Source organism: Trichogramma pretiosum, unplaced genomic scaffold (genome assembly GCF_000599845.2).
Source record: "Trichogramma pretiosum strain Unisexual culture from Peru unplaced genomic scaffold, Tpre_2.0 scaffold16, whole genome shotgun sequence".
NCBI classification, from domain to species: domain Eukaryota; kingdom Metazoa; phylum Arthropoda; class Insecta; order Hymenoptera; family Trichogrammatidae; genus Trichogramma; species Trichogramma pretiosum.
Genome location: NW_019641647.1, coordinates 1,283,778 through 1,393,673, shown reverse-complemented (window position 1 = coordinate 1,393,673; position 109,896 = coordinate 1,283,778). Strand labels below are relative to the sequence as shown.

General features: G+C 36.6%; 6 protein-coding genes across 12 annotated transcripts; 3 read left to right on the top strand and 3 right to left on the bottom strand.

Annotated features, from left to right (window-relative positions):
- Positions 1-868: 868 nt before the first annotated feature.
- LOC106659323 (elongation of very long chain fatty acids protein AAEL008004-like) lies at positions 869-36,874 on the bottom strand. 5 transcript variants are annotated; one of them, XM_014381801.2, is made up of 9 exons: positions 36,141-36,874; positions 14,815-15,023; positions 11,417-11,607; positions 10,876-10,956; positions 8,930-9,013; positions 6,061-6,117; positions 5,875-5,980; positions 4,943-5,245; positions 869-4,852 (listed from the first exon to the last, which is right to left on the bottom strand). In XM_014381801.2, the coding sequence occupies exons 2-9, from the start codon at positions 14,870-14,872 to the stop codon at positions 4,638-4,640; spliced, it is 1,095 nt and encodes a 364-aa protein (XP_014237287.1). In that variant the 5' UTR covers positions 14,873-15,023; positions 36,141-36,874; the 3' UTR covers positions 869-4,637. The 5 variants fall into 5 exon arrangements, with proteins under 5 accessions (XP_014237287.1, XP_023315661.1, XP_014237288.1 ...); XM_023459893.1 differs by lacking the exon at positions 36,141-36,874 and adding an exon at positions 31,614-31,833; XM_014381802.2 differs by lacking the exon at positions 36,141-36,874 and adding an exon at positions 23,385-23,713.
- Positions 36,875-41,070: 4,196 nt separating this feature from the next.
- Positions 41,071-65,922, bottom strand: LOC106659351 (elongation of very long chain fatty acids protein AAEL008004-like). Of its 3 annotated transcripts, none has more exons than XM_014381873.2 (6): positions 65,021-65,922; positions 57,718-57,790; positions 54,977-55,167; positions 46,795-46,932; positions 45,457-45,699; positions 41,071-45,360 (listed from the first exon to the last, which is right to left on the bottom strand). In XM_014381873.2, exons 2-6 carry the CDS (start codon positions 57,776-57,778, stop codon positions 45,001-45,003), a joined length of 993 nt encoding a protein of 330 aa, XP_014237359.1. In that variant the 5' UTR covers positions 57,779-57,790; positions 65,021-65,922; the 3' UTR covers positions 41,071-45,000. The 3 variants fall into 3 exon arrangements, with proteins under 3 accessions (XP_014237359.1, XP_014237358.1, XP_014237357.1); XM_014381872.2 differs by lacking the exon at positions 65,021-65,922 and adding an exon at positions 64,592-64,689 and having other exon boundaries at positions 45,001-45,360; XM_014381871.2 differs by lacking the exon at positions 65,021-65,922 and adding an exon at positions 64,283-64,531 and having other exon boundaries at positions 45,001-45,360.
- Positions 65,923-76,699: 10,777 nt separating this feature from the next.
- LOC106659370 (ADP-ribosylation factor-like protein 8B-A) lies at positions 76,700-80,039 on the top strand. The gene is made up of 3 exons (XM_014381902.2): positions 76,700-77,493; positions 78,448-78,764; positions 78,838-80,039. The coding sequence occupies exons 1-3, from the start codon at positions 77,371-77,373 to the stop codon at positions 78,956-78,958; spliced, it is 561 nt and encodes a 186-aa protein (XP_014237388.1). The 5' UTR covers positions 76,700-77,370; the 3' UTR covers positions 78,959-80,039.
- Positions 80,040-80,154: 115 nt separating this feature from the next.
- Positions 80,155-81,911, top strand: LOC106659369 (probable U2 small nuclear ribonucleoprotein A'). Its single transcript, XM_014381901.2, has 4 exons — positions 80,155-80,469; positions 80,570-80,610; positions 80,691-81,270; positions 81,537-81,911. The coding sequence occupies exons 1-4, from the start codon at positions 80,388-80,390 to the stop codon at positions 81,575-81,577; spliced, it is 744 nt and encodes a 247-aa protein (XP_014237387.1). The 5' UTR covers positions 80,155-80,387; the 3' UTR covers positions 81,578-81,911.
- Positions 81,912-82,018: 107 nt separating this feature from the next.
- LOC106659371 (NADH dehydrogenase [ubiquinone] 1 beta subcomplex subunit 7) lies at positions 82,019-83,398 on the top strand. The gene is made up of 3 exons (XM_014381903.1): positions 82,019-82,246; positions 82,671-82,839; positions 83,177-83,398. Exons 1-3 carry the CDS (start codon positions 82,126-82,128, stop codon positions 83,259-83,261), a joined length of 375 nt encoding a protein of 124 aa, XP_014237389.1. The 5' UTR covers positions 82,019-82,125; the 3' UTR covers positions 83,262-83,398.
- A 3,022-nt stretch (positions 83,399-86,420) lies between these two features.
- LOC106659366 (elongation of very long chain fatty acids protein AAEL008004-like) lies at positions 86,421-109,685 on the bottom strand. Its single transcript, XM_014381896.2, has 5 exons — positions 109,178-109,685; positions 95,962-96,314; positions 91,806-91,943; positions 90,300-90,542; positions 86,421-86,686 (listed from the first exon to the last, which is right to left on the bottom strand). The coding sequence occupies exons 2-5, from the start codon at positions 96,301-96,303 to the stop codon at positions 86,510-86,512; spliced, it is 900 nt and encodes a 299-aa protein (XP_014237382.1). The 5' UTR covers positions 96,304-96,314; positions 109,178-109,685; the 3' UTR covers positions 86,421-86,509.
- Between the last annotated feature and the right edge of the window lie 211 nt (positions 109,686-109,896).

Below are 109,896 nucleotides of genomic sequence, written 5' to 3'. Positions count from 1 at the left end.
ATTAGAGAAAAAAAAATTTTTTTCTAAATATCAAAAACAAAAGCTAGATATTATTTGTTTTTTCTAAAAATAAAAATTAAATTTCATAATAAAGATGTATTTAAATAAATGTTATAAACTTAATAATAATATCGTATATTTCTTTTTCAAGGATACACAGCTCAATAAAATGCTGATTTTTTCAGAATTACTTTTATCGTCAATAACTATTCTCTCATGGGAGATAAAAAATAATACATTACGTATTAATAATCAGCGCAATAATATATATTTTTTGTATTATTTACCTTCTTCAAGATCTAATTCACGCATCTAAACACACATAATATTATCATCATCTCAAACGTGTGAGTATTGTGAAAATCATCTTCACTATCTATAGCAAGAGATATTCACAAAGAAAACTTTTTGAGCCTTTGAACTTTTTTACTTGTGAGTGAAATTTTTGAAGTTTTGATTTTTTTGTATACTTTCACAAACATTGAAAAGGGCTGAGCATTAATGATTTTTACTACATTTGCATTCAATTAAGTTCTACATTTTTTGACAAAGTATATCATGTTAAAAAAATATGCTTTATCAAGTTATCGCAGTATTGAAAGTAGTCGTTGGCGCGTACACACTTAAGTAGACACTACTATACATAAAAAGATTGAATACCTCACAATATAGGTCCCACTTTTTCATATTGCAACAATTGATTTTGTATGGTAAGATTAATTGAGCTTACTCCGATCATTATTGCATTGAGAAGAAGTTACGAATAGTTGAGTTTATCTTTTCCAGATTTGTCCTTTTAGGTGCATTTTCACTGCTTTGAATGAACTTTTACAACGTTTCAAAGATAAACTTTTCTTTTTTTCATTCGTATTTCTCAAAAAGTTTCATTTAATGTAGATCAAATATAAGGATACATTCATTAAAATCTTATGGTATTGCACTTTCTTTGTTTAGTCATTTGAAAAAATTTTTTCTATTCATAGAAGATACATTATTTATAATTTATTTACATTACTGTCATATAAATTATTTTTTATATACATTCATGAAACTCAATTAAAAACTAATTTTCCCCAATGTTTATTGTTACGTCTTTTCAGATTTTTACTTTTTTTAACAGTTACAAAAAATCATTGTTGAAAAAATCGAATAGTCGTAGATTTGACAGCAAAACATATATTACTCGTCTGGAAAATGTATGATTGCGTACTTAAAACAATCGAATAAATGGTCAATAAGAAAATTCTCAAAAAATTGGAGGTGTTTTTTACATTTATTGATTATTATTGATGTTTTACTTTGTCAAGGCTATATAGCCTGAGGTAGTTGAAACTTAGAGTCACTCATGAACTTTTGCGTAGTTTTTTACATTATTATAATGAAATAGTTCAAGAACACATATATGATAGTTTCAAATCCTGAATTATAATAAGGAATCATAAAGATTATTTCAAATCAATGAATGAATGATTGATCATCAATTAGTCCAACGATTTGATATTTAATAAACGAATGCACTCTGTCTTAGTCAGAATTTGACATATTTTTGACGAGCAATACATTTATCTCTTCTAGAGAATCACCAAGAAAGCCTTTGAGACCTTAAAAAACTAAAAATACACAAACTGATATTCATAATCAAGGTTTTTCTTTATTATAAATACTTGTGTAAATAAATTTAAAATATAGATTCATACTTCATATGATGATTTTTCATGTGAAAAAACGAGAAAACTGTAGGCTTATGGTCATTGCTCTTATTATTCGTTGAATAGCTGTTTCCTAAAAACACATATAGTTTATGTTGAGAAGAAAATACAATTTCATAATGAATTTAAAAAACAAAGTATTATTAGTATAATCGCTGTTTTTATATAATATACCATCGTTGCTTTAGGCACAGATTCGAGAGCTATCAGCATTTATGTGAATTATAAAATCATATAAGTAATTACCATAGTACAAAACTATCTATATACAAAATCTCCCAACCCGAGGGCTAAGGGCATGATAACGGAAAGTTTTCAGTACGTTTTATATGCAAGTAAGAGATCTTTTAAGAATAAGACGAAGACGAGTGAAATATTCTGTTTTTTTGGTTAAATATAAATCGGTTCAGGCACCACGAACCATTTTAACTTTCCGCTGTGTTGTCCTTGAACATTTTACAATTAATAAAAAATTTCGCTGAACGGAGCAAGGTGTTTTTGCATGTATTGTGGAACACAAAGAAAGCATCTTTTTTCGTATTTTCAATTCATATTATGCACAACTATATTATAAGCATATCTCACAATCACACGCTTAGTTTTGATTTATGTATAAAATTTATAATTTTTTTTTGCTTTTATTATTATTTTTTTATGTACAAATCCATTCGCGTAAGATAAGCCAACGATGCTGTCTGATTTTTCTCTTTGTCTCATGTCACTTTCCTTAAATGAATTTTGCACTGCTCTTGGTGAAGTTTGTCTTTGTACCTAACGATAACTTTTATGCTCTGCATAATTTATTATGTACGTTCTAAATGTCCGTGCGCTTTTAGCTCATATCACAAAAATGTTTGTGCATTTAATAATATATATTATTCAAGTTTTTAAAGCTTTTCTGTTCTCTCTCGTTCACAAAAGATAAAAAATGACACTGTCATTACTTAAAAATCCCGCCTAATTTGTGCAATAAAACGCAGCAAATAATATTTCACTAATTTACACCATCTCACTTTGAGTGTTTAATTGATAATGTGCATTTGATAAAAGTGGAAAATATGTCGAAATTTAATAATGTATCTGAATAATGATAATCGGTCATAGTCATTCAATCAAAGTAACGACAGTTTACTATTCAACTCTTGCACATAAAAGAAGATTCCTTTCGAATTTTACTTGAGAATATCACGTCATTATTATTTTCTGAATCTATATGATTACGACGAGAAAGTACAAACATTCGCATATAAACTCTCTCACAGTAAAAATGCCAAAAAATCCGGTTTATACACGTATTGAAAGCACAAAAGATTAAAATCCAAGGCACGAGCTTAATCATAGTGCAAAGCTCGCTAATATATTATTCACCCCCGCGTTTAAGTGAAGTTTGAGTTCAATAATTATTGAATGCAGTTGGTTTTTAGTGCCTTGCAATAGTCTTTTGATAATGCATATATTGCTATTGTTGCTAATAACTAGAAAACTTGAGTTGAAACTTGGAAAATTTTTTTATTTTAAGTACTAAAAATTAACTAATGCAGTTTTTGAATACAATATTTTTTGCACCAAGCATAATATCAGTTCGAACAATTTAATATCATGCTAAAGTAGCCAGCTTATAAAAACTTTCAAATACACATAATTTAAAAACATTTTAAAATTGTATGCGTTAAAAAAGTTTCAATTCCTAAAAATAGAGTATAAGCGGTTCTCATAATAATACGATCTAACAGAATAAACCATTTAACAAATTCGAATCTATTTACAATTTGTGAAAAAACGACGAGTAGCGTGAACTTAATTTGAGGGCGAAAAATTACATATAATTGTGAAAAATGAATAAAAAATTATCAAAATAAACATCCGAGTACATGGTGTCAAACTACTCGATGTCGGAGCTAAAATCGTTCTCTGTAAGACGCACAATGTAAAATGAATATTAAAAAAAGAGGTACATAATAAGAAAGTAATTCTTGACTCTCGTATCACATCGCATACTTATAATCCACTTTTCACTAAACTACATTACATTCATATTTTATGCATAATTGTTTTTTAACTACTAAAATATAATTTAAAAAATATAATAGTAGAAGGTACTGCTACAGTTATTAAGAAATTCAATATTTTGTTCCGTTGATAACGCAATAATAATAATATATGCTCACTTGTACGATCTTTTGAATATTGGCACATTTCTTCACTTTAAAATAATTACATGTATAATATATCAAACGTGTCATATATATATTTACAACCATTTTTCTTTATTTTTATTTGTTCTTGTTATTATTGTGTAAATTGATATATAACTTTACAAATGCATTGCACTCTACTCGATCCTTAACGTCTGTTCGCGTCGCTAGCGCGAACGAGCCAAAAGATTCATTTAATGCCGCCTAGGCACGACCGCACGATACAAAACAAACAAACAATAACAACAATAAAGACCTCTTTCACTAGAAAAAAAAATTGGAAGAAAATGAAAAACCGTCAGGACGTCTTTCATGATCAAAAATTACTATCAACTATTTACGCACGAAACACGAAAAATCTTCAACAAGAGACAGATCGACGTTTACGTATACCCGCGCTTGGAAAGATAAATACAAGATTTAAGGCAATTATATATCGACATCGACGACAGCAGTACTGCAGCAGCTTCGACTATTTATACATACTATAAATACATGCTGTATGGGATTATGTGTTTTATACACATACGCCTTTATGTACGTACGAAAAATTACTATACGTGTATTGCACTGGTACAACTGAGATTTTTCTTTTTTCTTTGTATCGTTTACATATATAATGCGTCAGCCACTGTGTGCGCGTGTGTGAATGCCTAAATTACAATAGGCCAGTTTTTTCGCTATGATCCTCGTGGAGAAAAATGAGATTGTCACGACGAGGCGTGCGAGGAGGCTAATCGCTCGCGACAGCGGCAGCTGCGAATGCGGGTTTCCTCAGATTCAGGCCCTCCGCCGAGGCAATGCTCTCGCCCTTGATATAGTAATCGGCCGCGTCGCGTCTCCGAACTCCGTTGCCGTTGGCGTAGCTGCTGCTACCGTTGCTGATTTTTCCATTCGATGCTCCGTTGCTGGAAGCAGTGGCAGCCGCTGCTTTGGCAGCAGCCAGGGCTGAGGATGAAGCAAGATAAATCATTATATCATCAAATACGGTTGTGGAACATCGAGCAGAGTCATGAATTTTCCCGCTAATCAACTCACCGGCGCTTCTCTGTTTCTTCGAGGCGTAGCTCTGCCTGTAGAAGTCACGGAAGAGGAAGAAGAACATTACGGCGTGCATGCCGATCCACCAGACGAAGGCCTTGGGATAGTTGCACTCGATGAAGAGCAATTGGAAGGCGTGAATCATTATGGCGACAAACTGGAGCATTTGGAAGGCGGTGAGGTACTTTTTCCACCAGAGGTAGGGCTGCAGTCTCGGTCCCATGGCGGCAAGCAGGTAGTACGTGTACATGACGATATGCACAAAGGTGTTGAGCAAACCGAAGAAAGTCGAGTGGCCACCTGTGAGAGAGGATCGTTTTGCTCCGTCAATTGCGAAATACAGATTTTTTCGACGTTCAAAGAGGCGATACAATTGTTTCGAACCTATTATAACACTTTTGAAAATGTGTGTATATAGGTGTGTACGTGTGTCAATCGAGTTACGCGAAGGTAGTGCTTAAATTATCATATTATATCACAGATTGTACTGAGGGGAAGATATTAAATTCTATAAATGACATCATTATTGTGCAAGTAGTATCGTACTCAAGCATATTATTTTTTACTTTCTAAAAGCATTTAATTACGAATATATAGGCAAAACGATTTCACCCATAATTTTTTTCAAAAAATACATTTTTTTAAGTTCATTCACGCGCAATAATTTCGAACGTGTAACACGGTTAAGTTCCTGCTAAATCATTGGCATTAACATTGCAACACTCGATTAACTTTATGAATTGATTATCGATAGATTTTCCACACCGTCTCATACATCTTGATTAAATTAGCCAAAAGAGTCGCTGTACTTTCTAATAATACGAGTTTTCAAGTCGATTTGTAAACCAGCATGAATTTATTAGTGTTTCACGCTTGGTTTTTTTACAAGAGTAAGTAAAGATCTTTAAAAGGACAAGAGCGATTCTCACCTGGTGTGAACTTGACACCGAACCAGACGGACATCGGCATGCATCCGTGGTGAATGACGTGCAGGGTGGACACATGATCATTTTTCTTGCGGAGTACGAAGAATATCTAAAATAATTAAAGGCATAATGTGAGTGTATTGAACTCGAGAATTAAACTTGCTTTGTTTTCAGTAAAATAGAGCTCACCGTGTCCATGAATTCTGTGAATTTGGAGAAGTAGTACCACCAGCTAGCGTGAACCATCTATTTTTTCAATCGGAGAAATAATCAATAAGTAAAGGTGAATCGCTCTTAAAGTTAAGATGTGAAAAAAGACAGCACGTAAGACAACAACTTATGATAATTTTATTTGCAATAATGCTAGTTAAAATCCTTGAAAAAGACGATCTTCATATGGATACATGTCAAAATATAATTCACGAAAACTAGACATTCTTCTTCCATGTGATTTTCGTACTCTTTGCTAGTTTTTGGTCAAACATTAAATTTTATTCACACAAAACAGTGCAAAAAAAAACAGGACAAAAAATAGTTTGTGATGCTAAGAGTCGGTGAGTGTGTGGCACTATTGTCGTGTTGTAAACAAAACAAAAAACGAAAATATAGCACAAGTCAGTCACTTCTTCCATTCTTATCGACATGCTTTTTTTTCTCAAATGAAACGTCAACGCGATTGAGTCATCTGCTGTTTTGAATATAAATTCCACAAAGTCGTAAGGCAATGTATGTCTCAAAAAAGACAATACAAGTATAGAGTTTAACTATAATTGGGCTATGCAGTACTTGTTCAAGTGTTGAACATTTCAGAGCATTGAGGAAGGCGCTAATCGACATTTTTCCCAACTTTCTGCGCGAGAAGAGCTTCAAAAGCGCTATTACGAGTGTTACAAAGAGACGTGGCATATTGAAAGAGTAATTGAGTAAGCCCGTCGAACTGACAACGGAACGATTAGCCGCGAAAGTTTTCAATCGATCAATTTGTTCTAGATTTTATTACATTATGTATCATTCATGTTATGTTATGTTAAATCGCAGCCACGAGCATATTATCAGAGTTGATTCAATTTTAGCGTCGATCATTGCGTACCCATGATTTTTGATTTCTCTCGGACGAAATCGCACTCCGAAGTACTAGTGTCGCAAGTTTGTGTATGTATCGAAGTCATTTAAATTGATTCGAATTCGACGAAAGATATATGATACGTACTTGTGGAAAAAAGAGAAAGAGCCAATATTACATGCCACCAGAGCAAGTAATAATCATTGCAACAGAGATTTGAGAGGCAAAGTTGAAGTTTTTTGGTAGATTTATGTATTGGTCGAGCGGCTGTATATTTTATGGAAAAATCGATTTTGTGCTATTAATTAAAAAATATATCGTACGCGCGATATACACGTAATACATGAGGTGCGCAATCGATTGGGGTCGATGCAAGCGCGCTATTATCAATCAGCCACGGTCAACGACATTGTCCCGATTTACTTTCAATTTTCATAATTTTTCGGCTATGAGCGCGCGCACATATATATTGGAGTTGACGAGGCACAAAATTATCTAAATTTCTTAAAACGACGACGTACCGTTAGACCGGAATATCGAAAAAAAAATAACGAGTTTTCGCGCCGGCAAATCAGGTCAAACGCGTGAAATTCTTCACAGAATATGAGTGTATAGGCGCGTGGTGCATACCGATAACACGCAAAGCCAAAATTGGTTCACGAGGCACACGTGGCATTATGTCACACACATCATACATCATGCATACAGTGGCGAAACGTCGCGACTAGGTGTACTTACGCACACAGACTGTATGCATATGCGTTTCTGCGCGCGACACCCCGCGTTAACGATGAGGTTTTTCGACTGGATCCGATATGTAGGTGAACCGTATTTTGACTCATTTCTCCCTCCCTCGTTCTAATGCTCTTGTGCGCAAGAGCAGCAATAGACAGAAATTTTTTTTAATCCAAATAGCGGTCTGGATTTTCTCGTTTTTCCGGGCTTCGTTTAATGCGTGAGCGAATTTTAACGATGATTTCAGCATGCCGCTTAATAGCATTAACAACCTTGTATCTCTTAATTTTGCTTTTATTTAAACATTGTCAATTTCATACACGCGATCGTTACTTTACGAGTAATGAAAATAAAATGCTTTTTTTTGCAAACGGAAGTAAGTTGTACGATTAATTTGTCAATTTTTTAGTCAGTCGTCGTCTTTTCGTGTTGAAATAGGTCGTGTCTATTTATAGGGTGGTGCAAACTAAAATTATTGTATGAAACTAGCATGCATATTGATCAGTACTGTGAATGCAAAGTGTGTGGTATTTGTTGTAAAAAAAGAAAAAAAATTGACAGCCAATGGTTAGTGTTTCTCACCTAAGCCCCGCAACTAGTAATTTCAATTATAAGAAAAATAAGCGAAAAAATTACTCTAAATAAAAAGCATACAAGTGTACAAGCAATGTTAGTATAAAAATGAACCAACTATTTCAAAATAATCTGCAAATGTTTTTTAAATACATATATTACAACAAATTATGCAGTCATGATTCCACTGCTGTGCAGTATTTATGCATAATATATTGAAAACATTGCAAATTATTTCAACCAGATGTTCTGGTTATAGTTTCAAGATCATTGACCAAAGATTCACAGAGACTCGAGCCAAAGTCTTTATAAGAGTTAACCACTCTTGGGTACACATCGAGGTAAAGATGCAAATGTAGACACGGCGTCATGTGTGAACATTTGAAAACTATTATGAAGCAATAATACGTATAGACATGCACGTTTATATTTAAGTGTACAGTACATTTTCATCTTTGCTACTATGTATGTGCGGCAGTTCAAATTAGTCAAACGAGAGACACACAAACCATTAATCTCTGTTAATGTTGAAGTAAAAACGATACTGCAACTCACAATTAGTTTATTAAGACAGAAAAAATGAAAAAACGTGCATACAGCGTCGTACTTAAATTTTTTCCACGTCAAACGTTGAGATCATTAGAAACACATATTCAGACAAAACTACAAGTTATCGGAGTAACCCACCCGTAATACTTGGGGCCGATCGCTGTAGTCAACCGGCTGACATCTCAATGAATAATCACCCGTCAGCCATCCGCTCATTCCTATCTGCAACCACAACCGTAATACCAAAAAATAATAAACATTTGAACCTTTTCCATGAATTGGCGATTGGATATAATGTCGAACAACTAATTGATACTCAGCAGCAGTAGTTTTTTTACGAGCAATCATTGTCTAAATAGATTGATCATTACACAAACTATAAATATTTGTTAATGGTAATATTGGTACCTTCACCTCCACCACAATCTTGTGTATTTCCACAGACGAGAGATAATGCATTCTCAATAATAATTTGAACCTTGAGGAGGGGTTTATACAATGGAACCAATGCAACTCTCACTACTTTAGGTCCTTGAAGGAGATGAGGATGTGTGGATTGTGGCTGTCCAAAAAGAATACGAACAAGACTAAAGTGTAGCGATGCTCTCGCGCGGGACCGTTTAATGAGCTCTCGAGACGTGTTTAATGCGTATTATACTTTTTGTTTGTGTTTTGATTTCCGCGTGGACTGCAGCCTTGCGTTTTTACGAACCATGCGGTTCGATCAAAATGAGAAAAGTAAAAGTAGGCAGCCGCAGCATCGCTTAAACATCTTTTAACGTTGCTCGTATTCTATCCGAACGTTCATCTGTGAACCTGCTGTATTCAGTTTATAAAATTTGTTTCATCAACGTTATTTTTCTCAAAAGACATGAAACCATTAAAAGTAATAAATAATTTACAGTTTATTATGATAGCAATGCGTATAACTTATCCCTGTATGCTGAAAAAATAATGTTAATTATGTATAAGTAAGTATTGGACTTTCGGGCTAAGCATCGTCTAATACAAAATTTAATTGATTCGCCTGGAATATTAACTTGATATACTAGCGAACATAAATTGACAAATTTACAAGATTTTTCACGTCTCGAACTGCGTATAATTGTTGAGTTATTATAAAATAGAGTCATAAATTAGTCTCACCGCGAGGCTAAAGCTGTTCAAAATTGCCCCAGAGATACAGCGTTACTCGTGGCTCAAAAAGAAGCGATCACGGCGTTACATCATTTCAATTGAGTAGGAATATATAACTAAACGAGCAAACTTTTCCACAGATCTGTACGCGAGAAAACAAGTTGTTTATTTATATTTATTTTTTACTTGATTTTCGTCGTGAAATTCCACAAGGATGAATAAAATTTTTCCCTTGATCCAGACATTGACCGGTTTAAGGCTGGCAATGCTTTTTTGTTCGCTTTCCGATATCCGACACGCAACGCACGATTATATGAGAAAAACGTGATTTGGCACGTGATGAATAATTTTTTTTTTTTTTTAGAACGACGCAACAAGCTCATTAATAATGTCAAGATACGTCGAAATTTGGATTGTGTTTACTTCATATCACTTTGAGGCATCAGTCGTGTCAAAGTTTAAGAGACGATGCGTAACCCAATAGTCATTGTTAATTTTAGTACCTGTAACAATATTAGAATTAGTAGGCAGAATAGTTCTTTGATCATAAAAATACACCTTAATACATCAATAGGGATGAAAATTAAAAAAGGTTAGTAAAATAGAATATAATTACAACATAATGCTAATACTTGAATTGAAGGCCAGTGCTGCATTTGCATCAGCTTTTCTACACCAACCCTTCAGAATTATAATCAAAAACCTTCATATTCCTCACAGTACAGATACATGATTAAAAAATGGATGCTTTTTTGTAAAATGAATCATCCAAATTCATTTGGCACACACATAATTTTGACTTGTATGAGAATCGTATACATAAACGTAAATATCTAGCTGTCACCGTCTCTCCGAACTTTTTTGGATTTTATTATGTAAAATATACTCAAAAGTTACGATAATAGTCTGAAAATAAAGAGTCATGTTATTGCCATTGTAGAACTCACCCTTATAGCTGAAGGACTGTCGGAATAATCCACTGGTTGACAACGGAAGCTATATTTTCTCCACCAGCCTCCCATGAGACACTGCGTTGATAAAAGTTGAAATTTGGTTTGCTCGTTAGATTTTTTTATTAATTACTTTTTGAATGTATCATTATTCGGTAATTCTAGAAAAAATCGTCGAGTAACAACGATCTTTATATCAAATAATGCAGGATACTAAACAACTTATCAGAATTAATCGTATTTACTCTTCGATTTTCAGGTTGTTTTAATTTGGTATAGATAGTTAATTAAAAGTTTAATTCAACAGATCATGCAGTTTTTCTATAAAACATAAAAGTGATAACACATATTTCTACGAAAAAATTATGACCTGACAAAATCATTTTGATCCTGTAAAGATAAATACAAATATAAATCAGAATTTGACATTGATATATACGGCAAACATCGATTAGATGAACGCTAAACTTGTACTGCTGCTGGTAAAAAGTAAAAACAATCGAGTGAAACTTCGATCTCGATCAACGGCGTTACTTACCTCGTAAAATAACCATGCTGAAAATATAACTTGAAAAAGATTATAAGCTATGAGGACGTTCTTGAGCTGGAAAGGCTTTCGGTTCTCCATGAGCTTGGGCCCGAGTACTTTGACGAGGTAGACATAACTCAAGCAAATTAGAAGCGTCGGAAATGGTGAGCTCATTAATAACCAATTCGTTGTTCGCTTGTCTGCAACAAAAAACAATAGAAAATTTACCTATATAATTTCATTAAATTGAAGACGATACTGTATGTAATTGCTAGAACAGATCTTTGAAGTATAGAAAGGGTTTCGACTTCCGGCTCTCGAAAGTGTATAATGCGAGAGCGAAACGAAGAGATAAAAAGAGAAATGATATGCGGAAAAACACCGCAATTCCGAGGGCGTGTATAATTTCAGGCAAATGCACCGAGCGCGCGTGTGATCAATGAGTAAAAAAAAATAAAAGGTAAAAGGAAAAAAGAAGTCACCGCCGCGGTTTTGCGATTCCGCATATATATTTACGCACGTACGTCACAAAAGGGTGAACGCACGTGCTCAATGTCCTGCAGCGAGCCATTTCAAGGACGCATGCCTCTGCCGCTAAAGTAACAAGCAATAAAAGGCGAAATCAGGTATGTAATTACATTACAAAGGCACTGGCTGGTAATGATCTGCATTGATGTATACATTTCTCGGTTCAGTGTAGCTAACAACGACTAGCGCACCACATGCACTGCAGTGTTAATTACTGAATGTGATTAAAGTAAACATTTTATTGCTTGTTTATCCTACTAAGTTTATGTCTATGAAATTTCACAGCTTCTTGAAAACTATTTCAAGTCAATTAATGATTTCTTGATGGATTCTTCAAGAAAAACGAATGAATAAAGAAAGAGAATAAAAAATAGAAACCTTTTAACCGAACTTGGCCGATAATGATATTATACTCGCAGAGCATAATAAAATCATTACGAGTTGAAGGTCCCCACGCGCGGTGTACATCTCGGAAGATTGCACTGGAGGACAATTTTCATTCCATTAAAACGGAATTTTTCGTACGTTCAGTCATCGTGTCGATCTTTCAAAGAATGCAAGAATGCATACGCGATGATGACGACGACGAAGGCAGCGAAGATGATGGATGCCTGTGTCTCATCGAATGCAATTATTGACTTTCGCTTGACGTAAGCTATTATGCTGGCCTTTTATAAATGAATGAATGTGCGTTGTGTTGCTTTTTTCGCTGTCGTTGTTGTCGATCATAATTTGAAATCTCACGACACGCGAATGATCTAAATTTTTGCCGGTTGCAATGTGTACGCATTTATACGTAGCTTAGTTTGCGCGTGTAGTTTATTCAAAAGTGAAATGACTCTGCAGATAATATGTATGAATTTATGTACATGTGTAAAATGAAATATGAAAAAATGGTTCATTAGCATTGCAACATCGTAATTAAACTTATTTAGAACGTGAGTTAGATATTCTGTTAAGAATTTTTCTTTTCCACGTCCCATTGCCTAATGTCCTGCCAATGATCCGGTGTTTATATTATATACAAGTGTACACCCATGCATAGAAAAATTCAAATATCAGATAGCCATCGACCTTTCTAATAATCTGTTTTTTTCTCTCTCTTTCTGAGCTACATTATTTGAATCATAAGCGCGAGCGCGAGGGAGAAAAGCCAGCGTTTTTCGTGGAAAACCTAATGGACGTTGCTTATTACGATTTTGCAATTTTGTAAAAAAAAAAATACATATTGTGTACTTAAATGCACACGTTACACAGACTTTGCAATTAATGCGTTTACTGCCCTCATAATTTTTGCAAAAATGCGCCCATCTAAATAGCCTATATTATACTCCAAATGTCGGTGGGTATATCTGCAAAAGATTTGCAGAAAATATTATACGCATGTTTACGCATGCTGCAAAAATTTTGCGTCGGCTCAAGTTTGTCTTCGCGAGGACGCATATACCGTTCATTTTAAAATCAACATTTTTTAATTGAAAAGTACGATGTTAATAAATGCGGGCCAGTAGTACATTTTCTTTGCGGCTTAAATCTCGAACCCCATAAATGCGGCAAAATATTAATCAGCATACGTTTAAGTTATAATGGAGCAAATCTTGATTAAAAATGAAAAAAATATATATTTCAATAACGAATTCCGTTCGATAAGATCTCAGATCATCATTTTTACCGCTCGTTTGAGAGAAATATTGCAATTTTTTGACTACTCGTTTATCAAATTGAGTCGTTTCTGGCATTCATGTGGTTTGTGCGAAATCGTTTATGCGCAATTAAATCAAAATTATAATAAATAATGTATAAATAAAGATGTGTTTCGACGTCTTGTGTCGTTGGTGCTCCGCTATGTGCATTATATATATCGACAGACTGGCACGTGTGCAAAAGCTGCGTATAAATTACGCATAAAGCAGCGATCGCATTGTAATATAGGTATACAAAATCACAAGGTAAATAGTCCACGAGGCGACGTCGTCGGAGCGCTCATATAACTTTCACTACTGTACCGCACAAGTCCCATTGAGCGATTGCAGGCAAATATATCTATATATACGTACGTTTGCAGCACGATGAATTGCTCATGCCCACGAAAGAGAGAGAGAGAGAGAAAAGAGAGACGCGCCTGTGCGTGTAACCCTCCATCGCAGCCGATTTATTCGTACACATCTAAACGTACACATGTACGCAAATAATGTACTCGAGCATATATATGTATGAGTACACGTCCTTGATCGAGAACTTGCGCTGCATATCAAATACGCGATACTCGATACATACACACACATATGCCCGATTTATTCTCTACTTCATTCCCGTACTGCAGTTTCGTCTTTGTTTCGAGACTCGATTTGCAATTTTACTTTTTTTCCATTCGATTTTCATTCAAACCACAACGTGATAGCTATGCTCCGATTTACCCATTTTATGCGTGATTGGGCACGATTCTCTCGACGAGCAGCTTGCTTCATTTCCCTCGCAAACGAGAGAATCGGTATGAAGGAAGAAAAACATTAAAACTATATAAAAGTTGCAAGAGAAAAAACAGGGAGGTGAAAAAAATTGAAAAACAAGACTGAAGACTGAAAGATTAAGAAGCGAAGACGCGCTACATCGAGGCTGACGCAAGTTGGCACTTTGCGCAAGCTATGTGGCGTTTCGAGGCGCGCGACCGAGGCGTGAGTCCTTTGTATATAACACAACGCGTCAAGTATACACAATGCGAAATCGACTCGCGAATATACAGTACTAGATTAACCGAGCTGCTGCAGCTCTCCCTCCTCCTTCCCCCCCTCAAAGACCACAGACGACGTAATTATGTCATTTGAACATGTTTTTATGGCCGACATATTAATTATAGATGAAAATGGATAAAGACTCACCTGCATGTGTATTTAGGATCTCGTGGAACCGGTCTACGTACTGCATGACGATCGACATCTTTGTGCTATTGTGTTTTTGATCGAGGACGTGAGCCGCTCGACACACTCGAGTTCAGTGGGGATCGTTGATAACGAAATGGATCAACCTGACAAAGAGTTCGGCTCAAATTTTTCTTGCTGCTTCTTTTTCCACCCGGAAATGCTTCCTTCTGAAATTAACAGACGTGTCTCGGTTACTTTTACATTCACAGCTATTACACAGAAAATAAGTTATAATGTGTTCATCTTATATATATTCTCCTGGAAATGACAACATCTCTGACTCATGTACAATCGTAGAAAAAGTTGATGCTTCGAAAATTTCAACAAACTTAGTCGAAAAATCCTCGATCAAATAACGTATAATCAATCAGCAAGAAGTCTTTTATTTCTTAATGCATGTAAGTAAACATAACTTTATTGCTTTGATGAACAGTACAATGCAAAGCAATGTATGTCCTGAAGGCGGTGCGTAATCGAGATATAACATTGACTAGTCATAATAGTTTGATTGGGGCTATTGAATGGAATTTTTCTTGCTACCCTAGCCGAAACTAACCTTTTTCATTCCAGCGGTCAAAATGAAATAGTATATTACTGCCCTAGTCCGCGAAAAACAGAAAAGTCCCAGAGTACGTGTAATTAGTGGCCGAGGCCGATAAACACGTGCTCTGGGGCTTTCTTTTTTCTATGCTTCTTTTAAATGATCGAAAGACTTTCCATACGGAGTCTATTTCACGAATCACTTTTTATGCAATATCATTCGTCAACTGTGAAAAATCGATTGGAAAAATAAAACAATAAACCGCTGCATGAAATTGATAAATATTAATCATCTTCGTGATGTTGTTAGTCGCACTATGCATATTTCATAAAAGCGGTATCAAGGAGTACACGCGCATACGAATTCCATTTGGCAACCACTTTGGTGTCGTGATTTTGTTTCTTTTTTTCTTTTTTTTATGCAACTATTATAATGCCGATCAGTCAAGGTCACCACGTACTGTTGCTATTGCTGCTTCAGCTGTCGAGCGTCGCGAGAGCGTACATATGTGCGACATAGGTAGTTTGCACGGTCGTCTCGAGCACTCGTAATCATCGGCGATTGGGTTTTATTTTTTAAATATCATCCATTTATGCAGATCCGATGATCTGGCGATAAATTATCTCGAGTAGAGCTAAGTTTAACGCAATTATAGGATTTTCTCTTATTCACGAAGAGAATCATCCATTGCAACAGTGAAATGGTTCTGAATAAAAGACGATGCACGCAATGCCAATACGTTTATCTCATCATCTTCGTCCAACTTGATACGCAGACCGAAAGAAGATTACACGTAGCTGATACTACACAGAAAATGTACATGCGATATAGGAGCTGCTGCTCGATATCTAATATAATAGATTCGCGAGTGGAATATTGCAGACGTATGCACATACAGGCAACGTACCGTCTGTGCACAATTACGCAATAAATACGATGAGAACGAACGAGTCGCGTGCCGTACGTCAAAATACACGACGACGATGATGACGAGCCGCTGCCATATTACACGCGACATTTTGTCACGAAAAAGACTTCGCAGAAGAGAACGTCGATTTCACTGCGACGACCCACTGCAGACAATTTCGATCGTGCAGCAAGCGCAACTTCACGAGGCACTAAATATTTTTCGACTTGCAATATGTACTTGCGTGTCTAAATTGTTTATTGCTTAGGCGAGCAATTGATCGATAAAATACGAGCTATTCCAAAGATCTAATGGCAATCGATCAAAATAAGTAAAAGAGTCTTTTGCGACCGTTCGACGTTTCGTGGAGTGATTACTAGAATCAGCGATTAATAATTATATATGTTACTTTGAATTTTCTGTGAACTGTAGAATCATGTATTGTCAGAACCCTTCGATCAGCAACATAGTAACACATTGACTCGACCCCACCGAAAATCTGAGCCTAAAATCCGCTAGCGCCCCTTTAGCAGTCCTATAAATGTATAAAAATTTAGACTATTCGATATAATTCAGGGTACGTGCGAAGCTTCTGTATTAGCCTAGCAAACAGATATATTATATACGAGCAGAAAAAAGAAGCAAATTTGAGAGAGATTTTGTGAATTAATTACTTGATCCTACAGTAAAAAAAAAAAAATATCAATCGAACAAAAATCATGCGATGAACATCAATCGATGAAAGTAGGTTGTAGAAAGTGAATTAAAAAAACATATCGTAATATCAACAAAACGCGCTCGATATCCTGAATTCCCCAGAGCAGAGTCCATTTGGCCACTTTTCTTGTACGTATGTGTAGTGTTCAGCCATCGCTTCATAGTAATTTGGCTCAACAACGCGAAGAAAGTCTTTGATGAAATGATCATCCGGACATTTAATCCATTTAATCCTTTTGTTTCGTTAGAGTCTTGAAAGATGAGTTCTGGTAGGAACGTTAGCAAACGTTAAACAGTCGCAACCAAAACAAACAATTCACGCGTTAACATTTTTTAATTTAACCTTCACCGGTATAATATAAATGAAGTGCATTCAAGTTGCAAAATCCTCGCGACAGAGAGAAAGAGAGTGAGAGAATAATGCCCGAGACGCACGTGTGTACGCATAATTGCAAAAATACAAATCAAGGACATCTAATCGGGGTCAGTATTTCGTCGGACTATTATATAACAGCTGCTGCTGTGACTGCTACTGTTATATACACCTAAAAGGAATCCATACTTGTGATACGCACACAGAGCGAGCTGCACTTCCTGCTTGCTTCGGGCGCAAATCCGAGGATAACTCAACTGGAAAATAGCATTTTTAATAGAACAATTGTACAGAACCGGAGGATGAATATGAGCAATTTTCCTCTACTCTTGTGATTCAAGTGAGCCCGAAATTGCAACAGTAAATAAATGAAGAAACGAAGAAATTTCACAGGTGTCAGTTTCGAAAGTTTTTTTCCGTTTTTAGAGCGATTTGCATCGCGAACAGTAAAAAAAAGTTATTTCTTCGTAAGGTGATCGAGCATCTTTCGTCAAGGTCGCGCGTTCTTATGGCAACGATGAGCGATTTTATAAATTGTACAAATTAAATTGCGAAACTTTCAAAACGTGAACTTTAATCAAAATTATAAAAAAGAAAAGAGAAACCGCAGAATTTTGACAATTTCAAGACTCTTAAATGCATTGTACAAACGGGATTTATGGCTTGACCCGCTCATGGAATCACCGAGAAGTTTCCACTTCCACATAAAGGGAGGTTATTTAAGGTAAGCACTTAATAGAAATGCTGTAGTTTATTGATAAAGGTATGACCAGTAAATGTGATTAATTGATGGGTATAAGAATAGTCTACTAAAAATCTTTTTTTTCTATTAAAAAAAAGTTCGAATCCAAAACAATAGCCCAGGATAAACCTTGTTGAATTTGCAAATAAAATATACCGACCTTCATTGTTAGGAAATGCTATGGTTTTTTCTCAAATAAGCGACATAATGCACGTATCATCGTCATTACACATTACAGCATGAGGTGTATATAGAAAAGCGAAAATGCACGTATTTTCTTTATGAAAAAGCAATGATATTTTCAGCTCTTTTGTACCCATATGGCGTGGGTAAACACATTGCGTTGGACGATTATGCAAAAAGCACCAGAGACTATGTATGCGTCTGTGTGAGCGCACGTCGCGGCGACACATTACACACGCTCGTATTATGGAAAAGATCGTAACCTTTTTTCTCTCCCTCTAACAGAACCAGAGACCTTTGCGCGTGAGATGTAAAAAATCAAGGTGATATTGTCTTTTTTTAAACCGACACTGACATAGAGGTGTCAATCAAAAAAATAAATAATTATTCGCGCATTGTAAATAATGACCCTTTTGTCATACGTAATATTATTTATATTACGCTTGAGACCCTGCATGTACATCACAAGGAGAACAAGGCCTAAATTCAGAAGTTTCAAATGATAATGAAATTTGCGAGATTACGGGTACACTCTTCAATACAGGTACGTAGTTAAGAATGCATAATTTACACACACATGGACACACACGCACTGTCATACGATGTAACAGCCACCAAAATGAACCGATGAAAAAACAGAAAAAAATCAGAGACACAAAGAGAGCGAGGATGAAGATGCTCGTTTTTTCGCTCAGGTGCGCGCGCGACTGGCATATTTTTTGTATAAATGTTCAGAGTAACTGAAAAATGCGTTTAACAGATGGAATTTCATCAAGGGTATAAAACAAGCATGTGTACAGAAGCAGCAGCACGAGTGCAACCAACATATTTATTATATTTATGAGAAGAGAAAGACCTCAATGCACGAAAGGAGTCATTACTTGTGCGTGGAGCTAAGCCGCGCTTGAAGGAAACACTGTATGATTATAATTAAAATTGTACAAAAGGCTCAAATAGAATAATTACTTTTTATCAGTAAATCTCCGTGTGTGAATATAGACATGCGCCGGGGCAAAAAAGGAGGCTATTATAATTACTCAAGATTTTTCAAAGTGGCAAATGTCTCGAGTTGTGCTTATTAGTCAAGTGTGCGCGCCAAAATTTACACGCTTGTAAAAAAAGTAAAATAATAATAATAATAATAACTCGCTCGAATTCGTCGTTAGGCGCATATGCGCCGATGAAGTGACTCATGCATGCAGCAGTGAAAGTATAGCACATTTTCATAAGCTGCACATTGTTTATTTTGTCGATGCACATTAACGTCGCGAGTCTCCGTTACAAAGTTGTATTATGTAAGACGTGCCCGAGTGCAAACTATATCCGTAAGTAGTGACACCAAGGCAGGTGTAAACGGTACAGGTACTTGCTCTCTCTCTCTCTCTCTCTCTCTCTCGACTTTATCATTTGAAGTTTTTGAGCTTGGATGATACTTGCGGCCTGTTGTTGGGCGCGCATATTTATGATAATGAGCTGCAATGGCGCTTCAACGCCACAGCAACAACGGCTCTTGCGCTTTAAATAACGTTGATCTCTATGTATTTGTAAACATTACAGAATCCTATCAACGTTTATAAAATTTTGATTGCTCATTAATCTACGGTGTAGAATATTGATTGATTTTTTTATGGCAAAACCACAATAACACGCACTGCACCTTGAAAAATTAACTCATGTAGCTAACCTTTTTTTCGAATCCTCTATATGATTATATCAAGTTGGAATCACAGACAATGTTTATGGAAAAGAAGAAAAGATTGTTTATAGCTAAACGATAAAAGCTGGCTGGATTGAATAATCCTTTCATTAAAAGTATAATCGCACCCTCATTATCGTCACAGGTGCGACTTTTTTAATTTAGTTCTGACTTAATGCAAGAAGAATTTCAAGTTGCAGTAGCCGAGTTGTTGAAGAGATAATAATTTTAATTTTCAACCAAAATATGTGTATTCGTAAACTTTGAGATAGCATTAGTGTACAAATATCGATTAAATTAGTTCGAGCCTCATACTGTCGCCTTTGATAAAAGTCGAATAGCCCATCGAATATTAATTAGCCACGAAGCAATAAAAATAATCGATCGATGCAGAAAAAGAGAGAGAGAAAGAGGCAGATGGAGTTCCGACCTAGACCCCGATATAGACAGTTGCGAGCGAGCGTTGCCCTCGACGACTGCCAACAGAATAAAAAGAATCGAGCTTCGCATGTAATAGTAATGGAGAAATATACGCGCGAGGCGCTCGCATGTGCAATAATGTATTATATCGACACACAAGTTTACGCAACGCTCAAATAATTGGGCCGCTCGAGAGCCCAAGTTCGCGACGATCGTCAGCAATATAATATGAATAACATTTTTCGCGCTCGAATTTTTTCCCTTTACCAAAAATATGAACGGTGCGCTACTGCATAACTTGATTTATTCGCGACCGAAGAGTATGTGAACCTGCATGAGAAGTAGGATCTGAATTATTTTGCGAGAGCTTCGTGACAATAGAAAATCAGTTCCAATAAAATTGTCGCTGCAATACAATGGTATCTCTTTTTCTCTCTCCGCGTCGCGGCTGAATGCCTAAGCTCGTTCGCTCGCTTTTGCGCTTGCAACGTGTGTGCTGCGTGCCCTGTCAGATTTCCGGATTGTACTACAAATGGAAATAATTCACTAACATTAGAGATGGATATTAATATAATTTCGTTGTTTTTTTACACATATCATTTTTTGAATAATCACGCTTCAATTTAATTTTTTAATATGACTTTTTAGCGTTGAGCACATAAAAAATTCACCGACGCAATCTGTGGGAAAAAACTCAATCTGTTACCTAATGATTACAGATGATCACTTATTATTTTGATCGATTAAATTATTTCTAAATCTGAGTAAATGAAGCACATTAACAAAAAAACAACTGCTTATGCAAATTTTTCTAAGAATTTTTACAGCAATCTACAACGCTCATTTCCTGTTCATTAAAATGCTAAAAATTAATCATTTTATGCTATAAATTAGTATAATTAACATTATTCAATATTTTTTCTTCCTATTTTGTATTTATAAATATCTCGCAGAAATAATAGAACAAATATTTGATTGAAGTGGAAAAGTAATGCAACTATGAAAAAAAACCTTCACGAGCACATTAATGAACTGGGTAAACATTTAAAAGATGTAGAAGACGGTGGATTGAGTTTTCATTAGTATGTAGAAACTTCGAGCTACTAAGATCTCGTTTTTAGAAAATAGCTAATAAGATTTCAACTGATCGAATTTTTCATTTTATAATCAAAAGCTGACACCATGGATAAGACAATTTTAATTGTCAATGTGTAACTTGAAATGTTTTGATTATAGTTATGAGCATTAAATTTCTAAAGCGGATCGGTAAAGATATAAAGATATTTTTTGCAAGGGAATTTAAAACCATTAACAAAGTTGTTTTTATTTATAAAAACGAGGGAAAAATGCAAAACAGATGTTTGCTTAAGCTATTGACACTGTGAGAATGGGTAATTCAATGCATGGAACAACGAATTGAGATAATCACGACGAAGGATATCGCTAATTAGTAATTAATTTTTGCGGATCTAGCCCATATGTGCTGTCAAATATCTCACGCACTTGCGCGATCCTCGATATACACACATGCGCTATAATAATGCGAGTAACGAATTAGCAGGTGATGCATAACAGCGAGCTAAAGTAGCAGCCGATATCGCGGCTCATCATTTAAATTCTTCATGTTAATCCATTACAAACAAACGAGGTTATAGCTCGCACACACATACTGGTATATAACATAAAATGTGTGTACGCGTACGGCCAGTCCAGTAGCAGCAGCAGCAGCAAAGGCAGCTCTTAATTACTCATTCTGCGCCTCTACGCCTGGCTCATCTTTGCATTATTTGTATACTCGAAGATGAATTACCGATGTTTCTCATTAAGCTACCACGAGGAGACAATGAGGGATATTGCAAAAGTGAGTGCGCGAACAAGTACTCCTTGGGCTAAATGGCGTCAAGCACTGGTCTCTCTTCCGATGCAGCTGCCACGCGAATTACACTAACAATCGGTAGAAGCTAATATCCGGAAATTCATCGGTATTCATTGGAAATTGACTTCCTATACTATAAAAGCATCGGCCGACAGAAGCCGCAACCTTGAACACGTCGACGGAACACCTCGGAGCTTTGCACGGTGTACTGTATGGTCAAGTAGCGAATTGGTCGAGTGCAGGAGCACGAACTCGTCGTACATAATAGGGCGCGCGCGCCTGTGCACGTCGAAGCGATGAGCTTTAAAGTGAGTGTCAACACGGAGCTGCTAAGCTATCCTTTATAAGCGTTGCGCAACGTTAATTGTGTGTGTCGGTGTCTGCGTCTGCGTCCGTGTGCGCGCACGCCCGCCCAGCAGTGATTAGAAAACGTCGTGCGCTCCAAGCTGTATATATACATACGTATGCGTGAGCGCGGCGAGCCTGTGTGAGTAGACACGTACAATGCAGCACACAAAGCCACGAGAAGACAGAAGCGCGGGCGCGACATGTCACACTTACGCAAAAATGCGTGCCACGAGAGAGCTCACCTCGAATTTTTCATTCGAATATAAAGATTATAATGGCGAGGAGAGAGAAAGAGAAAGAGAGAGAGAGTAATAGAGGAAGAGATCGATGGAACACCAAATTCGCGATGAATCACGCACGACGTCGCTACAAAGCGTTCTCTTAACTTTTTTATTTAAATGCTGCTGGATCGTAGACGAAAATCGCGACATGTGCGCGCCTGGATTACGCTGTTGCGTATACTCACATAAAATATTATAGGAGCGTGATACCTGCGCGAAAATCCACAGGTGCTTAGAAATATCGCGCGTAGCATACATTATTCATGCCTGATTCGTCTATCTAGACATTTTAATCGATATGGTCCAACATTTTCATTTTCACAATTAAATTATTGAAACTTCGTGTGCAGAGCCAAGCGGCACGTAACCGATCTTTAAAGAGCTCCTTTTTTAAATAATAAACGTAGAATCCATTGGTGATGCCATTACGACAACTAAACTTACCTAACTCACGGAGAACAACACTGTATCGTCTTTAGGCGGCATTAAAATGTCACTGAATGAGAAAATATTCACTTGCTCTAACTTAGAGTATCACTGTTGAATGTACATCGAGCCTTCGAGTCCGGAAAAATCGGTTTATGACCTCGTCGAAAAGGCCTTTCAACTTCCGATATCTGCGTTGCGGCACTGAATTTACAAACGACAATTTCTAATGGGCAAGAAACAAGCCGATTGTTGCTTTTTTCTTCGATATCAAACCTCCAGTGTACTTTATGTGTATTGTCTGTGCGTGTATGTACTGCAAACGATGTAAACTGTCCAACGACACGCTCGTCCCACTGACTGATCGTTACGGAGCGTTGCGCATTGCTTTTAACCGGCGCGCCATGTTCGAGCGCGACACTGCCCACCTCCGCGCGCGCCTCGCACTATATACATATATACAGCACCTATATATAATACATATAGCGCACGGCATCGTATACATTATGTGTTCGCGAGCTGCCACGACCGCTCCCTACCTTATCTTTGCTCCTAGTTTTTTATTCTCTACGTACAACTTTTTCTCCGCGAGAACGAGCCAAAGCGTACTTTGGTCAATCGTCGCTTTTCATGAACAACGAGGACCTACTGACACAGTGCATTTTGGCTCTATTAAACAAACATGCGAGTATTTTTATTTTTTTCTCATAAATTCGATAGTTTTTATCGATCAAGTTCTTTTTTCGCCAAGCATTGCCGATAAAGATGCCCTATAATCAGAATGAAACATTGGTACATTTCAAAGTTATAATTTTCTGATGAAAATTTTTAAAAAATTCAGTCCCACAGAGTCTCATAAATGTGTGCGTTATTATACCATAAAGAGAGTCTCGCAAGCTTAATTTTATTATATAGAACACAGAAGAGCTCAAATTTCTTTGCTGCTTATACAAAAAATAGTTGGCAACAGCGCGCAGAGATCCATCGCCTAGAGGTATTATGAAATGAAAGCGTATCGGTGAAAAATCAAAAATGAATTTACAATCACGTGAAGAATGTCTTTTGAAATCTCTAGCCCATGAATAAATTGCCAATTAGCACACGTTTGAAAGTAATAATGGTGCAGAGAATAGACCAGATTTCTTTCATACTGCATGGAACCGACGGAAAAAAGTCAATGTGATAAAAAAATTGACCCTTCGTAAATTGAAATTTTACTCATGTCATTTTAATTTTAACTAAACTTTTTTGAGTGATTAAGCATTTTATCAATGAGCTTGTATACGTCTGTCACACGTATACAGTTTTTGTGAATAATTTTCCTTTTTCAATGAAAATATTTTTATTGAAACAATTGGTGTAATCATATGATCAGAAAGATTTTAATTTAGTACCGATAAATATTATTAAGAGAACAATTGAAATTAGACCAATATTGAAAAATTCCAAACGCATCTACACGAGTATTTCAGAATTTTTTTACAAGTACTCCGAAATAAATTATTCAAAAGTTTCTTTGAATATTTTAACAGGGTTTACATTTTTGCAAGTTTAATTTTCCCGTTATTTGAAAGTTTAATCTACTTGACTTTTGTAATGAGTTTTTGCAAAATGTTACGTCGAAGCAATACATTCGAAAACACCTGCATCTTTAACCTCTTGATGTCGCTTGTACATAATTTCTTTCAAACGGTCCTTTATTTGGTATTGTGTATTTTTTGAGTCATTTAGAGTTTTAATTACATTAATTATTCCAATTTTTTTACTATATTTTTGAATATTTTTTTCTAAACAGTATGATGAATAGATCAAAATAAGTGTAAAGTGTTATTTCCGGCTTGGAAATTATTCCCCTAAACAATATTAATTGATTATTAGCGCGATTAAACGACTATTTTGGTTCTGATTAAAACGCACTGATTTTGCTGGCTCATGGTGAGACCGAGTGACAGGAATCATAGCAAAGAACTCGCGAAATAATTTTAGTAATTCTTTTAGAGGAGAAAACAACGACGACTATTCAGCTAGTCTAAGAGCATGTTCTTAAACATTGGCAGGTGTCAGGTTCGTAAAATGAAAACTTTTAATGAAATCGCATAATACTAATGTTCGATACACATTGCGTTTCAAGAATTAGCTCATCATTGGGAAAAATCGAAACACAAAAATTATAGAGGATGTGCATCGGGAAGTGCGAAAAAAGTGCCAATGACATCACTCGAATTCCAACAATGACGTTTGTTTGGAGTTAGTGTCATGTCATTTCCACGTTAGAGGCCTAGTAGCACATCGGAAAATAAATTATTAAAGAAAGGCCTGTACCAACACAAAGATGAACTATTCTTAACGAGCTCTTCCTGACAGACTTGTTCACGAGAAAAAATCGAAACTTCTTATTTTTTAGAATTGTTGATCAGGACAAATGTTTATTATTAATTTCAGGGATTTGTGTAACACGACTTCTGGCACCTATTCGAGTGGTGTCGTTCAACGCATTTACTTTCTCTGCGAATGTGTATTTAACTTATTTCCCCTGATGACCCTCGATATACTGTTATACAATAATTATTGTATTAAAATTTCACTATGTTAATAATTTTTCATTACAGATATGCTAGCTGATGTAATTAATTCTTATTGCATACTCTAAAATACAACTGTCACACGTTACGTTATAGTGTTGATTTAGTTAATTCAAAATTCAAAATATAAGTGATTCGTATTATTTGTAAAAGTTTATCAATGAATCCTTGATAATATTCTTACTTAAGAATAATAAAATTATATTTATATAATTCAATAATGGTATAACGTTTGACCCCTTCTGGTCTCAGTCCTTGAATAAAAAATGTCGTGGACAATCCCTATTTAATCTACAAGACACTTTTATTACGTTTATTAGCCAAAACTTTCACTATCCAATAGTTTAATTTCTCTTGGAGACTTGAACGAGGCTATTAACTATAAAACAAAGAAAAAGACTTACATTCGAGATATTCCATAATATTTAATCATACTCTTATAATCGTTTACCGCACAGCCGCTCAAAAGTGTCGAAATATATTCCGCGAAATTAAATGCGTCTTAATTCGAATTGCATCTTTACTATATAATAACAACTTTTTAAGCCTCTCCGTTCGTTTCCACCGTCCACTTTGTTGACTTGTTCTTTGTCGCAATTCCACGACTGATATTGTAATCAAGATTATATAGTCTACATAATTTGACTCATCTATTAGTGAAATAGAAAAACTACACGTCGAGATTTCTACGTTTGAAGTAGTTGTAATTAAAAAAAAGTAATCAACTATCGGCAGGAAGCTAAAAATTACCAGCTAAATTATTTATTATTCAGAAGCTTAAAACATTTGCAAGCTTGCAGTCGTGATTCGTGTTACAATGTAAAATACGTTTATGCGAGTTTTGAAATTTTCAAAATATCGGTGGCTCTTTTTTTACGTAATTTTTAATACAGAAAATCGTGGTCAATGTTGATCGTAATAGATGCTTGAATGAATTCCATATTGGCAATCAATGCTTTTTTAGTCAAAATCGTCTACTAAAATACAAGTGATTAAGCGTTAAGTTTTGCGAAGAATAACAAATTATGATTCGCAATTGCAGTCGGATTTTACATAAAATTATCTGAGAATCGCGTCGATGGTATGCAATTCGCATCTAGTCTTTCTTCAAATCCTGCGGAAAACAATAAATCTCATCGTTGAAGGATAACGCCATTTGAGAAACAGAGAGAAAGAGAAAAAACAAAATCTTTTGTTCGAGTGCGGGGTCATACTCGGCGCTTCCCTGGCGAGATGCCAAAAACTTGAGGCTTTGACTTTATTGTGTGTTGTTACTTGTTGCTTCGAGAATTTGATTTCCACCGATGTCGAATCAATCGCGAATAAAATTTACTTAGTTACGTATCAAGTGTTTGCTCGTATATATGCAGTGATGAGAGTCTGGCCCGAATCTGCTAGGCGATCACTCAAACTGGTTGAATTTAAATTTTAAATTCAAGACTCAAAAAACTTCTAATATACGTCGTAGTCTCCACGTGCTTCGGACGCGTGTAGCCTCTGGTCCTAAAGTTCAACATTCTCGACTGAATCTCATGTCAATGCAGCCATGTAATAAATTAAAATATTGAGCAATCTAAAAACATAAATAATAATTTGCCAATGAAACTTTAATGCTCAGCAAAAAATCACAAATTTTTCCATTTTTATAAGTTTTTTCGTCAGTGCGTCACCACTGCTGACGTCAAAGAGTATATACCTTGAAATTCAATCACCTGAAGAATTATTTTCAAGTGATTTCGGAAGGAAATTTTTTATTTTCCTCAACAGCGTACAAAATGGCAAAACAAGTGCGATCTATAGAAAATAATAATCGCTTCGGGTCATTGAATCCCGCAAAGCTAAAAATTATTTGACTGTTGATGAAAGTGCCTTTTAATTTCTGGAAATCAAAATCACGAGTAACATCGTAATACTTAATATGACATCAGTCGGAACAGATTGTGACATAAGCAATCTAATTAATACCGATCAACATAAGTTCGTGTACCTGTATTGATGACAAGAGCTTGGCAAAGACTCGCAACGGTCAATTTTGATTTTCATTGATCTCTTCTTAGTAGGGAGATCAATGGATTCATTGACCTTAGAGAGAACAAAAATCGTTAGTATTACAAAATCTCGTAATTTCCCATCGATGAATGTTGTAAACAGATTTTCTTTTGTACCGACTGTTTCCTAGCGAAAAAAACTAGTTAAGCATTCGGTAGTAAAAAAAGACTACAAACAAAACTAGTTCTAACGTTGAGTGATTGTGTGATCAAGCCGGTACTATAATTGGTGCGAGCGAATAGTAATCAAACTTCAAGGCCTTGGCATACCGGTAAACCTGTCTTTGCGTGCATAATACCAATTGTTAATCCGCGAATTCGATTATTAAATATAAACAATATTTTCAGATTCAATTAGTGACTAAGAATAATCGTAAGAAGTTTAAAATCTTCTTACAGAAACGAAGTACTTTCTTTTCATGCCAAACTATCGTTAGAATCAAGTCTAGCAAGTAAAAGACATATTCATATTTTCCACTTTCTTCGCGTCTATAAAGTGGAATGAAATTCGCCAGAATAGGTCAAGAAATGATTTTATATCTCGAGTCGGAGCATTGTAAAATTGTTGCGGAATAATTATGTGCGTATATTTATACGCTTACAATTGTGAAATATTACTTCGCTCGTAATAAGACGGTGAATTTTCAAGAACGCAAAAATTATACTTTCTCATGAGTTTGAATTGTACAATCGCTTAGGATTAAAAATATATTCGATTGATTTTACTTATTTGACCATATACTCTCGTATCAAATAATTTCACAGGATCAAGCCTATGCATTTTTGCAAGAGACGTTGATTTTTTTCAATTTATTTCTGATAAATTTGAAGCTCATAACATTAAAGAGGCTCATCAATAAGAGCACGCGAGCGCGAAGAACGTGTTCGGAGTACGGAATCCGGGCAAAGCCGTCGCTGCAGCTCAATCTTCTAGCCGGAAAGTCCTACTGTTTGGTGCGCTTTCTGACGTCACTATATATACATAGTAAACCATGCTACGCTTTGAGCAGTTATTGTAAATGATGTACTTCTCGAATTTTCTTGCACGGATCAGCGGAAACCCTACGTTACATTGTTCCGCAACGGAGAAGATTCCTCTATAATTCAGTTGCTTTCATTTTAGAACAAATTTTTGTCGTACAAAAAGATATCCCAGCTGTGATAAAATAAAATAATTTAGTTTAAAGTAGAGGGATGAAAAATGATTTTAATGTATATGGTTAAAATCAATCGATAAACTCACTTTTCCTCACATTCTCAGTGATACTGTGTTTCAAAGCATCAAATAATAAAGTTTCAAAGGATATGCAGTTATGAAAAAAACCGCAGACGCCAGTTGCATAAAACTAAGAAGCATTGAAGTGTAATTTTACTTTGTCTGCTTGGCGTATGAAGACTTTATTAGAAGTCGACTCTGGAAAATGAGTCACTTTTCATCGGAATACACGACGTATACATGTAGTATACGCGATATGAAAAATTTTCAATGGTATCTTTTGATTACAAAGCTGGAGAAAATTTTGTAGTCCATCGAAAGAGTACGGAAGGTTGGATTTTAGCGCTGAATGTTCTTAGAAGGAAAAAATATGCAGTAATAAGTAATTATTTGTTTACCAAGCACCACATAAATATATTACGATGATAATTGTTGCGTGGAATTCTTAGATGAATGTGGGTATGTATATTATACAAATGTTGTTTCAAGATAAATATAGTCTTTTGATTTGCAGCATTTAACTATGCCACAATGTAAAATTTTTTCTTTAACATCTGAATACTGTATGAATAACTAACTTTTTATTAACTTTACAATGAATTATATGAACTAGTTAACAAGAACTATAAGTTTTTAATTTAATTTTCTCTTTAACTTTTCACGTTCAAAAAGTTGTAACTTTTTGTTCATTGACGAATGTCGAAGTTTTTTTTAATAATGGACTTTTACATACTTATGAAATAAAATATTAAAATTTTGATGAAAACTTTCGCGTCGGCCAAGTCGATAAAAAAAAGAAAACGCAAAGTTTTCTACAATGAGAAATCCTATTAAAATTTGGCTGAGTTGAATTAAAAAACAGTTGTTTTTTTTTGTATTGAGCTTTAATTTTGAATCTACGTAAATTAAGCCATTCATTTGATAATGAGTATTAATTTTTGTAACTGAAACTTATCATCAAAGTCCTTTTTTTATGAATGAAATATTCGTCATTAAAACTCGTGACGACCCGGTCAAAAGTAATCCGATCTATAATCATTCATCCAAGAGAAATTGCGTTAAATGCCTCTGCGCCTGGGCTAGTGATTTGGCATTATGGCACGCGTGCCTCTGTGTATCTATATAGTATATATACACATTCGAGTTTCTTGGCATAGACTCATCAGCAGCGGTAGGCACAGACGACTCGTAACACAACTACACCAGATGAATTCGCGCAGGCGCTATTTTAGCTCGCGACTCGCTGCGCTGCGATGATGCACGTGCAAAAGCTTACCCACACGTTGGCACAGTACATCGTATGTGTAGACGCGCGTACGTTTGTACAGCAGTCGATTCGGACACAATACACGCATACACTCTAGCAGTGTGTCTGGCTGTTAGCAACACTCTTTTGCTATTTTTTTTCATGTACCGTAATGCGCACATCAGAGTCGAGAGGTACAACTACGTAGACGTCCTCTTCCATTGTATACTCGAGGATTATTATCTGACTCTGATCTTGCTCGCTTGTACGCACACGCAGAGACATTTAATGCTTAAAGTTTTGAAAATATGCGAAAAAGAAGTATTGTTAAAAGAGGCAAGTTTTTGCGAAGCGAATGACAGTCACGAGGATAGGCTGTATTTTTTTCTGCACGCAGATGAAGCGTCGTTCATTTGGAGTTTTATCAGAGTTACAATTGATAAAAGTACGCACATTCAAACTTTACTCATTTTATTAAATACAAATGAAGGAGACAAAGCAGTTAATGCTATTCATATTGCAAGCAGGATTTTTTATCGACATATAACTTGTTAATACCATGTACTTCCTAAGACCTAAAAAAAAGAATTGAGTTGAGCAGAAAAAAAATTTCAATACAATCGCGATAACAACGAATACACAGAGGCTCGAGTGCAAAATGTGTGTCACGGTTTCGATCGTCGCTTCGATCGTCAAAGTCGCGTTAGTTGTTCTGAAAAAGAAAAAGAGTAAAGAGACAGAAGAAAAAAAGGGAATGAAAAATGGTGTTTCCTATTTTCTCTTAAAAGTCGACACGGCCACGTAATAATTATGAAAAAAACGAGCTTTTCAACCAGAGTAAAAACTGCACAATACAGTGAAAAGCTGAGACCAGAATAAGAGAGAGAGAGAGAGAGAGAGCAGAAGAACGCGATCAGCTGACTGGGTTGTGCAGCAGTATAGCAGCGCAAGCGACCCATCCCATCGTTTAATATACTCACGAATAGCAGCAGCACCGGTATACACGAATACACTGCTGCAATCTTATCTGGACTCGCCGCACAGATATAGTAACATCGTTCTGTCTGCCTCTTGGCACAATTCGCGACGAGGTTGTTTTTTTCTCGTTTTTGAGCGATTTTTTCTCTAATGAAATAAAAAAGCACAATATGTTACCTGTGCTGACCTGTTGATTCCGCGAGCTGATATTGGCGCGTCTGCAAGCAGGGCTTTTTTCAACACTTCAGCTCATGTATATAATAATATATACGACGACGTAGGTGTGTAATAAATAATACGTGCGTAGAAGAGCGACGATGTATTTGACACCGGGAGTCCTGCTTCTTATGGCACAAGACTCGTCTGCGCGCACGGCACGGCCTTCATCGCGCACACATCTCGTACGTAACTTGAACGCCGCCACCGTAGCCGTCACCTCCGCCGCTGCTTCTGCTGCTGCTGCTGCTGCTGCTGTTGCTGCTGCTGCTACTACCGCTGCTGCCGACGCACATTATGTCACTTTCGTTCAAGAGATAGAGATACTACGTACTAACGTGTAGTGTATGGACGTACGTAGAGGTGTGCTGGCACGATAAGACTCGTATAGCGACTCAGAGACACAAGGCAGCTCAAGGCACGCACGCAAGCCACAAAGATCCTACGGCACTCGCTCGACTCGACTGTACACGATGGAAGTAGGCCGTAAGCTCGCGCAAAGTCTCTTCCAAGCTCTTTAGCTGGCTCACTTCAAGTCGGTGCCTTTGATCGTCGCGTGCACGTTATATATTACGAGATGCGTGGCCATCGGGTAGGTCCGTGCTGCAGCCTGCAGTCAGCTCTCGCGGAGTCACAGTCCAGAGGCAGACAGCCAGCCAGGCACAGCCGAACGAGCAGCGGGTCAACGCACGGCTGTGTATTTGTGCGCCAAGATGTGCGTAACGCGTATACGTGTGCAAGCCGCGCGCCCACATGCATGTGCACACAGAGTCGCAGCACCGACATCGACTACGACAATGTTTCAGGGCGGCGCGCGCATGCACTGCCACAACTATCCTCCTGCAGCCAGATAGACCTCGAGGCCGTGGCGTCGTGCGCGCGCGATAATCGCGCAACTGCACGTACACAGCCAGCCACAGCAGACGGGACTGCGCACGGTTCTATCGCCTATACCAGCCACACGGATGGGCAAATAAAGAGAGCAAATGGCGAGAAATGCGGGGGCAGCACTGTTGGCGATTCTCACGGGAGTCTGCACGTACCCTATCAACTGATCCGAGCTTGCGTGCGCGCGCCTGTCCGCCCGCCTTGCAAGCTCCACTGCCTGCCACGACTTTCAATGGACTTTTGCGTTTATAACCCTTCTGGACGGCAATTTCAAAATAGGACTGCAACGAATTTAGCTTCTGTCCCATTCGAGTGAACTATACAACTGTACCCAATAATAGTTTGGTATAGTAAGGAGTAGGGCTGTGCGAGTACTCGAAAAAACTCGACGAGTCGAGTTCGAATCGAGTACTCGAGTTTTTTCGGGTACTCGAGTTTTTTCGATTAATCGAGTTTTTTCGAGTACTCGCAATGTATTCAAGTTTTGAGTAAATAAATGATGAATTAACAGTCTCTAGACCCCCTCCCTTTGTGTATACATGCTTATAAGTGTGATATTCGAACTCGAAGAATTCGAGTCGAGTAAAACTCGAAATATCGGGTACTCGCACAGCCCTAGTAAGGAGAATAAAAAACATGCTTGGTAGCTGTATCAAGAAGCTTGGATTATATTGAATTTTTCCCATTTTTCCACTTGACACTCGGGATTTGTGTCTTTGGTGCGTAATTTCACAGATATGCTCGAGTAAAAATAATCTAGTGGTTGTCGGTGCACACTTCTCGTAGCTGAGAGAGAGAGAAAATGAGGTGAAAACGTTGAGAAGCTTTACCCTGTTGGACAGAAATACTCGCACGCGACCACGTGCATATGTTATCCCCCCTTACTGCTGCTGTACTGCTCCCATAGCTTAATAAGAGAAAGATAGAGCTAAACCAGCGCCACTTTTGTCTCTTGTAATATTATTACTAATCTATATATAAATATACCAGCGTACGCAGCAAGTAGGTATATGGGAACTTGATGAACTTAAATAGACTCTCTTATGCTCGAATTGCTACCGTTGCTGCTGCTGCTGCTGCTGCTGCTGTTGATACTTTAAAGACAACTTTTTACTTGCTGCGTGTAATTGATTCTTTCAAAGTAACCTCCGTTATAACTCTGCTATCAGTGTCTTAAAAGAGTTTCAAATTGGATCTCATTGAGCAATCGATTATTAAATTCTTATTTTTTCATTCTTGAAATGAACAATTGGTTAACGTCTGACCCGTCATACAGCATAACCGAAGAAAGATCAAAATCGTGGCTATACCTGAATATATCGATCATAGTAAATAATTTAAAAGATAACCATGCATTAAAGAGATAGATACCGCAGCCAGACTAAAATAATTATTTTTGAAAACATTTTTTTTTAAATTTCCAATAAATATTTTTTCTAAAAAGCTTTGAAAATGTCTTTGTTTTGTTTGTTAGGTATTAATTTAACTGTTTAAGAAAATATTGCGCAAACATGGTAATAAACGCGTTGAAAAATTTTCATTTTGGCCTGGCTTCGATATCACCTTAAAATTGGAAGCTCTTGCCGCTTACGTACAAAAAAGATTCACGTGCGATAATCTATATATAAGGTTTGTACATGTGCGCGATATTAAGCGCAAAGCAGCAGTTGGCAGATAAAGATCATAACTGTATACACACGTTGAAAAAAAGAAGTCGTCACTTCACGTCATTTTATTATCACTCGATATCTATAGTTCCAAGAAGTGGCGTAAAGCGCAAAGCGCTCGCCTACACCTACTGCTTTTTATTTACTACGGCTGCGGCACGAACAATTTTACGCGAGTGCAAAAAAAATAAGAGGAAAAAATTCACCTTTTTCCCTTGGTAATTGTGACAGTAAAAATGTATGAAACATTTGTATAGCAGGTACATTTTTACAGTGGCGTGCATAAAAGTCGTAGGTGATGTAAAAAATCTGTCATTATCGACGATTGTTTTGTTTCACGCGTGGCAGAACTAGGGTTTAGTTTATTACACTAGCCACGTTATTGCAGAGCAATGCGTATTCTGCCACTCGCTCGCCTCGTTAACGCCTGCGAAATTTTACGATATTTTTTTACACGCAATTTGATATCAATAACGCGCGCGTTCAGACGAAAAAAAGGATATTTCATACTTTTATTTTACATTAAATGCGTAAGTCGATGGACGTACATATGTGCGCGCGGCCCGGGGTCAAGTTGTTGTTGTTGCTGCTGAAGCTTACGCGACGAATATGTGCAATGTATATGTGTATGAAAAATTCCAAGATCGTGCGCGCGCGTGAGAGTGCAATATCCCCCGGCTACGCACGTGACGCGCATGACTCTTTCTCTCTTTTTAAGGGATACATCAGTACGTATATTATTGCACTCGTATATCTATATCGCATGCGTATGCGTAGACATAATGTGTGCAGCATGTGGCGCACGACATCCGCTTCCGACTTTGCGTTCATTAGTTTCTTCGTGCGCTTATTTTAGACGTATGAATGTGTGTGCGTATGTTGTGTGTGTGTGTGTGTGTGTGTGTGTGTGTGTGTGTATGTGTGTGTGTTGAGCTCGAAATGACATTGAACGAAATAATTCGTATTCTTATGCGCTGTACAGGACTCGGCGAAACTCGAATTTTCTCACAGACTGTAGATCCAACCAATGATCGCACTGAGAGAAATGATTATGTGTGCGTGCTTCGAGCAGCTGCTGCAAGCTACGTTGATCTTATTGTAAATTGCGTTTGAATTTATTGAAAATTTCCACTAAAAGTATCGCAAGAAAAATACGAAAAAAGCAGCAATTGTAATCGCATCATGGAATAGCGAACGAAATACAAGCTACTGATAATAGTGAAATCGCTGGTAAACGCAACAGCCGTAAATAAAGATAGTGTTTGTAAGTATCAACGTATCTGTTTCAGGTGGCAATCGTTTTTTTTTCTTGAATAGGCATTATCACAGAAACAGGTGGGTTTGAAAAAAAATCCCAGAGTATATAGCCTACAATATACAATTTTAACTTTAGAGCTACTTAAAATGTTCGATAACTTCCACGAATTATATCAACGATTATATTCAATTTAAGGAGTTTTGTGCGTGTACACTGTGAGTTAAGTTGAAACTGCGTTAAAGTGTATGCTAAGTATGAACAACGGGATAACCATGTATTTTTTTTACAAAAAAAGGATATCATTTTCTCCCTTGTAGCGATGGATACTTTGATGAATACCATTAGGAGATGCGCGATTTTTTACAAGTAGATAACAATGCAATTTCTTGACACATTCATTTGAACTTGAAAATTAATTATTTCTTTTTAGTATACAGCTCCCTTATTTAAACTCTGAAGTCAACTTTTTCGATCATTCAATTCAGTACATTTAAATTTATTAAAAGGGAAATTCGGGCAAGAACCCAGAATAGATATGGATTTTAGTACAAGTGTCAATCGGCGAAAATGTCCGAATCGCCTGAAATAATTTAGCACTACCTCGAGAGATATCAGCGCTCGTAATCAATGGCTCGTCACGCGTATCGTACATACAATATCAACAGTAAAACTTACTCAGAAAGAAGGGCTATTTGGAATTCTCAAAGAATCGACGATGATCCCGACGACGAGGTCAATTATGTACCACATGGATGCACAAATAAACGTATACACACTCAGCACAGTGACACAGGCACTCGCAGCACGTTACATGTATTTTATTATTATGTATCTCGTTGTAGCAACTGAGAAATTAAAGCTGCCGCGGGGTCGTTGGCATCTACGACTCACGGACACTAAGACTGATGTTACCGCTCGGCTGTACTAATACGGTAGGACTGATAGACGATCGTAGCGAGCCTAGTCGCGTACGTGTGTGCGTAGATTTTTTCTCATCGGCAAAACATTGTCCAGCCAAATATTTACTATTTGGCCATCAACATGTGTGTACAGTAGCGACTTGGACTCACGGAGACCGTAAATAACACGTGACCGATCAAGACAGTTGGGTGAGAGGATTGCCTGATCAGCTTTTACGCACTATGCGTTCGCGTCGATACAATCGGACGATCGTTGATGGGCACCGTAGTCAAAAAATTGCTCTCAGCTTGGAGCAACTATGCAGAGATATATATCAATATCAATGATTCTTAGATATGTCAATGCACATTTCAGCCAATCGATGTACAACTTGGCAGTTTTAGCTCGTAGCTCAATCGTGCAGACGTATGGACGATACGTCGCAACGATGGTTAATTTTAAATGGAGTAAAAACTCAATTCTCGTCTTGTTCGCTGGCGATTGCACCAACACGCGCACAACCTGTCGCATATAAATAGAGCTTTGAAGCTCATTTATGTGCTATTTAGTTGTAATAAAAGCAGCGACGATTTCTTCGTTATGGCTGCCCGTGGTTTTCGCCAGCTCACGCGTACAACATACAGCCGTAGAGAATATTATAGGCATGAAGCAGCCGTGCGACTTGAGCCGCTTGTACTGACGATTATAGTGGGGTTCGCGTCAGTGCCGACCGAGGCCTGTACATATACGATTTTACACGCACAAGCTCAAGCACGTATTTGATATACATATACGGAAAGCAGCAGCACGCGCGACAGCTCCCGAGAGCTTCTCTTGGCATTTACGTTGCATGTGTGCATTATATGTATAGTTAGATTCCGATAAATATACATGTATAGGAGGAATTTCTGGCTCCTCAACTTTTTCTCATCTTCTTTGCTCTTTTTAGTTTTTAATTTCTAATTTGGCATAAAATACTGATTTTCAAATTCACTCCAAGTTGCGAAGAATACAAGAAGGTGTAATCGCGTCGCGTTCATGTTTCAAATCGAATAGCCGAGAAGGCAGTAATGTTTTCTATTTTTTCAAATCTCCATAACCAGTATTGTACGAACAAGCGCACTAGAACATTCCTCTCGACATTTTTTTATTAAATATGTTCGATTCGATATTTTCTCGCGAATATATAAACTGGTCACTGCGCTTGTGTTCTCGTCCACAACACTTTATTATACTAGTTTACAAAAGAATGCTCATGCCAAGCGGAGATGTCTAACGATTTATATCTCCTGATTTTTTATCCTTTGTCCCCGGTGCAATTTGCGACCGATAATAAAAACGTCTTTTACATCGAAAATTGCAATTCGGTCTGGACATTTTTATTTTCGATAAAATTTTGAACTTGAAAACTATCTAAATACTAGCCTTGAACTCTGACTATAGATGAACTAGTCTGCAAATCATATAATAAATTCACGAGGTTGCGAGTCATTGAACGCTTCGGTATCGAAAAATTGAATGCCAAGCATCGGTGGTCTTGTTGGGAATTTATGAAGCTTTTAATATGGTGATCAAAATAAATTCATCATCATCCAAAATAAATTGAAATACAATTTTAGACATTCTTGGAAAAAGGATCTAACAAATTTATGAAATTTTATTATTACGATAGCTTAAATGTCTTTTTAAGCTTGATTAGTTGAAAAACTTAGGAAGTTTAATTTATTGATTTGTTACTATTGATTTATTGTACGTATTGATGAGTATATTGATAATTGTATTAAATGTATAGTGTATTCATTACCATGGCACTTTATCGAGACCAGATGATCAAAACAAACATAAAAAATATAAATATTTAAAAAATATATAATACAGAGCAATTAAAAAAATTCAAAGACTCGAAAAAAAATCAGATACCCCTAGTTCATGCGAGTCAATAGTCCGACAAAGCTCACTTGCATTATAATCTTCAGCACATAAATGACTTGAATTAGCTACTCTCGAGGAACTAAAATAAACCTTCTGGAATGAAGTATTCGACTTGGATAAATACACAAAACGTCTTTACTGGCGCGCTCTTCGTTTTAGCTCCGACGATGAATCATTCAAGCGGATTATCAAAAAAATCAAAATAAAAATATAAAATCCGTATTCCAGTTTCTTCCACTACATTCGTGCGCATTTCTCGAACGTGCGTATTACCTGAAATCCACGAAGATGAAAACAAAAATGTTGAACATGTGCACAATATCGCAGAAAAAACGATCCTTATCGTATTCTTATTACAATTTATAAGTGTATGTGTGTCCTGGGACTGGCGTAAGGGACGATTACTTGCAAAAATTTACCACGCGCGCCGTCATCGGAATGCTATCGCTTGCGCACACGCCGATAGCTGCAAGTATTATATTATAGAGCCAAGTGTGCATTAGTGTAAAAGTGACGTCAACGCGCGAGAGGCTCATTCACGTACACTATTATCGGCAGTCGTGAACGCATACATGACGTAGACTACTATACTCCGCAACGAAAGGAGAATGCGGTGCAGGTGACTCCTTAAGATATAATATATGAGCTGCAATTACGACGACAGATTTACCATACGCACCGTGAACCAGCGAAAATCTCTGCCGTACGTACGCAAGCCTGTGTTGTTTTGTTTATCGCTGTAATTCCCCACTCGCCCGCTCAAGCGCACACCCCGCGATCGAATTTTCAATGGAAATAGTTAATCGTTTTTTCAGCTTACCTTACCTTGCATAGACCACAGTGTAATCAAAATTACTCTATACGTTTAATCGGGCACCAATACGAAATCAGACGTTTTTCGTTGAAGTAGTTATCTTTAATCGATCGACAGCAGAGTCATTTTTGGGTACGCTTGGACGGACTTTGAGAGCACAAATCTGCATTGAAATTGTTTTTAAGTTCTATTGACCTACCTGATTGCGTTTATTATGACACTGATACTATTTAAATTGACAGAATTATATACTTAACTATAAATTTTCAAGTACTGCATCATTCAAAACATCTGCTTCAAGAAATTGACTAGAAATTTTAGAAATTTTCCATACCTTGTGAAAATCTGCTCAACTTTATTTGACGATTTCGATCAATTCCTGGTGCTATCCGATAAAAATAAATTCAAGAAAATCTCCAGTGGCAAGCATAAAAATTTAATTGAATACCTGTTTACGGAAGTTACTAAGTGGTTTCAAAAATTGCTGCTATTCAATGTAATCATCGTAATGAATTTACAAACTTGATATTTTGATTGTAATACTATACGATTCGAAAAGTTGCTTCTTTTATTCATTTAAAAAAATTTTAATTCTAAATCAAATTTGTTTAAGATTTGCGATTGCTCTTACTTCTTGTTTCGATAATTGCGAGTCCTTGAAGAATTTGGGAAATCGCCGAATGAAAGAATCGACCGGAGTTGTCAGTAAATATTGCCGAATGAATCATCCGTATCGATATGGTTTTTAATGCTAGCAAATAGCGATTACTCATTGGACGATAGTACCGGCCATCGGGGCACAAATTTCACTGGCTAATATATGTATCTTAACCCATTAACGCGCGAAAGTGCAATTTTGTGCATGAATTTTCCATTGTAAAAAAATTATATACAAAGTTAAAATATTTTCTTGAAAATCCATCCCCGGGGGTTTTTGGGTATGCCCTTTCAGAATCTGGTGTTATTTTTGCGATAAATAAAAATTATCATCGTTTATTTTGCAATTAAAAAAAAAACGTGATTTTTTGACTTAAAATTTTTTTTCAAAGTCGATTTCCTACCTTGCCCTGCCTTCGGAGGGTTCCCATAACACCATAGGTCGTGCATTTTTTCTCTGAACCTTCAAATAATGCGCTGCCACGATTTTTATCTAGCCCCTATATTTCTAAAATGGCAAATTTATACCGAGCAGCGGTATAAAAATTCACTCATTTTTTATTTGTAAATTATTGACTTTATTAAAAAAAAATAAAATGCAATGAAAAGTGTTCAAATTTGTTCAAAGAATACATGTGAATTTTTTCAGAATTTTTTTCGGAACATTTTGGATTATTTCGCCAGGCCGGGAAATGGTCGTATTTTGCAAAATTTTCAAAGCGGTCTGAAAAATTCTCAAAAAATTCACACGCATTCTCTTAACGATTTCAAATAAGTTTTTACACTCCAAATCGTACTTTTGAGTTGATATTGAGCGCATGTAAAATAGTTTCCGAGTAAAAAATGAGGGAATTTTTATACTGCTGCTCGGTATAAATTCGCCATTTTAGAAACATAGGGGGTAAATTAAAATCGCGGCAGCGCGTTTTTTGAAGGTTCAGAGAAAAAGTGCACGATTGCTGGTGTTATGGAAACCCTCCGAAGGCAGGGCAAGGTAGAAAATCGACTTTGAAAAAAAAATTTTGAGTCAAAAAATCACGTTTTTTTTTTAATTGCAAAATAAACGATGATAATTTTTATTTATCGCAAAAATAACACCAGATTCTGAAAGAGCATACCTAAAAACCCATGGGTATGGATTTTCAAGAAAATATTTTAACTTTATCTATAATTTTTTTACAACGAAAAATTCATGCACAAAATTGCACTTTAGCGCGTTAATGGGTTAACATGAACTAGGGAACTTTAGAGGAAAATAAAAATACTTTTCATACATTATAAACCAAGCATTTTATTGTTAAATTTTTTTTTCATTAAATTTTATTTATTCGTTTGAAAGATGTATAACGAATTAAACGTCTTATATATAAAATTGTTACTTCTGACATTCAATAAAGCTATAACTTTCTTCTCGTCATTTTTACAATATATATTAGAAGAACGTCGTCAAGGAAAAATTTACAAGTCTTTGATTTGTTAAGAAATGCGCTTTTCACATATACAAATACAGTTAATATAATAATATAAAAAGGAGATGCGTTTACAAAGAAAGATAGAGATTTATTGTAACATCGCGATTGACATTGTTTCATATTTGCTTTTCAGCCATTCACAATTAATTCTCATTTTTTGTTGTTGCTATTCGAGATAGCTCAATAAATTAAGTGTATTTATTTATTTTTATGAAAATCATGTAGCCTAGGTGTGAAAGCAACAATTATTACACTGCGGGCGGGAATTTATTCATCATATGATATATTTATTTTTCACACGAATGGAGCTCTTAAAATTTTTCTTGTTTGTGATAATTATGTACAAAAATATAATAAAAATCGGTCATTACTATTTATCAACATTCATATTTTTTGTATAGCTTTTTATAAGACTAAATATATATATATTTTTTATATTTATCTTGGCTATAGTTATCATTCCGAAATTAAATTTTTCTCGGTAAAATGTAAACTCTATAAATGTTAATTAAATTTCATCGGTCATTTACATGTTACTAGCAATTATTTGTAACGCATGTAACATCAAAGTACGTATATTTGAAATAAAGATGAGAACTCAAGCAAGATATTAATCAATTTTTTTCTTTTTAAAAAGTTCATGTAAATGTATTTCGGCATCTGCAACGGTATATGAAAAAGAAAAGTCTTATAACACGTTTTATTAACATCTGAGGTTGATAAAAATGTGAAGTGAAGCTTTCTTTTTAAGAGGTCAAGGTGTATGTATTTTTTGTGAATTCTCAAGCAGAAAGTAAAAATTTCATTTTCTTCACAAACCCAAAAACATTACTTTCAACTGGAGTAGCTCGAACATATGAATGATCATTCTGTTTTAATAAAATTCAAACTAGTTTATGAACTCAGGGCCAAACGCACTGATTTTCATTCAATTGATCTGGTTAATATAAAATTCTATTTACTTGAATTTTTCTCTAATTCACAAAAAATTTTGTGCTACATCACAAACTCTTGGATTGTGGTTGATAAGATGACGTTTATACATTATATTATGCACACATTAGCGAGTTTGAAATCTAATATCAAGTCAATTCCTCAATAGACAACGAGATTAATATAAAATCTATCACATGCTACTTTAATGGATATTTTCTATCTTGTGCTTGACAAAAATTCAGTCCATTAATCAAGATTGTTGTACACCATCAATTTATGAAAAGAACCGTCAATAATGTTTTCATTAATTGACATTGTCAGCTTGAAAATGTATTTACAACGAAGACTGATTTTACTTTATTTTTTAATGACAAAATAAATGGTGATAATAATATACATGAATGGTCTAGGTCCACCTGAAGATTTTTCGCTTCTTTTTATCATGATCGTAATGGTGTATTCTTTTTTATTGATCGCAGTTACTTCTCTCTTACTTTTACTCAAAACCATTGAGATTTTCATTTAAAATCTTTTTTAATGTTATTCATTACTTTTAAACAATGGTCGATTTTCAGAGTTTTAAGCAAGTTAAACAAACTTTGAAAAAGCAATCCAACAATCATGGTCAATTATATAAATAAATTTAAAAACTTTATTTAAAAAATTATTATTTTGCCTACTTTATGAAAAATAACTTAAATTACAATTATGCTTACAAAAGTCGTTTTTACAGATATTAAATAATGTATAAAGATTTGATAAAATTCATCTAATTTTCAGTAGTCTTCGAACCTAGATTTATTTCTCGATTCAATTAATATTGAAAACAATTAAAAAATTAAAGATTTTACATTTAGCGACTTGTAAAAAAATCAATACATTCTGGAATTTTTTTTCATACACTCTTCGATAAATTACAAAAAATGTTGTATCCGGGAGAGCATTATTACGTATGATGGAAAATGGAAAAGCTGAAAGAGCATTCACGTATATAAAAAAAAATAAACTTATTTCTCAGAAGTATGATTATGTTTAAATTCAGTTTCTTAATATGAACACAACAAATCAAACAGAACTCTTAACTCATCGTCGTTTTTTCTCTTCAATGCGAATACTTTGATATTTGCGAAAATCGCTCACATTTATCTGATAAATCACTTAATAAGCTAAGAGTTACAGAGCACGCGCATATTTTAATAGATGCAGACACTCAAATATTACCAATATGTATCATATATTTATAGTTGATATAATATATAATAATATATAATATTTATATATTCAACTGGCGCACGAATTTAGAACACACTCGCACAGGCACTCACAGTTACAAACCGATTAAGAAATAAGTGTAATTCAAGAATGAACGTAAAAGTACATACGTATAGCCAGTATTGTGAAAAGTATATACGACGCACATTATGCATGGGAGTGTGGCTAGTTTATGCAGGAGATATACAAATTTGATTATTCATTATGGTTGTTCACTACAGACCGACGAGTGATTCCCACTTAACAACTATCGCTAATTACAACGATTCTATTTGATTACAATATATCAAACTTTAAGGTATTATTATTAAATCTAATTTTGAATTTATACAATCGTAAAATTATTAATCACAATTTTAAGAATAGTCTTAGTAGTAAATATTAGAATATTGTTGAACACGACATTTTGTTCGTTCATGCCTCACATCTATGAAATGTTGAAGCTTGAGATTAGATTTGTTCATAATGAATCATATCTGATCACAAATAGATTTATATCAAAATATAATTGATAAAAATGTATGCCGATGATCTACAAAGATTTAACAATTACTAAGATCAGACGCAATTTTATGGACACTGATTCAACAGCGTCATTGATAGTATCATTATTTCGTCTTTACATATTTCTCACGATTTTTTACTAATAACCGAAAATTTCAACCCTTGAATGAGCTTTATAGTACTATTTTATCCCGTTGAATTTATTGTGAAATTTGAAGTTACTCTTACACAATTGTCCAAATAATCGATTGATACAATCGTTTCGAGCAGTTCTTTTCCGGCATCGAAATTCTACAGTGCTATTAAATAACAAGTACAGGACCCATAATTTAACTGTAATCAAAACCACTTTAACCATAAAGATTCAAATCGTCAGATCAACAGATCGTCGTCCGTCGATTCGATGTCGTCAATTCCATATAGAACAGATTTTCTCAATTATAGTATGCCAAGCCACACTCACCATTAACACTTCGATTGTGAATCGAGAGAAGAAAAACGTCGAAACGAACGATACAACGTCGTTGAGTCTCAGTGGGGTTATCTCCTCGGATTCGTGATGACTAACAACAACGATCTCCTAAAGGAGCATTCGAATATAATTGATTCAACAAGACAAAAAAACCAGACTAATCTAGAGGACGCGAAAAAAATCGCCATCGCAATCCTAACGAGGTAACAACCCCAGTGAAAGTCAGCAGAATTAAATATAAAAAATTATGTTTTTTTTTTGTTTAAAAAAGAACTATAAACAGTTATATAATTGTAGTATATATATATAAATATGTATAATATGTATAAAGGTAACCGCACACACATTGTAGGTCCCTAAGCAGTGCTTGTATATTAAGGTGTTCCGTACGGGTATGTCTTGTAGGCAGGCACGAGACGAAAAATTGCGTACATTTGAACCTGCGCACACTATATTCTTTTAATCATTTAATATATCATTGATGTGTAACGATCAACGTTTATCAACGTCTCTTAAAAACGTCTTTTTGTACAAACGCGAACGACGCAATGGCTTCGGCGACGGCGCACATTTTTTCTAGGCCACCTTCTTCTCGTTCGAATTATTATTGGCTACGTAACCGTTGTTGACGCCATTGCTGTAACAACTGTTGTACTCCTTGATCTTGGGATAGGTGCCGTTGAATCCGTTCTTCTTCGATTCGTCGTCCTCGAGCACGGGCATGCAAGCTCCGTTGTTGCTTTTGCCGTTGGCCGTGACAGCTGAGCCGCCTTTCCTTTTCTTGTCGCTTCCGGTGTATTTGGTCTTGTAGAAGTCCGAGAAGAGACCTAGGAAAAGGAGACCGTGCAGACCAATCCAGATCATGAAAGTGCGTGGATAGTCGCACTCGGTGAAGAGCAATTGGAATTGATGAGTCATGATGGCTACGAATTGTACCTGAGGAAAATAAGACATATTTTAGTATTATCCTTCGAATTTATAGCTTCAAATTCGACTCGTTGAATTATTTCCTTGGAGTTTTAACGAGCTTACCATTTGGAAGGTGGTGAGGTACTTCTTCCACCAGATGTACTTTTGGTATTCTGGGCCCATGGCTGCGATCATGTAATAGAAGTACATCACGATGTGCACGAAGGTGTTAAGAAGGGCGAAAAACGTGGAGTGACCACCCGGGGCAAACTTCAGTCCCATCCAGACGGAGAAGGGCATGATGCCATGGTGGATGACATGCAAAGTCGACACGTGTTGATTCTTTTTTCGCAGAATGAAGAAGAGCTATCGAACAAAAATACATTCACCGTTATAAAGTGTCGAATGTCGAATTTCAAGACTTTTTTCGTCGACTGGCCCATTCACCGCTGCAAATTAATCAGTCAAAACTAAATCTTCCTGATTATGATAATCGTTGCGGTTAAAAAAATGAACGATAAATTATGAACATGGCATTTTACTTTTTTTCAGGAAAATTACAATTTTTTCATTGATTATTATTGAGCTAAAAATAACAAAATTATTTATGTCAAGTTGAACGATAAAAAGCTTTTAGATCTGCTGGGAATAAAAAATTCTCGTAAGTATTTCCGCGCTTGAAAAAACCCATTTCACGCTTTTTGGGGCAAAATTGAATAACAAGTCTACAATTAGACATAACTAGTACTCGCACGTTCGATCTACAGCTAATTCAATATGTAAATCGCTACATTGCACACGAAAGAGAAAAATAGAGAGAGAGAGAGAGAGAGAGAATGAGAGAGAAAAAGAGATAGTGTCGGTTACCTATAATTCAATACATTTAATTGGTTTTAAAGCGTTACACTTTAATTCTGATAAAAATGTGCAAGTCAAAATGTGGGCAAATATTTCGAAAAGTCAGGTGCGTTGAAAAAAATAGTTCAAAAATGCTGCCACCGTCGAATTGATTAGCGAATACGCGCGTGGACAAATGCATAGAAAAGGAAAAAATATGTATTCAGGTTAGATATTTCGTCAGAGTAAAAACGAAAAGGAAACGCGGTACAACGAGTTTGCTTCGCGGTCAGGGCAAGTTGCAACGACGACGATGACGAACCTGCTGTAGCACAGGAGCGTATACGTGTATACTCGCAGCAACAGGTGCAATACCTCCCATAGAGTCGATTATTTCAGCTGTTACATTATAAAATCATTTGTACGACCATACACAATTTTTAAGTTTATTCCTACTATAAATGCAACGAATTGAAAAAAAAAAATAATAAGAAGGAAAACCGTTTCGATAGTCGATAGTTAGCATTCGAACTGTATTATAAACGTCGACGAACTAGCGGTAAAATTCAAGCCAGAGCAAACCAGTGATGGAATAGGTCAGATGGTGGACACTCGACGACTTACCGTATCAAAGAACTCTGTGAATTTGCTGAAGTAGTACCACCAGCATGTAGCGGCCATGCGAAGTCCCAATGGGCTCTCTGTGTAGTCGACAGGTTGGCATCTGAAGCTGTAACCTCTCGCCCATCCGCTCATCAAGTACTGAAAAAAAAAAATGAATTAAAATCAACGAATTATAATGCGCAAAAAATCATAAGTTGTTCTTTTTCTTTTTATTGCATAGTTCGGCACACGCTTACAGAAGAGCGACGTTTTATACGTTTTCTGTCGCGTGCACAATGAAAAGAAGAGAAAAAATGTATACATATTCTGTCATCGTTTTCTTAGGTAATGCATAGACGCCGAGAGACTAGCGTATGTAACTAGTTGCGCACGCAGTTTGTGTGTGTATGGTATAAAGTTTTAATCCATATTCAGGAAAGAGTCATTGGTGATATAAGAGCGAAGCGCCCGGAGCGTGCATAGAATACTTATGGCTTCTTAAAAGAGGAATCTCTGGAAAAATTCTGCACACCGGCATATGTAGAGAGATAGAGTTCGAGCTGCGATTCGCGCGAGTGGAATGTGACGATATGCTCATTTGCTCAACTCCTACATAAACTTTTTAAATAATTTCCGCAGAGATGCATCGCAAACGGCAATTATTATCGATGGTAAAGTGTATGTCATGCGCGGCATAGAATTATTTTTTTTATTATCCCTAGAAGATCAGAAAATTTGCTCAATCGCGTTAACACCTAATTTGATTTTTCTTCAGTTTTTCAATTTTCTTCCATTTATTTGTGATCATATCGTGTATTTTAGATTCGATCGCAGATTATAAATAGTTTTATGCTTTTTGCATGGTCATCGTGAAAAAATGGGTTTCGCGATTGACAGAGACAATTTATATTAAAACAACATAAGAAAAAAAACACATCGGTAATTTTCTCCTCTCTGTCTCTGCGTACACCTGAAGAAACCGCAAATAGTTATTCAGCGTCACATCGGTTTATTGAATTGAAAAAATGTACCATTTTTACAAGAAAGAAACGTTTGAGAGAAAGAGTGATTCCATCGTTTGTTTGTCCAGAACCATGAGGACATGTCGATGACGTCGACGACGATGATGTTTCGAAGAAAATACAAAAGGAACAATTGTTTGCCCGTGGCACTCTTGTGTTTTAATCAATCCCTTATATGGGTTGCAGTCTACATTACGAAATGCCAGCAGTTTATTTCCATTTGTGAATAAATACGTCATGTGTAACAAAGTGATGGAGAGCCGACTGCACCGTTGGATGCATGGAGAAAAAAACAGATACAAGAAAAAAGAAAAATATTTGCAGATGGTTGTTGAATTTCAAATGAGCCAAATCATTTCGTGTCATAGTTTTCACGAATGAATTATTAAAGATTCATGGTTGAATTACGCGCGCACCTTTCAGTAGGCCAATGTCGTACGAAAAATAACGTCTCGCACGCATTGCATATCATGTCACTCGACGTCACGTCATATTTACACATGATTTTTAGTTTTGAAAAGATTTACAACTTCACCATTCGGACGAATTATTGCTGTCAAAGTAATGCAAAGTCGCGCACTCGCACATTATAAACGCCTACTCACGTTTCACAAAGCGCGAGCATCTCTTGAGATGCGCAAATATATATAAGTATAAAAATGTCGGATGATTGTTTTCTTTGCAATCCCTTAAAAATATTATTATGCATGAAGGAGCTGTATAGCGATGACAGTAGAAAGAGAGAGAGAGAGAGAGAGAGAGAGAAAGACAGTAGGAGCAATAGCAGCAAGTCATCCGTGACATAACGCGCACTTAAAAATGCTGCAGTGCACAAGCGACTCTGTGCACTATCCTCGTGTTTTTTCAATATCTCATCATCAAGTTTGCGCGAAATTTAAAATTGAAATTGGCGCGCTCTCGGTCGCGCGAGGTGCTAAGTGCTGCGCACCGTCTTTGGGTGTACGCTGTTTGGCTGGTATTTCGTCGAAATTTATAAATCATTTGCATCGTCGTGAATGTCGTATGTCGCTAATTCTTTGTATTCTGCACCAAACTCGCAAGCGCATGGCTTGTATCGTCACGGATTATGCGCCAAAATTTTGCATTAAGAGCGTATACGTTGCCAAGTTGATGACTCGTAAATGAAGCTAACGAAAGAGAAAAAGGGTAAATATCAATCGATCCGCTCTCGATATCACTTTAAAGGTAATCGCGCAGAGTATTTTATGAATACGCGCAGAATTGTGACGAGCGGCTTGAAATGAACCATGGGATATCCTATTCTTCGACGCAAGATACCAAGTACGCGTGTAGAGAAAAAAGGGCTGAGTTCATAAAGCGCACAGCAGCACGCAGTTATCGAGAATCAATAAAACCCGTGGCAACTATGATGTAGGAGCAAATATATACGTATTCACGATTCTAATTGCACGGGTTCGCGTACGTACATATTGCTCCGAGTATACTCATGTAAGCCACTGATCCGTTCGTACACGCGAGCTTCTTCGAGCTGCAAAATTTCATTATCTAATCGGCTATCAGCATATGAGATCGAACGGATCAGTAGAAAAATGAGAGAAGCGTAAAAAAGAAACCGAACGAGAATACGTCGCGCAAATTTATTATCTATTCTCGCTGTCCGCAAAAGAGTTCATGTATTCGCGTACGTATTAGCTTGGCAATCTTATCAACGGCTTTCTATCGTCTCTTTCTAGCCAGCTATACAGTTTTGTCTCGAACGCAGCTGTTCGGTCTATATGTAATATACGTACGCAGGCGTACTCATGGACACTCGTTATAAATTATATATTTTCGTGCGTACGAGCCTAAGAGTTTGCAAACGCGTGAGTGTGGGTCTTTGTACCTCTTTCCCTATCAGTGCAAATTGGCGCGCATCACGCAATAGTCGTTATGAGCCAGGCACCACGTGGAGCTTGTACACATACGTATATATGAGAGCGCTACTCCTTCATGCCAACAACCCCTTTTTACAAAGCACACGAGTGCACATAGAAACGATGTGTCGTGTTGCACGCAAACTTTTGTGTATATATATGATACCGTTCTGAGTCACAAAACAACTATATGTATTCGTAGCCGATCGGGTATAAATTTGCACCTATGTATAGGCTAAAAATGTAGGCACGTGCTCAAGACAAAACTCGACTGATTCATATACTCAAAAGTAAAAAGAAGTATAGAAGAGAGCCTGACGAATTATCTTTATCTTAATTTAGACGAATTTTTAGCAATGTAAAAAAATACACACATATTGGGCCATCTCCAGCGAACCCACAGGATATGGTGATGATTTATACTATTTCATCACGAATTAAAGTATATTATCATATCTGAAATTTCGTTTGCTCTTTTTTTGCACGCAGATTAAAACAAAGTGAGAGTCGTTTTGAATTTTAGGCAGCGTGAAAGTTTTTTTTTGTACCTACATAATAAATCGCGAATGACATTCCATTGAGCTCTCACTCACCTTGGTGACAAAGAAAGTTTTGAATCATAATTTATGCCGTTCAAGTATATTTACACAAACACATGCGCACAATAATACACGATATATTCACGATCGTGTGCTTTTACATTTCGCCTGTTCTAGTTTCAAGCTACATCTCTTGGAGCGTCGAAAGATGCAAAAGTGAATACAAGCACTAATCCAAATCGATCAACATTTCAATGGATTCACTCGCGTAAAGAATTTACTTATAATTTGTAGTACATATTTACAAAAAAAAAATAAAAAACAATATAAATGTCGTAACCTAGCGTGGCGAACAGTTTTAAATTCACCGTGAGCGGCACTCTGGATCGAGAAATTCGTGTTCATTTACGCGAATTAAGAAACATCAAGATTTCGATTAAACTATTTTTTTACTTTTTACAATAATTATATAAGAAATGATGTAATTTGTAGTGAGAATTGAGTGGAAATATTAAATATATCATCTACACGGAGAAACTCATACAGGAAAAATTAAAAATTTTATAGTAAAAGTGTGACATTTCTCACTTGTGATGAAATTTACTATAAATTGTATCAACATTTTTTAGAATTATAGTAAAAATGATCAGGAACATAAGAAAAATTACGATAAAAATAGTAAATTTTGTCACAAGTCAGAAATGTCACACTTTTACTATAAAATGTAGTAATTTTTCCTAAAAATGTAGCAATTTTTCCTATATAAATTTCTCAGTGTATGTAAAAATGGTGTATATTTAGTCAGAAAGAACAAATTTTATCACCTCCTGTTTTATATATGATCTCTATTCTCTAAATTTAAATCCATCATAATTTCCTTTACAAAGACGAGCAGCACGTGCTTATAAGAATTCACCTTTTTTTCAAAAAAAGTTTAAATTATTTGCTAAATAAATTATTCATCGTTTTCTCACTTTTTAATATATTTTTTCAATGGAATATTACTTGATTCCTACACTGGCGCAAATGACGTAACCCTCGGACAACCTGAATGAGCGCTAATTTTCTCCCTTCATCCTAGTCGTCAATGTTACATCTCGGGTTTCGCGATGCAACATTTTTAAATAGTCACGATCTTGATTGCGACCGTATTAGGTGCGTGCATGTGTGTATACATAAAAAGAAGGTTACGGTCAACCTTAGAGGCGGCTATAGAATTTCGCAAGCCGCTAAAGATGAAATGAAATCAAAGCAACAATGTGGATTAAAAGTCATATTAATCGCGCATGACATAAGCCGATTCGAAGCTAAACTTGTATCGGCAAACTCCGAGGTAAATAAATAAATAAGCACTAAAACTCTAAAGACGGAGCATCGAACGAATTATCTTTATACGTTCGATACTTGTAAAAGCAGTGTAGAATACAAGAGCGTGAGCAAGTAACCCGAAGAAAAATATTGGAAAAAGTTTTACGTTTCACACGATAAGGAATAATAGTATTTAAGAGCGCATATAAACGAACGTCGTTTATGTCTCCCCGTATATTCAAGTCACGGGTAAAAAAATTATCTCGAGAGACGTCTCTACTTTTCCGCTGCTATAAATGCACGACTCTCTGTACATCGAGCTGAAAATGTATGAAACTCAACTAATTCCAAAGATAACGTGGTCACTGAAATGTAACGACATGACTTGCCACCGCAATATATATGTACATTAGCGTGTGTGTATATGCCAGCAAATCCCTTTGGTAATTTGGGAAATTAGTTGACTTTGGAGAATCAACTTCCATTGTATATGAAAGCGCTCATTTCGTCTAACCAATAGGCATGAGAATTATTATGATGGATGGTTATTATTATTATTTTTCTATTTTTATTCCGAGCTTATTTAACTAACCAAAAGTAAACGCGCACTTAACAAAGGACTATTTGATCCACATTTTAGGAATACAATGCAAGCAAACTATATGTCAACTATAGATACTAATTGTTCGCAAGCCAATGAATTGAATTTGGCTTAGAATTGAAACTTGAAATAAGTGACTGAACAAAGCTTTGCTAAATTGTCCGATATACCTCTGAAAATATTCTAATTCACCAAGTGTGAAACTCGATTTAAATTTTTCGAACGTATACGTATCGAGGCAAATGTAATTTCTACAATTTGTTTCTCATAAAATCATGCATATTGTAATAGAAAAATGCAAAAAAACGTATTCGTACTTTGCATGCGCATTACTTCTAAAACGCTTCATAAACTCATCGCTATTGCTTTTTAAAGAAAAAAATAAATAAATGATTAGTCTTGGCGCTTGGGATTTTTCGCGAAACTTTCATTTATATACGTCATTCGCGTGTAAATACTTGCTCATTGCGTATCGACGGTAATGCACTTCTTGGGCGGTCTTTACACATCGTGCATTTTTTAACAAGTGGCGCTCGTTACAATATACACTATACCTCTAACGGGCACTACGTTGAACGAATGAAGTTATTTACTGCGTCGCTGCTATTGCTCGCATGCACAGATAAAATATTGTCTCTCCGAATTTTGAATTTTCGATTGCTCGAGATATTTATAGAAAAAAATAAGCATAAAAAATCACATTTCCAATAATACTGCACACTACCATAGTTGCTAAATTCTAAGCATATACAAGCTCGCGGAAGCGAATTCGAATGTTCAAATGGAGAGCCGGCTGAAAAGTGAGAACGACCTCAATCAAGGCAGTTCAAGCTTGCTCTCTTATACTCGCGTCTTCGGTAGATGTATATGTGTGAGTGTATGTGTTATATATACCGCTGATGTGCCGACGAAATACTAATCGCGCGCCGAATGCGCCGGCATTCCACGACTGAATGCCCGATACACATGCATACATATGGACGTATGTTGTATACACCAACACGATGCATCGACACAAGCTTGAAGTATGTGAGCAGAGCGAGGCTCGAATTATCGGTCAATTATCAACGAAAATCATATACGATTGAGAATCAATGAACGAAACGTCGTAGTTTCCAGACACTCATCTCATAGGCAATTTAAAATTTCAAAAAAACAAAGAATGATTTGAAAAACGATTCATCAACGTTGCATAAACGTTTTAAAGTTCATACAGAAAAATTAACAGAGTTGATAACAACGATTTTTTCATCTTTTAATTTACTTGATAATAAGTTCAAAGAGATGTTTCTGCCTATTTTTTAATCAAAAAGATTATCTGTGTCTAAATTAAATTTATGCCAAGTCTTGCTCGCACTATGCACTGCGTGTATACGTGACACAATACTTGGCATTGCAATGCCAAATGCGGATGATAATCGCATTTCAGTTGCGTGTAACTTTCACCGCTCTACTATGTGTTTGAATATGTACATATACAATTTGGCGCAAATACGATTTTATTCTATTTATTTGACGAACTGACAACTGTAACGAGATCGATGAATTTCGTGGTTGGTTAAAAAAGAACTTTTCAATGCACGAACTAATGCACACGCATAGATGTATAGTTTGGCGATTGGAAATTGAAAAAATTTATCGCCGCCGACGTGAGAGAATGCATATTCACGCGTGCATGTGCAAACGATTACGCAAGCACAGCAGCTCGAACTCTCATAGCAAGTGGTAGTGAACGAGTGGATATTCTTCTTTGGAGATGAAAAAAAGGAGGAAAAAATTAACGACATTGAAAATCATCAAACAGTGAAATACTAATCGAGCTGAAAACTCCCAGTGTTCGCGATAGCATTTGTTTTTCTTGACAATGCAGAAAACACAGAAAAAAAGTCGATACTGCGTATCTTACAGACGTGAATTTAGGGGAATGCAAGCTTCAACAGACACAATAAACAAAGATCGCACACATGAACGCGAAACGAATAACGGGCATGAAGTACAAGCGCGAGCCTAGGCATGTAAGACGGAGCAAAAAAGTAAAGGCAACGATGTATCGCAGCATATGTGTAAAGCCTCTTGCGTGGAGCTTCGAATTACGGTATTCGACTCGCGACACCTGTACATAATACACCACCGGTCCGACCGATGCACTTTTATTTATATACATGCATGTACACAAGCACCTAAGAGTCATATAGATACATATGTGTGTGTGTGTGTGTGTGTTTGTGTGCTATATTTCGTCTTGTGCGATGGTTTGTATCGACGAATGGGCCAGAAACTCACGCGATGCCAATTTTTTTGTATCAAACAAGCACATATAATATACACATGTGCGCCTAGTTCGGCAAAATGAAATCGATATATCGTATATAGACGTGCATATGGTCTCGAGGAGCTCGATTCGATATTGCGGGGTCACACATGAGGCGCTTTGACCGAGCTCGTCAATTTTATACGCGTTGGTGGCATGTACGCGCGGGGCTGGCCAAAAATGTCTCAGAATATACAATGGCGCAGAAACTCATGACTCGACAATCAATTTGTTTACACGCGAGAGGAGGCTCGTCTTCGATCGCGATTGGCCGACGCATAGTCCGCGTAAGATCCTTTACATAAGCGCCGGGCGCAATCTCCGTAATACATAAAAACTTACTTTCACATCCGTCTCTTGAAAAATACCAGATATCTAGCTTTGCATTACATTCAGCCTCTTTGTACGAGCCACTATCATGTGTACGTGTAACTTAATGACATTATTTGACATTATTATTATGCACGGGTACAAATAACATACATTTGCAGTATAAACACGGCATTACTGAATATAATGAATCTTACCTCATAGAATATCCACGTCGAGAAGATGGTCTGCGCAAGATTGTAAAAGATGAGAATACGCCTCAGGTTGAAGGGTTTTCTGTTTTCCATTAATTTTGGCCCTAGTACTTTGCTGAAGTAGGCGTAGCCCAAGCAGATCGCTACAGTCGGAAATGGGCTGCTCATCATTGCCCAATCCTTTACTCTAGGATCTATAAAAGTCAATCAGAAAAATAATAAACCCTAGTTCAGAGTATGACATTTTGATTGAGGAATTTCCACTTCACGACGCGACGATAAAAAAAAAGTCTTTTTTGGGGTTGCAAATACAATGGTCCATAATTGGAAATTCTACACTGCCAACAATAGGCGAATGTAGTCAACCGTATACTCTATCACAGCTCGTCTGGCTAACCGAAAAAAATATTACTCCGATACACCGATATAATACAATGACCTTTAATTTTTCAGTGGTCGATCTCGACCATACGAACGGCAAATAAAGTTTCCAAGACGAGTTTCAACTTTGTAAACGTTAGAAATAATCTCACACAATGACATACAAGAGAATAAGAAATGACTTTTGAATGTAGACCTATAAAATATTTTATAAAGTTGCGATTCAAAACAATTGGTATAAGATTAAATTGTTAAAAGTTTTAATGGAAATATGTCAATAAAAGTGAACATTCAAAAGGTTTTAAAGGAAGTCTGAAAATAGTATAACCACGATGATCCTCGTAAATGCCAATTCATCGTATTCATGTATGTACTAAATATGACTTTTTGTTAGAAATATTATAAGCAATAATTAGATGATCTGATCAATAGATGTGCTTTAAAAAGTGGGATATCATGGTGAATGAATAGTTACATTGAGAAAACGATAAAAGTCTATATCACGTGTCAATAAATTAGTTATGAGAGAAAAAGGTTTGTGATAAAAAAACTCTTTCTTCTAAAACTTATTAAAAATTTGTTTACATGAAAAATTGTAATTTTTTATTTTAACCTTCCGAAACTTGAAGTTAAGAAACTGTTGGACTGTCCGACCGGAGAATTTAATCGCTGCATTCGCGGTAAATAGAGGCGGGAGTTAACTTTTTCGACGATAAGAGAAACGAAAAATCACGCAGAGACCATGGTCAAACATTGCTATTGCACTTGAGTTTTTTGTTTTGCTGTTGCCAAGATTTTTCATTACAGAGCTGTGCTGCTCTTTTGGTTCATCTACTACAAATGATTTTGCGCAATGCACGACACTATAAGTAATAGCCTTTGGAAATTTATTTTTATTTTGAATATCGAATACGACAGAAGGCGAGCTTTGATATATATTTACGGCAAGAAAAAAGTGTCTCTGGTATGACGAAAGAGCGCATTATTGACTATACATTTGACCACATCAAAGCTCTTGTGGCCGAAGTTTAATTTTTTTAATAAGACCCGTCGGTAGGCCACGTGCAGGCTCTCTCAAAGCCTGTCTAGACGAGTTCGGCGATGAATCAACTTATTTCTGTCTAGATTATCATTGTAAGCCCATAATGCAATTCATAAATAATTTAAAGAGGAGGTTGAAAAATGTATATAAAAATAGCAAATGAAGCGCCCGCGCGAGCGTATCGAATATGAGAAGTGTGTAAAATAAAAAGTGTTACGCGAGTGCGTGCGTGAGCATTTTACCCATATGTCGCAATTTAAAGTGCTGACCGTGTCGACGAGCTACTTTCACACGCGCCGATTCGATACACACCGACATGTATACACATACGTACTGCATACATACACGTGCCATACATATTCATGTACATGTGCCAGAGCTTCATGTGCGCGATGTGTATACATTTTAATAACGATATCAACGATTCACCTTGATTGACTCGATTAGATGGTGGTCTTGGGAGAGTGGATACGTATGAGATGAATATCATGAACCTGAAGTTTCCTTCGTCAAACTTCGACGAAAAGTTCCAAAAAATTGTTTTTTTATATTATAATCGTAATCTACTGCCATATTTGGTTACAATTAACCCTCCAAACTAAATATGACAGTAGATCACGATTATAAAATTTAAATAAAAAAACAATTTTTTGGAACGTTTCGTCGAAGTTCGACGGAGGAAACTTCAGGTTCATTGAACATCGGCTATTTGAAGTTAGTCAGCGAGGGTTTGAGTCCTATATAATCGATGTGTCTTGAGTTTGGAATCTAATAGTCGTTAATGGATCGATGATATTATATAATTTTTATACATTCCATTAAGATATCAAACTTGTACATTGCTGGCCAAACAATTAGCAAAATAGATGCCCGATGTATGCAGTAGTTTCGATTTGAATAATGCGATGTGCGTTTGCTGAAAGGGTCGAGACGCGGTACTGAGAAATGGTACATGCATCAGTAGGCAGCCAAGAGAGAAAAATAAAATAAAAACACCCCGGTTCTAGCTCCGATACATACGACCAGGGGCGCGCACGAAAAGCAAATGCAATAATCACCAAAGTACATGCTGGAGCACGTGAAACTCTTTCCCTCGTTTGTTCAAATGCCAGAATTCATATGTATGAGCACCGCGCGTATATATAACATGATTTAAACTCAATAACAAGTACAGAAATTCCGTCAACGCAATAAAACACTCTACTGATATTTTTTTTTTTCGTGAAAGTCGAAAATAAACGTGGAAGAAATTTGGGTTAGGAAAATAAATTGATGCATCGATGATTTTTATAATTCGAAAGAAGCAACAATAAAAACTTACCGGACTGATTCGACATCATATCCTTGTAGCCGTTAACCAAGTTCGTAAATGCGTCTGGCATTTTGAATTATTTCTGAAACAAACAAAAAATTGTAATACATCAGCGTCATCGATTATTTTTGGGTTGAAGTATTTTGCGTTTATGCACAAAGTGTGTGCTTCGTAGTGGCATTGTTAAATGACCATTATATGGTGGCGAAAAAAACAATATTAGTATTAAGTAATGTGAAATCCGAAAGTTACGTCTGCTAATTGTTTACGTAAACGTCATCGGTTTTGGCAAGAATTACGTATACAATATGTGTAGAAAGTTGTTAATATTTTCTATATATCATAGAATATACTATAATGATTTAAAATTAAATATTTAAGGCTAAGTAATATTGCAATTAAATTGAGATCTAACAAATAATACGAGTAAACTTGACGTTTAATTATTTGAACAAGTAGGTTGAGTTCATATACCGCTTTCGTAAATTTTTATTTACTATCTCTATTTAAGAGAATCATTTGTTTTCTAATTTTGCAATTGTAAAATTAACTCCCTAACTCAATTGTAATATTTGTGCAATAGAGACGATTTAATTTTTTTTCTTGTCACGCTAAAACTAGTTAATCTCGTTTGAAATGGCAAAAAAGGGAGTTTGGTCCTGCTCCAAAGCTACTTGGCAGCAGATGTTGAGGATAATTAGCGTCAAGAATGTTTTCTTTCACGCCTGGCACCAAACTATCTTGTTTTTTATCCCATAGTATGTCTACTGCTTTGGGACAAAGATGGGTATCACAGTGCCTTTAGGCTCTTTTTTATCATTCGAGATAGAGTGATAATGAATCGCAAAGTAAGCTCGATTATATTTAGCACTATTCTTAAGAAAAACTATGAATATTATTTATGTCACGAGAGAAAATCTTTTTTTTTAATTCAAAATTATATTGTATTAATATATTCAATCAATGAATTACTCATAAATCATAAATTGGGGAGGCTATGATACCATCGCTTTGAATAGCTCAATTATTTACTCCGAGTTTATTTGATTTTATTGTGATTTTATTGTCTGTGAGTTAATTTGAGTTTATTTGACCTATAAAGGTTCGACCACCTATATTACTGATGATCACGAAATTATGAATTATAATTTTTTTGGAAGTGATGAAATTCACTAATCTATTCATCGTGACACTTCCCAATAGCATAAAACTTTTTTGATCAAATAAATAATACGATATATTAAAACTGAATTAACTATTTATTCATACTATTCATCTAAATAAAATATAAAAATAGTCACTGCATCATCAACAAGAGAAATTACTTCAAATTCAATAAAAAGCAATCAAACATTTTTTCCAATTAAAACTGTGAGTTTTGATAAAATCAAACCACATAAACAGGGAGAACTTTTGCACTTCATTCGAAGTACCTAAAAACGCTTTGCTAATTACTCGGACTCTCAGAACAATAAAGATTTATGTAATTTTGATAAGATAAGCAAAAATAATCCACTTTCAATAGAAGTAAAGATAAACCAAATTAGTTTGATTTATTATAAACATCGCTTGAGTTTATTGTGAGAACGTAATTTTCTATACCAGAAAACTTTAAATTAATACCATTTTTTATGATACTAGTAATTTATTAAATCATTACTTTGAATATACAACTTTTTATCAATTCACATGATGAATTATACATCATTAGACATAAAAAAAATTAAGGTAACGTAACTATGAATAAGTAAATCAAATAATTATAAAAGCTTAAAAACAAAGATTATTTTTCTCGTTTTTTTCCAACTAGGAGTATTAATATCAATTTTTTATGTTTTGGCATATACTTTTCGTATTACTCATACAATTAGTTGATCTCAAGGAAATAAGTGGTTATAAAAATGCAGTATAAAAAACCTTGGAGATTCATTCATATTATGAGATAAAAAATTTTTTTAGGTACTTTGCAGTAGGCCTCGATTTTTTATATGAAAAACATAAATAATTTTTTCAACAATCTTATAATAGATTGTTGCTGCGATGATAATTGTCATTAATCGAATAGACCTATAAAATTTAAAACTGCTTGAACAGTTTATTTATTTAAACTTATTTTTATAATTCAAAAAACAGTTATACAGAATATATAAAAAAGGGTTTCCACTGACATACATAAACGAGCGGTCAAAGACTCATGTGCACAAGAAACAAAAGGTCATACCGCGCCCTATTTTCACTTCAAATGTAACATCAGCTACAGCAGCTGAATCAGTTTTTTTTCTCGGCATATTGCCTTGGAAAAAAAATCGCACAGCACGGCAACCTACATCATCGCATCTTCTTCACCTTTTAATGTAAGAGCTCTAGCTATAGTCGCAACAGCTATACAATGTTGAAAAAATTAAAGCCTTTTACGAAAGGATCGTTCAAGCTTTGTGTCTGCATGCACAGTATGCAACGACAAAATTGCCACCCTCACATTTAAATGTCAATCTTACTACGAAATGAAATTGAAAAATAATTGATTGAAATTAAAATCAAAACAAAGTATGATTTCCGTAAAATCAAATAGCAGTAAACGTTTGGTCATATAATCATCAATAAGACAATATTTTTAAACTGTAGTATATTCCCTAAAAGGTTTTTATAGAATTTGGCTATGGATTTAAATTCCAAAAATACAATAAGCTCACTAAATTGTTCAAACTACGCAACATTTTACCCTCTTCATATTATGCCTAAAATCTTCAAAATTATTCTTTTGTATTACAATGTGAAGTATAATTCTTACGATTTCCATGAGGTGAAAAATGTTCACTATTACCAACTGGCGTGAAATTACTCTTTTTCTATAAAGTAGAGGGCATCTGAAGAATTGATTCAGTGCTTTAGTATATATGGCTTTTACTTTTACTTCATATACTACTTCATTGGATTTGACATGTAAATGATTTTCATGTGTACCAAAGACATTAGTTTACTGAGATTACAAAATGGACATTTTTACTTAGATTTCATCTTTTTTTATAGCTACTTCGAAGCTTACGTGCCGACACACACTCTAAATTAATAAAAGTAGAAATCATTGAAACAAATGATAACTAATTAAGCTATTAATGTTCATCAAACATTGGCTTAAATTATCTTTCAGGACAAAAAATACACAAAGTAAATTAGACCGAATTGCGTTGACACGTTGTGAATGTATAAACTTCATAAGTCGTTTAAGTCTACAAATATAAACATATCGAAGTAAGGGCTCCAGCTATACTATCCCGCATTCTAATATTATTATCCCTGCTTACTTCAACACAAGGACAGCCCCAACAAAGCTAGATACAAGTTTTGAGTTGATGCAGAATTGAACGATTTATAGTATGTGTATGCAGATGCAAATACATTAAGCATATTCGTGTGCAGTAGTTTCGATGCGAATTTTTTCCATGTTTTTACCAAATCAACTTTTAATAACGACCATTTAGACTTTTTGCACTTGAATACACCGCGATATCACAATAACTGATTCACCGTTCCCCATTAATATTTATATTTTGTTTAATTGATTGATATTACAACTTTTAGCTATATTAGATGTATTTTTATTGATGAGAAGATAAGCCGTTATTGGAATAATATATTTACTTCATTTTCAATACTAGTGATTTACGATGCAAGTCTTTCATGACACAAGTGTCGTACGCGACTTTACAGCATTGTGCTAAGTTCACATTTATGCCCCCTTTTATGAGGTATAAGTTGTATTTTCTGGTTTAGTGAAGTGAAGTATGCCCACGAACGCAGCGAGTGTTACGGGGATGACGCGGTGTCCATAAGTGCAACTTATGCCACAAAAAAGCATGCCACATATATGAGCACGTAGGGAATCAAGTGCATCCATCAAAGTCGATAATGAATGAAATGGTCTAAGATGAGAAAGTAAATGTATCAACGAAGGTGGTCATATAAAAAAAAATATTCGAGCTTTAGCTAGGTTGTAATAATTTCCTCACGACCTTCCTGAAGTTCATTAATCCGTTTTCATGTCATTCTTTTTATCGAATGCCCATCACATAGGGGATGCTTTCTTTGACTCTTTCTTCCAGGGTGTGTGAATATAAGCTTGCTTCTAACCGCTTGGGGGTGTAAGTGCTTATATCTAATATAGATATATACACAAGCAGCCGCTTGTGTGAGATGTATATATATTGATTACGCTTCTTCGCTTTCTTTTTTTACGCTTGAACGCGTTGAAGATTATCGGCGAGTAGGTTAAAAATAAAGTACAGAGTTGACTACCGTCTGCGACTAGCTACTGTTCCGTGTATACATGTTGGTAAACTGTAGATCCGATCACGGCAAAATTTTTCAATTTTTTTTTATGATAAAAAATGAATAATAATAATAATCACTTTATCGCACTTGTAACAAGGTACGCCTAAGCAGAGTAGTTCTTGTGCACAGACGTTCCAATTAATATTATCTATATTTGGCAATCATTTTGTCAACGCAAAAAGCTTATCGATAAAAGTGGAGCGTAAAATTTAGGCGGACAAAATTCAGGTAAATGTACGCAAATGTAGGAATAGTGACATCATAATTTACTTGCAAGAGAAAAAATGATATGAAATTGACAAATATAGAGTTTCTTATCAGGCAGAGGTAAATTGCTAATAGTTATTATTTTCGTATCAAAAGCAAGAACTATTTGTACTGGTTTGTGTGAAATATCCGAACGAGTAGAGTTATTTAAAGAAGGTGTGTCTCGCAGAGTTTGATGATCCGCGCGAAATGGTAGGTATCGATGTTTCGTTTCATAATCGCAGAAAAAAGGAAAGTAACGGATACCGGTAAAAATATACGCGCTTTTTTATTCTAGATCATTGACACATTTGTGAATTAAAAGTCAATGATGAAAGCGATGTCAATCGTTAATTTGTGAGATTTTTAAGCTCGCAACATACACATACACTCGATGAGCTTATCCGATCACGACTCTTCGTAGATTACATCGTTAGAGATATTATTATAAGTACACCTCTCGTTGAAAAATTTGATCGATCAAACACTCTTATAAAAATTATATCGATTTAATGTCAAATTTAGAGTATATATTGGACACACACGTGTGGCTTTTTTTGCTTACCGAAATCGGCACAATGGAACACAGCTAGGCAAAGATGCTTATAGTAGGTCAAAATGTGTCGGTAACCGCTTAAACGTTATTTGTAATAAGTAAGCAAGTGTGTAATTGTCCGCTCGGCTCGTAAGGCTCTTATACACGCGGGCGCTCTCTAATAATCAACGGTGAAAGTGTCGTAGGCTGCACTTGTGTTCTTGCACATGCAAGAGCGGCCGTTGGGAAGCGGAAGTTCTTGGCGCGCAGCACGTCGAGGCGCAGTGCAACCTGTACTCGCGGACTAATCTAGACTCTTCGTACCGGTTATGACTTAACGTAAATTTGTGTAGTTCCAACGACGACGTGTTTTTTTCGTGTGTGTATGGTGAACACGTACTAACACCCTCCCTCCGAGTGAGTAAAAGAAAAACTGTTTACCGAGAGACAATATTCGTTTTAACGCGATTTCAATTGGTTTTATCGTCTTATCTATGGCGATTCCTCCGATACTCTTGGTCGCCGATTATAAGTACTTGGCACGAATTAAAAAAATTCGCAAAGCTCTTGTGTCAAATTTTGCTGTTACTATCCGCACGAGCGAGTCGCTGGTGCTTCTGTAAACCATATCTACGTAGACTCGTATAACCTCAAAATTTGCACATTATCTAGCTAAAATTGTCTTATTTTCAACATTGATTCAAATGATTTATATCGTCAAGTTCTGCAATCTGATGATAATACGCGTGTTGATCAATTCGAGCCGTACTTTACATTGAGGCGTTTAAAGACTCTTTCTCACTGACACACGAAACGCAATATTATTTGCACAAACAAAACAAGCAATTTTTCCGCCAAATGCTGGACAAAAGTCTGCCAATTTCGTAAAGGCACGGCGAAGAAAAGTTAATTAAATCAAATGTATGGTTTTCAAGGAAGTTATACGATATAGTACGCTCGAGAGGCCGGCACTAAATTTTAACGAGGGTGTAGTATGCAAGCAAGAGCAAAAGCTGAGCACGAGTTTTTATTATATACTGATGGCACTCGCAGCAGTGGCAAACAACGTGAATTCATTTTTCAGGGCAAATTATCTATAAACGACGACAACGTCGAGGCAATGTCTCGTGCCCGATAAATCTGTTATTATATATACGCTTGTATATTACGATCCCCGATGGTGCGGGCGTTTCCTCGCTTCGCGGCATATCCGCCACGCAAAGTTCTGCACTACTCGTAGCTGCCCCGGCACAAGGCACGACTCGTGAAAAATGTTTACGAATATTAGCGCCGGCAGCGCGTTAAACTTGACGTAGACCGTTCGATATATTTTTCCCGTATGCACACATACGTATACAATACACAAAGCAAAGGGGATCGTGACTCGTCGAGTCTATTTTTATCCTTCTTTATACACATTTTTCTCTCTTCGCACGAAATTCTTGCCCCGCAAGCACATACCAGTGTGTACGTTGCCTCTGATGATTCGATGATGTGTGTACATATATCCTACACTCTCGCGGAAGATTTAATACGTAAGGAGAGTCGATTGATTCTGTCGTTTTAAATGACTACACAACATACACGTCCAGACACACGAAAGCGTGAATTAAAAGCCCGAGACAAAACACGAGTCGAGGAAGCTATTTGATCGCGCGAAACGTTTATACGATTGCTGGCGTGCTCGGTGTGCGTAAAAGCAACGCGAGACTGACGACTGAAAAGGAACTAAGCAGCAGTAATAGCAGCAAACGCGCGTGATTTTCTAACCTCTATTATCCTACGGCGAGTCCTTGTAGGAGACGCTCGATATTTCCGTAACCCCTCGTTGCTCTTCGTCTCTGTCTAGTTGCTTATCTGTCACATAACCTCACTATTATACAGAAAACGCGCAGACTTTTATGTGTAGCAGCGCGAGAAACATGCCAGGTTTATAGGCAGAGAGAGAGAGAGAGAGAGAGAGAGAGATAGATAGCTAGATCAGAGCAGCCTTACGCACATCAAGCACACAGGGAGTCACGCGCACACATACATCCACGGCGCGTTTGAATAATGAATAATGATTCATCGGTGATATAATTCGCATTGCTAACGGTTCGATACGGCCGCTATTCGGCTTATCGCATCGATGAAAGAAAAACCACCGTGTTAATAGTGCAAAAAAGAGAGAAATAATAATGTTTAAAAATGTAAACGCACCTGCTTGCAGTTGGTCGACGATGAAACGTTATATTCCAGTTGAATTAATCGTAGTTTATATCGAGGAAAGAACGATGCTCCACCAGTGTTAGCTGTGCTTTTGCATCTATACAAAGAGTCACCGATCGAGCGAGTATCTTGTCGGATCGTAATTCCGTTTGTACGTAAAGGATTCCTCTTCAAGAAGCTCTGGCAAACGAAGCTGAAACTGGCATCGAATGGCTTTTCTCAAGATTAATAAAGCTGTATAGGATGCAACAGCACGCAAATTGGCGAGAAAAACAACGGCCAAAGGAGTGTCAGGCGTCGTCTGCTATGGACTACTCGTAGCACGCACACAATAACTGTTATACAAGCCGTTGTAAATATACACGTATAGGTACAAGTATATAGGTATTGTAAAGCTGCAGTTGTGAGTACAGGCGGCAGCGTTAACAGCGACGATAGCTTCAAGCTTTACGTAGCGTACAACGAGAGACTCGGAACGCGAGGCGCGAAGAAAGCCGGTGACCGGCGGCGGTGGCAGCGTCAGAGAACTTGGCAAATGCTGAACTCGTCTCCTCTCGTTCGTGTGTATACAATCGCGAGCGGGCGTGACCACAGAGATAAGCTTCTGTGGCTGTAGTGGCACTGTGAGTAGTCCGACTCGCTCGGCTTTAGCAGCGTCCGACTTGCTGCTCGGTCGCGTGCAGACTGAGCGATGATTCGACCAGCCGTGACGATAAATAAACCCCGTCCGTAATCACTTGCGCTCCGACAAAATTGATATGGAGTGAGAGACAGAGGGAGAGAGAGAGAGAGAGATAAAGAGGCGCACCACTGCACGACGCTACAAGAAGGCCCAGTGAACGGCTCGACCGAGTCTTCCGGCGGTTCGCGCTCTACTGACGGTCACCGCCTATGAAGCCGCCTTCAGTACTATATATTGCCGCCCGCGATTTTGCGTTACCGCCACTACTACCAGAGTATACGTTCCTACACTCGTGTACAACTCACACACACACACACACACACACACACACACACACACGCACGCACACGAACAGACTATTATGATTATGTGAGACAGGCGGCGGTGGCACATATATAGAGAGACGGGTAGGTAAAACATCGCCAGCAGCAGCACTAGACACTATAGGCAGTAGCAGCAGCAGCACCACCACCACCAGCGACACGGGTATACGGTCTGCGTCACTGACTGTTGTACTACCCTACCACCCGTGCGAACATACATGCATAGGCTTCTGCACACGCAATATTGCTTGTATGGCGTTCAGAGACAGAGAGTCAGGTTCGAGTAGTTGACGCATTCGCCGAGTCTCGTCCCGTCGCGCTTTTACACTAACTACTGCCCGATACAATGTTGCACGCGTAACCGTGACTCGTCTTTCCTCGATCTATGCGCGGATTAACATTTTTATTGACAAAAATGTCCGACTCAAATAGGCAGTTTTTAAAGCACGCGCGACCCTCGCACTTGATTTTTTGCACACGTTCGACTTTTGAATGCTGCTGTCTGGAAAGATCGAAAAAGGAATTTTTAGCATTAACAGCACGTCCCTGTCGCGCGCGAGATCGCTTATGGATCTTTAAATCGGCAGCGATAGCTACATAAACTCTTTGAAAACTTCTTCTTCAGCTCAAGCTGTAACTTTATCAAAGTTCCATCTACACGAATGGCTTTTTTTCCCTGCAAATGGATCTTGCTATTAGCTCCTTTTTTTATACCAGGTTCCAGGAAGAAACGCGTCCGCGAGTTAAAGGCCATATAACTTTGTGCGGAGGAAAATTGAAGTTTGCGAAAAAAGACGCCAAACGCTCGATGCCAATGTAAATATTGATTAAAGCGATTCATTTGAATCGGCCGCTTTTTATAAAAGCAAATTCAAATCCATTAGCTCGTACGGAATATTCGTGTACCGCAACCGCACTTGCAGGGCCAGATCTTCAACGATGAGCGCAGAATACATACTTTTTCGGATTAAAGTTAATCTATGATGAGTTAACGATCGTCGGCCGATTCACGTCTATATAAGAGAGCATTTGAAGCGCCGTGGAGCACTCGGCTTGGATACGACGAATATAGAGCAGCAGTCCTGTCATATGTAAGCGGGCATGTGTATTATGCAGGCGCGTATTAAAAGGCAGTGCGTCGAGTTATCTCACGATCCACTGCCCCCAGCAACGCCAGCGCCACGCGCTCTCTCATATTTATATCCTTTTCGTATTTAAGAAAAATGTCTATTGCAAAAAGCGGACATGTATTGAGAAATTAAACTATGCGATCGGGCATGCTGTTCGCAGCATGTATATGCGCACGGCCACACATATCACCGAATCGGTACTTTCTCTTTGCGAATAAAGAGAGATGATTGCAACACGTCGATATATATATACGACAAGCTCCGTAGGCAAAGATCGCGACTCGTTTCTGTGCCAAATCCACCAAATTGAATATCTTACTCTCGGCTCCTACCATATACGCAGCCGACACCTTGTGAATTCTTTCATCCAACTCAAAACTCGCCTCTTTTTCGATATTACATCCCAAATGGCGAGACTTACGGTCGTGTACCGGCACGGTATTATCGGCGACTCCGATGCGTATTTATAAACGCTTCGTCGGCCTGAACCAGGAAAAAAATTTCTCCCGCTGCATGTTTACAAACAGGTATATATACGCGCGCGATTTGTCAGGTACCCTACATACATACGCTCACGAGCAATATACATCTCGGACGCGGCGGGACTCGAGGAACAGGATTTTCGTTCTTAGCGGTGCGCACGAAATTCCTCGCGCGAACATCGCTAATTAAGAGAGCGAAAGATGCTGCAGCGGTGGCGATGCGCACGAGCGAGAAGTCGACGCATGCCCCGCCGCTGATGCGCAGCTTATAATATACGCGTATGCAGCCGCACACCTATGGAAAAGCATGCAGAAATGCGAGAAAGAGTGAAATCGACCGATTATGTGGATTGCATCATTCGCCGGAGCCAGTCGGCTCGCCGATATATATATCCTTCGTATTATATGTATACGTATAAGAGCTCCAGAGTCGCGATTACGTGATTGTAAATATATCCCCCTGTCAACGACGTAGACCCAACACTCGCGTATACATGTGCAGAGTACCGATCGCGAAAAAGAAATTGCATTGTCAGTGTCAAGTGAGCCGCGCGATTCGACATCGACTCTTCAAACAATAGAAATCGCGACGATTCCCAGCGACGATTCTTCTCGCGGCTTTTTTCACGTTCGAGCCCGATCGGCTTTGACTTTGAGTCAACTCGTTTCTTCGGCTCTGTACATCTTAAAAGGTTGATCGGTGGAGGGATCCTGTGAGAAATAAAGTTATATTCAGCTGCTCGATCCTCGATGCTGCGCAATGTCGATTCGACGCCATAAACACGCGGCTACTAGAAAAACCAAAGCTCGACGAGCGTAGTGCTGTGGTTCGGCGAGAGCTGAATTCTCTACGACGCCGCGAATCGGAAACCCCCGTGCGAGAGTTAACGATCTGTGAGGAAAATTCTCGAACGAGAACCGTAAAGATAGAGTGCGTAGTACATGCTACAGTGCTGAGTGTGCGTTTTCACGTCGTTACATTCTTAAATTTGTCATAATTCACTTTGGTTCGATTTGCCGCTCGCGTGCTCTCACACACGCACTAGTGTAATGCACAATGACACATGAACAATCGTAATCACTTTTGAATGGTTTTTTTTTTTTACGGGCAACTTTTTTCCTCTCCTCCTCTCGTCAACTTTCTCTCTCTCCCAAATCGAGACATTTATTATAACATATATTTTTGTCACAAACGATTGATTCAGCTACACTCATTCGATAAGAAACGATAAAGATTTATCTACTATCGCAGCTTGATTTGCGACTCGAGTGTGTTGGACTAGTTCATTAGTATAATCAGTAATACGATTTACGATAATTATTACATTTTTTTATATCATCGAAGCTCATCAAAGCTTAAGTTTCACAACTTCACCTACATCTCCTTTCTCGGTATTCAACCGACGATTTTCCTTGTGGCAAAATCGTTCGAACATCGCGATCGGCATAAAAATCGAGATTGGCCAAGGAATATTTATAAAAAAAAAAGCGAGCCAATTATACCAATGAGCGAGGTATAAATACCGCGGTGCGCTCATAATAAATAGCGAAATCTTCCAAAAAGCGTCAGAAAATGGTAAAAAAGAAGGAGACGCTTACGCAATAAAAAAATAATTTATTCCGCGCGATAAGAAAGAGACGGAGAGTATTGTATAAATAGCACCGGTTTCTGTAATATCCATATAATAGATAATGCTATGCTCCTCGGCTGCAGTTACGCAGTTTAGATGCAAAGTATCGTCGATCGGCCAGCTCTGACGTAGTTGCACATGTGCAGATTTTTCGCGAATTTGTCAGACGTCGCGCATTGCTCGTAGCTTCATTGGCGCGTCACCGGAAAATTCTTCATAATACGTGGGATAGTCATCGAAGCTCAAATATTGACGATAAATTGTAAATTTTTCCCCAAGCCCGGAAATTTCGACGAACTCGATGTAAGCGATAGACAAGGCATATTAAAGCTTCTGGACAAAGTGTTTTTGTCTCTCGGTAGCGAGCTTTGATAACGTAGTTGCCTGCACGAATCGACCTGAATATACAGACAGGCATGTATCGTAAATAAGTTGCATTATTTTCCAGCTTCGGGAAAGCTCTATAGGAGGTGTAAACTCGAGAGTGGAGAATTTTACGCGTTTTCCATGTACACTATCGGCTTCTCTAACCGATTCAAAGAAGTCGATGATGAAATATCTCTTTGAATTCCCATTGGCGCGGATGTCATAATATCGTTTGGTCGTTGCTGCTTCGGCAGTCGAAGAGGTTGTATATACCTTTGACTTGAAATCATCCACGCGACGAGTAATTATTATTGAAAATGTATATAAAAAATAAAGAAAATACGTGTAATTCGTTGGTAGAGCTTGGCCAATCTCTGCTCGCCGGCGAATAATTGCCAACAAATTGGTAGCTATTGCTCGAGCTGTGCAGGTGGCAGGCGCTCGCGCGAGTCGAAGGATTTTTAACTGCTCTCGTACACGTTATACATATAATCCGCGTATAGGTATATATGTAGAAGCCGCTCACGAGGATGCAGAAAAAAAAACAGGAATAAAAAAAAAGACCCAGAACAATCCGACTGAAATGTAAGCCAGCTGTAGATGGATACGTACGGCTACAATAGCTGCACTATGAGCGCTATGCCTCTTATGCAATGGCCACATATAATTATGGTAATACATTCATCTTGCGAGTCCACGTGCGGAGAGCGCAGTGCAATATTATGATACAACGACAATCCGGAGCCGTTAATGAGTGATACCTCGCGGGCCAAGGCATCGAGGGGATACGAGTGCCGTACATGCTACATACTGCCGACTGTTATATATATGTCACGGTATGTTCCAATGATAATATCCACGAAGCAGCAGCGGCTGTTGTAGCGGTGGCAGCGTAGCTCGTAGGAAAGTGATTACTTTCGAGCGTACATAAGTGGATATTGATATAGCTAATGCCTCACCTATATTTCTTGCAACAACGCTGCGAGCCGACAGCTCGTTCCTACACGCTCGCGCACGCACATGTACACACACGTGTGTTTGCGTTGAATTTTGCGACTTTCTGGCGTGCCACCAACACCAACGCTATGCGTACTTTGCCGCTGCGTGTGAACGACGAGCTGCGCAGAGAGTGACGTTTTCAATTGTGACCGAGCCGAGAAAGAGAGACGTAACGAGATGAGCCGAGAAAATGCAAATCATTGCCTCGGTTATGTATGCAGTGGCGCTACTTTAGGGCTTATTATTGTGTGTTAAAAGAGACGAGAAAAACCTTGTCGTTACACATTTACGCTCGATGATGAAAACAGTTTGATAAACACTCGTTGGACGTTGATTCGATCGAGAAATACGACCTCTGTGCAAGTGCGCGCGACCGGTAAACGACTATTTCTACGACCACGGCATTATATGATTAATGCCATTAAAGTCAAGAATTGTTAATCACCAATATTTGCGACTTTTTAGCGCCCCATTATGCACAATTGTCAAATAGCGCGAGAAATAAGAGTTGTTAATGAATTTCCGAGATTCTAGATCGATGCATGTATCATATGCGCATCAATTCATGTATCCATGGACGCATCGAACGCGTCTCCGAATTTCAGTCAAGGAAAAGTTTCTCTCTTTTCCTCTCTTTGTTGCTGGCTTCTTCTTCTTTCGCGAGCTCTGCAAAATGTATTCGAGCAATTTACAAGTTGTCTACACGGTAAACGGCCGCGCGGCGTGTATATATTTACGAGCTTTTTACGCCATGTGCAGCAGCACTTGTAGCAGCAGCGGCAAGTATTTATAAGCGGAATTCATGAAATGCAGCGCAGAGTCGGTAATGAACTTTATCGAACTTTCGATTCTGTCGCTGACCGAACGGCCAAACGCATAAATATGAATCAGAGATCCGCTCGAGCAGGTATTAATCGACTCTCAAGGTACCATTGAGTGAGAAACCCCCGTCGACTTGTTTGTCGCGCATTATATTTACATATAGTGGTGCGCGGCAGGAAATAAAACAATAAGCGTGCTCGGCCGCGTGCGAACGCCTGATCGTGACCCTAACGCGCGTCTTACAAAACCTCGACGAAACACGCGATGAGCCGCGACGAGGATTTATCGAATACATTATGCGTACCGCATGTGCGTGAATTCAACTCTTTTTTCTCCTCCGTCCTTTTGACTCGCTGCTTCTTTTTTTTTCAAGTCTGCGGACACCGCAGCCAGGCCAGACGTAATTTCGATGACGCGAGTGTATACGAGTACAATTTATAATCGTCCCGCGGACCTCAAGGTCGAAGAGAATAAAATCGACACAAAGAACGATGCTTGGTGTATAGCGACGCCGTTAGAAAGTTTATTATGAGTTTTTCGAGTATTGATCAAACGTCGTATATGATGACCAAGACAATAACGTACGACATCGTTTTTCACGCACACAGAAGACATTTATTACATATGGAAATAATTGAGCATGCTAGGTACCTGCGATTGCACGAGGCATTACTAATTCGTGTGTATTCTCTCGGCGTGATCTCAGTGGCAAAAATTTTCTTCGTCAAAATAAATATTTTTCTTCAATTCGCGCTGATACCCACGCGAGCTCGTCCGTGCACGCGGCTACTGAAAATTATTGACATATTTTTTCTTGAAAATGTGCACTTGCCGTAGCGCAGGTGTGTGTGTGTGTGCACAGTGACTCTTCTTTCTTGCTCGGGTCACTCAAGAGATGCACGTATTACGCCAACACTTGTGATTTCTCAGAGATTGGCATGAATATATAAAGAATGATTCAAGCCAGTGTCTTATTTTGCCTTCGTAAAGGATTTTCTGTACATAGATGCGTATACAAGAGCTTCATTTTTACTCTTTGTACGAGCCAAGTATAGACTCGATTTGCACTTGCGCGTCAACGAAGAAAATAATCCGAATCAATGACAAATGAAAAAGATGTTCGGATCGGATCAATGACCCTTGCACGATGTAGGATCATTGACCGAATTTTAATTGGCCCGAGGTACTACTCTTCTCTAAATTTGTTTTCAAAAAGAAAGAAATTTGAAATTTAAAAGGCAACGTAACAGCTCGCACAATAATCATATAAGACTAGCTCGATTCAATTTTTGACTTATAATATTTACCTACGATCACTGCGCCCGCGTAACCTAATTAATATACGAGTACATTACAAGTGCCACGGCCCAAGCAGTCTGACAATTGATCACTTTCATATCAATCGTACACATGTACTTATTATTCAATTTCTAAGAATCGCATAAATTCTTTTTCGCTTGTGTGAGCTAGGGATAGCCTCCTCTCAAAGTAAACCTCTGAGAAGGTGCTATTTAACCGTGAACAGATTTTGAATATTTTGTATGATTTAATACCAGCACATGTAGCCAAGCCAATAAAAGTTTCGATTGTGCAATGTACTTTGTGAGAAAGAAATATTTTTCGGGTTCAAATCAAACGAAGAGATTCCTCTCTACCTTCAGAGTTAGATCCGATTGTACATTATTCGTATTATAACCCGGAGACAATTATACGTGAGATTTTCCGGTGGGATTCCAAGCATTAGCCAAATGATTTATAGATGTGTTAACGCGCCACGAGCGGTTACGGCAATGCCAAATTTGAATAGGATAATTTGCATGAAGAGGAAAAAATTCCCCACACGTTGCAGAACATCTTTATTTTGACGGGCGCTCCGAGTTTATTTTGTGGTGGCAGCATGATACAACAAAATCGTATGCATAGTGTACAATTCAAGCAAAATTTAAAATCATACCATTTTCTACGGTCAAATTTTTAATGCGAAAAAATGTCTCAAAAATCAATAACCAGTACGTTATACTATTAGCAGCAAAATCGAATTGAACCTGCATCGACGCAACAGTACTACAACTCCATGCAACGAGTCTCTTACAGAGTTAATCGAATTAAAATACCGTCCTCATAATCGAACGATATGCATTTATTGCTTGAACACTTAGCTACACATGAAGGTCGGGGTGAGCGTAACGAGAGTATTTACTTTTTATCCATCATTTATAGTGATTTTAATTCAACGCAATAATCGAGCGAAACAAATGACCTTTGGATTTTTCGCATTCTGCATATTAAAATATGCATACTTTATATGCGGTTTTTTGATTATTTTACATCTACACCATTGATGAATAATTGAATTTTGTTCCTGGGAAATTTTGTTAAAACATAGCAATAATTGATAATAATTGATTCTGTGAGTTTTTTTAACGGCCCAACGTTGTTACGGAAAAATAGTGAACGGCATCGATTTCTAATCTACTAAAACTACGTCATAATTGCTGAAAAATGCAACATCATCGTGATTGTCAGGCAAGGTCCCTGAATTAAAACTTAGCTCTAATTTCTTGTACTAATTTTGTTCAAAAAATAGCGAATAGTACTCACACATCGTTGTACTTTGTGTTAACATCATGTTATACTTATAACAAGATTTGATTTTGACGTGAATTTTGAAGATGTCCGATAATAATCATTTGGGTCAACACAGATCGAGTTACACCTACTGATCAAATGTTTTTTATCATTCGCGACAAATTCAATCTCAAGTACATCGCACGTGAAATTTGCAATAATCGACCGGGAAATCTAATTTCTATGCGAATTAAATAATGCATATAATTACTTGTGACGTAATGAACAAGTTAATAGACCAAAAATTAAATATAAACGAGGTAGGCGTGTAATCGTGGCCAAGTTTCCGCACGTATGAGTAACGACCAAAGCAAATTTTTCAAATATTCGTGTCTTGACACGTCTCATTAACGTGGAAAATAGACGCTACGAAGACCCACATGTGAACACACGTGCGCGTATAAACGTATTATTCAACTAAGATTGGCCCACGAACGGCGTACTTTCACCCCACCGTGGCAAATTCGAAAAAACTCATCGGCGTTGTTTTACCTCTCCGAGTAGTCGATATGTCATATCGCATTATGTACCTACTTGCAATGATCATCTACTGGGTCGGTAGATGCACATATCGATATGTATCATTGATAAACGAATTTCAGCGATCAATAGCCAATACCTATGTAGCATTTCTCAGTAAGGCCATGTAAACTTTCACTGAAATGTTAAAAGTAAATTAGGTTGTGTGGGTAAGCCTGGCTATGCGGCAATGATGAAACGTTCGCGTAAATCAACATTTATATAGCAAAGGTCACCGCGGGTAATTTGATAATCAAAAATAAATTTTTTTTTGTTCAATCGCGATTTTTCGCCTTTCATGAAAACGAGAAGGGGCGAAGAGAGAGAGAGCGAGAGAGAGGTTGTATTTCCGGAGACATGTTTGTGAATTCATATATAAGAAGACAGGAGAAAGGTTTTTTTAACATAGTTGTATAACTTTTTATTGAAAAAAAAAATCATCGAACTTTCTGGACATAGTGTTGAAATAATTTTTTGCTCGACATAAATTGGTCGATTCTTGCGATGTGTTCTAAAACTCGTTTTTTACGAAATATCTTTTAACTATACGTAGTACTTTGTATTTCTTCTTTTTTTTTATACGAATTTAAGAAGAAAATTATTTTTGTCTTGATTAGTTACTATAAGACAAAGGTTACGGTAATAATTTAAAATTAAAAATCACCACTATGGTTTTCTTTGCTTAGGAACTATTTTTGGAATTTGATTATTATTTTTGGAAATTAACTGCATATAAATGATGATGATGTACCATATAATCAAGTATGTAATCACTGCTACAAGTAAAATTCAAATTTTTATTCGAAAAAATCAAGGGCATTCGGTCAATGTACAGGTAAAAGGTAATAAATTGATTAACTCATCTCATCACACTTTAGCTGTATTTATGGGTATCATCAGTGATTATGATACTATTCGACATATTTACCAGCTTTCAGATGTTAATTTTTAAAATGATAATTGAAGTTGCACATCTTGCTTACTTCCTTGAACCGATATTGTGTAATTTGCAAATTTGGGCATCATTTCTTTATTATGTAATTATATATTTCTTAAAAAGTGTAGTTGATGCTCCTCGAAATAGAACATCTCCATTCGAGTTTTCAAAGAATTCATTTCATGAACTTGAAAGCAAAACTTATATAATTACTAAAAAAATCGATAATTCAAAAGTTTTTGTAAATTATATTTTTGAATGGTAAATTTATTTCTAAAAGTACATTGAACCGTGTTTGTTAATCATTTATTTAAAATGGCCCGACATAGCAACGATTGAAATGAAAAAAACTTGACTGGATTAAATTTTCAAACGTCATCGTTGACAATGTATCTGCTACGGAAAATTTATCAAAGAAATTTTAATTAGCTCGGAGCCAACGACAAATGCATGACCGGCCCACATTCCGACGATTGACATTCGTGTGCACGAACAAAAGATGGAATAATTAGCAACAAACGACGGGATTTCATAGAAACCTTAACATTTCCACTAAGTTCAAGAAGAAGAACACGAGCCGGAAGATATTCAGTGAAAAAAATTGCTGCCGTATCGACCAACTATAATGAAGATATTTAGACTTCGATACGCGTGATTGATAAATCCGGTCGCGCACTCGATCGATGTCGACTTACTTTTTTGCAACGAGCGTCGCGCTCTGCATTATATTAATAACAGCTTATATGGATGATTACTTTAAAAGCAAAGTCGGTGTGTTTTCCAAACACCATAGAAATGATGCGAAGACTTAATTCTCAGATAATGAGACCATATGACAAAATGTTTTTAAATATCATCGTGTGTTAGCAGAGTCTTTAGCAAGTGAATTTAAAAATGTCATTTACCAATGAATTACGTTAAATAAATGCTCGTTTTATAGTCATGGACAATGGCCAATGACCAAGAGAAGTGAGTCGCGCCAACTTTTCACGCACGCGATTGCGGTCCGTTGGCCGAATGGTCATAAAACCCGTCACTCGGCGCGCAGAAATACTCCAAAGCAGTCTGACAATGGCAGCTGCTCATGTAAACATCGAGTTATAACGTTGGCAGAATTGCACAGGTTTGCTCGACGGCCGACGCTCGTGTGCGAATTGTCATATTATTATTACGGTGGTACGCAGCATCCATGAGCGCAGTGCCTACTACAGCACTACATGTACATTACATACCTTCATATAATCATTCATATATAGCAGCAGTAGCAGCTCATCTCGGCATACCGAGCAAGTGCAGCCGATACATCGTATCCTATCAGACATTGAGGTGCATGTAAAGAGCGAGTGCGACGGAGAAAGAGAGAAAGAGAGAGAATATCCGCCGCGCGCCTCATCCACCTACGCGACTCGTACATGTCTGCAGCAGTCGATGTTCGATTTCATAGACAACATCAATACCTATAGACGAGGTTGCTCCGTTTATGTTACTGCCTAGTCAGTAGGCTGCTCCGACCTGCTAGTTCTGTGCACGATTGCGAACGAAACTTGTGCCGTTTCGTTGATCGTGCCCGCATCGAGTTTGAGTGACTCGTAGCAGCATTAGCAGCAGCGTGTTGTATACTCGTATCGCGTCCAAGTGCCCCACGACACCCAGTGCAAGCCGAGTCTGTGTATACTTGAAATATTGCGCGATTCTATACGGCTACATAGAGAGGCTAGCTACGGCCGCAAGAAAGTTGATTCGACTGTACGTCTAATGCGCAAGGTGCGGCTGCAGCCTGTATATATATCATAAAAAGGAGTGCGTTTAATCTCAAGACAAGATGTTGGCACTGATCAACAGAATTCTCGACTGGTTCAAGTCGCTTTTCTGGAAGGAGGAGATGGAACTCACCCTCGTCGGCTTGCAATACAGTGGCAAGACGACATTCGTTAACGTCATCGCGGTAAGAGGCATACATATCCACTACCTACGCACATACACAACACACTCGGACATGTACAAGCTTTTCGACAGTTCGAGTCTCAAAGCTGTGTAATTGTGCAGGTTACTCCCTCGTGAGAGTTGCAATACTTGGAATTATGTTTCCCTCCTCCAACCCCTCTATCGAGAAGCTAACCTGCTGCTTACGATCGTTCGAAAGCCAATAAATGCATGTTTTCTATTACTCATGATGCAGGGCGTAAATTGAAATTTTTGTATATTCATAACATATGACGAATATTTTTTCGGTGTGGGTGGCCTATCGAGATAATACAGGCATAAATGATTGCAGCTCGCGACACAAAAAGCACAGAATATGAGATCGTTTGTTTAGACACGTATGAGTATGTGTATTATATCAAGTCCGATGAATCATGAGAAATAATTCATGATGTATTCTACTGACTTCAGCAATAGGCACGACTGCCCGAGATAATGATTATATTGCTTTTCTTTCTTTGACAAATCGCATAATTTCTATGCTTCAGAGCCTGCTTCAATCTTTATCTTGAATTTTCAAAAGTCAATTTTTCCGAAAATAATGATTTTTGGTTACTAAACAATTTTCAATATTGATGCGTCGTTTGTCGTTAGATTATTTAAAATAATTAACTTTTACAATGGGAAACAAATTTTTATTTATTTTTAAATGCAGATTAAATACTGCTATGTTGTACAACTCACTCAGATTGAAAAATCACAAACAAAGCAATTTATTTTTTTTTCTTTTTATAAATGCATCATAATGCTAACTGTATGAGTTATATAGTTCAAAGTGAATTAAACTTTTTTATGTCACTGTCACTGATTCAAGTTGAATTCATACAAATTGTATCAATTGTGAGCTTTATCTTTCTCTAAAAATTTAAAATGAATTAAGTAAATACTGCTGACATTAAAAATATATTTATTTCAGTCTGGAGCTTTCAGTGAAGACATGATTCCTACTGTTGGCTTCAATATGCGTAAAATTACAAAGGGTAATGTCACGATCAAAGTTTGGGACATTGGTGGTCAACCAAGATTTAGATCAATGTGGGAACGTTATTGTAGAGGAGTCAATGCTATTGTATATATGGTGGATGCAGCAGATCCAGAAAAAATTGAAGCCAGTAGGAATGAACTGCATAATTTATTGGATAAACCTCAATTGGCAGGCATACCAGTATTAGTTTTAGGAAATAAAAGAGATTTACCACATGCTTATGATGAAAATGGACTCATCGAAAGAATGTGAGTCTTATTTTATTGTCTTAATATAAAATAATCAATTTTTTGTCTTATGCCATGTACTTCTTTTCTACAGGAATCTATCAGCAATTCAAGATCGTGAAATTTGTTGCTACAGTATTTCATGTAAAGAAAAAGACAATATTGATATTACATTGCAATGGCTCATACAGCATTCGAAAAGCGGTGCTCGTTAAAAAATGGAAAAAATGTGTAGTGTCTTTGAAGAATCAATTTTGAATCAAACAGGTGAGATGATTAAAACGACGAATGAGTTATTTTATATTTTGTGAGAATGCCAATGAAATCGACGAAAGAATATTAATCATGATTCCAACTGTGAATGAAATTATTACTCAAGAAAATCTGCTCTAGCTGGAAACCTTTTACTCATAAGGTCTAATATGTAAAAAAACTTATGAAATTTGAATTTATAAAAAACAATATAGTCAACTCAATTTAATGAAATGTGGTAACTCAGTTGAGGAATATTTAAAAATACATGTAATATTAATTATGAATAAAGTAAAATTTTATATTTTTGTTTATGAGTACGTAAGTCTAACAATAACTGGTGTTTTAGTACTGCTTTGATTTAACATTATTAAATGAAATAATCAGTGTAACATGAAAATGAAATGAATTATTTAAAAAAATAGCCGATAACAGTTATGGAATGGAATTAAGAGGCATACACATACCTTGATCTTGCTGCTAAATAAAACATAAAAGTGGATTCCATAAACCTTTATAAGCCAATACTTCTACATTTGCAATTGACCAAACTTGACTAGTTAGCATTGTTTTTTTTCTAGAAGAGCAATTGTTGATTATTTGAATTGAATATATATAACATTATATAATGAATTAACATGCTATGTATGATTATTTTAAAAAAGCTTGAATAAATTAATTATATATATTTTGTAAAAATGTTGAAGTAAAGGTAATGTAAGGTAGTGTAAAATGCCTTTAACAGTCTTAACCACGCATGAATTTATAATGTATCTGAATGTTTGTTCATATGATAGAAACATGTTGCAAAGGATTATTTTACGATCTGCAAAAGTCTTGTGACTGTTGTGTTATGTATATACATATATATTATATAAATGAAGAATTCTGTGTACTTCTTTTCTTCTATGGAATAGCAAACAAAGTATCATGTGGCTGTTTTATAATTATTAAATGCATTTTCATTTATGAGTACATGTTTATTGATCAGCTATTATAAGTTGTGAATTTCAATTTTAATTAAAATACCAAGAATTTCACGTTGACTGCTAATTTTATTTACTCTCACTTTTCATGGTCTATTTTTGTTAATTAAAAAATATTATTTTAAAAATATGAATATTAGTTCAAAACTAAAGTACGATTTTTTTATCACAAAAGGCCATTTCTTTAAAACCTTATTTTGTCAAATTACGCGCCAATTCCATTTATGTTTGTGTGACCCTGATTGGCGCAGTTGCCTCATGGAGTTATCATCTGTAAGTAAAAACGAAAATGTACACAAACATATAATAAAGACCCGGAAAAAGTGTCTAAAAGCTGAAAAGCCGCAAATGTGTTGTGCATGTTGTTCTGAAGTTTTGTTGTGACAGACAAATTTCATCAATAAAAATGGTTAAATTAACGCCGGAATTAATTCAGCAATCTATGCAATATATTAATCCGGTCAGAGATCGTGAGCTTGATCTCAGAGGTTCGTAAAAACGAGATTGACATAACCTTGAAAACATTGAAGTAATAATAAATATAACTTTTATAATAGAATAAGATTTATGCATTACTTTTTTTTGCAGGGTATAAAATTCCAGCAATAGAAAATTTAGGAGCCACTTTGGTAAATTGAATTGATTTACAAAAAACTTTCAACACCTTTTATATGTTACTTATATATATATTTTTTAACTTTATTTTCAGGATCAATTTGATACATTAGATTTTTCAGACAATGATATTAGAAAATTAGATAACTTTCCTTTACTTAAGAGAATCAAAACTTTATTTTTCAACAACAATCGTATTGTTCGAATTGCAGATGGTTTAGAGAATTGTATACCAAATTTAGAAACCCTCATGCTAACAGGCAATCAATTACAAGAATTATGTGACATTCAACCTTTATTTGGACTTAAAAAGCTCACAACCCTTTGCTTGCTACAAAATCCAGTTTCAGCAAAAGCACATTATAGGCAATACATCATTTTCAAAATGCCAAATTTAAAATTATTAGACTTCAAGAAAATTAAAATGAAAGAACGAGAAGAAGTTAATGAATTTTTCAAAAGTCCAAGAGGCAAAGAAATCGCAAAGGATATCACTAAAAAAGCTAAAGCAATATCACATGGATCAAATAATGTAGACAGACCACTGATGAGTAATGAAGAGAGAGCTAAAATAAAAGAAGCCATTTCTAATGCTACTTCTTTGGAAGAAGTTCAAAGACTTAGCAAATTACTCCAAGCAGGTCAGATTCCTGGAGACAATAGACATCAGAATGGTAAGAAATTAATTCATTTGCGTTTAGTTTTAAATTTTGTAGTTGAAAAAGTACTGATTTTGGAAATTTAAAAATATCTTTACATCTAGTATTTTTATGACTATTTAAATGTAAAATAACCTAATAATACTTTTATATGTACTCAAAGGTCAAAGGATAGGTTGATGGTGTTCTCAACTACCCTATAATTCTTCATTTTATTCTGTCTATATTTTGATATTTTAATTTATATATTATTCTAATAAATATTGCTTTCAAATGTTTAGGAAATGGAACCACAGAAGAAATGGAAGAAGAAGAAGACTAGATTGCTTTCCACCTTTTTATACAATTGTGTATTAAATAATTAATTTAAGTATTAAAATGATAAATAAATGCTCAAATATCAAGCTCATAAAATTGAGTTTACTACACTATTGGTTTTGAAAAAAAAATTTTGATTGAGCCAGTCATGCTATTTTTCTGTTATAAAGAACTGAATGTATATAAAAACTTGAGAAAAATAAAAAGCCTGGGTCCTGAAGCGAAAATTTTTACCATGTTTCAAAAAATGGTTTTGAGGCTTAGCATAACTTATTTTTCTCATTTTTCAGATGAATAATGAACTATTTGATCGAATAAATTTGTAATAAAAAGTCAAATTTTCATGTTATTTCACCCATAATTTCATCATTTACCTTTTTAATAATTGAATGAAAGAAATTTTTTACGGAAATTTGAAATGAATTATTACATAATTTCACGGTCGACTGAAGCGCGCATGCGTCAGTCAACTTGACTCCTGCTCCAGAGCTCGAGTCGTCTGCAAAAATATAGAGAAAAATATTACATTTTTAATCGAAAAAAGGAATAAAAATGGGCAATCTTTTACTCCGAACCTGGGAACAATCGACGGATCCGGAGTATCAACCCAAATATGATGCGCCACCCTCGTTTGACCCTCATCTTGGGTTTCAAGGAAAGAGGGAAGAAAGAGGCAAGTGTATAACCTTAGTGAATCTAATTTGTTAATGCATTAATATTTAATTGATTTTGTTTACATTAATACGAATCAAAAACCAAAACTATAACGAGTGGCGTTAAATGTTTAATTTTGTTGAATACGGTTTTTTATAAATTATCCGAGAGTCATCTCAATATTATCGTGACATAATCGTGAGCGAGTGTATACAAGCCAACATAATAAAAGACGTTGAGTTTACAGTGCGCATCGATACGACTATGGCTTTGACATACGTATATCTTTGATGTACAAATAAAGATGATGAATAAAAATAATTTTCTTCAAATGTTTTTAGATTCATAGTGTTTTATATAAGCTTATAAATTATTAAAAAAAATTGTTAAAATCATATTATTATGAAGTTATCATAAACTCATTACTTTTCTTCTCTAATTAGTAATGATTGCCACCGAACAAGAATTAAGAGCAGCAAAAATTCCTAAAGAGGATTGGGACTATTGTGCTCATCATCGTCTTGATCTTGCTAGATGCAGAGCTGATGTATTCCCATTTGTTTGGAAATGCAGAGATGAAGCTGCTACAGTGAGTCACTGCCTCAAAGATGAGTGAGTTTCTTTTATTATGTTTATATCTTAATATTATATTTGTTTTTGTGCTGCCCCAACCTAAAGTAACATTTTACTCCCACTGAGCGAAATGAAAATGTTACTTTAGGCTGGGGGATTCACCAAAAATTGTATTTGCACCTATGTAGCGAAAATATAAAGTCTCAGAGCACATGACTATCAGCCTCGGATGATAAATTGCATGTGCTCTGAGACTTTCCAGTTTTTCACTCCCAAGGTGCAAAATATACTATTTTTAAAACTAATAATATTACTACATCAAAATTTTTGTGTAAAGTTGTTCATTCACTGTAATAAATATATTTCTTTTTTTCAGTTGGATAATAAGAATGAAAGAATATGAAAGAGAAAGAAGATTATTGCAACGAAAAAAAATTCAAGATCAAGCAGCTGCTGCTTAAAGTTCTCATAGACATAGATCACTCAAACCTTGATTTGTTACAATTTTAGAGAAAATAAAGGATGGCTTTTAATTTATGCCCATTAATGTACATATATAATTGTTATTAAAGAATAAATTTATGGATTAAAAATTGTTCTTTTGCAACTATATATTAATTCACCATGATTGATATCTTTTAAGTGCATTAAATTTCAAATATTTTCATGTTATTTATTTTTTGTAACTACGTTTTCTTTCATAAATCTTCCATAATATAAATTTATAAAACTAGACTTTGGAAAAACAAAGCAATAGATTTATATTTGCAGTTGTTAGCAATGCCTGATAATCATTGATAATTCGATATTTTTACAATTTAAAGAGTCTCTTCATTGATCCAATAACTTATTCTTTAATAGTATCAAGGATCATAAATAATACTTAAACAATTTTTTCAAGCTAGCTTTTTAAATTGTTACTTTTATTTAAGAAATTTAATTGTTTAAATTGTAATAATAATAAAATAGGAAATCAAATAAATAAGTAAATGTTTCTATGATACGAATCAGCATGACTGTCGGATGATTTGAGGCACATTAAAAGACAGCTATTAGAAATGAAATTTTGCTTGATCGCACGTATCAGAATTGCTGAACAATTGCTCTGCATCTCGCGCGGTCAGCGAACCCCTGACACCACGGCATCTCGCGTGCCGATAGGTGGTGTGCGTCGTTGTGCCTCGCGCGGCGCGGATCGATACATAAGGGTTCGCCTACTCCACGCAGACGAATTTCTCTCTCGTGCATTTTATATACCGAGAGGCACTTCATATCCATAGTGTTACTTCAGTCGCGTAAGTTGTAAGCGGCGCGTAAGCTCGCCACTTGCGCCCTGCCGCAGCGGCTTGTGCGGCGAGGCCCTGCATCCGTGCACGATACGCTCCTATTTATGTGATATTTACGCTCTACTGGTGTCTGCTTCCTCATCCCGTAGATTAGTGTCTTCGGTGTTTTATTCCTATAGAATTTACTTCCGTTTCTCGGCTTCGGGAGGGCTCCGTATCAGATGCAATGATGAGAGACCGTGCGGGGGTGTTTATGTACGCGCTCTTCGACAATAAAAGCCTTTAACGAGGGCTGCCGGCCTCAACAGTATATTTACTCGATTTATTATTATGGACGGAATTGAGATTCACTTTTTAAAAATTTTATCGCATTGCGGATGAATCGATCGCTGCAGAGTAACTCTGCTCTAAACACAACAGGTGAGACTAATTCATTGCAATTTTATGCCTTTGATACGAGTATGTTTTTATATGGTCGTAGCGATCAGTTGTAGAAGCGTGCGCTATAGCTGTATATATCCATTTGTCTGTACAACTGCACAGGGTGTCCTTTTGAAAAAGGAGCCTCATATAATGTGACAATTGTCCAATAAGGTGTAAATAAATAAAGAAATCATACGAATATTAAGTATTTAATTCAAATTGTGAGTGTTATAAGTACAAAACTTAGTTTGTAATAAAGTTTTCCAGATTATTTCAAAGCAAAATAGATGCATAAAAAAATAATTCATACAGACGATTTTTTTAACCATTAAAACTATATTATCAAAAACCAAAGTGTAAATGATATTCAATCAATACTCTCATTTTGTTTGAGAAATACTCCAGAAATTATTACAAGAGATATTTATATACACTATACACGTGTTTTGGTTACATATATAACATGAGTTTGGCTTTTACATTCATATTTTTCTTTTAAATCAAATATATATTCTTATAATAGTTGTTGTATTGTAAAAAAATATTTTTAAGTTTGAATATTTTTTACGAGAAATCTAAAAACGTTTATTAACGTTTTCCTGAATCCAGTTGCATATTTTTACACTTGACATTTTGCGTATGCAAGGACTCATTTTGTCAATTTGTTACATTATGAATTGCTTTTAAGTACAGAAAATTATTATTTAATTATACATTGGTGTATATTTAAGCTATTTTAGGTAATTGTAAGTAATTTATACGTACAAAATTTAAGTAGTTCTTATTGCTGTTAAACAATTTTGTTTTCTCTATGAATTTAAAAAAAATGAATCGAATTAATTTCTTCTGAGAAATTGATTATGTCCTTCCACAATTTACAATTGAAGTTACGTCGATGCAATTTTATCTATATAAGATTAATTTCTATTAATCAATGAAATTTTGACCCGTGGAAAAAAATATCCTCTTCTTTTTATCTTCTATGTACAAAATTATAAAATATTAAACACACCGCTACATGCTACGAGATAAAAAAATACCTTAAGCAACTTATTTCGTCAATACGAAAGAAAAAAATCATGATGCGTATCTATAAATCCACGATTACAGGCTGTCCTTGTACTTTACATGAACAATTATTACATAAAATTATTGACTATAATTAACGAACATCAACCTATTTTTTGATACCTATACAGACTATTGTCGAAAAAACATTTTTTTTCTTTAAAATTGCACATTTGAGAAAATCAAATGCTCAATTCAATACAAACTTTATTCATAAAAGAATATCTAAAATTGAGCAAACATCACGACCCATGACTGATTACTAATCGAATATAGGAAAGTCACAGAACAACGGAATCGTCTAATAATATGGCGTACTCGGTTTATCATGATCGGAAAAAGGATGTTCTTCACGAATTTTCCGCTACTTACGTAAAAAGAAAACATTGCATACAATTATACAGTCACAGGTATGCATATATTACAGAGAGAAAAAAATAGAGAGAATCATTTCTTCTCCGCGTGTCTTGTGTTTTCTTCATCCTTTAATCGTTCCTATCTACAAATTATTAATCACGCGCTTGAAGAGCGGAGGAATAAAATTAGCGAGCTGCTCGATTCGATCGAAAAGTTCGTACCTTCACGAGGACTAGATCGCGAACGAAAAAGGCTGGAGAAAGGCGCGTGCAAAGCTCGATCCCTTGACTCCGTCAAGAGCATCAGTCATCGATTCTTCGCGCCTTTGAAATAATATTTCTTTCTTTTTCTACTCTTGTTTGCCGTCATAATGCCCAAAAGTGACCTCATTGGCTCTGAACAATGGCAAAAATATCTATCTCCTGTATCTTTTAAATTATAATATCGTAATTTTTCGTCTCACGCAAATCTCGTTTTGCTTTGCGGTCGAGTCAAAAAGGTCACTTTTGGTAAGGCGGTAGTGGCAGAAACAACAGCATCAACAAATACGGAATTGTCGATTCTCGTCCTCTTCTTTATTTGGCCTTCTTGAGTCTTGCCTGCTCCTTGCGATAGGCCGCCAAGTAGAAGTCGTAGAACAGCACGAAGAAGATCGTTGAGTGGAGAAGAAGGAGCGAGGCGATGAGCTTCGGGTAGCCGCAGTCGAATATCAGGGCTTGGGCGCTGTGCACGAACACCAGGAAGAATTGCACCTGCAATCGAAGGAAACCGGAAAGGGTGAAACGATTTTTTGTCATTACCAATGCCGATTAATCGATAAAAACTTCATTCCATCGATCTTATCAGCGCACGTAAACTTTATAATGAAAAACTCCTGCGTTATTAAATATTCAAGTCATTCAACTTTGGAGTTGTTGATTATAATAATTTTTTATGCTATTTTCAAAAAACATGATAATATTTTCAAGCTGTTTAAATTATGATCAATTTATACAATGATCGTTGGCATTTTTTTACAAAGAAAATTAACGATGCTCGACGATTGTCTTGAGTGTGTAAATATAAAGATGACTCTTATATGGTTGAGGCGATGGTTTTACTGAAAATATACATAAAACTTTCACATAGAATTGAATAAATTTTAGCAAGAACCTGGCCTTGACTTATCACTACATGTTTTATACGTCAACTGTTAATTTGATGAAATTATTCAATGATGAAGTTAATCGGTAAAATTTTCCAATGCTCTTTAATGACAATGAGATGAAAGTTAGAAATTAAAAATGATAATATGTTCTAACGAAAACAACAAAAAAAATCTAAAAATCATCGTGCAAATGGTCGTAACGTTAACGTCCGTAATAATTGAATAGGCCATTATTCGGCATTATTCAAGTAGAAGTCCAATTCACGCGAACAGTATGAAAATTATATTATGCAAGCGAATTTCTGCTTAGGTCCTAAATGACGCGCATTGAAGTATTCGGACGCATTAATATAATGTGTACGCGAGTGACGTATTCGGTAGCGAAATTATGTCATTGTTACATGGTTGTGTACGTGCCGCTGATGACGGATGTTTTTTTCTTTGACTTTTTATTCTCCGGTACAGTTGAGTCTCGGTACAACGAAATTACGAGTAAATAATAATCGATTTAAGCACGCGCAGGTGTAGCGAATAAACACTTCCTCATTAAAGTATCGTTCAATCATTCGAAGATCAAAAAATAGTTCTCAATGCAATTGAGAAATCGACGATGAGAAAAAGATCGCAAAGTGTCCAGAGAAGTCCTTTGTCGTCAGGTGTAGCGTATAGTAAAATAAAAAAATGAAAAAGAAAAAAAAATAACTAACAAAAACAGGCATTCGTTCCATTGAGCAACGAATTCGTACGAATCATCGATCTCCTCGCGATTACTCACGATCTATTTTTTTGACCTGAAAAAAGTAGCCGCGCGATTCCAAAATTCGATCGAGGTAGCAAAAAAAAAACATCTCTCGAAACTGAAACTTCTCGAACGGCATCGGGACTAGTGCGCGCGCGTGTATGCCGCGCGATGTCATATTCTCGACGATCGACCTACGCGTTTTCGCGCTGTACGACGGAATGCCGTCTTATATGCCGGTTGCGCCACGTATACATACTGGCATAGGTACGCGACGACGATACGCATTAACAACAGGTCCGGTTGGGCTGCTGCATACATACGAGGCTTGCGCGGCACGCACACACATAAACAGTGCAGAAAGAGACCGGTAATAGGCCAGTAGTAGCAAGAGCGGCGATACTTTGCGCGCACTTTGCCGCTACGCCGTACGTCGAGAAAAACCAATTGCCCAATGAGCTCGAGAGCAAGAGCCAGTGCACACACACTCGCGCCGAGTCGCGTGCTAAATGCGTTGACTTTTCACTTTTATATTCGTGTACCGCATCTGCTCTCGGCCAAACAAAAAACAAACTTCATCGACTTTTTCTAATCCGTTACATTTTCATTTTCTATATACTTCAATCCAGATAATAATTACATATGTTTTTCGCTCGTACCCAGCTTGCGGTCTGCGCACGGCATATTTTGCAACGGAGCAGAAAGATGCTCGAGTCCGATATAAATGAAGTTGAAAACATGCAATTTTACGCCAAGCCGAAGATTCACTTCAAACGAGAAAACGCTAATCAATGCGGTTACCGTATGAGCTATGAAGTTAATTAGGAGTGAGCAAAAAACGAGCTTACATAAGAGCGACTGTCTTGATTATAATATTTTCAGCCCTCCGTATCGACCGAGTTTTCGAGAAAATTTGAGAAATCAAACTTTTGCTTCTTTTTACACGAAATTTTTTGCCCAATTATTGCATTTAATCAAGGCGAAACGGTGAAATTAACTTTGATATTCGGCAAGGCGCGAATTGCTTCAACTTGAACCAACGAACTGAAAAAGATCCGCTGGTTTTCATCCAATGAAATCGGCCGTTTATCAAATCACCACAAAGGTTGCGCACTTAGTTTCCAATTATTTTCCGTTAAGTAAATCATCGTTGCAGTCACGCTCGTCCGTTTAGGTGTGAAAAAGTGAAAACCTCATCCCCCAAAGTATAGCTCTTGTGCAGTATCCCATGCACACACATATTATCTTCATTTTCGCAATCATTATAAGTTTATATGTATATGTTTGCACAGAGACTTTTTGCCTCACCGCTAATACTAATACTAACTCTCACGCATATGTGTGTGTGTGTATGTGTATTCAAGTAGCGCGTCCTTGAGAATGGCTCGGACTCGGAGATAGGCGATTCGGAAAAGCGGGCGCGCCGATTGAAAATCAGCCGCTCACTTTTGCGCCAACAAAAAATCTGGCCTTTTTCTGCAATGCCATTCGAGCCGCTGCGCGACGCGAGTAGTAGTAACATTATCATTATTATTATCGTCGTTACGCACAAACGCGTCCGAGCGATAAGTCGCGGCTATTAACGAAACCGATAATTGAATTAACCGAATTATGAAAATCAACGAGTCTTGGCTTTTAGAAAATGTTGCCATTCTGCACATGGATAATAAAGCAGCCGATTGATATGGTTGCGATGGTTACCTCGGCCATGTCAAATGGATTTTAGATACGCAGAATGCAGCTACACGCATATTATCCTCGGTAAGGGTATCAAATTATTTCGGCAAATTACAAAATGATTTTTAATTCGACTTTTTCCTAGTGTGGTTTCATATTCGTTTTAGATTATCACCTATAGCAGATAAACTGAATGTCAAGTGTTGGCAACCTACACATTATAAAGTTGAATTTTTACAAAACATTAATGAATTCTGAGTTCCAGTTAAAAATTGAAAGTTATGTGACGAATGCGCTGCAGCACTCGCGCGAGTACTGGAAAAATGAGAGTTACGGTTTGCGCCAAACTCGTTTTTCCGAGTATTTCGTTCGTCGACTCATTCGCGCATACGAGCTTGGACGGTCTATTCGTCACTTGTCGATAATCGCAGATTTTGATGCAGTATCACGCGGAGAGAAAAAAAGCCCGAACGATGCAAGAGAATGTCGGAGAAAATTGTTTTTGCGATGATGTTGATGATTATGTGCGTTTGTGAAAAAGCAGACAAAGGAATTATCGTTTATGAGTATTGCGATGATAAACGTCGATCTACGGTGTAAGACTGTTTAGCGCGTCGTACGGGTAATTGTCAGTGTCCCTCTGCACCATCACCGCATACAATAATCCGTGTAATCTTAAGAACGACATCGTCCTTGTAACTTACGGCTCTCGTAGACCTCGCCTCTGCTCGGCTGAACTTTTCGTGGAAAATTTTTGCTCCGAAGCGAGATAAAAAGGCGACCAGAGTCGTTGCTAACTTACCAGCTGAATGGTGGTGAGGTGTTTCTTCCACCAGAGGTACTTCTGGTACTCGGGTCCGGCGGCGGACAGCATGTAGTAGCAGTACATGATCACGTGGACAAAGTTGTTTATTAGATTGCCAAGGGTGCCGTGGCCACCGGCGATGAATTTAACGCAGACCCAAGTCTCTAGGGGCGTCAGCGAGTGGTGATACAGATGTAAAAACGTCACTTGACTGTCCTTCTTGCGCAGAACGAAGAATATCTGTCGGCAGGAGGTTTTATATATACATTCTGAACGCTAATGGCAATTTTTCATCATTTCATAAGGATCATCTCCTATGAAATTCCTACGAGAAAGAAAATTATTTTTTTAAATAACACTTAAAGCTAGTAGCGATCGATGGAATTTCCTCTTAACGCTCCATAAATAACGTCATTTTTATTCGCGTAAGATGTTTTGCTGGCAAAAACATCAACGAAATTTCACAATACTCGCGCACTTGTTGGACATAATGAAAATGATCGATTCACACATAAATTTATGTGTACATCAAGCTGCTCTTTGTACGCATCGTTTACGCATCTCGTTCGTGGACATCTTATAAGAGCACGCAGATTTTCGAAATACATAAGTTCTTAATGTATATTGTAAACACATATGCGAGGATCTTTTAGATGCTATAGACCGACATTCAAAATGTTGTAAAGAACCGATGTGTTCGCATCAGCCGGTTAATGCGCTCATTGCTGATAATCATTTAGATTTTTCATGATTCAAAGGTATTTTTTCGGCGTTATTATTTTTACCAAAGAAAAAAGATGCCGAGCATTGCGTATAATATATTTTACTTGTGATTCTTAAGTATGACAGAATTGAAAATTTGCCCAACGAGAGCGCACGGAGATGTCGCTGTTGCAACGACTGGAGACAAGATTACTGTCTGCAGAAGTATATTCATGGACGTGCAATATCGACATAATACATCCGTGCGCGGGTGTCAGTCTGCGTGTGCGGTCATACATTGCAATGGCAAAAAAAGTAGTCAATTAGATTATTCAAAGCGTTACAACGACAGCAGCAAAAAATAATATGATAGATACAAAATCGCGTTTACCAGTGTAAAAACAAACTTAAACATTGTTTTCTGACAAGATGAGAAAATAAAATAAAAATGACTTTAAATCACGTGTAAAAAAATTGCTATTTGTTCCGAGCAATCAATCTTATGACAAATTAATTATTCGTGTGTCATCTATATCATGGAGCAATACACCCATGAAGGAGAGAAGATATGCATAAGATTTTATCTCTTTGAGAAAGTCTTATAATCTCGTGCTATATGTGAATGTATCTATTTAAAAAAAGTGACATCGCACATAGCTCAGATAAAAAAGTCATCACGCAAACTCTTTTCTAATGATGGTCGCTGACGTGATCTATTTATTACAATTATTAATTTTCCGTCTCGAGACAGAAAGAAAATGTAAAAAGGGATATGCGCGCATAGTGTCTCGAGTGTCTTACCGTATCAGCAAACTCGGTGAACTTGCTGATGAAATACCACCAGCAGAGATTGGCCATACGCAGCGCCGAAGGGTCGTGCGAGTAGTCGACTGGTTGGCACTTGTAACTATAGTCCAGCAGCCATCCCGACATCAAATGCTGCAAGCAGAAAGTTAAATGAAAAACTCATTGATAACAAGTATAAACATATGCACGAGTCGATTGGTCAGATAACGATGTGTACACATTTATTGATTTTGGGTCAAGGTATTTATGACGAGCGTTTGGGTGGAAGCAAATGGCGAAGAGACTGCACCCTTTCGCAAGACGGCACGGAAAATACATGTATATAATTTGGCGCTGAATAAACACACGTGACGTTTTTTCCCTCTCTTTCTCTCATTTTACACATGTACATGGCTAAATTGTTTGCAATGAATCTATATTATTGTGCAAGTTGGAAAAACTGGACTTAACGACAATTTCTCTGAAAAAGTCCTCAAGAATATGTTTTTGGTCAATTGAAATTGATTTTCAATTATGTTAATTTTATTTTTCAAAATAAATGATCAAAAATCGAATATGGCAACCTGGCCCTGATAGTTTAGGTGTCTGTTCTTCAATTTTTTGATTTGCTTAGTTTGGAAACCACATTTGAAATCTTTACAGAATCTATACAGGATCGACCATGTCAAAGTAAATTTTATAGTGAATAGCTGATAGAATCAATGCCTTGTCGAACTACACTTAGAATATGCATGAAAATAAATTAAAAAAATAAAATGCGATGATAATCATGAGGAGAACGTGTCATGGTAGTTCTGCCATATTTGTCTGATGGAACGCTTCTTCATATATTACTGTTTACAAGTGTGTATGTATACACGTTCATTTTTTCGTAATTGTTGAATTAGCCTTGCTGTCTGTGAGTTATTGAATGTATGTACTAAATTTATCATAAGCATATATATATGCTGAAAATTATCGCATTTCATAGACTTGACGATCGTTTGTATGAAATAAACGACAAAATAAAGAGGATAATTGTAAATGTACGTGACATTTTGCATGTCCTCTTCGAGTCGTTCACTGTGCAAATTGGTAGTTTCTCTCCTTTTTATTTCAGTTTGTTTTGCCAGCTATGTTTAAAAAAAAGTTATTTCCAGATCCATGAACTTAAAGATAATATTAATAAAATTGGTTCCGAACAAATAAGGTCAGATGAAAAGAAAAAGACACAAACATTTTGTTTAGTCATTGAACAAAAATAAACATGATTAGTAGCAAATGAACCCTGGTATTTGACAAATACCATATTCACAATGAAAATGATGGAAAATTCGTTAAAATTTCGGAAGCGAAAAATAAATTTAGTTTTTAATATAAAAACGAAGATTCGTTAACTGTGACTAGTGACTCTTTTAGAGAACTCAAATAATCTAACTGCATTTATTAAATGATTGTTTATTATCAATTTTATAGAAACTAGCCACTTTACTCGCACCCTTAATTCTACATATTTTTTCGCGACTCACTTACGTCTCCTATGAGAAATGGAATGGAAAATTGCAGCATACTGTCAATAGGTGGAAAACTGATAAATTTCTTCGCATCAGTCCATCAACCAATGAGAAAGATTATAAGCTATTCACGCTGTTTAACTCACTTTTTAAGAGAGATATTATTATGGTAAACGAGGCTATATTTGTATCTATGCACTTACTCATGTTAACAACTATTTTACCACAATTACAGGTATTTTCTTTTTATTTGCTGGATAAAAAATTACGAAACGCTTGGATGCGAATTAGACGTTTAAAAGAAAAAAGTGCCAAAATAAATAGCGAATTTCTCCTTGATGCATATATTACTCCATAATAATTATGAGAATCAATGCACGATGACAATGTTACGTTCGCGAGGAAGTCACAGAAATCTTTGTGGAAAAAAATACATTGCTCTACAGTAACAAAAGTTTCACCAATACTAATCAATTCTTTCATCACCTCTCTCTCTTTCTGGCGCGAATGCGATATTTCGAATTCAGCCAAATGCGCGAAATTATTATTTCTCATGGCGTAACGACCTTGCACCACGAGGCTGTAAGTCATGTGGCGTATATATACAAACGTGCAATAAAAAAAGAGGGGAAAAATCAGGTTACTCTCTTTTCCAGTTAAATCGGCTGACTGCCGATTTCTAGCTCCATGTGTGTGCTTGTATATTTCGCGCGTGAGCACAATGCAGACTGCTGCATCAATATTTGCCAAACTAGGCGAAAATCGCTTGGATGCCATTTATCAGGATATCGCGTGCAATTCGCCACTTATATTCTGTAATCGGCCAACTATTGAGCAATTAAATCGTTAACTAGAGGAGCTACATATCATAAATACGAGTAAGAATCAAAGCTCTGCTTTTCTTTCAAGATGCACCTCCTTTCTTCTCCGACGCGAAATCGCTGACAGGAGCTTCTTGAATATACACATAAATAAACTGATGAAATTAGTCATAAAATTGACATAATTAAAAATTATTTCATGAGTAATAGCACTAACGCGTTACACAAGGTGCATAGAGATATAACTCAAAAAGAGCGATTCGGAAGCTTAGGACTACTTGAGATAGAGCAAGAACTTGGATTATTTTTATCTCCACTAAGGGGTAATTATATTGCAATTAAATGGTGACACGACAAATATTTTAGTTTTTTAAAAATTAAATTGTAGCAAGGACCATTAAATTATGATTCATTCGGCTCACTGTTAAAAACGATTGTTACGTCAACAAACGATTATCACAGGGCCTGCTGCCTTATGCGCGCAAATTTTCACGATGACGTCCGTCTCCCAAAAGATGGTCGGTATTTTTGCATAGTCACCGTCTTTCGTCAGAACGTGAGTTCGGAATCGATCGATCAATCAAAATTACTGCAATTTTTTTCCTTTGCTAAAAGGTTCCCTTTATTTTTAGAAACTTGGACGTCACGAATATTTTTTTTTTATTTATGACTCAAAAACTAATAATACAGAAATTAAGCAGCGAGCTTAAAAAAATATAGCATAATAAAGCATTTTCCATACAGAATTAAAACTCACGAGATGTTTAATTGAGTGTAAAAAGTAAGAAAATCCACTAGATCTCCTTACAAGTGCGAATCTTCTCTATATTCAGTGAAACTCGTATTGCAGTGAATCCACATCAAGTACTCGTTGTAAGCTCGTTTGGAATTTTATTAAATGAAATTGTAAAATGATACGAAAAATTTCACACCTGCACCTGTAATTATGTTCAACCAAATCAATTTTACAAAATTTGAGATATGAATCAACCAATAATCATTTACCAAAATTAATTTTTTCGATTGACAAGTCATTGCGTTTGGGTAAGATTACAAGAGGATTCTGATCTAGATTTATTTTACATTTTGCAGCTCACAATAAGTTTACAGAATTCTACTCTGTAAGTTTTGCCTCCGCAGTTGATAAATTTCCATAACTGGGTAATGGTCTTGCGGGAAATTTGCGTTTGATTGTTGTTTTTATAAGTATTACCGCCAAAATTTTAATGAATAAATGAAAGTTTGTTGCCGTAGCGTTTTGATTAATCGACACTTTAACGCCAAGATTCAACGAGGCCTTGCCACTCTATTTTTTTTAACAGTATAAGTTTTTTTGCTCTTCTGATGTTTAGTGTTTTCATGCAATACATTTAATAAGCACGCGCATTTCCTCGACTAAATCCTTCACCACCATCCCCAGTCTCTTCTAAATGTCACGAAAATGTCCATTAAAGCGTGAAATGACTCGCAGTATCTCACTTTCGTGTACGCAAGCAGCTCATGCCGTTCGAATATTTAATTATTTGCACACGTGGGTAAGGATCCATACAACGTCTCGAGAAAGATCAAATGCGGAATTCTGGAGTCGCGGGCGTTTGACGTGGCCAAGCAAAACTCGTCGCGATCCTTTGCGATCGCCTCACTGGCCTACTTTCGATGGAGAGCGCGGGACTGTACAAAGTGTGCATGCATACATGCGTATGCTCATAGATGCTCGCTGAAAAGCCGATTCACGAATTCACGATCGCCTGCTTTTATCCGAGAAGGTGTGATAAAATCCTGTCCGCACGACGTATCGTAAGTTGTGGAAATTATTTAATTGACTGTGCTACGTACCTCGTAGAGCATTCCCAATGAAAATATGACTTGGAAGGCGTTGTAAGCCACGAGCGTGTTTCTCAATTGAAACGGCTTGCGGTTGGCCATCAGCCGTGGCCCGAGAATCGTGACACTGTAGAGATAGGAGACGACGATGAGGAAGGTCGGTATCGGCGAGTCCATGAGCGGCCAGTCGCTGACCCTCGGGTCCGAGACCGTCGTGAGGATTTCCGTGTACTGGTCGAGGGCCATGCGCACGAGGCCCTCGGCCCCGATGAACGTCAAATTAGCGTCGACGACGATGTCGCTGCGCGGCTCCGGCTCGCGCTCCGCAACCAGCTCAGCTGCCGCCGACGCCATCTTTCAAAAATCTGCAACAAGACGCAATTACATTATTTCAAATTCTCTTGATAACCGCAGTCGATAATTAATCTATGACTCATCATCTCAATTTTACATTCGTTCGAAAGCGTCGAAAGATGCTTCGCATGAATTCCCGCACGGAAGTGATCGTCACATCCTTTTACGAGCATTCCGAGCTAGAAATTCAAACATAATCGACTGCTAGAGCTGTGAAATTCGCCCGTCTTTCTTTCCTTTTTTAAATCTAGCTTTCATCATAATTGACAAGCCTTGCTGTGGTGTGTCATTAAAGGATCGAATTACGCAAGTTTGAATATGTTATTACTCGAAAAAGTTCAAGTTTCCTTAGCCTAATAAAATTTCGATATTTTAAAACTTTTACGCTCCCCGACGATATGGCCATGCGTACCTATATGCATGCGTACTTCTTGCATCACGTCTTAATTAAAACAATTCAGTAATTCGCGTGCACAACCCCGCTGTCTTACGATATCGCGTATTCAATGTCGTTCGGATTCAATCAAAATATAGCCAAGCATTTGATTTGTAATTTTGCCTTGTAACTGGAATATTGCGCGTTTCAGTCTTACATTCTCTTTTTCGTAAACTCGGGCTTGCGTACACTCGCACCTTAACTAATCCATTTTGTCAACAACAATATTATTAAATTTGTTCCATCGCTTTTCGAAACGATCGAATTTTCGTTTGTACCTATGATACATCATACAATTTTCAAACGAAATTTCGATCTTTTTTTCTTATTTATTTTAGAATTTTCACCATATTTTTCTCCGAATTTTTATAAATTGATTATTAAAAAAGTATCGAAGATGCTTATGATATGATCACTGAACAAAATCTGCTATTCAATACGTATAAATATTTATTGAATCTTTTTTGGAAAAATCGCGCTGTTTAAATGGCATTCGAACGGTCACAGAAAGGAAGTAAAAGTTTTTTTAACTCAAACCCGAAGGTCGACCAGACACGATCGAATACCTGAGTTTAATACAGCCTTAAGATACACGAGCAAAATCAAAGATGCTGCAAAGATGCCAATAATCTGGCTCGTTGGACAGACAAGGACTCACTAAACAACCTGTTATTTGTGTTCGTAAAAATGTATAATATTTTTCAGAGTATTGGTTCAAATTTAAGCTTCAATGAAAAATGTAATTCTGTGCACTACTTTTTTTCTTTGAATGAATGAATGCCTTTAAAATGTAATACAAAAATGAAAGTTCAAAGCATTTTTTATGCGTGAGCATCCTATAATATTTTAAGCATTCAGCAGTGTCGAGCAGTTCGCTGTGTTTTACTACTTGCGGGTTTGATCATGGTAACTGTATTGAATGCATAAAATCAACGAGACATATACGATTTTTCAAAGTAAATTTCAATTCAAGGCTTCTGATTAATTTTTTTTAACTAAATGTTAAAATTTCGCTTAGTCAGATTACATAAATTTTATCATAGATTTTTTCCTTGTCGCAGCGATTTTTCTTAAATAAAAACACGCTTATGAGACTATTTTTGATATTGGCTTATATACATAGTCACGTGAATATCGTGGGTTTCGGAATAAATTTGAATATTAGTTTCATTGTGCATACACGATGGATTTTTTTAATGAAGAAATCAAATACAGACCACAAATTTTGGTCATACACGTTAGCTTTAAATGATCTTTCGACGTTTTCTTTTAATATATGAGTACTTTGCACATGTCTGTGCGTTAAAGCAAAATCTGCTTTTGATCACATTGACGCTTAATTCGTGACTTTGGCCGATTTCGCTTCTTATTACAGGCAAAAGTCATCAAAGCGCTCGAAAGTGTCGGTCTTTACCTAGCATTCATCATAATTATCATCTGATTCAAGTTTCTAGTCTACTTGCGTTGCGCAAATGCAGCCGTGCTAGATAAAAGAAATTATCTGCAAGCAAAAAGCTATCTGTGAGAATTTCAAGTAAATATATTCGTCTGAGCAATACCAAAACTTTAACACAATATTCACTTTAATAGATGTCGTTAGTTCACATCGATTGAATCAATCTATACACGTTTATAACCGAAATCAGTGTGCCATATCAATCGCGTCGCGTCACAACTGTTTGTTACGAGTCAATCAAATCAATTATGTTTGGACGAGAAATAGAAATTAAAATCTTCAGCAAAGAGAAGAAAAAAGATGATTCTCCCCCAATTATGGATAAAAGTCCGAAGATTGCACGCCGAGCCTCAGCGAAAACTCCCCGCAGGCCAATAGTGAAAGATATTACGGAGTCGGAAACTTTATCCGACGGATCACCGGACCATTGTTATATTTCCTGGTCCGATAAAACACAGAAGGAAATCAGTAAGCACGAACTCCTGGATTTTAAAGACTTTTTAAATAAATGTGTGCACCCGCTGTTGACAACCACGGATTTGAGTACTCTACAGAGGCAACAAATTTTTTCTCAGATTGATAATTTTCCAAGTTTGAAGATTACCCCAGAGAAAAGATTTCCGATAGGAAAATGGTACATGGACGCGAATCACGGTGTGGCTGCTAATTATTTAAATGATATGTTGGCTGCTATTGAACTTATGGAGAGGATACCGAACTCGCGGGATACAATTAGGACAGTACTATGTAACGCGAAACTATTACAAGATATACCGCTGGGCGACGAAAAAATTCGAAACTTTGAAAACTGGGGCTTATATAATCGATCAATTTTCGAGACCAAACACAGTCTAATCTGGAGCAAGGATTATCCAAATTTGAAAATAAATGTCGTACCTCGTAAAACTGCGAATGATACGAAACCTCAAAAAATAGACACGACTACTTCCGAATTATCCCACACAGCTCATGGAACCGAAATAGTCGAAGCTAGAAGAGCCGAAGAAAATGAGCCCGATAAACAAAAAAAGGTGTCGAGTCCTCGTCCATCTTCTCCTACTCCAGGAAAAAATGCTGCAAATAATGATATCGTACAAGGAGAGGTCGCTAGTAAATTAATTTTGCCTGAAAAAGATGAAACTTTAATGAAAAACACACATCAAGGGACGAGAAAAATTCAGAAGCTGTTAAAGGTGAAAGGACCCAGGAGCAAAGAATACTTAGGTAAAGGAAAGATTCATTGAAACAAGAAAAGACGAATTGCAAATTGTCCAATAGACGAAATCTTTTATCTAGAAACTATTCAACGGAACCTGAATCTTCGCCCTATTCAGGACGAGTTTCATCAACTGATGAAATTGAATCTAAAAATGCTTCTAATTGGGAAGAAAGTAAAAATATTGCATCTAGTATTATACATGATGTATTATTACCTACGGGTTTTATTAAAGTAGCTGAAGATGAATCAGCTGCAAAAAGTAAACCATCTGATTGTTTGAATTATCCTCAAAAATCGTCTTCCTTGGATCCTACAGCAAAATCACACTCAGTAGTTTGCCGTATACCATTAGCAAAATTAGAAGACATCAGTTTTCTCCTTCAAAGAGACAAACTCATTGAGGGTCTGTCATTACCTTATTCTCTACCTAGTTCGAGACAGAGCTCGTCAGATACTCCTGCAGAAAATGTCTCTCAATTGAAAAGAAAAACGAGCCAAGATGATAAACTATCTGAAAATAATAATATGACGCCTCCAAAACAGATACCTACTAAGAAGTCACCTTGAAGAGGTGATTGACTATTGGATTTATTTTTGTTTATCATGACTGAAACTGCTTTTTATGTAATGTGAAATCAAATTTATCTATTTACAAATTCTCAATAAAATTTCTGAGTTATAAATATTCTGGTTTCATTTCTGGGATTTTGCGGAAAAAATCTTTCTCTTTTTATAGAAAAATATAGAATTCGAAATTTATATCTGTAGAAAAATGATGTTTTTCAAATGATTTGATATTTTTAAACTGCAACTAACGAGATGATATCCGAGAAAAGGTAAAGAATTAGCAATTCTTGACATTTCAAGGTGCTGTTTATCTTTGGTTTATTTTAAATCGGTAATATATGTTTAATTCTTTTCATTTATTTCGCAGAGTAACTTTGCAGTTTACATTTAGGTTGTACTGCATTACATCCTTATTAATTTAAATGAAGTCCTGAAATTTAAAAAAAATTTTAAAATAATTATTTTTGAAATAACTTTCTTCTGTGCAAAAGATTGAAAATTTTAATAAATCGACCCCTTTTTTCTCCTTTCACCACCAATTATCACGTCTTTCAAATATTTGTGCATTAGGCATGGTACATTCACGTACACTTTCTCTATCGGTGCACAGGACGTCTTGAATAATGTGTCATTCGCGTAGCTCTACCTCTAAGCAACTAAGCCATACGTACCAATGCATCATGGTTTTGCACAGCATTTTTTCAACATTTCGCATGTCCGGGTACGTTTGGTGTGGGTGAATTTCGTAAGAAATGGTCGCAATAGTGATGCAATAGGTGATAATGTTATTTTACACATGGTGAACATTTGCCAAGCGACTAATCAACTGCTTCGCATAATCATCTGCGCAAAATATTGGATTTTTTTCTATTTAAAATTGAATAATCAGAATGATTGTAACAAATGGCGCATTACGATGTCCACGTGGTACGAAAATGAGAAAGTCAGTTTTCTTTTTTAAGCTTCTGCACTGTCAGCGCTCGTTTTTGGACAATAGATGCGATGAGTTAATAACGAAAAGACTTGCTAACGATGCAATTGGTTGCGCAAAAACCAGTGCGGCTGCATATGTATAGGTTATTCATAAGAGTCTTGTGAGCATTCAATTATCGTCACCGAGTAAACCCTGGACTTTGTCGACGAGACGAATTTGCGGACAGTCTCCCGATCGAATGCTGGCGTTACTCATGCAATTGTATCATTGGGCAAATTGGATGAACGCTATTTGGAATTTTACTGCCTCTTCCGAAAGGGCTAATTCATCTTCATTGTGATTCTAATCGCTCACGCATTTTTCAAGGCGTGTCGCGTTGCCGAACCATATTTGCTTTGAGCTAACGCGCGCGAGGACAAATTATTTTACATACACATCAATTGCTCTATGTCACAGCGAAAGTGTGTTAAGCGTTTTTAAATTAATGAAGAATATTATTTTCAGCGTGCATAGCGATGAGTGCAATGACAAGCTAAAATAAAGTAGGAAATATATCTCCACTCTGTCTTATGAAAGCGGTGCTCGATGCCACGCGCCAGTTTACAAGTTCATTTCAAATCGGCCGAAACTTTCGACGGAAATTCTCGTGTGAGTCGAAATAATACCACACATCTCGTACAATTAGTAAAAAATTATAGGCAAAGGTAATAAACGAATTATAGCACGATGAATAGGATCAGAGATTGAGACTCTACTATCTTTAGCTGTAAATCATATTATTCGATCATTGTAAAAGGCGTTTGTATCGCCGTGCCTACTAGTACAGCGGCACATGAATCTCACACTCAATTCATCAACAGAGTCATGTTGTTAATGTAATTTAATTTATCCGCGCGCAATGATGATTGTCTACTTTCAACATCAAATCCTTACTATAAATCTTTGCTTGGTAAACTCTAAAAAAAACTAAGAAAAAATCAGTCTGTTCGAAGTCTCAAGACGCTATATAATACACGTATACGTGCGAAATCAAACTTTTACCGGCCAGAGTGAAGATTCACCTCCCATTCTTATGCTCTCTCGCTGTTTCTCTACGGCTGAAAAGGCAATGGTAAATAATGTGTTAATAAAAAGTATTTTCGAAAAAAGAGCCGATACATCGCGCACAATAAATCCCTGGAAAAGTAGGTCCGATCGCGCGTCTGCGCACTGCAAAAGTGCTCACAGACAAGAGCATGCATTATTGTATGAGTTTCATAAAAGAAAACACGGGCGCACTCGGCGGAAAATCTTAAGCAGCAATTGATTATCCGCACGCGGTGTACAAACGGTACTTGCTGCTGCTGCTGCTGCTGCTGTAGCAATAATGCGATGCACGCGTATATATACACACTTACTCACTTACACACACGTATGCAACGCAGTATCTATGTATAAGCTTACGGAGAAAGTTTTTCACCGAGACACTCACATATTTATACTAACACACAGATGAGAGTGACGAAAAGACAGAAAAAATATTTATAGTTAGAAAAATGGTTAAAAGCGCGAAGCAATTGGAAGGACCGGTCTCATTTTCTCGCGCCTAATTTCCGCCTCGTGTTCTCCCGTCTAGCCGGATTCGATCGCATATGAATACGTTTGCCAAGGGAAAAAGGGTAAAGAAGCGATGGTCGCTCACGGTTGAAAGATCTCCGACCTCCGTCACCTGCAAGAAGTTCAATAGCAAAAAGAAAACGGCATAGGCTGTGGGGCTATCGAAAGCCCCCCTTCGGCGCTCGACTGCGGCAGTGCAGGCGCATGGAGCTTGGTCCTCTCGCAGGCACCGAGTCGGTCTCGCGCGAGACTGCCGAGACTCGTTAGTGGGTAAGTAGGCCGCTTGCACTCGGAGCGCGCGACGCCAGTCTGCGCCAACGTGTAGCACATACTACTTATAATTACCGATCGCTTATGCTGCGCATAACGTGTGTGTGTGTGTGTGTGCAAGCGCGTGAACACTGGCCCGATATAACGTAAGCCTGTGTTGACTCTCGTTTATGCCGGCGCGCATACGTATGTATACGTGCACGAACGACGCGCGACTGCGCGCACCTTACGATCTGGACCCAAGCAGGAGAAAGAAAGGACGACTCGCGCGCAGCGCTGCTCTACGTGCCGTTATTTTTTTCCCCTATAAAACATATATATTTATACGTATAGCGCATGAGCCTCTTTACTTTCGAATTCAATGGCACCTGCGCCGCGGATCTGCGGGCTCGATGAGCGCCTGTGCCTCCATCGGCTCTTGCTCGCGATTCCGAAGCAGGGCAGTTGTGCATTGCCATCGGTACACACCATTCTGCGCGCGCGTACAAACCGATATCTTATTTTGTGCTCTACGAAACCTATGCTATGAGATGGATGTACTTTATAATTTGTCTGCTTAGTACTCCAAAAAATAGCTCGCTCCTATTTTTTTGGAGTTCAATCGAGTTTACCAACCCTCCGTGTTATCAATCGTTAACAAATTGCTAGTGACGAAATTGAATGATGCACTTGGTATTACTATAAACAATTTTCACACCATGATATTTTTAATGTTCATCAAATGATTAAGAGGTGAAAAATTAAGATTTTTTATCTTTTGCTCAAATCGCTATCAATTGATGAACAGCAAAGAAGATGAACGTTTGTAAATATTACGTGACCCAAGAGCAAACACAGAGTACCTCGTTTTCTTGGTCACACATTCTCGGTTTTCTCACTAAACTATACCCAATAGATTTTTTAACACAATGTCTGTGCAAGCAGATATTCATATGAAAGATGCTCTTAACCTATTTGCATTTAATGCACACACTTGAATGACAATATTACGTAGGGAGCTCATTTTGTAATACTTTTTAGATATTACTCGATCGCAACTTTTTGATCGATTTTTCATGAATGTTTAGAAACAAAGTCAAATTAACGTTCAATATTCTTGTAATTTAAAGAGCAAGTTACTTTTACGAATGGAAAAAAAAGGAAATTTTAAGATTTGAATTTCAGTTGTCAAACTAAAATGTCAAGGACTTTCAAGGTTTTAGTCAAGGCTACGGAGTTTTAACACTTAACAATTTGCCACGACGAACAGAATCATGTTTACGTAACCACTTGAACTTTTCAGTGCTTTCTTCCACTTTAAATATAAATGAAATAAATGAATAACTGAATTCTTAATTTTGATAATAACTGTACTTTTGAATGAAAATCAGAAAATCAAATTAAAAATATTAATTTGAAAAACTTGGCTAACACTGAAAATAATTAAAAAAATGTATGAGCTTAGAATAGCATCCCATTACATACTTCAAAGTATCCATACGTCTAATAGTTTGGTCACTTGTGCATAATATGCGAGACATTCAGAGATCATCGCCTGGACACTAAACGCCGTCAGCGACTTACGCGTTACCGTACTTACGCGAGCTGGTGCCTGCAACTTCACTTTCAATTTCGCTAGAAGAATGCATTGAATATCTCTTTTCGCACTCATCACGATATGTACTTATTCAAACACAAAAGGAAAAAAATATTTCCCAACATCTTTAATTAATAGACTTCTTTTCAATAAATACAATTGTTTAAATGAAAATTAAAAAATTATTTCCTAAGATTATCACAATGTATCTACAACGTTTATAATGTAATTTATAACATCGAAGAAATGTGAAGAAATGTTAGAGCATCTTTTCATTGCGTGCAAGGATATAAAAACTACAAGTCATTCTTATATTTGAATTTACGCACGATGATGTTTTTTTCTCAAATTTTGTAAAAAGTGAGGCAAAAGATAATTTACGGGAAATACCAACGAGCAATGCCTTTTCATTGATGTTATTAAAAAAATGTTGTACAAACCGAAAAAAGAGAGACAGATTGAAATAAAGAGAGAGAAAAGAATGCAAATTCAGCGGACTTTTCAATATTTATGCGCTTATAGTTTCGCGGCGAGCATCGAAGAATTTCTCTCGAGCGGTGATGATGGTGCAGCGCCAGGACGTTTACTTTCAAAGCAGCGCGTGAAACGGGACACGCTTCTCGGCCTCCTTCCGATTGGCTTTTCTAAGCAAGACAGTATTAATCTAGCGTATCTTGTCATGTATTTGACCTTTATTCTAAATATTATTATATGTACTTGCAAGTGTGTTTATTTTATTTATTTCTTATACTTTCTGTTACGATATATTTCGAAATATTAGTTTTGGCTATTAATTTTTTATTTCATTCTTTGTTACAAATTGAGTGAAGACATAATTTTTGAAACTTAATTCAAAAAGTCTTTTGGAAAAGTTATTGTACTACTTTTATCGAGTAAAACGTATTTTTATATCATTTTTTAATGTTAAATACTAACATTAATGATGTATTATCAGTAAAATTAAAAGCCCACGATTAATGCAAACAGTTATAGTAAAAGTTACTTTCGTTATCATTTCTTCTAGGTTAAGCAATTTGAATTATACGTTGTCAAAAATTTGATGTACACTGTCTGTGGACTAATTTTGTCCACTACGGTTGGTATGGAACACTATACATGTTCCATACCGACTGAATTCGTGTTCCAAACGACAAAATCAGTCCACAGATAATGTATAATAATTGATGAAAAACACGATTGACTCGATACGCTAAAAAATTAAAATTTCAACGAGATAACCCGTTGGTTACTTTTGGAGACAGATGATTGCCTGTAAGCTACAAAAAATGTTCGTCAGCATAACGTCTTTCAAGGCTGATTCTTTTCTCCTTCTCATTTTTCATTACAAATCCGGAAAAAGTTGATGCATCAGTAAAAGTCAACAGCATCAAAAATTATGAAAGCTCATGACCCTCAGTTCATAGCAAAACTCGCCGACCTCATATTCCCGCGAATATGTTTTTTTCACGCATGTATGCAGAGCTATGGAGTTAATAATCGAGTGATGCGAAGGTATTTAAAGTCGGGTTTTCCTCTGTTGTTGGTAAATATTTCGATAAAATTTAATCGAGGTCATTGCTTTATAAAAACAGGTGGCTTCAGTTAAAGTATCTACAAAGTGCATGAAGTTATAAATATTTTCTGATGATTTTGGAAGATAATGAAACATTTTTCTCTTTCCTCTCTCTATTTTTTTTTTTAAAGAAAAATGTAGACAATGTTGTAGCAAAAATAACTATATAATTTGAACGTTATTGTTTGAGAATAAGAAAAAGTATGAGTTCTAAAGAAACCACAACGATTAATCACAATCAAATATTCAGTAGCCATCGTTGCAAATTGTAAAGAATAAAGAGATATAGTGACATATTTACATGACACATATAGTTCAAATGATTTCCTATCATCCTCCTATATTTTTAACATAGCATACGTTGGTTGTAGGATATTGCAACTCGAAGCACTTGGTTTTTTTTGCAGTGAAAGTTACGAAGCAGCCCCTACTTAAACAATGTTTTTTTATGATTCTTCATGATTCAGCACTTTGTGCCTCTCATGAATAATCATTGATTCGTAGATTTTTTAAAGATTTGTAGAGTAGATCGTAAAATCTTTAGAAACACATATTCAATGCTCGATTCGTTAATTTACACACAAACCGTCGTGAAAATTAATCGTAAAAGGAAATGAAACGAACCTCAAATACCTTGACCTTAGAAAACACCAATCGACACCTGTGACGCGGTTATGTATGTCTGTGTCAAAGGAAAATTGAGAAAAAAATCGGTCGACCATTAGGTGCAATTTGATCTCGATAGCAAAGATATCGGAATACCATCCGGTTTTTCTTTGGAACACTTAGAAATCGAATAGAGAATATGCATTTGAAAAACCAGTTTTTTAAATATTTGCGATCGAGTATATACTTTTTTCTCGCTTTCGGTCGGTATGTATAGCGATTGCGGTCACTACACAAATGTACATATGCATATACACATTTATATATGTACGCTGTGCGTATTATTCAACGATAGGACGACGATTATAATGGAAAAGTCCGCCGTTTCCGCTCACTAGTCGGTTTATTTAATAGACATAATATATAAGTAGCAAATCACAGCCCACGATGGCTATTTGATTGCTGGACAAAGGTTCTGTGGTTTAGCTGCAGCTTCATATGTGTGCAAATGCACAGTTGTAGTGATTAATTGTGTAAAGAAAGGTTCAATAGTTTGTAGCAAACGTGTCTTTCTTCTCCAAGTTGTAATTGGCTGTTGTAATCGATGTTTACCCAGAACGCAAGCGTGAGAAGAGCAAATAATCCTGCAGTTATTGAAACTGAAGCTAATTGTGAACTGTTTGTGTGAAAATGAAAGTAACAGCTGATTCTGTCCTTTGCAGGTGATTACCACCGTAGCCTCCGCAAGGATGACTTACAAAAAATGGTAAGTGCATTTTTCAGATCTTCTGATGATTATTCACTTGGGCGTTAGAGCTTGCAATACGCTCATACTTGCATCGCATAAATAATTTTAATGCTTTTGGCGTAACTTGTGAGTTGTGCGTGCATAAGTTGTGTGCGTGCGCGAGTGCATTTATAGTAAATGTAATTACAGAATTAATGTCCCGTAAAATAATTTTATCGCCGATTAACGAATTAGGATAGGCGCACACGAGAACAAAATGCCTTGAATATTTTGACATCATAATGTCCGTTCACTGCTAAATACCTTATCAGCATCTTAAGGGTTTCGATATACATATATACACCAAGATTTCTTGCATTTGCATCATAGTGTCTGATTTCTCAATTTTCGGTTCAAAGGCTTTAATAAAAGTTGACCTAATTTTTGTGAGGAGCAAAATTGTTTATTTTTGCGAGATTATCCTCGAGTTCCTATCAATTAAAAATGTTGGGCCTGCAATTAAATTTATCGAATAATAAAATTCATAATTTTGACCCTGAGCAGGACGCGCTACGAAGTGCCTCGCGGTAAAGGAAGGGGCAAGGTCGCCTGCATTCTCATGTGGTGCCGCAAATAAGAACAAAATCTGCCAACGTGGGCTCACGGGGGCCCATCAATTCGTTAACCTTGTGCTAAATATTAGTACCTGTTTGAAAGCTTGCGAAACTCGCGGATTTACTTGCCGTTCGGTTGAAATAAAAAATAATTCACCTGTTGATTCATACGAAGCTCTCGTTAAGTGAAAAATAATATACTCGTTTGAATGAAAATCCGCAGATGTTTTTCTCTGTGGTCATTTTTTATTAGCACCGATAGTTATGAACAAAAGCGAGATAATAAACAAATAAAGTAGCAAGATATTTTCGATTAAAAGTAACTTCCATTCGATGCTTGAGCAGAATTTCGCAAAGCTTGGCGTTAGCAGTTTGTATTTCTGCAAGCACAGCCTTTAGAAAATTGTCATGACCGAGAGCTGCATATATTTATACACATATCATCATTAAATGGTATGGAAACATATTAGGCAATTTAAGCGAGCAGTCAATGAAAACGAATACAAGAGACTTATTTTTCTTCTTTATATTTTATCGTGGCGCATTTTTACGTATTAGAATGCAACGGCAGTAGTCTTTATTATTCAAGTGTTTTAGCTTAAAAAAAATTGAGCTATTTCAACGTTGCAAGTATAGTCTACTGCAAGTAGTTTTGCGAGTTGGAATCGTTTGAATGTTAATTGGAAAAAAATTATTACTCGAGCAGGGTGGCATTTTACCGCAAACAAGAAAGTAAGCAAAAGTGAAATTAGATCATGATTAAGTAAGATTACTGCTTCAAATGATCATTAAAATGTAGTTTTTGACCTACAAAATAGAAAATGGTGTTTATTACAGGGTCTACCTCGTCTATCTACGTTTATTAAAGCTTGATTTTGTTAAAATCATCAGTTAATTTATATCAGATAAAGTAAAATAAATTCTACTATCAAAAACGACAAAATGTACCGATACTTTAATGTTACAAACGCAGAAAGTATGCCAACGAAAATGGGCCTTTAAAGCGTTCCGTACTCACAGGACCAAGTGTAAAAGCACACGGGTCAAAGCAAAATTTTCACGAAAAATCTGTTGGGAATCGGTTGGAGCTACGCAGATACGCTCAACTCACACACTCAAGCGCATGCACTCAGGCGCACACATGTTCCGCGTACATACGAGCGGAAGCTCGCATTCCGTGGCGCGCTTCTCCTTTTTCTCCATCTTCACTCTCTCGCATCTTTCTTTCTCCAACGGCACTGGATATACGCACAAACTCCTCAATTTCACTGCACTGCTGGTGCTGCTACAATCTCCTTACCTTCAATGCGCTGACTGCTCTGCTCCTTTCCGCCACGAGCGCACACTCACACACACCGAGAGAAAGAGAAAACGGCGATAGTGGAACCGGGTGCTTCTCAGATGCTCTCAGCGCTTACCGATCTCCCTCATATAAGAAGCCGATAATGTGAATTTCAGTGATCAAAGTCACACACTTGAACACTTTTTTCTGCTTGAATCAATAATTTCGATTATTGTGTTTCTTTTCCTTTTTTCCTTTTTTTTTTTTTAAATTTGTTTCACTGCAACATCGATCAACTTTACCGACTAACGATTTTCCTCGCGCACTAGGTCAACACACTGGTAAAAAAACACACTGCGTTGCTGAAATATATTATAATGAAAATATAATATAAAGAGTCGAGTCAATCGATGCTCCTCCGATGTAGAATGATCGAGTCGGTGAAATGGGTCCACTCGGCTGCTGCTGCTACTGCTGCTGCTGGCGGTATACAAGTTGAAGCGCACAACTTACGCGGCGGCTCTCTCTCACACGATGCTGGACGAATAGTGCGCCGGGGCCGCGCTTGTAGCGCAGCTTTAAGTGACTGGGACCCCCACGCCAAGTCTGCTCCGTGGCTATCTGGTCTCTGTATGTGGATGTATGTATGCGTGTGTGCATGTATTTGTGTACAAGTCGATACCATCGTACAGACGAGGCCTTTAAAGTAGAGGGACTATTATTTATAAATAAATAAA

Coding starts and splice junctions, on each gene's coding strand:
- LOC106659323 (XM_014381801.2), bottom strand. CDS start 14,872: ATGTCGATCGTCATGCAGTACGTAGACCGGTTCCACGAGATCCTAAAT. Junction 10,957..11,416: donor CAGCATGGTTATTTTACGAG/GTAAGTAACGCC, acceptor TTATCAACGCAG/TGTCTCATGGGAGGCTGGTG. Junction 5,246..5,874: donor CGGTGTCAAGTTCACACCAG/GTGAGAATCGCT, acceptor CCTCTCTCACAG/GTGGCCACTCGACTTTCTTC.
- LOC106659351 (XM_014381873.2), bottom strand. CDS start 57,778: ATGCCAGACGCATTTACGAACTTGGTTAACGGCTACAAGGATATGATG. Junction 55,168..57,717: donor TATGATGTCGAATCAGTCCG/GTAAGTTTTTAT, acceptor TGACTTTTATAG/ATCCTAGAGTAAAGGATTGG. Junction 45,700..46,794: donor TCACAGAGTTCTTTGATACG/GTAAGTCGTCGA, acceptor TTTGTTCGATAG/CTCTTCTTCATTCTGCGAAA.
- LOC106659370 (XM_014381902.2), top strand. CDS start 77,371: ATGTTGGCACTGATCAACAGAATTCTCGACTGGTTCAAGTCGCTTTTC. Junction 77,494..78,447: donor CATTCGTTAACGTCATCGCG/GTAAGAGGCATA, acceptor TATTTATTTCAG/TCTGGAGCTTTCAGTGAAGA. Junction 78,765..78,837: donor AATGGACTCATCGAAAGAAT/GTGAGTCTTATT, acceptor TCTTTTCTACAG/GAATCTATCAGCAATTCAAG.
- LOC106659369 (XM_014381901.2), top strand. CDS start 80,388: ATGGTTAAATTAACGCCGGAATTAATTCAGCAATCTATGCAATATATT. Junction 80,470..80,569: donor TCGTGAGCTTGATCTCAGAG/GTTCGTAAAAAC, acceptor TTTTTTTTGCAG/GGTATAAAATTCCAGCAATA. Junction 81,271..81,536: donor AGACAATAGACATCAGAATG/GTAAGAAATTAA, acceptor TCAAATGTTTAG/GAAATGGAACCACAGAAGAA.
- LOC106659371 (XM_014381903.1), top strand. CDS start 82,126: ATGGGCAATCTTTTACTCCGAACCTGGGAACAATCGACGGATCCGGAG. Junction 82,247..82,670: donor AGGAAAGAGGGAAGAAAGAG/GCAAGTGTATAA, acceptor TTCTCTAATTAG/TAATGATTGCCACCGAACAA. Junction 82,840..83,176: donor AGTCACTGCCTCAAAGATGA/GTGAGTTTCTTT, acceptor TCTTTTTTTCAG/TTGGATAATAAGAATGAAAG.
- LOC106659366 (XM_014381896.2), bottom strand. CDS start 96,303: ATGGCGTCGGCGGCAGCTGAGCTGGTTGCGGAGCGCGAGCCGGAGCCG. Junction 91,944..95,961: donor CATTGGGAATGCTCTACGAG/GTACGTAGCACA, acceptor TTCTGCTTGCAG/CATTTGATGTCGGGATGGCT. Junction 86,687..90,299: donor ACCTCACCACCATTCAGCTG/GTAAGTTAGCAA, acceptor CTTCGATTGCAG/GTGCAATTCTTCCTGGTGTT.